The 144179-nt window shown below is 39.4% G+C and overlaps 1 protein-coding gene across 1 annotated transcript; it reads left to right on the forward strand.

The window, feature by feature from the left end:
* The first annotated feature begins 24162 nt into the window (after positions 1-24162).
* Positions 24163-91807, forward strand: sand (potassium two pore domain channel sandman). Its single transcript, XM_071592526.1, has 4 exons — positions 24163-24646; positions 82608-83409; positions 88551-88955; positions 91131-91807. Exons 2-4 carry the CDS (start codon positions 82893-82895, stop codon positions 91805-91807), a joined length of 1599 nt encoding a protein of 532 aa, XP_071448627.1. The 5' UTR covers positions 24163-24646; positions 82608-82892.
* The last annotated feature ends 52372 nt before the right edge of the window (positions 91808-144179 follow it).

The following is a 144179-nucleotide window of genomic DNA, read 5'->3' on the forward strand; positions in this document are numbered from 1 at the left end:
TCGCCGGCCCACGGGAGTTCATGAAGAGAGGAAAAAAAATAACTGATGCTGCGAGGGGAAGGGGAGGGGGAAGAAGGGGCGGGCACACATAAAGGGTGGGCGAGGGAAAGAATGAACGCCGCCAACGCAAAGAGTGCGAGAGGTCTCATTGGAACGGCAACCCTTTCCACCATTCCGCCTTCTCCCCCCCCCCTCTCCGACCTTCCCTCTTTACTCCCGCCCCCTCTAAATCCTCCCCCATTCGCCTCCCTCTTCCACCTAAAACTCTTTCCCTCCCCGTCCTCCCCCCCCCCGCCCTGACGCCCGTCTCCCCGCCCACCCCCACAATCTTCCACCCCTGCCAAAAATCTGTCGCCGTCCCGTCCCAGCGCGATAATGAGAATTTTCCGAGGCATCCCATTAAGCAGGTTCTGTATCGCTGTGTCCTGCGTCGTGTGGAGGGTTGGTTCGGGCTGAGCGGAGCGAGGTGGGGTAAGGGGACCTCCGAACAGAAGAACATTCTCTTACGTAACCGGCTAAACTGAGAAGTCCCTTTAGCAAGGGCCTCTCATGCCTCTTCCCCACCCTAACCGCCCACCACCCAGACCCCTCCATCTCCCCCTCCCAACCCCTTTGCCGTGGTCCCCTTCGGAACACGTTTTAACCGTCACAATCGGTAGTCTCCATGACAAGGCGACCGGAACGTATCGACGGTTCTCGGTATAAAAAAAACTTTACTTCGGTCATATTAAATACTAAAGTTCGCAGAAGTACATTCGATTGCATCGGGCGTAATATGATGGAATTTCTCGATGACTAAAATAAATAATATCTGAAGCTCGGTCACGTTTTTCATTTTGTGGAAATGTATCAGTGTTAGAACCTAACGGATGCACAAAAATTATGAAGCATATACAAACGACGGAAACTGGCTGAGCTGCTTTTATATTTAATAATAAGTATGTTAAACTTTCCTAAAAATCACAAGTGATAAGCGTTATTGGATCCCAGTCAGTCATGTTATTATCAAAATTTTTTATTAATACAGTTTTAGGGTTTTAGAAGTCACATTTTTGCGCTGAACTACATGTAACTTTGATCAATATTGAAATTCAACGCAGTGTTCACAAAACAATCTCGAGTTTCCAACTAGAAATTATGGCCTAGAAAGAACTACAGTTGTCTCTTCAAGGGTTTGTTACAGATAAATACTAAATATAGTAGGCTAGGAAGATATTATAAAAATGGAAGCGATATTTTTCACTTATGTAAAGGTTATTTAAAAAGCATCCCAGCAGGGTGCCATTATATACGTATATGGTGATAATGATAACATTCGCTTTCTGATACCTAACAACCACATATCCCCTCTCCTTTTGGATCGAGTAAACTTCAGTTTTCAAATGAAACAGTCATTATTTTAAACTTTTGACGCATAAACCTTTCCGGCACAATAACATCTCAGTTTATTTCGGAATTAACATCGCGAGACGAAAAAGCCTTTACTAATGTAAATGAAATGAAATTATTAACATAGGCCACCGCTATGGATTAGGATTTTAAAATAAAAAATAATACTGGCGACAGGGAGGAATAAAAATGATAGAGTTTAACAAAATTATTTGATTATAATCTTCACCAAAGTAATTCCTATGCTAGAAGGTTGAGGGGCATTTTTCATTGAACTTGTGTGATGTCAGAAATCATATAATATTTAGCTTCAATTTGTTCTTGTTGAAACAAAAAGTCGAATTATATTAACACCTAGTCGTATGGTTAAGTACATGTGGATCGTGCGAACGATATAATTGTTTTCGACCACAAAATCGAATCGAAAACGAATCGATGCTTCACTCAGGCGCTCTACTCCGTTCCTTTTCCCACACGCGCATAGGTAAATGCGCCCAAGTGCCGAGTCCGCCCCGGCGACAAGGCAATTGTTCACGTCATGCCGAGCGTGGCAGGGGAAACGTCTCGTCGCGGCGGGCCTTGCGACTCCCCCACCTCACCCTCTCTGTCCTCCTCAGTCTCCTCCCCTCCCTCCCTCCCTCTCTCTTTCTTTTTCACTCTCTCCCTATTCCCGTCTCTCCGAACGAGGGAACGAATTGGGCGAGGCAGTAAACCTACAAAAGGAACGTAGAATCAAGGTAACAACACGAAAATATTGAACACAGCTGTGTTCCTCTTGCAGCTGAGCTCGTTGCCAATATTCTGAGGTTTTATTTTAAACCAACAACGAACACTGATGTCGTGAGTAAACCTAAACACACTCAATACAAGTAAGCGTATATGGGTTATATAAATATAGAAATAAATGCATACATGTGTTCTTATACATTAACACCTACGTATATCTGTGTCACGCGCGCGCGCACACACAAAGACACACACACGCACGCACAAATATATATAAATATATATACATATATATATATATATATATATATATATATATATATATATATATATATATACACATATGCATATTGTTTCTTTATACTAAAGAAGGTGGTTCTGCCACCGAGAATTCAAATCTCGAGTCAAAAAAATGTCTGATATTTATATACATACGTATATATCCAAGTACGGAAATCCCTCTAACTGCGAAAACATATTTACACGGATATAGATACAAGGCAATGGGATAGCACATAAAAATAGGTACAGTGTTATTGCGGGAGGTGGAAGAATGCGAATTCTAAGCAGAAAAAACTCTTTTGATCGGGGTTTGTGCACTGAGAGTGTGTGTGAATATATATATATATATATATATATATATATATATATATATATATATATATATATATATATATATATATATATATATATATATGCATGTATATATAATATACGAGTATATATATGTACATATATGTGTAAATATACACACACACACATCTACAGGGGTGTGGCGATGGCATCAAACACGCAAATAATAATTAGTGTGAAACAGTGAAATGTTCCCCTTTCTGCCTCCAGAAATTGCCATTTTTTTAAATGTAGTCTATACCCAATATTAACTCCTCCCCATGGATTTACAGCAGTGACGCGGCGGAAGGGCTTGAGGGTGATTGTAGATGACTCCTAGAGCTGTGCTGGCGGGAGCAATGGCAATTTCTCCTGGTAGTGTCACCCAAGCCAATTAGGTCGAAGTGTCGGAGCCAGGCTAAAGGTAGTCCACGCAGCGTCTGTTCCTCAGAGAGTCAGCAGAAAATGTATTTTACCCCAGTTGGGTGGCTATTGAGTGACGGTTTCACGTTAAAACACTATTGAGGAAGGCAAAGGGAAACCAACTCAATTATTTATCCAGTGAATTATGCCGGACACTAATATAGGAACATGGTTCAAGCAACTCCGACACTCAGCCCACTCGGCCGTATGTCGTACCAATCAGTGGGATAGGCAAAATTTCCGCGATCGTCATCACATGAAATCCTTTCCAAATAGACTCGACGGTAGCACTGGGGAAGAAATTATAGATGAAGACCCAACCATATAGAATAGGGAGTCGTAAGGTTAAAACAATGCTGGTGATAGGGACAAGCGGTAAATGGAAGGAGGAAATATAGATATATGCGCATAGATATTCTTAGGATTGTGAGAGTTTAAATTAAATAATATCGGAGATTACTGGAACAATAATTACAGAGTAATACACAGTGGAAGGGAATAGAGTCAATGAAGGGTGGGAATGGTATTGAAAAAAAGCGTATGAAGAAGCGTAGTAAACAGCGTAGAGCAGGCGATTTAGAGTAAACTATTAGTAGAACTAAAAGCTGAAACAACGAGCTCCGACTTATTCAGGTCTACATGCCTAAAAGTAACCATAGAGAGGAAGAAATGGAGAAATGGGGTATACGATGAATGAGAGGAAATAATTGCGGTAGTTCCAGGAAGCGAAGTTTCCATAGTGCCTGGGGATTGAAAAATGGAATGGAATAAAAAGGACATCGAAGGCTTGAAGAGAATCTATAGGAACAGCAAATTGGATAAGAACAAGGAAATAATCTATTAAAGACGAGATAATTAATAAGACAGGCGAGAGAAAAAAATGACGAATTTAAACCCAGAATTAGATAGAGGAAAGCACAAACAGATGAATATATAACTGAGGGAAAAAACAGAGGGGTAGAATAAGCATGGTTAAAGGAGAATTGCGAGCATATGGAAAGTTTGAAAAGGATAAAATTGGTGCTCTGCTCAGAAAGGTGAAAGATATGCCACGAAGTAAGACAACATTGTGTCGTACTACACAGGCGCCAAAGAAATAATTATTAAGAGAGAAGAATTTGGCCGGAAGATTCCGTTAGATAGTGCCGGTTCCAATCCTAATAAGGGAAAGTTAGAGCAATGTGTGATGACAATAGAATTGTAAATTTGATTACGAACGAAGCTAAAGTAGTATGCCGACCATAAATAAGAGGCTGGAAAGAAGGGCAAATGATTATTAAAGCCAATGATCAGTTGAGGTTCAGAAAGGGTAAATTAGTCTGTTAAATATTCACCCCATGCTACACACCCTAGCGGTGGCTTAGAGGGTACTAAAATTAAAAAAGACAAGGGTAGAGGTAGACATGATGATTTAGCAGCAATGAGGTCTCTAAGAGAGCAAAATAGCATACGGTCAGGATGTACTTGTATGTTTAGTAGATTTCAAGGCGTTCGCTAGAGTGAATTTGGTAGAATTAAAAAATGTATAGCAGAAAATAGGGGTACATTGAACAAATAGGCTTAAAATTCTCCGCGATCTGCTCAGTGGCCGTAGATGTAGATTCAGGATGGGCTCCGTTAGAATGAGTAAGACAGGAGTGTCTACTACCAACCGTGTTTTCAATGTATACGTGTCGAAAATAGGAAGAAAATCACTTCGGGAATTAGAGAGAGAAATTTGCCTGGGGGCTATCCTTAAAATCAGTTAGGTTTTTGGATTGTCAAACTTAAGTCATACAGTCAGCCAAAGGGGTTACAATGTCTACTGAGTGCATTAATAATCAATGCAATAAATATGGCATGAGGATAAATGTAAATAAAACAAAGATTAAGGAAGGAGGAAGTTAAACTTTAAATAAGGAGGGTAAATATTTTAGAAAGTGGAACGGTTGATCAAATGGTTGGGATATCAGAGGCAGAAGTTCATGGCAAAGAACCTTTCAAACGAAGTTTTTGGGGAGTGTTGATACCAGGGACTGAATAAGGATGTTTATAAAAGAATCGTAAAAACTTTGTTACGGAGCGTGGTTTAGTGCGGCGCGGAAAAATAGCCGTTGAAGCAAAATGATAGACGTAGGTTTGTGTTTTTGGAAACAAGGGTGTGGAGAATGTTGGTGAGGGTAAAACGGACAGAGAAAATAATAAACAAGGTAAAGCTAGACACTGTGGGAGAGAATATGGGACATTTGGGGCCAATCCAAAGGCGTCAGGAAAGACGGATGCAGTGCATTGTGATCGGCGATGGGATGTTGGAGACTCTGATAAAGGGAAGGAGGTTAGGGTAGCGTAGCAGTGGTAGGAATACGATACAAATGTAGGTGGTATTTAAAGGAGGAATGAAATAGGCTGGATTGAACACGAGTTTATTGTGGTGCTGAAAGAGGATTAAGTTTCATTAGAAGAAGCAAATATATCAATCGTCCTACGTTGCATAGTCTGTAGGCATCCAAAACTTATCTTAAAAGTTAGTACCAATGATATTGCATAGGTATGTGAGTGTACCCATACTCCTATTCTTCCTTGAGGGAAGATGGCGGTAGTACATCACTATCATCAGTCTTTAATACTACGATTGGTTTACCCCAGCCCTCCAGTCTTTCCAATTCAATGTTCTTTCCATCACCCTTTATAAATTTTCTGATTTACGTCTTTTGTGATTTGTTCTATGTCCTTGGGTCCTATGTACCACCAACGAAAATTAAATATTTTCGGCTAGTGTTACGTTATTTCTTGTCTCTATGTTTTGAGTAGCTATTTATTAGTTCAAACATCCCACACATATCGTGAAAAACTTCAACATTAGGACCATATAAACTTTCCTATTAAGAGATGATGAGATAAAATAGAGTAGTACCATAGTTCTATGACGTCTGCGGACCTGAACGTGCTCCATTCTTTTGCAATATAACATTTGGACGGCATAATACAAAAATATAAATAGAGAACACTATTTTACAGTCTGACTTGAAGAAGGCCTTAGAAAAGGCCGCAAGCTTAAGCTTTCTGAAATATCAGTGTCACTTTCTGTTACATGTTCTCTATGTATATTTTTGGGTGCTATTGTATCGTAAAATGTTATATATATATATATATATATATATATATATATATATATACACATCAACACATATATAATATATAGCGATGTGGTATTTTGGGTACTAGATCTTCCTAGGAAACCATAACCGGCGCATGGAAAGGAACTGGTACTCCTACCCTGATATGTGAATTTCATACGCCGTCGGGCTAAATACTGGGTGAACTCTGCCATCATCTACCAAACCGACCTTCGGGTTGATTACTATTTTTATGGTTTCTTTATATAATATATAATATTATACACACACACACACACACATATATATATATATATATATATATATATATATATATATATATATATACATATATATAAAATTTGGACGGCACAATACAAGGCAAAACAAAATAATAGCACAGAAAATCCACAAAAGAACCCTCACATTTCAGAAAGTTTAAGCTTATGACTTTCTCTGAGGCCTTTCTCAGGGCAGACTGTAAGGTTTCGGGCGGAGGAAATGCGAGGCCTGGGGCGCGGGAGGCGCAGGGTATGCTGGGAAGTAATGTAGTTGTGACGCTTGGGACCGGAAATTTCAAAAGATCGTAAAGCTAATATACTATATATGCAGATTCGCGAGTCCTTATCTCTATATTTGTGGCTGAATGGGGTAGAATACATACATATATATATATATATATATATATATATATATATATATATATATATATACATATATACACACATACATATATATACACACACATATATATTCTACCCGATGTCCATTAAAAATGAAGAAAGAAATGATTAATTACTTGAGGCTAAGAGAGTCCGAGTAACTGAAAGGTTTCATGATGTACTCTCTCATAATAAGTCTTTAAGTCTCGAGTTTTGTCTAGTCTCATTTAGTTGGAACTAAATAATATTTTTTTAGTAATCCAGTTTTCGTTGTTTAAAGGTGAAATGGATTTCTCTGGAAAAGGTGAAGAATGTACACTGACTTGCTATTTATTGGACTATGGTTCTACTATTTCATAAGAGTTCAATTTTCCATTATAACATTGCGGAAATAATTATGTCAGCTTCTTAGAGGTTTGCCATAGGCTCCTGGAATTTAGTGACAAGACATAATTACGATGAAAAATATATACCCGTGGAGTATTCTCGCGATACTTAATCCTCATATTTAAAATTAGTGAATCTTATCGGGAGTGTGTTATCCATTGTTTCAGCATGTCCAAAATTTCCATGTTTCAAAAGCATTTTTCCTGCATGAAGATTGACGATACTTTATGTTCAACGTTTCAATATTCTTCACTTTTACAAATTTATAACAATAATTCTTTGATTTATCTAAAAGTTATTATTTTTGTTGATGAAAATAGTAAATAATAGGGATATAAACGAAAGAAAAAGGTTCATGTTGATTCAAGGAACACTTTCATGGATATATCAGCATGCAAGCATACTCAATCTGTAATTTACGAATTCAAATATAATGGAATGCATCTCAAATGACAGTAGTATGCATTAAATACACAAGGGCTTTTAACATCTATATCAATTTCTAGTGACGATATCACTTATACACCTTTCTCCCATCAAAACATGGATTGGAGCCTTTCTCGGTCCGCAGTGGAAGTTAAGATACTCTGTTTCTCCCAAGAGAATTTTACCCGCAGTGCTTTTAAGAAGTTTTCTAGCTCTTTTGAAACAGAATTGAGGATTCCGCAATACCTTAATGGAATATTGACAAAACCTCACTCTAGTGTAAAAGCTGCCGCATTTTCTGCACTCTTTATATCACATTTGGCCCAATTCTTGAAGGTGAAATCAATTGTGTCAATTTTCTCAGTAATTTGCGCATGGAAAAAATTGCAACGAAAATTACTATGCTACAGTACTTATCATTTACAACAAATCACAGTTGTATTCTTTAATATTTGCTTAATTGAGATCATAGACACTTGGAGGCGCGGGTGTGTCTGTATTGCCGTGATAAAACATTATTAATTTAAATTATGGATATATTTCATAAAGTCTTCCTCGATGGTTTGCCATCATCAAATTACAGGATTGATTCAGAATATTATAATTGAGATAGTTAAACAGATTCTATCAATCGATTCATGATAACTGTTTAAGGAAGGGCCTTTGTACAAACAGTTCACCGTCCATGCACTTAAACGTGAGAAAATCGCTCGTTGCCACCGCATCATTCATCATCACCCTATCATTAATTTTAGCTGAGCGACACCTTGACACATCCCGAAACATAGGAAAATAAAATTGACTTTTTCCAATAACCATCAATTTAACTCTTAGTTGAGCATTTTATTGAATCTGAATTCCTTATCTGCAAAGGAATGACGTATTTCAAAATTGGTTATAATACTGGAAAAGTAGTCACAATCCATTTCCGTGCCACGAGGTTATCGTAAGGTATTTTAAGTTATTTTAACTCCTTTTCGGTATTGAACGAACGAAACTCATGCCAAAGAACTTGAAACTGCACGCGAAGGAGCTATTTAAAAAGTTACATGTCGCATGTGAGTACAAACGCAAGACGAATAGGAGAGCCTTTACAAAGTAAACCAATGTGTGGAGAAATTCGACGAATTCTTTCCTAATTCTCCTCTTTGTTGGTAACGAGTACGGCCCTCAAATTCTTGCAGAAATAGCTCATGTGGCATCCGATAATCTAAAGCCGCAGGTTCTAATTTCACTCAGGTCGTCAAAGTTACGTAGTCAATCGATGGCTTGAGTAAAGTTTCCTTGGATGTACCGCGGAACAACCTCGACGTCCAGAAATACTAGACGCTCCTTCTGCTCTCAATCCTCAATTACGTCGGCAAAAATTTGAATTCAGCCACATCCCACGTTCTAAGAAGTAAATGGAGTAGACCTCACTCCCCGTTCATCTCATTTCATGCACAAGAAGTTTTGGTTGATGTGGCGAAGAGAGCCGACTTGGACCGAGAGAAATGGATTGAGAGCGACAGGATTATCTTGGACAAATTCGCATTGGCCAAGGCTTAACTTAGACCCCCATGCCTGTGCACATCAGATTATCAGAAACGCTAATCAACTTCTTTAGTGCATTTCCCAGCAGAACGTAAGTCGCCACAAGTTTCTAGAGAATTTGAGACAGACCTTGTAACGTTTTCAGTAACAAATTTAGAGATTAAAATGGAAATTTTGCCCCATTCTCCAAAAATTACCACGAAAAAGGGATCTGTTAGTATAAAAGTATGACTTGAGAAAATAAGATGAGATATAAATGTAAAACGCAAAACCTGATTGAAAATACCGTAAATTTCACGGCATTATCACTGAAAATACAAAGAAATTATTCCCAACAGGAAAGGTATTCAGATGGCAATTCACCAAAACATTTTTCCTTTCATGATTTTTTTGACCATGCATGATTTGATTTCACAAAACTGATTTTTTTTAGAGTTTAATACAAAATTGTTAACCAGCTTTTACGATACTTAACAATTTCTCATAACTAATTCAACATAATCCCGAAAACTATTTGAACATCTCTCTTTCCCTCCAGTCTCCAATTTTCTATTATCTTCAAAATAAATCTTATTTCTTCTTTAGCTAAATAATCCTTTACAAGTGATCTATGTAAGAACCAAAATGGGTGTTGGAGTGGATGGAACCTTGGTTGACCGGTTTGAAATGAGGGGTGGAGTGAAACAAGGAAGTGTATTTCATCATGGACGTATTCGATGTTTTTTAGACAATTGTGTTCGGGAAGGGTACAAATAAAATTGGCGTAAGAATCAGAGTCACGGATGTTCTTCTGCACCACGACGACATAGTAAAAATTTCTGGCTGAGAGTAGCAAATGATCTTCAGAGGATCTTCAACGCTTCAGATGAAGAGAATGAAATCGAAGGTAGCTGCGTACTAAACGAAAGTCATTAAAATTCATAAAAGAAATGGGAAGAATGATTTCATAGCGAGTTTACAGCATTATCATTAATGTAAACTCTAATAATTGCTTAACAAATATACGATTTTGTGCGTCTCAGTAAAATTTTTACCTAAGGTAACTCAAATTTTGTAGGTAAAATGTGTGCTTTATCCCAAGCTACGTATACTTGTATAAGGGAGCAAAAATGAGGCGAGCGAGAATAAGCAAGAATGTGGACTTAGCGGTGGGTGTGGGTCCCTAAAAGGAATTTTTGTGGTAAAAATAGACGAGGAGGGGAGGGTTGAAGGAAGTTTTGGATTGGATGCACCAGTAATAGACAAGCATAAAAGACGCGCTACGCTGGTTCGATAATGATGACGGAATGACTGAAGAGTAGAATCACTAAATTGATAGATGAGGGAGGGTTTTATATACACGTGACATATAGCCTGAGAGGAGGAGGTAGACCAAGATAACCATGGATGAGGGATTCTAAATGGAGGAGATTCTCAAGGAAAGAAATAATCAAAGTTTCAGGTAAAGAAGAACATTTAAGAGTATAAATCTCGTATAAATCAGTGTACGAATTGGACAGAGGTGAAAGACGTATGCTAAGTCAGAGAAGCATGGATAAAATTAGAGTGAGAGAAAGAGATAAAGTTTCTTTTCGTAACTTAATGCTAGGAGTTCCTTGGTCATAAATACCTCGAAAGGGAAAGGCGTGCAGAGTGCGTGAGTGAATGAGCGTGTATCTATTTCCTGCACTCATTTAAGGAACACCTCCCAGCACGAACGCCACAGTTAATGGGCGATCGGTGTGCAGGATGATGTTCTCCAGAGGGATCGATTCCTCGGAGACAGGACAAGACAGGAGAAGAGTTATTACGAATGTACGCCATATCGCGGCACTCACAGGAGAACATAGAAAATAAACAATATTTCCCAATTAAACTAAATTTTATTGTTTCAAGCATGGCATATTTTGAATTGATATTAAAAATCGATTTTGAATGATTATCGACGTGAGCTAATCACATCTCGAGGAAGTTCTCAAGAAAAAAAATATATATATCCTTAAAATAGACTTTTAGCATTTTTCGAGTTCCCGGAAATCATAGAAAAATACCAAGTGGATACGAATTTCGAATAGGAGTTTCTGAGGCAAGCCCGTAATCGCGGTTTGCATGCTCGAGACTCATTCCGTGTTGAAGTTTGAGCAACTCATCGTTAGCTTGCGTGCCGAGTCGGAGAACATGTTGAATATGAATGACTTGGAATTTGCCGACCATAGCCCATTTCTGGCGTGTTGTTTTTTTATTAACTCGCGGCCATAAACTATTTTACTGAAATCAATGGGAGAAATGGTGATAATAGGTATATTGAAAAAATTTCCTCAAATAGGTACCCAAAGTTGAAAAATCATATCCATGCATAAGTTTCCAGTGAGAGGAAAAAAAGAAAATATTTCCGTAAAATATTTTGATAATTCCCACGACCATGTGTTGATTTTTGCCCCAAGTATGAACCATAATCCTTTGATGGCATTCATTTCAGTGCAAGATAATTCTGTCCATGTGCATCGTGAGCAGTCGGACCCCGATCCACCGTCTCAAATGAACGCATTAATTCAATCCTCCTTTATTTCGGCTAATTCGAATACAAATGCAGTCATCTAAAATAAAGTTACTTGTGCAAAGTTTCACCGTTCCTATTTAATTTTTCCGTATGATACGACCTTTTATATTCGCTTGAAAAATTATCTCAATACCAGACAAAATCAACTCTCAGCTAAAGAGCCAAAAGAATTTGCTCGGTAACTTTGAAAAACGTTCCATTTGAAAACTCCAGAATGATCCAGGAACATTACCATCTCTTTGCATGCATTCATTTTTTTCCAAATCAAAAGAATGATTAAAACAGCAGGAAAGAAATAAGAGGAACGGTTTTGACGGCGATCCTCTGGTGAGTCTGTACTCGAAGCGGAAGGGTAATTCCGCGCATGCGTGATGCTTATTTGCAGTTAAATTATTTAATTACGGTCGAATTTCCGAAAATCAGCGTAATTTAGAAATAAAACATTCGCATTTCACAAAGGTTCAAAAATGAAACCCTATGGAGTTAATTTCGTGGTAATTTGAACTCCAACTTTTAGGGTCAAACTCTGTTCACTGTTATGTGCAGAGCGTGGACTAATTTCCCTGTATCGAACTCCACAATAGAGTGGCAGCTGAGGAGGGTTTTATTTGGTTAGTGATTGCATTCAACGAAATAACGGACGAAGATTCAAATCAAAATTTGATTATCTCGTATCCATGAAGGACGGACTATCTGCTAAAGTGATGGCATAGCAGAATGTAAAATATTTAAATTTTAATCACGATTTTTTATTTATAACATGATCATGATCTAACAGGGTCAAAATAATTTTTCTTATCACAGTTTTCAAACTTAAATCGAATATTAAATTCTGAAATGAGTACTTATGAGATTTGAAAGCATGTATTCCCAAAGAAATACGCAGCTTTATAATTCTAACCCAGAAGGGTGAATAATGAAATATATTTAATATTCTTCGGTGTCTGTACTTTTATGTTCACTCAACAGTGAAATATCATAAAAAATGTCTAACATCAAATCGAATAGTAGCTAATAAAAGAACTGCAAATGTATTGAATATTCATTGTTATGCTAATGGGAATACAAGGAATACAAATGCTACTTATGAATATTATTTCAAATTAATATATTTTGTATATAGAATGACAATTCTGCAAGTCTCTCGGAATTAAAATTGAATCCTACTGAATTACCAAATATTGAACAAAAGCCAATAGTACGCAATTTGAAAGCTAAATAAATATTTTATGCATACTGAAGACATATTTAAAGACTATATGTAGATTACTGGAATAAAATCACACTTCAGTTTACAAGTGAATGATTTTATTTTAAATTTTGAATTTAAAATATGTAGAAAAAAAAAATTTAAAAATTATTGCATGCCCTATTTGTAATCAACTTACTGATGATGATTTCATGGATACGGATACAAGTACTTTCTTGTTAACATAAAACTTAATACACTAAAATAAGGTTTCACACTATAGAACAAAAAGTATTACTTACTTAATTGATTTTTAATAAGTCGATAAATACATGTATTCAAATGGCGGGTACGCCTTGCTACAAAAATTTAATAAATTTCTGCAAATAATTTACCATTCTAGTTCCTGTGTGCTTAAGTGCTTGAAAAAGTTTCCTGCTCTTCCAGTACATTTATTTCATATTAAAATAATCATTTTTCACTCGGAGATTCCTTAAAAAAATGCTCCAGTTCCTAATGGCTAATCGATCGAATCATAGAAAGCGACAAAGTTGGAATTCAAATTAAATATGAAATTCCTTACTAAAGCCTGGGGGGAGGGGGGTTATACTATAATGAGACCGTGTTCCACTGCCTGCTCTTGAGCTTCCATTGGAAAATTATTTCCTAATTTGACACATGATGTGTTGCTTTGCACTAACGAAAATCGTCTCAAATTCCTCAGATTTTTTTAGGCATGGAAAATATATTGAGTTAGGTCTAATCTTTGTGAAAAATCATTTAGGGGTCAAACCAAAATTGTGAAAAGGGCAGTGATTTGGTAGGCTTGCTTTTAACGTTGATAACGTAATCGACACTAGGGATTTTCATACGATTTTTTTCCCCAAGGTTTTTTTAGCCCGAAAAAAACATTGAGTTACTTTGCTTTTATTGCTTGGAAAATTTCACCTGTGGGCCAAAACTACCGTAAAATGCATACAAAACACATTCCGAGCATATTGGTTTCACTCTCGTCGCGCACAGCGTGTTGTCCCTTGTGTCCACACGTTCAATTCTCGAGAGAATTTTATTTTTAAATTTTGCTTACTTTAAGTTTTAATAAAAGTGCTGTTGCATTAAAAGTGCTTAAAAAGTGAAAATGAAAAAAGTCGGAAGTATTTAGAAATTGATTAAAAAGTTTTAGATTGGAGTCAGAAAGTTTCAGGTGCGAACTCTATAAAAAAACATTTTGAGATAAATAAAAAAATTGAAAGTGACGTCATTAAAAACCAATATTCCTATGCTAAAATGAGAAAATTTGTAGTTAACTTTATCCAGAAAAAGGACAAAGGCTTTTGATGTAATGAGGTGAGTGAGAATAGCCTTCGGGTGAGAAATAACGATTTACCCGGATCCCCGCCTTTGCAAAACTCGCTGATTATTTACAATATATTTCGTCTTTGTTAAATATATATCTTGTATCGACAAATGTATTCTTTCGGCTACTGTGCCGAGAATTAGTGCAAAGTCAGAAATAATAATTACTAAAAAGAAGAGAAAATGTACATAAATGACCATGAGAATCGTAATACTTTGTTACGCATAATACCATTTTTGGGCTACTGAAATTAGAAGTAGGGCGAATTTAGAAATTAAAATTAAAAAAGGTTCGACTCTAACTAAGATGAATTTCTCCCAAATAATTTTTATAACGATTTTATAAAACTAATATTTTCTTTCAAACATTCTTAATTTGACGCATACTAAGTACAAGTAATACTAAGCATGATAGTGTTTAGATGTTAATTCTGAAAATATAACCGATTCGTCTTCCATTATTTATGTATAAGATTTTGACACATGATTTGCTCTTTGGAAGTAGCAAAATTTTATACATATAATTTATATATATATATGTACATATATATATATGTATATATATTTATATATGTAAATATAGGTCTATAATATATGTATGTATGTATATATATATATATAATATATATATATATATATATATATATATATATATATATATATATATATATATATACATGTATCGCATTATTTTGAAAGTGAGAAAAACTCTATGGATTTAGTGGGGATTACCAAAAATCCCCATACCTTCACCAGATCGTTTTCAACCGAAAAGAAATCCTCTTACTCATTCCGGATTTTCACTTCTATCGCCACCTTTTTTTAATGATGGCAATATCCTATTTTCCACAATGATACACTCCTCGACATTTTTCTGTGGGACGATTTAGCTTAGATAAAATTTAATTTTCGGATATTTGATCTTTCGAAGTGGTTACGATACCAGGGGACTCATCCTTGTCACAACGTTTCACCATCCCTCTTTAAAGTGACATAAAGTCGTTTATCTTTTTCAATATTATTCCTGTAGACAAGCCTCCTAGGGGATTTCCTCAAGTTATGACAGGTTGCTACCCGAATCAATATCGAAATTCTTCTTCGAAAATCAAAATGCTCCTTCCTTCCCTTCCGAGTCAAAATTCTTCGCGAATACCTTCCTCGGGACATGGAAGGCACTTAGACTCAAAAGATTCCTATTACTTTTATTTCGGCAAATGGAAGACGTAGCTAAGAGCAATCTTAAGAGAATGGCTGGCGGAGAGAAAACTGATTTTTTTCCAATTCAATAAAATCAAAGACGTTAGGTCGCATAGCAATAATCATTATAGCTACTTAAAATAGTTTTCGTATTTATTCAGGAATTCGAAAGCACTTTAATTTCATCGTTTATTCATCTTTGAGTTTGATTTTTCGTAACGATCTTTACTTGGTGTTTTCATTAAATAGCCAATGCCAATTCACCCGTTGCATATATTCGTTCATTTACTATAGTTTAGAGATAGGAATCCACAGTTTTCCATTTCAATCGCCTACAATAATGACAGCTCACGTTAAATTCGAGTGCAATTATGGATATATTCAAACGTTGGTCTATCATTGAGAAAAAAACTGAGGTGAATAATTTACATGATTGAAAACAAAGATCTTAATGGTGATTTTCGTAGCTACTTGAAATATTGGTCCTATCCGCGCCTCATATATAATTATCTCCTTGCAACAGTCAACCACAACGAAGAAGTTTCTCACCATCAATTACAGACATAAATAGGATAAGTATATGCGCATTTCTAGGTAATTTGGAGTCTACACACGAACAAAGATATCCACGCGCACTCCATTTTTATAATATCCAAGCAACAGAATAATGGATCTTCAAACAATGAATACATTCATTTGCGGAGGTGAAAAATGCAAAACAAGCAATTTTTGAGCTAATATATCACTTGGAGGCAGTTTTTATGACATATGCCAGCGAAGTTCAGAAAAAATAGATTCATGCGGGACGAAGTACGCAGCTCCCAGAAACTGCCACAGAAATTATCTCATCAGGAAGTTTGTTTTAAATAAAAAAATTTAGAGGATTTTCCCGTTTTTCCAGTAACACTTATTCTGATTTCCAGTACACTTAATAAATGTCACGATAGATTGAATTAAAATGACTGCCGTGTTATTTGTAAAATAACGGAATTACCTAGAGAATATATTAACATGATCAACCAGCAATAGCTTCAAAATTACTCCCAAGTACAAGAAAATTATACACAATTCATAAGAAGCCAAGAAACAAAATTATTTATTGGCAAAATATTTATTGGCAAATGGCAAAAAAACTAATCAATCAGATTCATTGAAAAATCAAAAGAAAAGAGGGTTAACTGGATATAAATTTGTAAAACTGCTACCGTCCGAGTGCATCTTGGCAAGGTGTAGGATTTTCAATCGACGATCATTCAGTACGTAATTACGTTCTTTCCTAGTGTATCATTACCTTCGAAAACCGATACCTTCGAAACACCCCATTCGTTTTACCTTTATCCAATTCCGCATTTGGATATTGCCGCATTTATCAAGCATAATCAGTTTTCCACGTAAACGGGAAATCTGTTTGTCTTAAATATTTGGTTCAATTTTTAGTGTAATTCACAGAAAATTTTAATCCGGAAATAAGTAGTCGAATAAATACGGGTTGTTAACAAGTCGAATGATATATTTCACGGCGAGTCTCCAAAAAAAGCATATGAATACACGCGCGCGTGACTAAATACAATTTGCAATTGAAGTATTTCCTGCATTATAATTGCAGGCATTTCTATTGTTGTTTATTTTTCGATATTTTTCAGAAGCATATTTCGAGTGATTTTTTAAAAGAGGATTATTTATTTCACGGGCAAAAGATTGGCAACCGATTGAATAACTGACGGAGCATTTAACCATTTTTCCATTTCTCTAATCGTATCTTTACTTTTCGGTCCAATAACTTTTTACTAAGAAAATATTTTGGAGGTTTTTCGATTAAGGGCACCTGCAGAATGTGAACGATTTTATTACCTTCACCTTGAGGTTTTCCTTGAATGAAAGTTTTCAATATACTGCAGAGCTTTCATTTCATTATACGAAGAAAAATGGCAAGAGAAAAAGGCGACGAAAACTAATGGAAAAAAATAGCAATAAAGCTCATCGCACTTCAATAATGAGTCGGGCCAAAAACGGTATGTGAGAAACCCTAGTGCAGACTGAGGGCTCAGACGGTTGAGATTTAATCAAACCATTAATTGGGTACAGAAAAATCTATTTCACTACACTCCAGAACCAAGGAGTGATTTGGAACAATTTTTGAGTCATTAAGCTACTACAGGTTGAAGATTTACGTTAGATGAAGTGGTTTACGGTTCCAATGAGTCATTGTAAAATAATGGTTTTGTAAGCTTACAGCATCGTTGTCCATTACAAATAGTTTTTATCCACATTTGTTCGTCTATTTTTTTCAAATCAATCATTCGTACGTTTTTGAAAATTTGTTGAGTGCAGCATTTTCTATCGATTGATTATTTACTGTTTCTCTAGGAACCCTCCATCAACTTATATTTCTTTGTATGATGTACCTAATGTTTCTTTGGTCTTATTCACGGTATCTTTCATTCTATAATGATATTAAAAATCTTCCTTTCTCAAAGTGCATTCGATTCATATGGCTTTACTTTAAAATTTGTATTACTTTGTTTGTAATTACACTCTTTTACTCATCACCACTCTTCTCATTCACGGCTTGCCTTTTCTGAGGTAATAACTCTCATTTTAATTTAATTCAATCCAAAAGAAACTCTTATTAGTTCCTCAAAACGTAGACGGTGCAGTCAAAAGTCCGACTGAGTAATTTTTTTTAAAAAAAGAGTGTACATTTATTTCATGCTCTTCGATGGGCGAGGAGGATACGCAAACTTTTCAGGACCGAAAAACCTGAACCCGAAGGGACTGAGAGCACTCGGACTCGGGTCAGTAATGGAACCCCATTTCGAATCCTCCTTTATCTCCAACCATACCCACAGCCGAGACGGAAAATATATTTCTGATAAAACTACTTGGCCGAGTTAAAAGGGGATTCAGGGGGATCAGTGCGACCTAAAGGAATCTCTTATCGCTTGGAAAAGATCTTGGATGATCATACGAAGCCGAGAGAATCGGCAAATGAGCCCATTCGCCCATCCGCCAAAATGCTGAGATGGAGGGCCTGTTCGGTGCTTACGCCTTCCTGTAGGAGAGAATTGAGGATAATTTATTCGGGTCAAGCAAGGGTTGTAATCTTAAGAATCCATGGCATTCCCCCAAACCGAGAGTGAATATGTTCAAGACCCGGAGATCAAGTTCGACTTAGCTTCGGTCGCCACATTCAAGTCCAGCCATTTTGAGTTCTGACATACTTAAAGATCGTTATTTTTTTCTCTCAAGTACACTTCAACCCAAAAATGATGAATAATTATTTAAATACGCCAGTATATAAAAGGGCTAAAAGACGCATGAAAGTACTTCGTCGATATGGATTCAAATACCTATCAATGGATTTGTTACTGGTGGAAATTTGTAACAAACACTCTGAGATGTGATCGCATGCAAATGAAAGGCAATACCATGAATATAAATCTGAAAAAAATAGCATATGGGTAAAGTTCTTCCCTTTACTAAAATTTGCAAATATTCCTGATTCAACCTTTGACAAAAATGTAAAGGAGTTATCAGCCCTTAAAAAAGAACTTTGAAGAATTCTTCGGCTGTTTCATAGTCCTATTACATAATGCCAAACGCCTATGCTGAAAGTGACACCGGGCTTTGGTAAAAATGCATTAATACAACAAAACCAGACACGATAAATCTGATAGTGGATTCGGTATATAAAATCCTGAAACCTAAATTTAAAGGTGAATATGGACTTCGTAAATACTTTGCCTCCAGGGTAATCATGAAAATCAATTTTTATTTTTGCTACCTTAATTAAATCTTACGAATCCAAACGTTTGTATTGTGAAATATATCCTAAAAAGTGAGAATTATTTGTCGATTTCCAATTTAATTTTAATAAGGTAGAATCCTGATAAAATATTATCCTCACTATCCATTATTTTAATTTCAGTTGACTCAAACTAAGTACGAATGCTAAAATTACACGTAACTAACAACTTTTTTGCTGTATTCTTCAAATGGTACCTTCTTAGTCGAAGTAAAACTGCAAATTCACAAAACTTAATCGATTTAAGAAGAACTCATATTTCACACGATCAACCATATTTCATTACCTTCCTCATCTCATACTACAGGCCCATTGCCTTATTTTCATTAATAACAAACTTATAAGCCCGTGATGATTTTCTAATGCATTTTAATTAAAACAAAATCATAAGTAGCAGGCTTAGCTTTGTGAAAGTAGACCATATTTAATAAAACTTAGGGAAATGAACTTCGTTAGTTTCATTATATGCCATCGTATTCAATTTTGTAAAAACCGATAATGGCCTTAAACGTGAAAGGATTTAATCTCTGTCAATGCATGGTGGCCTTTGATTTATCGTATTTAATTCTTTCAACTGTCACTCATTCCAGTATTTCATGTCGCTGAATAGCAAAGAGGTTTATAAAATATAGGAACGGTTCTATTCTTATTTTTAAAATCCTGATTCCATAGACTCCAAAATTAGTGTATTCAATTCTAATGAGCTTAAGTGCGTCAATTCACAGTCACCTTGGGTAAGATAAGGAATTGATGTCAGATACCATCTTTAGTCATAAAAAGATAAATATAGTAAAATGATTTTCGTCTACTTTCTTCCATTTTTTTGGCAAAATTTACTTATTTTTTTTAATGCTCAAATTTACTAACAACCAAATTCATTAGCAATCTCTGTTCCAATCCTCTCATCCCATCCAATATACATTGGAGGATTTTACTAAAGTAATGAGGGAGCAACTTTGAGGAACAGAGAGGAATCCATAGTGGCTAAAACTTTTCGTTGAGTGAGCCTAGTGAGTACACCACTGGCATTTAATCGGAAGATTATGCCTCTTCTAAAGGTGACATTTTCACTGCCGACCCTTCAATCCCGAGCAATGATAATATTTTTAATGTATATATACTGCTCTTAACATAAATCGATGGCACATAAAAATATTAACAATGAAGAGTACGAAAGTATTATTGATAATGGTCTTAGAACTCATAAATATCGCAGAAGCCCAAATCATCTGGTTGACTTTTGTGCTTGCATTAGTTCAATACCCCAAGTTGCCTAAAACCAAACATGATTCTTCTAAAACTGTTTGAAAAAAAATTAGCGTTGATAAGATTGAAATAAGAGTTTTTGCGTGAATATATGTTAGGATAGACAAACTCTATAAAGGTCATTTATGTTTTGCTGTTATTTGATATTTAAATATATTTTTGGAAAGAATAACTAGGTAGATGCATACGTAGACGCATATTGCTATATGTGCCATTACGTTTGATGTTTAGCAGAATAACTTTTTGCCATTGATACATCATGATCAATGAAATCTGGCAATGCAAATTAATTATGAGGAGGTGATCAAAGATACCTCCACTAGTAAAGTGAAGAGGTGGATGTTGCAATTGTCATATGTTATTCTTTGCGCATAATATTGTAGACTTATTGTACTGAAATTATTTAAAGTTAAGTTCAGTGATTTTTGGGATCTTAGAACATTTTTAAAGGTTTATTCCTTTTATAATCCGGTAGAAGTGATGCATCTTTTTAGAGTAAGTGTCCATGCCACAGGCCTGCCAAGAAGAGGAATATTTCTCTGGTCGGCCCGGATCATAACATAGTGGCGACACACACTCTCGCAGCGGACAATACAGTGCGTTTTTTACTTCGGTTCCTGTTTCCGAAAAATTTCAAAACTAAGACAGTTATATAGATTGATATACAGGAATGAAATATTCTTCATACCTGAAATATTCCACGTATCATAATTGACGAAGTTGACCTTCACTATTCCAGAATGATAGGAAAGCAGGAGCTTGAATGTGTGTTCATTCAATGAGCCACCGACTATGGAATACCATGTACCATCAAAGATGGCGAGATAACTACCATATTTCCTAAAAACAAAATCTCCCTTGCACTCGTTCAGAGTCCATAAAGGGGTATTTCCATACGAGAATTCATTCTCACTAAGTAAGCGTTAGTTTTGCGAATAGAACCCTCATATTTTCTAATTTTGACAGTTGATGGTTTCTTGGTTTTCAATGACTTGCAGGAGCTCTAATATAAAACTACAACGGTTCCAGAACTCATGAACAATTAGTACGCTTCCTCTGTGCCATAATGATCATATTTCTCTGAGCGGGATTAATTTCCAAAGAGTGGAAACAAAATATAGACGTAAATATCAGCCTTGTGTCCTCGTCTACTAGTTCTCTCATAAGGTGCCAAAACACTTGTTTGATCTCTGAAATCTGGCATCAGTGACACAAGAAGTAACCCATCAGCACAGACTCACCCACACTTGTGACTACAGATTTTACAAATTATTTTTTTTCAAAATGATCCAGGATATGTTATCCTTAAAAAATAAACAATTAAGTTCACTAGAATATTTTCAGTCATAAACATACAACCTCTTGCTTTAAATTCCATCACACAAAAAAATATGAGGACATGAATATACTCTACATTTATTCGCTCTGCTATTATGAATGCTATATTTATTCATTTATTCTACGCATGACGTTCTTCTTTCCCTTTACTCCCAAGGGTCTCTACCCAAAGCAATAAAATGATATTGCTTCTTTCCTAGAGTCACTCGTACACAATGCACTCCGAAAGTCCGCCAGCATTAGCCCAATTACGTAAATAGGCACCCATCAGACACAGAAATTGTCTTTGTGGCATCTCCATTTAGTCGCATTTCCCCGACCCAAAAGGAAACCAAATGGGAGGCAGATCTGAGGCACCCAAACGTTTAATCCCGCAAATGATTCCCACGCCGTAGAGAGACAGGCGACAGGTCGAAGTTCAGAGCTCCCTCGATCCGCGGATGCGAATCACCTCGCCTCGTTAAGTACCCAGGAGGGCGAGAAGAGAAGAGTCCCACTTTTCGTCGCGGAGACTTTTCCGCGAGAGTGTCCTTCAGTCCGCTCCACTCCCGCGTGCCTCGCGAGGATCTGGCGGGGGAAAGGAGAGGAGGAGGAGGATGAGGTGAAGAAGGAGGGGGGAAGAAAGAAAGGAAGGAGGGGAGGGGGAGGACAGTGCGTGCGTGCGTGTGGAGGTTGGTTCGGTCGCGAGGAGGAGGGGGGGAGAAGGACGGGGAGTGTAGGGGAAGGGGTGTCGACGGCCTGGGGGTGCCTTTATACCGGGGGGTTCTATTTTGGGGAGCACAGCGGCACGGCTAAGCGGACTCGAACTGCTCCCGGGTCTCCCGAAGGGAAACGAAAAAGAGAAGGGGTTTCGGGGGGGGGGGGTGAGGAATGGAGAGGGGTAGGATGAGGACGAGAGGGAGGAGAACACGAGGAGGACGAAAGGATGAGAGGTGGAGCGTGAGGCGGTAGTTTGGTGTCTCGGCGCCCAACCCCCCTCTCCCTCCTCCTTCCACACCCCCCTTCCCACACCTCTCTTCTCCCCTCCCCACTCACACAAAACAACCCCTCCCCCAACCCCGACAACATCCCGCCATCCCTCCTCCTCCCGCACCCCACACAAACGCCCTCCTATTCCCATCTATCGTCCATCGTGCGTGGCCCACGCCTCGGGAGACACCAAACGCACACCGACGGCGCTCCCTAGCGGTGTGTGTGCCCCGTTCCGCGGTAGGCTGCGCTCTGTTGGTGTGCTCCCCACCCCCCACACGATACACCCCCTTAGCGATAGCCGGAGTGCTCTGGACGTCCGACCGCGGGAGGAAGCACTACCGCCGGTACCCCGCCATCCTTCGCCCGTCGTCCCTCCCGCGAGACACGTCTCGATTCTCCGCTTGTATCTCCCGCGGTTTCTCCCACCCAGGCCCGGTCGCCTACGCCCCCCTCCCACGTTCCCGCCCCAGCCTCTCGTTTCCCCTCCTGAAACACCTCCCTCTTTGCTCCCACACAACCAGGCCAGTGCTTCTGTCCTCCACCAGCGCCCCCCCCCCCCGCATGGAAGACGACGGCGATCGCCATCCCCTCGTTGGCCGACCCCGGAGAGGAAGGATGGCGCCTCATCCCGGCGATCGGCGTCCGCGAGATTTATAAAAGAACCGTGGAGGATTCCTGCGGATTCACCCGCTGGGAGAGAGAGAGAGGGAGACGGAGAGAAGGAAAAGGGGAGAGCGTGCGCGTGAGTGTGTGTGTGAATTTGTGAGGGAGAGGGCGAAGTGGATTTATTGCGAGTTGGAGTGGGAGGGGAAATACATCTTTCCCTCATCCCACTGCGGAGTGGGACGTGCCGAGAGGGATGGGTTCATTCTCTTTCTCAGCGTTAAGCGACGGCCGCCGCGGCGGATTGTGTGCGCCAGTACTCTTTTCGTGGGTGTGTGTGTGCTCGTCTGAGACTGCGGGAAGTGGGGCGAGGTAGTATATATTTATATACACACATGTATTTTTTTTATTTTGCCCCGAAGAGGAGCAAAACACTCTTTCGTCTTGGTGATGCGGGGTCCGCTGCGGTGAGGACGACCCGATACGATCCGAACCGATCCGATCCGGCCCGGCACCACCATTCCCTCCACCGCTTCCTCGTATCCGTGACCCCGGTGGCGAGGGGGAAGGCTTGGAGGGGTGGGAAAGATTGAACTTTCTGCAGTAGGGAGGGAGGGAAGGAAGGGGGGGGAGAGGGAGGTTCGTTCCCTGTGACGGAAAGAAGAGATACCCTTCACGTGACGCCGGGTCGGCAGGCAGGGAGGAAGTTCCGATTCGTTGCGAACCGATTCGATTTCGTCCGACTCGATCGGATACGAACAAAAAAAACGCCCCCGGACTTGTTTTGCACGCGACAGGGGGGGACGTGATGTTTTTTTCTCTGTGGGTCACCTCCGAAAGAAACCGGGAGTGAGGACCCCCGCGCGATTCGGGTCGGGGGGTGAGTGCCCACTCCGACGGACACTCGCTCTGGTGACGGAGGCGCCGGGAAGAAGAAAGTGAGGCCAGCAGTCGTTCAAAAAGAAAGAAGAGACAACACCGCAGGAGGTTGGAGTGGCCTCAAGTCGCGGCACGTCCGGAAATCGTACCGTGGATTCGAGGAAGAAGGGACTCAACCACAGTGACACGATCCAAAAGGAAAAAGGAGAATATCAGTGCGCAACCGGGAAGGAAAGAAAAAGAAACAAGGTTCGTTCTTGATGGATGTCCCAGAGATCCTACCATTTGTGTGCGAGAGAGAGAGAGTAGAAAGAGATATGGATTGCATGTGCTCGAGTCCTTGGTGTGTGTGTGTCTATGTGTATCCTTGTGTGTGTGCGCGCTTCCCTGGTTACGGTGGTTGTGATTCCGCCCTCTCTATTCCTCCCAATGCCTCGTGGAGGAGCGCGGGCGCGAGTGGCGGGGAGGGGTTTCGTATGGGAACCGGGGGGATAGACTGGGTTAGCGGGAGGGATGGGGAGGAAGGGAGAGAGGATGAGTGGGGAGAGATGCGTGGGAGAGGTCAGGTGTTGATTTCCGAGGAGTTTGAAAAATGTAGCAGGTGGTAGTTGCGGGCAGCGAGCTCCTCGTGGCCTCGTGGCCCGAGTGGAGAGAGTCTCCTTCCCACTAGAACTTTTTCTCCCAGTGCATCCCGTTCTCTCTCACTCTCTCTAGATCTCTTCTCTTTCGGTCCCTCTGACAATGAGTCGTCCTCGTATAAAGTGCGATAGAGAATGGGGTAAAGGGATGAGAACCTCACCTTGACTAAGGAGGCTCACGACCTTTCATTTTTCACGTTATTTTTTTTTGCTCCACTTTGGCGATCGTCCTGAAAATGGCTCATCGCCTCCGTCTTGAATGTCTCTCTCATCTTCGCACACGATAGAGCCTTAAAAACTTCGGCGACAGCCTTGACGATTTGCGGGGTGATTTGTTAAACTTGTCGATTTAGCACGGCTTAAACCCTACATCCGACACCCCCCTAACCCTCCATTTCGCCTCACCCCCCCCCTCACGTACGCGTACTCCCGTCCCCTCGCTCCTCTACCGCCTCGATATTTCCATCGGTAGAGATACACACGGTGGGCGAGGAACGGCTTTCTCTCAAGTCGATATTTTTATCCCTTTCGAGTATTTATTGTTTCCTTCCATAAAAGAGCAGTTAGTGGAGCGGAGGTGTTGTGGGGGTCACCGCGCCCGACAATTGGTGTTCCATTCCCTGCGTCGAGAACTCGTGAACCTTTTTGTATCGAAGTTCATCCGGGCATCCGTTGGATAGGGACGGCTAATTGTTCGGACGTGCATCTCGTTCACGGATCGCAGTCGTGCAATCCATGCTCTACATTTGGGTTACATGGGAGTTTCGGAAGAGGGCATCCCTGTTTTGTTACCTGCTACTGTGTCCATTTGGAGCGACGGCATGAACCCTAGCGATGCAATCGATAAAGTGAAATCTATAGACTGCAAAATAAAAAAATATTTTTGAATAATCGTGCTAGTTTTCAAGTACTAATGGTTATTTTCACGGAACTGAGCAATCAAGTTTTTTCTCTCAGTTTCAACAATTTTGGTTCTCAGGAAAAAATAAAAAATTGCGCCACTATCTGTAACGAAGAGTATTGGATGACGCTTTCTCATTTCGTTCCGCAATTGAATATTTGCAACGAACACGCATGAGCTATTCAATTAAGATTTCCAGATAAAGGGAGATGACATAAGTTATCATAGGCATTGTTTGAACAAAGAATTCTATTCATTTTAAAATTGAATGGACCTACTGTGGATATGAATATATAATATACATATATTCTTTTATTTTAAAATGAACGTGATACTGCTGGTTTAGTGGGAATTTTTCTCTAGTTTCTACCCAGTACCCAAAATTCCTATTCATCAGTAAGTAAATCGCTTTTGCGTTATCCTAATATTGTGACTGAATACATGCCCTACACATATCATATCTACCGTATTAGTCGTCAAAGGAGCAACAATGGTTCATTATTTCGGTCTTATTTACAACTGTTTAAAACTGGAAATTCCTAAATTTTCGTCAAACTATCACTCTCAAATTTCACAACATCAGTTGGCCTTTTCGCCCAGAAATCATGTGGTATGCATCGCCAAGAAATCGGCGCCTTAATTCCAAGGACAGAGGTTATCTTGTTTGTTTCTTGCCGCGCTTTACGCCCAAGTATTTCTCCTCCGAAATAGGTATACACACAAACACACACACACACACACACACACATACATATATATATATATATATATATATATATATATATATATAGTAAATTGGACAGCAACAAACAATATAGATACATATAAAAAGATCACGCACACGTTATTTCTTGATCATTTCGACGGAATTCCGCTCCGTCTACATCTTCCGATGAAGACAGAGCGGAATTCCGTCGAAATGATCAAGAAATAACTTGTGAGTGATCTTTTTATGTGTATCTAAATTGTTTGCTGATGTCCAATTTATAATTCAACACTTCCGTGTTACGTCGACGAAATCATCTATATATATCTGTGTGTGAGTGTGTGTTTATGCTTTATATATAATATGCATATGTGTATGTATATATACACATATACATACACACACACACACACACACAAATATATATATATATATATATATACATATATATATATATACACACACACAGAGCCTCTGCTATCCATTCGCGTCTCTCCCCTTGATGTCTAACCCATGTTCCGTCATCGCCCGATCCCCTTGTATCTGTTCGACCCAGCCACTCTCACCCAAACCACCCACGGCCTTTCCAATAACCCGTTCGCCCGAAAATCGATACTTAATTACTTCTTCGGAGATTCCCGGGTCTTTTATACGCTGTGGATCTTGGCACCGTTTGCTTTTACGGACGAAGGGGGTGAGGTATACATTTTTATCTGCTCCTGAACATGTGTTCGTATCATCACGGGTGACTCGAGACGATAAAAGGGATCCAGGGCCGTGAAAAAATACCGTTCCTCGTAAACCCGAAACGAGTCCTGGAGGCCTCGCTTTTCTGCGAGTGAGCCAGCCAGCCCATCGCACCGACGCACAATGCCCCTTGTACCTCTCCCGCGGCTAAATCGTCCCGCGGTTTCTCAAACAGGATGCGCCTACGGTGTTGCAGCACAGAATCTAAAAGGGCGACGGCGCGCGACTTTCCCTTCCCTTACTAAACATCCCCTTCGTTTAGTGCGCATTTCCATTTCCAGCACGTTCCACACCGTCATAAACACTGCCAGTAGTTGGAAATTCGGGAATTGATTTTCTGCAGCCCACCACACCGCGTCCCTTTATCCGTCAGCCAGATCGGCTACAGCAATGAATTTGATTTATTCCAAAGGGAGCGGAGAAAACGAGGAACAAAAACGGAAAGGTGTCGGGAGTGGCGGGTGACCTCGAGGGGATAATCTGAAGTGAGGTCAGCATAAAATTGTTTCGTTTAGCATTCAGTTATAAAGAAGGCAACGCAAATCTTCTTCTCATCCTGTATTCTCATCTTTACTCGATTATTTGTTATTGCTTTCCATTTTTTGGTCGTCACCTGTTGTTCTCCGACTTTATACACAGTTAAATGTTTCCTCCTTATGAATCACGAGGGCTGTATAGTGGCAGAGGGTTAAATCATCATACATTATTAGCACCATTCAATATCCACCTAATTTATCGTTTTCGTCACATATTAAAATTTCTTTCATTCAATTTAGTCAATTTTTGCTTTCGTACATGCTTCGTGTTAGGAAAAAAAGTGCTTATAATTCGGCTTATGTGCAAAGAACATGCTTTTACGATTTCAAGATTTATGAACCACCATTTATATGAGAAAAATATATCTGCATTTGTAATTTTTTACGTCATGGTTATATTCCTTTTAAATCAAGGCAGAGGACAGAACTTTTCACTTGCAGGGCTCTCAGTTTTTCCAAATATCTCGGTTATAATATCGTGAGAAGCAGTGATTTTCGTTTGCACTGGTGCCTACTTTGATACCCTATCGGATAAAACCGAGCTTGACATAGTATAAAGTACCATTAATATCAGTGTAACCACCAAATTAGGGTTATGTTGATGTGGCGTGCGCCTTCGCTCTTAAAAATCCCCATTCAGTTCCTCGTATATTCTAATTGAAAATCCAATCGTAATAACATCAGATGTTCCCAACCCCATACAAACCGCAAGTGGAAAAGTCTTCCTCACCGCCTTACTCAATCCTGGTGCTTAACTCGGCTGGGGAGCAGTTAAGAGCTCGCTCAGCTAGTACAAAGCTTGGGTAGATCGGTCTCGTATCAAATTTATGCATCGTTATCAGTAGATATATGGTATAGCCTATATACTGTCGTGATACGCCGACTGAGTTCTGAATTCAAATATTTTTTCCTAAAAATCCCTCTACTTCATTATATCTAACGGAAAGGAGGTGAATGACGAGATATATTGGTAGCTTCAAAGAGATATTTCCATAGTAATTATACGAGTAATTATCCTTAAATAATAATAGCTGAAACCTAGCGTACTTACTGAAGTTTTTAACAATTTATTTAAATTGTCACTGGTCAAGTCATCATATATATTTGGGTGATACCGAAGCTTGATTCTGGTCAGACTCGTCTCGTTTCACACATTTCACTTGGCGACAAAGCCAAGAACACATTTAAAATACTACGACCCGAGCGCAACGGTCTCCAAATCAGGATGCACATAATTCGCAGTCAAGCATGATATATTCCTCAGTGTTCCGAGAGACTTAATTATAACACAATATGTGTTAAAATTAACTTAGCGTAAAACTGAGTGAAAACATTGTAAATAGCCTGAAATTTACGTGTAATTACATTGGGTGCATATCATTGACGGTGATGCGGAAATTTTTAAAATTAATTTATGAGGTGAGGGCTTGTAATCGTAAGAGATGAATGTTTGGTACATACTTTGAGACGTTACGGCACTGATTCCTCATCTCCGCGTCAAGTAGATTGTAGGATTTCTTCTTTGGCGATTAACGCAGCACGTTGAAACTGCATGGCCGGTAGTCACCTTACAAACTGTGAAAATTAATGAATTATTTACTTCACCAGGAAATGAATGGGATAAGTTTTGGTAAAAATTTGTAAATTATCATAACTCTAATTATCAACGGTTTCCCGTAATATGGCTATTATTTTTTTGTAAATTACACTTCTCTTAAATATCTCCATGTGGCAGTTATATTCAAGACTGCAACAGAATATTTCCAGCGCCATCAACTGATTCAGTGCATTGCAGAAGACGTAGATGTATCGAGTTTTGCCAAGGGAAGCGTGGTGAGTCATTGATGTGGAAGTCTCCCGCATGCGTGCTAACAGCTACCCCCTATTGCCCTTAGTCTCACTGATAAATCGTGCTAAGCAAGCAAACCGTGGCCAAGAAATGGAGCTGGAAGAGATTAGAGAGACGAATTTGGCATTTTGCAGCGTCTACTTGACCAAATATGGACATGTTGGAGCGTGATTTGATTTATTGAAATATGATGTCAATGAACTATCGCTTAAAGAATCAAGAGTTAAACTTTCATTATTTTTACTGAGAATTAGATCCGGGATCAATCTGAAATTTCCTCCGTAAAATTCGGTTGGAACCTAAGGGAAGGAAGGAATTCAGCAAAGAATCCAACCCGTTCAAATTCACGTTATCCAAATATCGGATCCCGCTGAAATGTCTTATCTCGCATGGCAACGTTCACGCGCTTGGTCGCTGCGTTGCTCTAAGAAATTTACCAACACCGAGAAGATTTAGTCAACGCTACCATGGGAACCGTGAAAATACGGAAACTTCGACGGAGAATCTTGGTCTCCGGGGTGGTTGAGAAACCCAGGCAAGGACTTATCCTGTTTACGCTAAGACTAGCATGCGCTATTTGCTTCCCTCTGCGCGGGACGGGTTTTCTTGGCTTAGAGCTCGCCAAACATTGTTCCAATTAGTGATTTTTTTTCCGCGAGGAAACTAAGGATCTGAGCTACGCAAGGCACGCTCCTATTTCACCGTGAGGGATCGTTCCTCCGCTTTCTTCTTTCTTTTTGAGTGCCACTTGGAAAGACGAATGGAGGGGGTGGAGGAAGGGAGAAATTGGTTCCGGATTTGACTCTCCGATTCGAAAGTTCAATAAATCATTGTTGAGTGACAAGAGGGGAGCTAATTATAGTCTGCAAGCCCTAACTAACGTGAGTGGTTTCCAAAATGTGGACTGCAACGATGGCGCTGAGTATCAGTTTGTGGAGATTCACTGAAAGATGTCGAAAACTATGTGATGAATTGCGAAACCGAAATCCGCTAGGCTTTTGAAAGGGCCCATTTTCATCCTAGAGGAATAACAATTCAAGCCTACACCGCCACATCACACCCTATAACCCTCCGCATGAACGTATCAGCCAACTATCATTTATAAGCCACTTGTAGGTAAACGGAATCGTCCATGTATCAATTTTGAGGTATTCCAAAACTTGGTGGAGCTGGTTATTAAATCCCCACTTGATAATAAATAAATTTGCACAAAATAAAGTAAGACTTCTTTTTATGACACCACTTATATTTTTATATAATAATCATTATTAGTGTTTTTTTGAATGTCTAGTTCACGCAGATAGTAATTTGCATCCTGATATCATCGACAAAATTCGTATACCCAGTTATATAACCACCTAGTTTGTTGGGTGACACGGCATTATATACTTATTAGGTCGCTAGTACAATTAACGAAATTTAAGCTATAAATACAATAAAATAAAGAGAGAGGATTTGCCCTAAAAAGTTGACATCGTTCATTCAATAAATATAGTATTGCAAGCGTAAGACTTGAATTTAACATTTTATTCAACAAAACTTTCCTTCGATTTGCATCTCAAGTTTATTCCTAATGTAGTGTTTGGTAAAGACAACTTTACTAGCAAAACACATCAGTTATTTACGATTTTGGATAGAAAACGGCATAAAAGCGTCTGAGGTGGGTAATCAATCATTATTGCACTTAATCCAGGCTTTGTTTTGATCACGAGCTGCGAGACCTGAAAGAATGAGAATTAAAACCCGTTTTTTGTTTTGGGTAATTTTCAAATTGATTGTATTAAGTCATCGTGATACAAATATTTACCCCTTTTCACAGCCTTCCTCTTTTTCTGAGGGTAATGAAGAAATATTTGCATGTCTCTTTTTAGGAATAAATTTGATCCACTTAAGGATAAAGGTCAGCAATGGCGAGAAAAATATGATTAAGCTCGAATTTCACGAGCGCTAAAATACAGTCAGAGAATCAATCAGTTCCATGAAATGAAATTCTAGTGATTAGGTCGGTAATTTCTTGATCCAAACCCGATTTTCCTACAAAAGAGATTTGGAGAAATCGTACTCAATTAAGTTCGAATAAGAGGTATTAACTACTTTCTTGAGAGCCGCCAAAGATGGGAATCCCTACACGATAAAATAATTCTTGCCTGACACTCCTCCTCTGATACCTACTCTAAAAAGTCAATGACATGAAACACATTTACATGGAGTGATCAAAAGTAGAGTGTCTAGTGTGAACACTGAAAATTTACTCAAGAGTGATTTTAGAATAGAATTTATTCCTGGATTCAAGCAGTTATCATAATTTTTCCTGAGCTAGATGTGAGAAAAAGTGCGAAATTTTGCCGAATTCGAGTAGTAGTAGTAGTTTTTAGGGGAGGCGACCGACAGCTAAGGTCATTTGCGCCATAGGGGATGGACAGGAAAGGATAAAGGGTGGAGAGAAACCCGGCGTCGGCATTAGCCTACTCTTTACGAAAGGCGCCAAGCGGTTTTAACGTCCCATCCGACGGACGGCGTACTCACTCAAAGTGCCCTCCACAAAGCACCTCAAGTAGGGATCGAGATACCTCTGAAAATTATTCAACACCGCCGGGATTTGAACCCGCGCCCTCAGGGTGGGAAGCCAGTACGTTAGCCCCTGCACCATCTCGTTTCCCCCGAATTCGAAGTGGACAGCATTAGTCAGAGAAGTCTCCGATAATATGTGTTTCATTAGTCTATCTAATGGTTCTTAATATTAACTTAAGGACTAATTATTAACTTAAGTAATTACTTCAACTGTTAAGGGCATAAATTATTGTATGCAAAACTGCATAGATAAAAGAAAAAAATATCCTGGGCTTTCGAAGATGTTTTTCTTAAAACTGTTACAGATATCAGATTACTATATGTACAAGATTCTCCAGTATTTTGAAGGATCATTTACAAACACACACACACACATATATATATATATATACTAATATACATATACATATATGTATATATATACAGGTATATATATACTAATATACATATACATATATGTATATATACATATATATATATATATATATATATATATTCACACAACTATGTACGTACATGTAATTATGTACAAATACTACCTGTTAACCTCTTTATTATTATAATGTTTTATTTTATGTTTTGATAGAAAATTCCACAAAATTTGTGTAACTTTGTTCATGATAACAATTCGTAGTTTCAGCATATTCATTCAATGAATGTTGCAAATTAAATGCAAAACATTTTCAATTAATAACAGCATCCTGCTTGAAGCTTACTATCGGACTAAGACTAGATTATCTTGAATAGTGGTAGGGTATTTTATGATTTAGGTCAATCCACAACAATTCTGATCTAAATCTTCCATTAGACCTAGCTCCTTCGGTGGAAAGCCTGGGCATCGCTAGCAGGCACCGAGCAGAGTATCTCTCACGTGCCACCCGCATACAAACAGACAACAGAGACCCTGAAAAATCCCAGAAAACACCGAGCACCAGCGGTAACCGTAGCCGGCCACACGCCTCTTCATTGGGCAAGAATAACAAAGCCCCGAATGGCAGGTCTCCGAGATCGTTTCTTCCGAGGAGAATACGAAATCAGATAAGGAATGTAGATAACGAGAAATCTCTGGCGCTTTTTGTGAAGGTAGTATTTGTAGAGCCTCAGCGACTGTGTTCTGGCTGGTTTCTTTCGGAATTTTCCTGCCCGCCTATTCTCCCCCTCTGCCTATTCTTCTCCCTCCCCCCCCCCGCCCTCCACCTCCACCACCGGGATAGAGTCCCGACGTATCCCGTAAGACACTTCACGCTAGCTAGAAGGAGTCTTACTCTCCTTCGTACTAAAATTCGTATTGAGGAAATGGCAAAGCGTTCATTTTTTACGTTTCACTTCAGAATTTACGAGAGAAAAAGCGTAAGATTCCCTCCTGCAATTTTGAAATACCTCTTACACGAAATAACTCGTGCCACTCCTCAATATACACGCCGATATTGATTTTCAGTCGCACTCCAACATCGTGGTGGCGTGGTCTCTTAGTCAACGGCCAACACAAAAGTGTTGAATATTTTAGCACTTTCGTAAAATAGCGCAGGAGCATTTAAAGTTTCAAGTTTTGTCAGCGTAAAAAAATGTAAATATAATGTGACAAAGATGGGAAAATGCACCTAGTTAGCAGTAAATTATTTTAGCCAAATAATCAAAATTTGATGTGCTATTTTTGTAATAAAAAAAAAGTTCTTTGCTTTAGAAAATTAGACTTTTTACACTGTCAGATGATTTAGGTGATAATCTCAACATAGTATCATTGATGAAAATTACAAATAAAATATAACAAATTCTCTGTGATAAAGCTAATTTTAAATAGATCTCATTAAAATTTCATGAAGCTTCACAGTGGCTTCAGGAAATGGACTTTTCGATTAAATATAAATATATTGGGGTGACTGTTGTGAAATATTTTTAGAAGGGGTCTCATAATGTGTAAAAACATGAGCAAACAATAATGAAAATTATGCCCGTGTAATTATAATATTTGTGAATTTTCATTTGGACCTAATTAACAGGGAAGGGAACATTTACAACCAATTCAGTTACCGATAGATCGAATCCCCTGGAGAAATTTTCATTTGCGACAGAGAGAAAGCTAAACATAGGGCAATCCGAGTCGTTTAAAATTACGGTAAAGTCAAGTGAAATTCAATGATTAAAAACAATATAATTAGGAATAATTTTATCTAACTTTGGACTTCAATTTCTGAATGTTCTCAGGGACTTGGGATCAAATCAGTTTTTTTATTATTCAGCGCTTATTTTTCTTTCCAAATATCCATAAAAAAAGTTAACATTAACTTTTATTTGAAAATGTAAAATTATTTCAATCACAATCTCCTATTCTAATTTCTTTCCTATACCCTAATTCTTTTCATCAGTTTTCTTTTCAATGATATTCTTGACCTTCAAAATAACGCAGATTTCAGAAGTTTATAAAGATTGAAATGTAATCAAAATAGACGCATTTAGGTTCCGAACAATGATTTTTACCAAAGAGTAAAAGCAACAAGATTAATAACAATTTTTAAATTTATATGTTTATATGCGCCGTACATGTGTGTGTTTGTGTGGAGCATGGGCAAAAATTCACATTAACAATAACCTTGGAAAGATACCCAGTCATGTGCTGTCAATAAACATAATTCTCTACGCGTGAACGATTATTTGTGGTAAAAGAAGTTGAGGAAACTATATTTTTATGAGCATAATGCTAATTATGCTTATAGCCCGTTTCCTATTTCAAAAAAGAAAAAAAACTCGAATATTCGATAATTTTGCCGATAATTTCGATCATTTGTGAGCACCACAAATCCTGAAATAGCAGTTTATAACGGACAACGGTTTTTAATATGAAAACAAATGAGACCAAAGAAGAGCGGCTGTGGCGCGACATGACTGCATTGGTTAGTTAGTGGCGATGCGCTCAATAAATCTGTTGCATAGCGACCAAATAAACCCCGAAGTTGGCAGAAAGCGTGTGTGTGTGTGAACCGTGAGTGGATAAACCGTGGCAATCATGGATTAGCCGTTTATTAGGTGAGAACGAAAAACAACCACAATGCTGGAAACACGAAATCCGATAATACGCAAAAATTGGATATCCCACGTCAAAAAAGCTGGATTTAAAGCTTAATCCTCGGAGCACACCTTCTCAAAGGGTGGCAAGATGGTAATTTTTCCCACAACACGATTACACGGCTGTCAAAAAAGTGGAATCTCCGCGGAAACCAAAACTGCCATAGGTAGTGTTCGGCAATAGATCAGCCCTTCTGGTTGAAAGGGAATGTTTTGATGCAGTTGACGTTGATGGCAGAGAAAAAAAGAGGCTTATAGTGCAGGGCTATACTATATCACTGTACCAACAAACCACCTCATAAATTCATGACTATTGCCCAAAACACAACCCCAAATAGAGTGCTCCCATGAATTCACTTTCCACTACATTCTGGTTTTATCGAGGCTCCTGGGGTTACATAGACGGCGCGCTTTGTCGGCGACTTTCTTTTCAAGCATGTAGCCTCTCTTTGGCTAATGCGAATGCTCACTAAATGGTTTGGGGCATTTGCCACTACGGTGGAATTCGTGTGTTTTCTAAAAACCTCAGTGTAATTTTTGTGAAAAAATACTCTTCCGGTATGGTTTTTGCGCAGGAATTATAATTTGGTACGACTATTGAAATTTTTCGGTAGGTTTCAATGTGTATGAACTTCTCTATTTATCTCATTATATTCATCTCATCTTCTTCAGAATTAAAACACTTCCTTACGTTACAAAGAGGTGATAATCTGGATTTCATAATTTTATTCCTTGAACATTTTCCACTAGGGTTTATTGTTACTTCCGTTACTCTATATTCAAATTTCAATAAAAATTTGAAGAGAAATTAAATGGCAGGCTCACCGCATCAAGTAGGAAGCACGAATTTGTTATCAGACACGAATTTGGACATTGAGGAGAAAATTAAAAGGACAGTTTATCATAATCAAATAAATTACATAGTCAAATGAAAACGCTTTATTTGCATACTTTAACCTTTTTCTACACCCGCGGGTAGGTGTTCTTGCGTTTGCAGACACAGCTAGGTTTAGCGTGGGAATCCAAACTCGAAAAACTCTCGATATCAATAATTGAACAAAGTCAGCAAGGTAGGATTTTATTTTATACTCAGCGCACGCTGAGAGTGGGTACATAGCATTAAACAGAGGGTGACCGAATGAAAGGATAAAGTCCAATACTCGCATGGATACACGTCAACCCCCTCCAATCCACCCCATTAAGTGTGTGCGTGTGTGTGTGTGTGGTGCCATTTCCCCGTTTGCGCGCTCCACGCTGCTCTTTTGGTGGGAAAAGGCAAATTGGACAGCGCGTCCCAGGACGGTCGACGCGGATCCCTGCCTCGCTCTTTATTTACCCCGGCGTCTCTGACCTCTTGGGCACCGAAGTTCCATAAAGTTTTAAAAGGTCACTCTCCTCTCCCTCTCGGAACTAGTGCCGCAACCACTTTGAACTGGGAGCGTAAGGGACTGGCGGCCCGGAGAGTTTGCACACCGAGCCGCAGCCCGAGCCATGCGATAGCCTTTGTTACTGGAAAAGCCCATCGAAGAGGATATCTTTCCTCCATCCCTCCCTTTCCCCCCCCCCGCCCCATTCACCCGCGTCCTTCCGCCCCCGGCTTCGTTTCCCCCGAAACGCCGAGCCGAAGCGGCGGGGAAGAACGTGAGCTGGACTTTAAAGCGGCCTTTGCAAACCGCCTACTTAAATTTCATCCGAGGAAACCTCTCGAGTTAATAGTTGAGCGGTGTACGACGGAATGCTGCGGCTTGCCAAAACTTGACTGGCAGGTCATAAAATTTCCACGTGGTAAATAATAAGTGAACATTAACGAGGATTAGCCTTAGTGTTTTAAAACCGGTTACTTTTATGCACGCGGTATAAGTTGCATTTTTCGCCACGTATTTGGCCCTGCAAGGTTTAAAGTGCACTCACTATTGATCACTCAAAAATGACCGTGCCAAAATGACTCAAACAAATAACAAAAATGACTCAAAGATGCACTATGAAATCACCGGTACTATTCCTACGCCCGTGATTTGTAGCCACCTAGTCTACTGGGTCAAAAATATCGGTGTGGGGACTTAATTAGGGCACGAGGTTGTTGGCATTATTATTTTTAGTATTTTTAGCCTTCATATCAAAGGTAGGATTATGATGGACCCTGAAACCGAGTAAGCAGTATCGTCTTCTCACGAACGAAGCACTTCCAATACACTGTTTATCATATATCAGCTACATTATAATAAATCATTCTTCAGTCCCAAACACTTTCTACAGCCTTTCAAACTTTCCAAAATACCAATTTTTCCTTCCGCTAGACCATTTCCTCTACATCCTTCCTTATATCATAGACTTCGGCATGATGTTTCCCCTCAATATATCTTCTCTCCACTTTTCCTGCCCTCTGCAGATTTCTCCCGATAATTTTCTTTCGCGTTAGGCTTTCTATCACTCCATTTTATTAACCACATAGTGCTTCTTCTTCATCCATCTTCCTTCTCCAGCCTTTTTCTAAAAATTCCAATGTATGAGGTACACTAATGGCTTATTCGCCGCATTTTAATAATAGCGTCAAGAGTTTTGATCTGAAGTCCTTTTGAAGAAAGCTTTCCTAAATTCTGAACTTAATTGTTAATTTTCCATGTACATGTGAAAACGCGACGAATAGGTAGGCAGAATAGTACTGTGTCAAGAAATGAAATTCATTTAATTAAAGTAAACAATTAGACAATTTGGAAATATGATACATATTACAGGGACATGGTAGTTCAGTGGGCAAGCCGTTGTACTGCTGGCCTGGGTTTGATTCTTCGACATCTCTGGATACTCTAAACTCAACCCAATATGTATGATTCTTCAGGTACTAGATTTCCTAGGAAACCATAGGTGGCACAGGGAAAAGAAAATGCCCAACTATCCAGATATGAGAATTTACACGCCGTTTGATTTAGCCCTAGACGAAGTTCTACCCCCAGCTATCAAGCCACCTTCGAATTGATAACTTTAATTGGATATATGCTACATTTAGGTTTCTGTTACATTTAAACTTCACCATTTCTAATGAATCATATCGAAACTGCGATTGTAGGTATCATATAACTTAAACTAAGTAAGATATCCTGCAATAATTTTGAATGACATCCCGTCCATTCTGCGACATCCAAATACTACTTTAACCCCATTACAATTTTGTTTTTACATGCCCAATTTGAATATTAAAGTTAATATAATTTATTCAATCCGTACACAGGATGTACAAATTACCATGAAGTTACATTTAAAGAGTAGATGATCATGGTAGTCCACCAGATCTACCAGCTCAGCAGGTGGTGCACGATATTTATAATAAGGTCTTTCACAATGTACAATTAAAAAGAAAAACGATTATTATATTAAATGCAATAAATTAGGCCCATATTAAGACCTTCGGTAGGATACGGATCGCCGTGCGACTATTAGATTTGGAATCATGGCAAAGAATGTTTTTCTTGTGTTCGCGTGTGTGTGTCCCTGACGAATATTTTCTGCCATTCCGCAATCCCGCCAGGCGAAGCGGCATGTTCGGCGCACTTTTTAATGGAGGTGGGCAGGCGGCGAGGCTGAATGAGTTACGCCTTTTCATTTTTACTGCTGGCGTGCGCACTTGTGCGCGAGGGCCCACCAATCCAACGGACATTCCGACGGAAAACCTGACCGCGTAACACCGATTCGGACGTTTTGAGCGTGTTATTCAGAATAAGCTGGCTTGTCATCCCTGCCTCTGTCCTACCTCCCCAACGCTCCCAATCCTTCACCCCCCCCCCGCCCGCAGTTCGCCCTTTTACCTCCGTCCCCAATCCCCTTCCCTCCCTCGCAAACCCCCGAGGAAGACAAACGCCGCGACATCACAGACGGATCGTTTGCATCGAACAGCGGTGAAGAGCAACACACGGATTTCACTCTTAATATCTCTTCTCCACTCCCACTACCTCACTCTCCACCTTACCCTCCCATGCTCCGGCCGCCCGCCCCGGCACTGGGGGACGAACCCCGCCACACGACCGACGACCCGCGTCGGGCGACGGGGCGATTATGTCGGGGAAGAATTCCACGCGTCCACACGGGCCCGCGAGTGCGTCTATCTCTCTCTCCCCCTCCTCCCCCTCCTTCTCTCCTCCGAAGCCCATATGATCTCTGTCCCTACAGTCGTCGACTATTTCTCCCTCCCTCGAGGGAGTGAGAGAGAGGGAGGGGGAAAATGGGGGAGAAAGAAGAAGGGAGACGGGAGGAGATATTGTGAAGATTGCCAAGTGGGATACGGAGTGCGGGGCGGAGCGGGAAAAGAGGAGGGAAAGCCACGGAGGTTTGGGCGGGGGAAGGAGGAATAGGAGACGTGAGGTTGGAGAAACGTTGCCGGGAGGGGGAAGAAGGGGTTGTGGGGGGGGGGGGGGGTTTGAGGGAATGGAAGTAGCAGAAAGAAATTGGGGGGTGGGGGACCGCAGGGTGGTGGTTGGATCGGGCAGCCGGGAATTGGTGTGCGGGCAGGAGACCGGCGGAATGGGCGCATTGTTCCAAAGCGGGCATTTTGAGGAGAGAGATAGAGAGAGAGAATGAAAAAGAAAGAGTGGACGGATGGAGAGAATGAGTGAGAGAATGAAGATTGAGAGAGGAGTTTCAGGTCGGGTGAGGGTGGGTGACGGGGGGTGGGGGGTGCACTGGTCCGCAAGGACACGCGCGATATTTTCACGGTGCATTTGATACCCCTCTTTTGTGCGAACCTTTCCTACCTTCCCTCTTTCTCCCCACGCCCATTGCTATCTTTCATCCCACCCTCCACACCCCCAGACGTCACGTCGTACTCCAGACACCGCTCTCGTTGCCGAGTCGTCCTTTTTTTTTGAGCCAAAAAAAAACAGAAAATCTCCTCCTCCCCATAGTGAGAAAAAAAAATGAAGAAAACCCTTTATCCCTCCCTTGGCGGTGGCAGTCGTCGTTCGTTTCGCTTTTGTTTCTTCTTCTATTTTTTGTTCTTCTTTTTAAACTCCGTCGCATTCGATTCCCTTTGGAGCGCTCCCGTTCGGCCGCTCGGATGGATTCGGCAGCGTGGAATCGTCCCACGGAATTGGTGCCCCATTAGTTGATTGGCGTTATCAAGTTCGCTTTGAGCCCGCATGGTTCCACGTCGGGGAGGAATTATTGCGCGGCTCGCGCGCTCCGTTTGGTCCGCCTGTGCCGTGCGTGATGATCACGTTCCGGGCGCGAAGGGGAAAAGAATGCGCCCGAGGGTTATTCCTGTGTGCGCCTCCCCGACCCCATCCCACCCAAAATTAAATACACTGGGTGGAAGGTGTCTCCTTCTTTTTTTTCCTGGTAACCCGGGAGAGGAAAAAGGGGATAACTAATCAACTCATTCAGGAGACATGTTCCGATTCCTGCAGACCGTATTCATCTCAACATTTATTCCTCTCCGTTCCAGGTCATCACGGATTAGGATTGATTTTTTTATCGGTCCTTTAAGATTTCTTGCTCTCCGTAAACCTCATCATGTAATTCTTATTCCTGGCCCTAGCCTTTACTATCAGTTCGCTTCTTGTAATCAATCTTAGCCTTCATCCTTGATTCTTCCCTCCTAAAGTAAACTTCCCTTACGCTATTCAGGGAGCATTTGTGTCCCTTAGGTTGAATAATTACTTTTCCTTCTCTTCTTGTCATTCTCCTCCACAGAATTCTCTCATCAGCCATTCTCCGAAGGTCTTCTTCATTTATTATCCGTCAACCCATTTTTTCATTATTTCATCCTTCTCACTACAGTTTGATCGCTATAATTTTCATTTTAATTCTGCCGTCATGGCCAACGCCCTACAGAAATGGATATTTCGGATGTATGTTTCTATGGACATCCAGACAGTTGTAATTTATATTTTTCTGCTCCTTCTGATATATAACATTTTCCCCTGCTTTCTCTAACCTACTAGGTTCCTCTGTTCACGACATTAAAAAAATGATTAATGACTTATGATGTTGTTTTATTCAGGTTAGAGAAAATGCCCTAAAAGAGCGCTGAGCATTTATCTAAGAATTGCTCTATGGAGATAGATCATAATTTTTTTAAATTGAACAATGAATTGTAAAGGCTTTAATTTCATGTATTGTTGGTATCTTGATGGATAATGGAAATTCGGTACAAGTTTCATCGATTTGACAAAGGTATTGCGTCAGCGGCAGCCGCTTTAAGTTAGCATGTTCAGTTCGACTACGCCTACTTCAGATGACGAAAGACGCTTTCCACGAAGGTGCTTTTTCACATTAGAGAACCGAAAAAAGCCCCAAGGAGCTTGGTATGGACTAAAAAGAGGAAGAGTAACACACTTTACATTGATTTTGCGAAATAATCGCGATTTCGCGGAGAGCTTCGAAGAACCCACCGCCCACAAATGCGTCTCGTATTCTCGTCGGAATTTTTGTTGTCAAATTTAGGTGGTACACAATATAATTTTCTGTAATTCGGATATTGATTTTAACGTTATTCGACGTATACCTTCACAATGGTGTAAGCGGTGCTTGCTTTTACTTCATTAGTAACAGTTATTGGAGTTCTGGGTCCACCTTCCTTTGAAATTGATTGCCTCCTCTCGTTGAACATATTCAACTGTATTCTAACTATTAATCAGTGAAAAAGAGACTAACTAACAATAAGCCTTACTTAGCATTAAATAGACCTCGGTCAACGATTTTATTCAGACAAAAGCAACATTTCTACACAGTGTCGCGGGTTACCTCCATCGTTGGCGTAGGCGAACTAAACGTGTTTCAAAGCGCAACGACTACCGATAACACAATACTGGAGCCAAATGAATAGGAATCGCACCATACGTACATTAAAAATTAACATAACAATATTAAATGACTTTAAAATTGTTAAATTTAATTATTTGAGTGAAAATACATAAGCATTTCTCATTGAACGCTCCTAGTAGCTATGACAATTGGCAGGCAATGGGAAGCCGTCACTTCAGTTCTCCAGTCGAGAACCCTATACGTCGACTTTTTATTAGCCCAGAGAAAGTTGCTTTAGGGTCCATACATTTAGGCCACGATGCTACTCTGCCCGTAAGGGCATGCATTTGAAGGAAACAACTAAAGTGATCCTCGAAACTAACTTGGTCCTATTAGGGCATATTGGAGTGCCATTAAGAGCGTATAATTGTTTTAATTCATGTTTAGTTCAAGAAATAGAGTGCAAGAACACTTTAAATTAACAATAAGGTACGGTGTTATAATGTCTTGCTAAAGTGAAAGCTAACGTAAACCTTAAGTTAAATATACTTCACACTTGCAAGCTTCACTTCGTGGACTTGTTTGATGTCCATAGTAAAAGAATTCGTAATTTTGCAGATAAAAATTAGCTTAATTATCGCTAGTGCAGTCAGTCCAAAACCGACAATTTAAGCACCCCTTAACATTTGTAATGGAATAACTACGTTTAGCATGGTCACAAATAATAGCAAGAAGGCTGATTAGTTAATAAAAATCGGATATGCCGCCAATCTCCAAATTAAGTACATTTACGCTGTAACTAACTTTTAGGAATGAAAAATGAACAAAATAACTTTAAATTTCACAATGATCACGAAATGAGTTAAATTACTGAAGAGCGATGCCTCGTACACTAAGTACATTAAACTGGAACTAAGACCATCATACTGACAAAATTAAACAATGGATATAATTTCATCAAATTGAGGTATCACGAGAAGAGCTATTATATTGCATGTGTAATTAATTTTTATTGTTTTATTTTATTTGACGTTATTTCCCCCTATCCTCGAATACTGTATTAAAATGACACTTGGCGCTACATAGATAACACTTTCCTAGATCGAGCGTTAGCCATATTACTTCTACTGCTACTAGGGGAGCTATGGTCGCTACATAGACTCATTAAAATGTACCCACGCAACACCTCTCTTTACGAGTCAACTCACAGAAAACCCACTAATAAAATAGAGCATGTTCTAATTATCATTCGGGTGAATAGGATGAAGTCCCACGCGGAACATTTTGAAAAATTTATATGCGCTAAAAATTCTTTAAATGCAAGAAAATCGACTTCTAATGCGAATTAAAATGCAACAAGTAGAACGGCCGCATTAACTGCTATCACGATGGCATGATCTTCCATATGAATTTCCATTTTGAATTCTGGGGCCAACCACCTAATCACTGAAATCGGTGACCTACCGGGAGCGGGCGCTCCTTTTCCATCCGTGACGTCAGGCGAGCCCCGTTTGAGCAACGGCTCCCTCCCTAGTGATCACTACGCCGCTCCTGCTTAAGTCATCACCGACTCTCGTTAAATGTCGTAAGCAGAATGGGAGTTCAACTGAGCCGGAGTTTTGCCGTCGAGGAGGGTAAATGAGCGCACGGAACTCTCCATTTTTCCTCATCAACTAAATGAACGCATATAATGGAACAATTTCCGAATGAACGCCCATAGTCGACTGAAAGCACCGTACTCTGCGCCCTATTCCACTAACTTGGCTCTTGACTTTAGACGCGCTATACTCTAAGCAGTACTTCAAATGAGCGTTGATTGTGGAAAATTCACTCCAATTTTTGGAGGGAAAAGATTCATTCCTGAAATTTCTAAAGGTAGAGAATGTATAAACGTTTCTTTCAAGAATCGGGTCGATGTGATTTTTTGGTTTCTTTTGGGCGGTTAGAGGCCCTTGCCCCTAAAATAGTTTCGTCGAGAAACCCTTAAAAGATGGATGGATTGATCTTTATGACCAGCTTGCAATTTCATCGGGTGTGCACTAAAAGGGTAACTATATCGTAGGCATCACACCGCTTCCCGTCACAAAACAGGCTTTGCTAGCGATTTATTTTGATGGAAACCACAAAATGCGAAAAATTCCGCTGAAAATTTGCGCTGTCATGTATGACTAAAATAACATTGGAATAGAGCTGAAATTATATATCTCACGAGCAAATTGATCGGAGTCCACACGATGCGGGTCGGCATAAAAAACAGCACCGGTATCGCAAGAGCTGAATTAGTTAGGTGCAAAAATTTGTGACATCCAGCTTGACTGATGAATTCTCTCTATTTAAATGCTTCTGAAATTTAAATCTATTATTTTTGGCAAAAACCACGAGGGAAAAATTCAATTAAGATTATTAAAGTTGACTTAAATGTACTTGCTTACACTGGCAATATACGTTCCCATGAAAGCCCGCAAGACTAGAGCGGTGTGCAACAAGGGGTGTAACCACACCAGTCGGTTGTGAATTGCTACGGTCACGCACCGAACACATAAGACCTCATTAATATTATTATTATTGGTAATCTTCCATTAAATTTAAGCTTGGAATGGCAGAAACTGATAATAGCTCAAATTCTTAGGTTCGCTCAAAAAGACAAAACCTAACATCCCGCACTAAATTAAACTATTATCCAATACCGAATATTTCCTGTCTTCATTCCATCTAACATGCTTATTTTATTCCTCCACCCATTACTCACTCACCTAACAGCCTCTTTTCTAGTAGCACAGTCTTCAACATCCCATCACCAATCAAAACGCTCTGCATCCATATTTCCTGCCTCCTCTGGATTTGTGTCGCAAATCTCCTCTCCTACCCCATCATGATCGTTTGTTTCCCCATCGTACATTTTATCTTTCAATCCTTCTCAACACCCATAACTCAAAATCCTTTAATCTACGCCTCATCTAGCTTTCAAGAGCATGTTTCCGTACTTTTTAAAACCACGGTTCATACCTACTTTTCACGATTATTTTCTTAACATCCTTGATAAATGTCCCGGCCATCAACTCCCTCCTTGTGAAAGCTTCTTAGCCTTACCGACCTCTACTACTGATGTAAAAACCAACTTGATCTTTTATGACCAACACAATCCCAAGGTAGATACATTCTTCCATCTACTCTAATTTTTGCCGTCCCATTTTAGCATTTAATGTAGACTTTCTCCTTTTTGGAAACATAACCTTTGTGTTTTTAGCATTGCCCTTCATCCCATATCGAAAACACTGTTTTTTAATGCACTCAGCAATGATTGTAACCACTTGGTTGACTGGATAACTAAAGCGTGATGGTTAGTCAACCGAAAATCTGATTTTTTGACTTCTCAACCGACTTTCTTTCCTACTCTAATTTTCCCATGCCTCTTTCACCATTTCCTCCACATATGGCGATAATGGACACCCCTGCCTTGCACTTCTTCCTGACACTGCCCATCCGGACTTTCCATCCACCACTCACACCTAAGCAATTTGAGACATGTAAAGGTAGCAGATGATCCACCTGTCCCTCCAATCTACTCCTATTTTCTGTAATTAACGAATTATATCTCATTCACTCTAAAAAATGCCTTTTCGATATCTAAGAAATAGGCAAATAGGTCCTGATTGTATTCTATGTTCCTCTCGAGTGGTGATCTCATTTCTGAAACAGCTTCATGCCTGTCTCTCCCTTTTCTGAACCCAAACTGATCACCCCCTAGGTAATCATTTTTCCATATCACAATCAGCTTTTGAGCCACTTTAGCTGCGTGCGATATCACATTTATTGTTCTGTGGTCCTCACACATGGCTGTCCATTTTTGGGAGGGGAACTACTACGTATGTGTGTATCTGCCGAAATATTCCTGCCAATTCCCACCATTGTATACGCTACGAAATATGATTAACCCATAAGAACTCTTCCTCCCACGTTTTCCTAACCTTTAAGTAGTTCCGCGGGAATTTTATCTGCTCCCAAGGCCTTGATTTCGATTCCCGCAGAAGTCTTTAGATATTGCCATAAAGTAATCCCGGGCCTAATTTATTCTCATATAAGTCATATTCTATTTCTGTCTAAGATTCCAAGCGTAATGTCTTTGGCATGCGTATTTTCTCCGAGCATTCTTTTCATCACTCCTGGATTTTTCCTGGCTCAGTTAGTAATTGTCCTGACTTATCTTCGACTGTTTTCATGGATTTCCCTTCTTACAGCCTATCAGCGTTTTCACTTTCCTATGCATTGCACCAATTTCGCTCTTTGTCAACTTTTAATATACTCGCCTTTCTAATTTTACCATGCTTCTTTCGCCCTTTTAGTTTCTCGCCTTAGTTTGATATCTTTTTATACTTTCTCCTACCCAATTCTGTTTTTACATTCTTCTCTTTCTTTCTCTCGTCTGTATTCCTAATTTACTCGTCTATAATCCACGATCTCCTCATTCTGTTCCAATTTCATTTTACATTTTCTTACAGTTTCGTTTGAAGGTTTCAATACCCCTTTTTTATTCCTTCCCATCTTTTATCGATTGTACCCGTCTCTTTGTCCTCACTCTTAATTTTTTCCACGGCCGTCTGGTACGCCTTCCTTCTTCTTCCAGATCAAGCTTTAACATTTCATTTCTTCATCCGTCTTCCTTATTTTATCCTCTTGACTTTGACTTCATGCTTCATCAGTACAAAATCATGATCCGCACCCGCATACACTCTCGGAAAACTGTACTGTTGAATCAAGCTGTTCCTAAATCTGTCAGACAATAATATAGTCTAACTGGTATCTCTTCTAGTCCCCGAGCATTTACCGTGGATATCATTTATGGTTTTTAATCAAGCGTTCGATATATGATTACACTCTGTCTCTTTAAGAATTCTACTGTTGTCTCTTCGCAGTCACTCATTGTTCCTAAACCTTATTCCTCCACCCCACTATAATCACACCCTTAGTATAACGTCGCGTTCTAATCCTTATCCACTGTAAAATATTGGCTGGCAGGAAAACCCGCAATTATTTCCTATAATTGATCGCATAACTTATTTCTCCCTCTAAATAGCGTCTTGTTGGCATAGGTAGACTTGAATAGGCATGTTGGTAGACTTGAATAAAGACGTAGTAGTTGGTTCAGCTTTTACTTCAACTAATGACATGCATACCCATACGTACTCTCACTCGACTGCTCTGCGCTTTTTACTACGCTTCTTCCTATGTTGTCGTCCAATAATTTTGCCACCCCTCACTGGCTCCCGTTGCCTCCACTCTACAAAGCTCTCGTGTATTACTCTGTAGTTATTTAACCAGTAATCCCCATTAGCCTTGCATTTAACCTCGTAACGATCGTAGAGTATATGTATCGATATTTCAGTCCTCCATTTCCCGTTGAATATTTTCTAATTTCGCTGTCCTCAACACCGCTATTCCATTCCAAGTCCCTAGTCCTACTGGCTCCGTCCTCTTCTGCGTCATCTCCTCTGCTGCTGCTGTCAATTCCGCTAGGCATGTATTTCGCGCTGACGACCGCGGAAGCCTTGCCTATCCCACTGCCGGGCACGGTCCAGTGGGCCAAGATCTGTGGATTTCAGGATTTGTTTCTATCATAATTCATGGGATAAATAGTGGAGATGGTTTCCCCTTGCCTTAATGGTGCTTTTGGCGTAACATCATTACTGATTTCCCACAACAGTCGGACGCCTCTGAAGCCGTCTCATTGAGGAACACACGCTACCTAGACTACCTTTCGTTTGGCTCCTACCCTTCGACCTATCAACCTGGTGATCCTACCAGGAGCCAATATCAATGCTCCTGCCAACACAGAACTAGGGGTAATCATCAGAACGCCGAAGTCCTTCCATCATGTCAAGGTTATAGTCCATGGGGAGGGTCGTTCAAATTAACATACAAAAATTAGGAGTGTGTGATACTTGGAGAAAGGATCATCACCAACTATAGAGATTATACAAACGAAGAAATAACAATTATAATTGAAAAAATCAAAACAACTTATAAAATATAAGCAAAATTAAAAGAATATCAGCACCGATGTTTTTCGTTTCCTTCTACATAAATACATCATTTCCGTATGCATTTCGTTTACCCGCAAGTAGGCAAAAAAGAGAGTTGATCATTTGAATATCGATTAAAAAAATGAGAATGGCCATTTCTAGCCTATTTCCGTCACATATTCTTACTTTTTACTTCCCATGGCCACCCCTTGAAACAGCAACCGAAAGAAAACCTTAATTTTGACCACGGCCTGCCGGAAACAATTTTTCCGGGATTTCCTCGTTCCTCTTGGTCCCCATCTATTCCCGTCAGGGAAGCGATGGGGATGGTTAGGAGGAACGAGGGGAGTAAGCGGGACTGGAGGTAGAAAAATGATTAAATCTTTTTCGCTAATGAGAGGCATCAGTTTCGCCTTTTAAATCCCTCGCGTAAACGACCTACAAATTACGAGAAAAGCACGGAGGAAAAAAAATATTTTAAGGGGTGAGAAAATACTCGCTCTCCCCACCCCCACCTCCACCCGCGTTCCTTACTCACGTCTCCCTTCCGTGTGACGTCCGCTCCTGCATTAATGGAAGGGTAGACCCAGGGAATGAGAGACGCATCCTGGAGAGATCCTTTATCTGCCATCATAAAGCACACACACATACAACACGGCGAGCATGGAGACCAGGGTCCTCCTCCACCTTCTTCCTATCTCTCTCTCCCTCTCTTTCTCTCTCTCTTTCACCCCCTCCTTCATACCAACAGGTGGCCCGTAAAAGGGATGAAAAATGGCCCCGGCGAAACACAATATGAATAGAAATGTGAAAAATGACAAGCATCTCACTCATCTGCCCGACACACTTTCTTCCCCGTCCCGTCTTTTCATTATTTATTTCGCCCCTTATTATCGCTTTGGAAACGTCCCCTTCCCTATTCCGAAGACTCCCTTACACGAGGGGGTACGATCGCCAGCCCCACCCGCCGCTCTTCCGCACAGACAACCCTCCCAAACTCACCCCAACGCCCCGCGCCGACGCCCTTACCGCTCGGGAAAGGAAAACGTCGATGTAATTGGATTAGGCCGACCATGACGCCGCCCTCCTCCGTCTCGAAAACCGAGGCATCTCGCCGACGTCACCGTTCCGTCCGCTTTTATCATTTTTCTCCGCCTCGGTTTCAAGCTTCCCCGGATGGAAGCGATCCGCCAGCCTCGTCCCTTTAGTCGCGGGCGACGATCGAGCGGCCGAATCTCGGTAACCCCATTTTCTGAAGAAGACGCCCTGACCCATTTCCTTCTCCGAAGCCAAAGGAAACATATTGGAAGCGTTACAAGGGAGGCTGGAGGACATTAATCGGTTTCGTTGCCCTACCTCGAGTGCAATTCGGCCAAGGATGCGATTCAAGTTCGCACGTGAGACTGGGTATGAATACATTTTCTTCCGGTCGGGATTCCCGTCAAAGAATACGTGAGTGAACTGAGGGCTCAAGTGACGAAACCCGGTTTCCAAAAATTAACTCTGCAGTCGAGTGATAAGGCAGAAGGGATTCGAAATGAAAGTAATGAAAATTTCATCCACAAATGGTAATCAGGAAGTGGGGTTCAATGACGAGACTTCCTTTAAGCTTTAATCAAGAGACGTGAGAGCAGATGCGGATTAGTGCTTAAGTGAGGAGCTTAAAGCCAGACGGGGACAAAGGGGGTAGTAACAAGGTCATATTCCACTTTTTAAGAATTAAGAAATATTGAAGAAAACTATTTGTTAACTGAGGCCTTCCTGTGGAAAGTGCAATGAGAAGTCAGATTAACATATTTGATAAATGCGAAAGAAATATTAACAAAATTGATGATTTATTAGAAAATTGGACGTAATACACGATGGTACTCAGCCCATGTATAAAAGGAGCTCCTCTGAGAGGGGTGGAAATCATAATAACACTGATGTACAATTGACAAATTTTCGCTCACCGAGGAGGATTAACCAAAACTAGTCTAGGTATCAGTGAAGGAGACTAGAAGTTCAAATCCCCATGTTTCAAGGATTCACTTATGGAAGATTATTTGCATTTTATCGTGAGTTGAGATAGCTATCTGGATTTGAAGTCTGGAGGATATTGTTTGAGGCACGCGAAACAATATCAAGGCCCACCATTAGAACTGAAGATTTGTCACGCTTACGGTAAATATTCATTTTTTGATCTAAAATCCATCCAGAAGATGTCAGCTGGGAGATGAAAAGAGCAAATGGAAGGTTATGAGGAATGGGAAAAGGATTCAAGGGTTTGGATTACGTGCAAGGACCTTTGAAGATCCACATACCTTTTCACTAAGGTAAGTATTTTCCAAAATCAATAAGCATATACATGTATTTTTATGATTTTCAACATATGCCCTAGCCCGTGATTGTAGAGATTAGTTATATGTTTGGATATGAATAACTTGCAGGGCTCCGGGAGTAGCATGGTATCGCCGGCTTCCAACCTCTTAAATCATTTCTACCAGCAATAATAATCTAGTATTTTTAATAAGCCTGTTCACAAATTTCACTCATATCCTTCGATATTTTTGAGAAATAACTACGTCAAGATGTAAAACACAATCAACTATTTATAAGTTAATCTAACCCATATTAAACAACAAAAAATAATTTTAATAATTATATTTTTGTGTCAACACAACGCTAAAGCTAATTGTAGTTCCTCATATAATTTCAATATGTTACAAAAATCGATATACAATGAATCTTAAACTGCTTCATACGTACGCATCTCTTTAAGCCACTGTATTGTTATTCGTAAATATCTGAATTGTACTGTCAGATAGTTAATTGAAGTCATTTATATGCCGAGGAAAAGGAAAGTACCACCCAACTACAGTTCCTGGAGGAATACCTGAAGTGACATTAACGCTATGAGAATTAATACCATCGGGGACTCCTGTGTGTTCTCGTTTGGAGAGAAAATTTCCTGCGCAACTCATGGAATTTATATTAATGCCCCACGATCTGCAATCCATGAATAAATTTATCATAGTGAGACGTTTGTCAGAAGTTATTATAGACTTTATCACTGATATCACCCGAAGGCAATGCGCGAAAAGTCCCATTTAAGCTTTTATAAATCGGTAAAATTGATTATAATACGTACAATATAATTAAGTTGTTCCATAATTGAACATAAGAAAATATGATTTATGATTTAACAAGACGAAGATGCACAGCAAATTGGTCTATAAATACTTGCTATTTACCTGAGTAACTAGGCATCCTAGAGATAATAATATTGTTATTGCAAGATACGGTGTGATATGAATTGATTCTTCTAACACTCTATATTACAACGGAGACGAATACTATTTCAATATTCCACTTAATACATTATAGTTATTTCAAGTGGAAAATTGTAATAATCTTCGTCTCTATTTTTATGAAATAGTTCCACCACATCACACCCGAATCTAAACCCAATGTTATATTTTCTGGTCTCGAGGCATCATTTTCGTAGCATAATAAGTCAGATTAAATGATTATTTCTTATTCATCAACGACTTTGTTAAGTACTAAAGTAAATGGTCCAAAATTCGGCTGTATTTCGTCGTTTCTTTATTCGATAAAGCAATTTGACAATTCATTTCTCCTGTTTTTACTGTTCATGCGCTTATCCCACTATAATCTAAAAATCATACCATAGCTTATACTGGAATTCCTCAACGGATAATCAAAATACTTGAGTTTTATCTTCCAACCAATCACGCAAAATTTGTCACGCAAAGCAGTTTTGGTTCTACTTAAGTTGGCATATTGAAATGAATTACTGATCGTAGTACTTTGCCTGTTGACAATTATCAAGTGGAAAAGTGCTGCACATCACACCTGAAGCTGTTCTATTTGGCATATTGACATCAAATTCTTGAACGACGGAGTAGTACTTAATAATATTTTATTTGTCATGAAATAGTTGCACACCACAATGTGGTCCAAACATGAATTTTATACACACATTATATTATTATTATTTAGTCCTTAAAAAACAAGGTCACCAATGTTTACTCTAATAAAATATTGGAATTAATAAAATGCTTTTAAAGATAACCAAAAATGAAATTTTGTTGAAATGTATTAAAATTTGCCATTTTTGATGTGTTCTATAACTTGATGAGTAATTTATACTATATGCATATAAACGAATAATTAATCATTTGGAAGTCCAGTGTCTTAGATGATCGACAGTAACAATTTATCGTTACTTGGTTAAGAGGCCTTACAAGCAGCTTTGAATAGTTAAATTTGTCCCAACATGAGGCAGGTAATCATGGATATGCTGGCTGTGCTCAGACAAATTGTCGCTCTTACCAGAAAATAGTCTGCAATAGTCTCTAGGAGTTCATGTGTAGTACATAAATTGGATGGCTTTTTGGGGTAATACAGAAGCAGATGTGACGCCATATGCATTACTTCATGGTTTCAAATTTTGTAGTATGCAACAGTAGATAAATGAGAATGCAAATGTACCAAAGTCTATGTTATCAAAAGTTTTTGCTTCATTAATAGGTATGGCCAACTTTTTTAACAATATTTTCACGGTTTATTTCGAGTTTACAGCTTAAGATAAATAAAAAATTTCCATTGAAGGCTGGTAATAAGATTGTTTGACGGGTAGTACGTTAAACGCTGGGTCTTAGTCTACAGCAAGTCTTTAATAGTTGCCCGAGAAACATCAACAGATTCATTATCAATCATAAATTCTTGCACTCTAGCGAAATTGATATCTTTAAAACCTATGAATAAAAGTGGTAATAGGAAACGCGGCACTGAGAATGTATATGGCCTTCAAATAAATCTCCCCTACGTGACATGAAAACTTTTAATGGAGACGCGTTCAAAAAATAAACGCCAAAATCTTTCGATCTTTGATCAAAATTAACTATTTTTTCAAAGCTTTTTTTAATTTCTCCTCGGAGTGGAAGTTTATTACGCCTAATATTTTCCCAGCCGCTAAAGTTTAAAAGACTCACCTTTAGTTGGGTGTGTGCGTATATATATATATATATATATATATATATATATATATATATATATATATACATATATTTATATATATATATATACATATATACATATATACATATATGAGAATACACATGTGTGTATGTAAATATGTATATGCATACATATATACACACACACCCAATATACTCGTACATATATTTACAGTCACCCTTAACTCCGTTCCTAGAGTTAATTATTTACTTTTTTATTCCTTCCGTTTGGGCCAAGAGCAGTTTGAGACGCCAAAACGTTTTACTTCCTTTTTCCGAGTGGGGCGGGGGGAAGAGAAGATTCTCTTTTGAGGCCGGAGACTGTTTCCGGGCGAGATTCACATAGCCGGCGAGCCGTCGCTCAGAAAGGTCGTTAAGCTCTATTGGCCCAGATGCTGGCTTATCCCTCTTCCACTCTCTCCCTCTCTTGTCTCTGCGTCTTCCACCTCCTCCTCTTCCCAAGCCTCTCGTCCTTCCTCCACTCCCCCTCCCCTTCATGTCGTAAGAATTTAGTTCGAGTCCGTACCCGCTTTTCTCCCGTCTTCTTCCGGGGAGGGGGGGGGGAGGAAGAAGGGTTGATTGGGGGCGGGGGGGGTGAAGTGGGGGAGGAGAGGAATTCTTCAGAGTAAATTTACTGGAAATCCGAGGAAAACTTCGTGCGGCCGAATAAATTGAGAATCTTAATCAATCCGGGCGATGCCGGCCAGCTGAGAGACAACGTTCTCCTCGTGCGGTACATTTAAGTGTTTAGTCACAGAAGTCGTCCTTGCCGTCAAATAAAACGGGGTCGGTTTTTTGGCTAGAAATCGGTAAAAATGTGCCTGCGCCCGAGTTACAGTCGGTTAGGACTGCTGTGGCCTCAGTTTTCTCCGTTGTTTTCGCGAGGAACAGTTTTCGCAGCGAACATAACGTCATAATCTCGGTTGAATTTTCGGAGAGCACAAAAAGATCAAGAGCGATGACTGAAGCTTTATCAAAGTACGCCCGAGGCCGTTTTCTGGAAACTCCTCTTCCATACAAGTTTTGAGCCGTAATTTTTGCACCGATAAGCGTTGTGGAAAAGTCTCAACAAATTTTCCCAACGCATTACATTTAAAAATAGTGTAAATAACATAATTTCGGCTTTCATACCCATTTTCTTTTGCCACCTAGTTAAAAACATTTTCAAATTTTCCTCGGGTACTCACGCGCTATCATCTCCGGGTTGCATTCCACCATTGGGCCGAGGTTGGTACAGATCAGAAGATGGGCAAAATGCTGAAACGATTCCTGCACTCTTGTCCGCTGTTTTCGATCATCACGATTTTTTTCAGAATCCAGCCATAGTTCTAAAGAAAATATTCGCTCTTTCGTCGTTCTTTCCAATTTAATATCATCAACCACGACGATGTTGAGTAATAAGAAGCAGATTTTGAGAAGTTAGTGTCAATTACTGATCTCAGTGAAGCAGCGTCAAAGCATATTTGTTAATGCATAAAATTCCTAAACGATACTATTATCATCAATGTTAAACTACTTACAGGAAATTAGTTGATATTAATGTTTACCATGCTAGCAATTTTTGAAATCACAATCAGAGCAAATCGTCTTCAAACACGTAACTGAAGACAAGGCCGAAGAGAAATTAATTAGGTATATCGATCAAAGCCTCACAATTAACGTTTTTCACCACCAAATCGTCGGTCATCGTCGTAGCCAATATGGGCCTTAACAGTATTTGTCGATAATCTGCCAGTGATTACCTTTGAATACATATAATGGCAGGTTGGGAGCATATTCCTCCAAGATTATATTGACTGAATCACACTACACACATACGAGAACTACGAAGGAAAACGAGGATATCATAGCTTCCACACGAATATATATCGTAATGTTATTTCTAAACCTTTCGAACAGTAAATTTTAATCCGTGAATTAAAACCACAGTGATCGATTATAAGATTGGTTCGCCAGGTTAGGTGGGGCAGAGCACGTATTTTATGATGAAGGCCCATTGGCACGTGAATTCCGGAATTCAGGATGTGCAGGGGTTCCATTCCCTGAGCCGACTGCGGTTTCCCGGAAAGACCAGGGGTGCGATGATGGAGCACACCATCTCTGTCCCTATCCATAAGGAGATTTTCCTCCGCAGCACAGTCTGCGGTAATTGATCTTTCGACCTGGCTCAAACGATTCGTGGCAGCGCCAGAAATTGCTTTAAGTTGTGTTTCTCAATGGGAATTTTGAAGAACGGTGACGGAACATACGATATTCATATTGTAAATAGCGATAACGATAACTCGCACGCATTATTAGTATCCACGATCGTGCCCCTGGACGTCTATCTGGCAGCGTTTGCACCATTACCTATCGAGTGACGTGCGTTCATTATTGGCAAACCTCGCATCACGTGATCTTCTATCGCCTCGAGCGGCAGTTCGATATTGAAATTATGAATTGTTTGAATTGAAATTATTATCAGGCGTATCAGTTATATTTAATATTAGTATTAATTTTTAATTTATTTGAGTCATGGATCGGTAGGATTTATTCAAATATTCAATTTAATATACGCACGCACTATTGAAAACAATATTTAGTCCGAGTTTCTATTTATATTATTCTATAATGGAGAGAGAGAGAGGGCAGTCAGAGAGAATTCCAAAAAGGTAGGCAAAATTTTCATTGGTGATGAAATATTAAAGAATTTGATAGAAGGGAAAATATTAGGCAAGCAGGGTAGGGAAATAAAAAGGATAATTATTTTGAACAGAAAGAAGGGAGAGAGAATGCATGCAAAAAATTAGGGCTTTTTGTAGCGTAGGGGCTGGTTCGTGTTTGTCGAAATTGTAACCGTGATTATTGAGTGTGTTTAAACTTAACAGGGAGACGGCCATTCTTAACACCTTAGTTAAAGTTGGAAGTTCATTGAGAATGTATACATTGATTACTATATTAACTTTATTGACACGGCTAAACAACGCTTAAGTTTATGCTACTATGCGGAGCTATGGTATAGTATATTACAAATCTCCGAACATTAATAGCCCTCTTGCAAACTCTTATGTTGCAGAATAACAGGCTATCTTGGGATGTTTCTATGGATCTTGTGACGTCACAGGGAGGACCTGTCCACTCTCCATATTCTCCCTAACCCATTCACAAACTGCTGCTATTTGGATTCAACTCCAATTTAAGTTTTTCTAATTATTTTACTAGCGAAGCACTATATTATCCATCATAGCCATGAAAATGATTAGAGTCAAATATCCATGTCTCAATCTTGCCGTAAATTTGATTATTCTTGATAATAATTAACTAACCCTACATTAGACAATGACAATAAGAACCGAGGGAGAAAAATCCGACGTCAACGATGACGTCAGGGGCTGTGGTAGTAACCTACATTTCTTCAATGACGGCAGATGCAAGGGTAAAAGTTGATTTTTTTCATTTGAAATTACGAGAAAACATTCTACTAACATGGCATTATTAGTGCTTTGATATTGCAAATGGGGCACTATGTTTTACCATAAAGTTTTTATTACGAATAATGTGAAAGTCTCGTAAACTGTGCTTTACATACTAAACGGTTGAAATCTCAAAATTTGATGCTACGAAATCATGCCTTGGAACTATTTTAACAAAATGTGAATTAAAATAAAATGTCACATGTCACAGCCCAATTCAGGAAAAAATCAAGTAATCAACACTTGATTAAGTAAAGATTTGGAACATGTTTTATTGCATATATATATATATATATATATATATATATATATATATATATATATATATATATATATGTATGTATTAATGTTAAATAATTTCCACAGTGGAAGAAAATTATATTCTTTAGAGTCAGTGCTCACAACTATTAACTGCACGTATTTTTTGGAATATGGCTACTTTTATCCGTCACATATTATATTGAATCGGTTTAATATGGGTTAAAACACAAGCAATTTGTCAATATAACTAAAAAAGAGCGATAAAGATAAAAGATTTGTTAAAGAAGACCGAGAAACACAAATTCCATGCATGCAAAGTATTTTGACGGTCCTTTCTGGAACTCAAAGGGAGACCCTTCCTCAGTGGGAAATCTATTTATATATTTAACACTTTGTGTGTGTATGAGTGTACATGAACACACAAACACAGTCTCATAGAAGAAAATTTGTGTAAGCATTTTCACCTGATGATGTTTTACGTCCTGGGTCGTAGTCAATAAAAAATTATATGTGAAATATTAAAGTGCTTGTGTTTCAATTTATTTTTGGCAGGGGCCCAATTGAACCGACGTTTGTTATCTCGCGGCGGTGGCATTGAAACGGGAGAAATAAACCACGATGTGCTTCGCCAGGGGAATCCTACTCAATTATTTTACTATCTCTGGTAATCTGCCACTTTATTCGTTTTTTTAAATGTTTATATCTTCCTTATCAGCATGGTGATGCAATCTTGTTCCTCCACAGCAGTTTATAACACCCTCCCTCCATCTTTATCTGCTTTCAACTGGTCGTCGTGTTTTTCATTCTCTCCTCTCTGGAATTGTTTTTTTTTATTGCTATATTTTGAAAAAATCACCCCATCTCATATCCACACCACAACTTTCGGGGCACTATTCAAGGCTGGTGTACGCATTATTGGGAATGATAACTCTGCAACGGCCTTTATAACAATACTTCAATTCCGTTGGATCCGCTGTATACCTATCTACTAACTTAAGTATAACTTAAGGAAGCTGAGTCAACGAGGGTATACTCCACACGCTGACATAAAAATTCATCAAACCACGCGCAACGAAAATTTCAAAAATGCCTTCACTGACTACCAGTTTTGCTGCCTTTTGCGATGCAGGTATATTCAAGGCACCTTTTGCTCGCATTTGATGTGCCGAATATGGGTTAAATAATCAACATCCACATATATGGTTCCATCCAGTCATGGCAATATCAGCTTTATGGCATCGTTTAACCATTGAAAAAGTGTGTATATTGGTTAGCAGAGAAATCATCCGCTTAAATTTAATTTTCTCCAGTCCAAATGTAAACCAAATATACCTACAGTTGCGTTCAAGAAGAAATTCAAATAAATAGTTCTTCATAAAATGATGAAATCACTAACTTGGAAAAATGCTCGCAAAGAGTCGTCAAAATGAATACGAGACCGTAATGTTAATAAAATAAATACCTTTTTTGGCAGAGTAGGAGGCACATCAAGCAAATATGTCGAAAAATGTACTCTTCAGAGTCACCGATGCCCTGTAATTTGTCATTTATTATTTTTTATGTTTCACTCCATCGGCATCCATCGTTTCTCTAATTGTGAAGCATTTGTATTTAATGTCAAACCGCGTTTTTTAATAAGAATATCAGGGTCTTGAGTGACTGGAGATTAAGAGAATATCTGCATTCCATAGGTCTTAAATTTTTGTGTACATTCTAGGAGACTAGAATGCAAAACTATTTTTGGATTTTTAAAAAAGCAACATGAAATTTAATTGGAACCCAGTCTCATTGACTTAAAGTTAAAATGTAAACAAAAGCTTTTTTTATAAAGTATAAGATGAATCACTTCAATAGGGGTTTGAATTTTTTCTTTGCTCTTATTTTAATACATTAAAGTGTGCAACACTATCATTGAGTTAGAGATACTCACAGTTTTTTAGGAAGGCTGCAGCCTATTCTCCAGAAACGGTTATATTATAAGCCGTTATTATTAATTATATTTTAATTAACTATCAACTGTATTATATTTTAAGTCGTTGCAAAATGGACTAATGCCACTGTTTCTCAGACTCCAATGTTCACTGATTAGCAAATATTTACCCGATCCTCTCGAAAATTGAAAATGATTGTATTAAATACATCGTTTATCCTTTCCAAAGTACAGACTGATAATGTTGAAGCCACAAGTTCCCCAAACATTGACACCATCTAAGTCATGGTGACTTGTTATTCATTAAGATTGTCAGTCAATTAAAGCTTGATCAAACGTCAAATATACAATCATAAATAATTCCTTTTCGATTCCGATGTGAACATTCTTCTAAAATATTAGAACGCAAGGAGTGCATATGGACAGCTTTGAAAATTAAATTCTCTGAATTAAAGTTTTTTAAAGTATTTGAATATGTCTTTGGACTCTTTGGAACTAGGATTGTTAAAAGAGTAAAGCGTTAAAGTAAGTTGATGGAGGCAAATAATAGAGAAGAACGCTATAAATGAACTTATCTTTTTGCCTTTAGCTTTATATTTAGGATATTTGGAAATAAATGTAATGTTCAAAGTCAACTTAGGATAGCCTGAGTGAATTTATAAATACAATAGTCAATTAAATGCTAAATTTTGACATCTAAAATCAAACGCGATGCACATCTATTAAATGTCTACCTAACTATGCACTAGAATATGAATTCAATGAACAAAATAATAACTAGCCCTTCTATGTACCAAAGTTCTCGAGTCCACACATGTACAAAATATGATTCACGCTGTTCAAAAAACTATTTAAACAATTCGGAAATTAGTTATTTATCGAAGTGAAGAATAAGCTTAAATATCCGTACTAGACTTAGAACTTGAAAAATAAGTTGAATGAATACTATTCCAATTGACTCAGCATAATTATTCACAATTACAAAAGCTTACCCAAAAAGCTGCTTCCGAAAGAATCAGGGGAGAAGCTTCAGACCTCACCAGTTACTCTGCCATGCCAGGCCTGACTTCGGTAGACATCACCGTCTGGGTAAAGAGTTTAGGCCGAATTATTCCAACAATTCCACACAATAATATTTTGAAATTAATTAATACATTCAAATTGGTCATCAAGATGACTGAAGATAAGGAAAGAGAAATGCTTTAACACACTCGGATCTACCAAATATTAGAGAATGCTACGTAGGTTAATAATGAAAATACTCTAATATGTCAAATTTCAAATTTTATCATAGGTTTTTAAACGATTAAATAGAATATTCGATATTCAATATTTGAATATAATAATGAACAAAACATTTGGAGAGGTCGTTATTCCATTCATCGTCCAACTTCTGTGGTGATTTCGAGTAGTATCAATCACTTTCGACACCATGCCGCTATGTAATATAGAATGCATACTTTTATAAAAACCCCTTTCAATTCCTTTATTTTTTCCTCAAGTATGAAGAAACCGGTATTCAAACTTTGATCAAATAATACTGCATTAAAAAGGGATGTAATTGCTACAGCCGTATGGGATTCTCATTATTAGTACACACGTCATCATCAGTATTGCAATCCTAGGATTGGTTAACTGCAGCTACTACATTCTACTCATAATAGAATGCAAAGCAAGCTTGCATATTCTAGGGAGAATAATGTGGTGGTTTCCCGTCGCCTTCCGCATCGCAGAACTGCGGCCGATACCGTGAATTTCACTCTCGCCGGTAGCTGTGGCAGATGATGCCAGCCCCACCCACTCGATCTGTACCACCAGTGCCTAATGGTGAAACTGCTGCCTTTCACCATGGGTTCAGGGTTGCTTTTTAGTACAAGCCAATTTTTCGTTTTCTTGTTGCGTTCTAATGTGTTTTTTCTATTAATGTGTGATTTTTTTCTTTCCAAAGAGCCATTCATATTTTTGTTCTAAGCTGAAAAATTATCGCCGGTCACGGGAACTGAACCAGCGACCTTCGGCTTCACAAGCTGACACACTCTGGTCTAACCCCGCCTCCAATGGCATTAGTATCCCGTGGATAATGAAAATGATTTGATCAGAGAGAGAGAGAGAAAATATTAATTATCTCCGACAAAATGAAGGAATTCTGCCAATCACAAGATTTCTCTCGGTGTTGGAAAAATGATGTGAACGATGCAAAAAAATGAAAAAGAAAGTAATGATCCGCAAAACAATTTTTAAATTGCTATTTTCATTCTTCTAAGTTTTATCCGAGAGTTAACTGCAAAAGTTATAAAAAATAGAATCGAAAAAATAGAAACGAAGATGAAATTGAAAAACTTGAAAAATTACAACTGTTTTAAATGACTTCCATTTTCTCCTCAGCGAAAACTTTCTCGCGTATGTTTTCTCATGAATAATAGTCGCTTCCTGATTTTTGAGTGCGGTCTGAACAATGCAGTGAATTCTCCCACCGAGGAAAAGCCGATGAAATTCTATTGTTCACATCACCATTCGCGAAAGTTAACATATCAAAGGGCCATTTTATGAAATCAATAGAATTTACTAAACTAATTTTCAACTTCTCAAAGCCATTGCAACTGGCTTTTATAAATGAATCACGAAAATGATCAGCATTAAGACCGCAGTTTAAAGCAATGACTCGGAAAAACATCTAATTCCCTCTGTGCCTTTATACATTCATTAAATGTTAATTTCTGAAGCTACAGAATTTGAAAAAAAAAATCTTTAAAATGTTCCCATCTATTTGATTTTATTGGTCTCAAGATTACAATCATGACCTTGGTTTTTAAATTATTGCATTTATAATTGCGAAGAAATGTACAAATATTGAACTGACAATTTGAACTAACTGTTAATAGCTCTGTCAGAGAGAGAAAAAATATATATTCGTATCAATATCTGTTAATTCTGGGCTTCGATTCTTATTTGTTCAACTTTATTAGGTAGCATAAGAATACTCGAAGCATAGCGTAATTTTTCGTCATTCCGTAGATGCATTATAGAGTGGTTAATGAGGCTATTCCTACTCTTTGTGAGAATCTAAAAACCGCTCTCACAATTACATTTAATTCTCGCTTTCACTTGGCGGGCTTCACATCGATTTTCACAATTAAATAAACAGTTCCAAACCGCAGCAGAGAGAGGTGAAGTTTTGAAGTTTCAAATTCAGTTTTCCAATTTGCATAAATGTCATCTCATATATGTAGCAAAAAGTCGGCGCAAAGGAGATGAAATTGACGAACTTTAGAAAATAATTTTTATTTGTTTTTTGTTGGTACGCAATTCAGCTTTGAATCATTGGTAAATGAATCAACTCATTAGCTTCTATAGCATCCCTATGACATAAATCTTAATTGAGAGCACTCTTAATAGCTATAAGCCCAGAGAAATAAATCCCTTCCATATATGAAAAATTTTATTTCAGTAGCCTCTCAGCTGAGTAGTTGATTTAAGTTATTTAACATCATATTCTTTGTTTAAAAGTTATAAAAGCAAAAAAGAAATTTGCATTTTTTACTAACACATATCAATTGGCATCTATCTAATTAAATTTAATCGTCAACTAATCATCTTTATGGCTCTTTTTTTAATGTGTTTCCAAGTAGACGACAGTCAGACTATATAGAAATAATCTCAAGAATCGATTTTAATTAACGGAAGCAGTAAAATTTACTTTATTTTGCTTAAGTTAACACACCCTTCGTTTAGTGAAAAGGATTCTCGTAAGCCGATTAATCACAACGTGATAATACTAATTACCATTTTTTTAGAGCAGTTGGAAAACGATACTTAGCTATGTAGTGGTACATATTTTACCGTGGTGGATATGCGATACTTGGTGCAACTTTCGCTCGTAGGGAAAAGATATAGGTCCATATGATTATGCAGCGGTTAATTTCTCGATGAACATCATTTTTTCATTTCTGAAGCCCGATATAAAACTGAGCGAGGTGTATCCAGTGCAACCGCAACATGTAGCTGGCGTTTTCACTAATCAAAGATAACATTAAAGTTCTATCTGTACTTATTAGGCAGATTAATTTTCAAAGGTTACCAAGTACCTTCAGTTGAAGTCTTGTCGCTAATTTTAGCTTTGAATTTAACAAAACCAATTCATACATAACTGTTATTCCATTAGACCGACATAAAAAACATTCTATATTTGAAGGATCTTATTTCTGCCGAGCAAAGAGGAGAGGAAATATCATTTAAAGAGTGAATAAATTGCAAATTACGGATGAAAAAAATTGGTGTCGAGAAAGAGCCGCCACAGTAATCAACGCGAAATCTTGTTTAACAGCTGAGGGTATATCCCATCCGGTACTGAAGGATGTGCAATTCAAACATACATCTATCAGGGTGAAAAGGTAATGTTTTTTCTTCGTACCACCAGAGGTTTCCAATATCTGGTACCCCATATATCACACAGATAAATCTGAGGTTGTCCAGAGTCACCCAGAATTTAACCCATCTCCTCCGGTTTAAAGGTCGAGTGCTTCAGCAACAGTTCCAAAGAAATTTTAAAGGTGCCAAGTAATTATTATTCTATTCAAGCAGTTATTTCCAATGAATTAATGAGGAGAGCAATGTGACAATATGCTAAAACAAATACCGATATTAAATATGTGATTTAAAAAAATCGGCGCTTAAGTATATGAAATTATTTCTGACAGAAGGTCAACGAAACCGATCAAGCACAAGACTCCATATTTATATTTCGTTGTTATCAGTCGAATTGTACTTATAAAACATAGCTTTATAAATAATTGTCTAGTAGGTCTGCACATAAGGCATGAGTTCTCTTATCCCTCAACTAATATGCTTGCAACAAGTACTATAATTATAAACCACTGTCCAAGAATCAACTATAGCTGGAATTAGAACTTCTGAAGGGAATAACCACGGTAATCTTTAAAACATTGGCAGTGAAGCGAGGATAATAACACGAAGATCAATAAGTGTGGATTCGATCATTGCTACAAGTATGGCAATATACCTATCCAATAGACAATTATTAGTCCAAATAAAATTTAAAATCGTGCAGTCGAACAAACGGATTTACTCCGTGGATAAACTGGGATGTAAGATACGAAAGTATAAGTGAGACGAATTTGCGTATTAGGTAATCACGTCCTCCTAAAATAGTTAAAATTAATTCATGTATGTATTAATTTATATGATTTCATAAAATAACATCTGATTCAAGCAATGGCATTCAAGATGGCGTCGTAAATCGCATGACATCTCTCGTTAGCTGCATCACAAAATGATCTCTGAATGTCCGTAGAGCGTGGAACCCCAACTGATTTGCTACAATTGGTTAGTACAATGGATGAAGATAAATTAGCTGGTGATACTAAATGCCGCATGGTTTTGGCTAATCCAGACATGGAGTAGGAAGGGGTTTACTAGGGTAGACATATTTCCAGTAATGATGGAAGGAGATATGAAAATTTGTAATTTCTACAAGATGTTGGCACTATGCATTGATAGGTATTATTTTGAATTTCTCAGCATCTTGCCCATTACCCCTTGTGACTAACATTCATGAAATTTCCTTTAAGTAATGTAATGCACCTGAATGGAATAAAATCGTTCAAGCCAAGGGCTTAGAAAACCAAAAGTTTCCATTATTTGCACTTTCATTAAGATTTGACGCGTTAGTGGGCGAAAATTAATAAGAACACGCAATATTTTTGTAAGTAAAATTCATCAAATACATTTCATATTTCCACGAAACGAGAACGAAGCGACGGAGGGGAGAAAAAAAATAAAGCCGTCGAAGTCATTCCTCCCGGCCCTCTTCCCACCCTATGCTCGCACCGAAGCGGCGGAGGGTCTCTTAAAATAAATATAAAATTCCAGCCGAAAATTTCCTTTACGCCCGCTCCTGCCAACCCACCGGCCCGCCCGTCAACCCTTATCGATTACCTCCGTCGGAATTTTTGCACGCATCGTGCCGAGAGAATGATGCGGCAGAGATTGTGTGTGGCGGGGAGTACAGGTTTTTGGGGAGTAGGTAAGGGAGAGAGAGAGAGAGAAAAGGGGTGGTGGGCGTTGGGGAGGCGGGGTAGGGAGGTGAGAAAGGGAAGAGGAGGAAGAGGTGTCTAATTTTTTTTCTCTCACACCCTTCCCCACGGCAGATGCTGAAAATTTAGTGCGTGCCTGTTTCGCGAGAGGAGGTAGTGTGAAGCATCGATTTCACAATGGGCCATCCGAAATGAGGAGAGAGGGAGATAGGGCTCAGTCACTCCCCGTGGGGCTAAGTGGTCTCTCGCAACTCGGCGCCACTCGCCCCCGCGAGCAGTTTTTTTTTTACCGCCTTCCCTGACGAAACGAGCCCGAAATCCATTCTTCCACACGGTTGATCGGGCGTCCCCAGAGTCTGTCCCGGCTTTTAGAGCTCCGTCCCGGAGTCCCGAACTTTTTTACCGGGTTTCATTAATGCCCTGACATTTTTTTTAAGCATAATAATAACGGTGGCTCGTGGAGCAGTTTCCACGTCATTGTTAAGGAGTTATTTTGGAAATGAAACTGACAGCTGCATCTCCTTTGAGTAGAATTGCTCCCCAAACCTTTAAACGTGAAAAAAATATAGCATCAAAAACATTGATCAGGCGATAATTTTGCGATTAGTCTCATCTAATAGATAGAAGAATAATTCCACGTAACCACTGAAAATGAATAAACCGAGGTGATATAGCTTTCTAACTTTGCTACACCTGGACCATTTTGTGGTTCAAAAATTCCTTCTGGCGATAAAAAAGAAGTAATTGTTGTTGCCGAATGAGTTGTGAACCATACCTTCCCTTTTCGTTTACTCTCTGATATAGAGTAGATGAAAAAATAAACAGGTATTTATAATTTTCGAAGATACTTGCATCACAGCGGAAGAAACTGTAGTGCACAAAATGCTCCGCATGCAAAAAACAAAAGTGATTAAGCATCAGCTAGCGGCAGCGAAAGCATGCAATCTACGAGATAAAAACGCTATTAAAGGAGGGCAGGATCAATTGAAAAACATAATTGATAGTACCATTAGCTAAAGTTCATTTAATTCGGATAATTTATTGTGTTAACATCAGTGCAAGTTTCAGTGTAGATAAAGCCTCCATAGTATTTTTCCATTAAAAAGATCCCTCGGATAAAATACATTTCGGGCCTTTATAAACTCGTTTCGTCCCGGTCGCACGAAAAGCATCTGGCAATCCATGCGCCGTCCACACACCGTTAGAAGCGGAAAGGATTCATGAGAAGCGATTGGAAGGCTCATCGAATGCCTCCCTCCCTCCCACACATTCGCTCTCCGAAATGGGATCAAACAAAAGCAAGATCGTTCAAGCGAAACCAGCGACGCGGAGGGCGGGAAAGAATGACCGCGATCGTCACCAGTGTTTAAAGGGGATACCTGCGCCTGTGTTATTTTCATGCCCTTCCTCATCAGATACATCTCTCCCCTTGGACTAAATTATCCTGAAACGGGCGTTCAATTGAGTGACAGTATACAGGAGCTGTTAGCAGAGCCATTAAATCATTTACGTCCACTAGTAGCGGTTCAGAGTGGTTATTTTTATTTGAACGAGCATCGAAGGCCGGAGATGCCTTGCACCGAGCAGGAAACTAATGAAAATCAGTAATGAGGCGTTCAAACATGCTTCGGGTTTCATAGAGACTACATTTATACATCGATCTAACTTGGTCGTTCCAAAGCTGGAGATTAAAAAGTGGAGGAATTTGAATGAATACTGAACTAATACTTAATTATTAGCCTTTCGTATTTTTTAAATTCCTTAAATTATATACTCCTGTAAATATGTATTTTGTATCAACGTTATTTTAATAGGAATTAATTACAATCACCAGATAATTATTATCGAATTTACTTACAGTTAATTCGATAATAATTATCTGGTGATATCTCATTACATTCATTTCCTTAGCCATCTATTCTAATTTGATTATTAACTAATATGAAATAATATAATCTAAACCCCTAATATAAAGCACAACTATCTGTAATTAATTTCCATTGATAATATTTTAAGGTGTATTAATTACATCATTTACGTTGCCTTCAAAAAGACTCATGGTGCAAGCCTTGATATTACTGAAAGTGCGCCTTGAATTTTTCAATTTAATTTATTTTGTGATTCTGTGGAAGGTTTTTTTTTTCGATACAACAGCATTGAATTTTGTCAAATTTTGTTTAAGGCCTCCCTTGAATGAGAAATTTTATTGGAAGTAGTTAGACGGTTAGAGGAGGCCGATGGACCTAGGCACCGCATTAATTCACTCGCAAGCCCACATTACACGAGACTAAATGGCCTTAACACCACGCTACAAAAAAATCATATTATAACTATTCATTCGTAGTATCTCCCTTCATACCAAAACAGCTTTCCTCCTCCTATATCGCTTACCCAATCATCGCAATGTAAAAAATAACTTAGATCGTTTCCATGTGCCTTCCTCAATAGCGTTTTAACGTGATTTCACTACTTTAAATTGCCGTTACACACGGGTTAGGCGTCTTAGCATCCGTCTCACAAAGAAATAGACGCTGTCTGGCTCCTACCCCTCGCGTAATCTGCCATGTGTGACCCTACTGCGAGTTCTCTCACCAGCGCACAAGTTCTACGGGTCATCAGAACACACAAGCCCTTTCATCACGTCCGTTTAAAGCATGAAATATAACCGCGAAACCCTGGGTTTTATACAAAGGCTTCAAAGCAATCTTAATTTTGTTTAAATGATTAAATTTTTTACATGAATGAATATCAATTATTAAGCATCAATTATAAAGTATATACTACAAACTTTGTGTAATTTCATACATTTTTTGTGTTTATTCAATTACACTATTTTAGCGTGGATTTAAATGCATTACGAACAACAGTTATTGCATATTTATTTTTTTTAATACTTTAATTTCCACTATCAGCCAAGCATCAAGATATTCTTCATAATATCATTAGCAAAGAATATTTGAACCGCCACCACTTGGTGAAGAATATTTTGCCAAAGAATATACATAGAACCTGTGGCTGCCAAGAAATTCGTTACTCCCGAAAGCGCTTTGGCCACGTGCGATGTTTCTACTTTTAGAGCATATTTGAGGTATTTAACTTAATTCCCCAAGGTAATACGTTTATGGGTACATTTAAATGCAACCTAGGACTTGTTTTGAAGAAGTGATGTAAATCCGAGACCATATTTTTCAAACGGAGTGGCTGGGTGCTTTCGATGTTTTATCACCCAGCTCTCATTTATAACTCGTTTGTTACGGTTCCTGAGAATAGAAGCGCGGCCGGGGCGTTTCACATGGTATATATCCCTGGCGAGGGTAACTCGAGAGCATGGTAAAAAAGTGGCTATAAGATCCTCACATGCCCTTAATCACCGGGAAAGTTTATGGACTACCGATACTCATCCTACGCGATGATTCATTTTCACCATTCAAAGAGTTAACCAAGCACATCTATCTGAAGGAAGGCTTTTTCAGATCCCCCTCCCCCAAGGCAATTAAAAGCATTGCCTGTTTACCCCACTTTTCAACACCTTCACTGTTTTACCCGTTTAATGTGTTTCCGAGAGTGTTTTTTTGCACTAAAGATCACAAGATAAAAGTGAATCAAGGTCCATTTATTCGTGTGCGTTAAACGGGAAAAGGATACTTTATATTTCCTCCACTTATTTAATGGATGTGCTCTCATAAGAATGAAGTGATAATCGTTATGCAAGTTCATGGCGAGTCCTTTAACAATAATCCTTCCAACGTATATTAGATTTTTATTTCAAAAAAGTCCTCTAACGAATAAATTACTTCATGAATCGATGTGAAAGGTTGGCAATCGAATCGGAATCCATATGAAAGGACCTTAAAAGTGGCATTTAACAATGTGTAGGCTAACGGCTATTTAGAAAGAGACCAGCTGCGTAGGATGTATTGATAGTCTTGAAAGAAATAAGTTAATTGATAATCACGATTTGTGGTGAGCTGAACACTGGAAGTATGCGAAATTAAATGCAATGTGCGATTATAGGATATTTAGTGCTACGTTATGCAGGTCATAAAGAGTGTATGAGTGCTTGTTCTTTGGGTCAGTAAGAATCCTACCGCGAGAGCTAGACTGCCATGCATTGAACGCATAGGTATACTTTTAGGCTGGGATCCTAAAGCGTTGCGAATTATTCTTTTTAGATCCTCATCAAAACTTCATTTAACGTCTTGGTTCTATAATTAAAATAAATTTGCATACTTTTGAAATATCCAAAAATTCCAGTGGAATCACCGGATGAAATATATATATATTGAGTGCAGACCGACGATTAATATCGAACCTCTTTCCAAATAAATCAAAATTCGTAGCTATGGTCACATTAGCTCCGTGGAGGCCACAGATTTGACGAAATATATTTATACAATAAATAGGCATATCACAGGAAATTTTTCCCTGAACACAAAAATAAATTCATCTTTTTTGAAAACTCAACGCCATAATTAAGTTTTAAATATTGTTTAAGCATGATACAATCGTCACTTGGGTGAACGTTTCATTGCTGCAAATTAAAGATGACCTTCTTGTTTTCCACGTACCTCTTATTTATTAAGCATGAGCCGGGCATCGTCACGTCGCGATATAATCAGACACAAGAGTAAACCATTTTGCAGGAAGTGAGTTACAGTTCTGACATTGCGTTAAAGGAAATCGGTCGAAGGCTATGTGTAGCAGGCAGTCTCCCGCTCCCTCAGAGGAGGGGACGAGAGAGTTGTTTGTGGACACACCCTGCCCCACAGAACCCTCTTCACTCATTGCCTCCACCGTACTGCCTTACAATTCAATTTTCGAAGGCCATTTCCTTTCACTCATTGTCAAAAATTCTCGCTACCTATTGTACCCCCCCCCCCCCAACTTCCTCACGACGCGATATAAAACTAAATAATGTTATACTGCCCACCTGATTTTTTTCTCAGCACGGCGGACCCTAGTGCGTGCTTGATGATAAAAGTATCGGTGTCCTATTGAATGTGAAACAAATTTTCATCTCTGGTTAATTCCTCTTCCGGTAAAACCTTAATATTTTCTGCAAGGTCATTATTCAGGCGAAACGGCTTTACATAATGGGTTATTTAGTGTATCCAATTTCATTCCTCACCGCATAACAAAATGAAATCAAGGCCAATAGTGCTCATATATGCAATATTAAATAAAAATACATGCAATGTGGAGCATTTTTTTCAATTTCTGTGCATATTTGAAGCGGATACGCACCATTCTTCACTTCTAAGGGGTACGTATTTGTATAACACGAAAAAAAAAGAGAAACGTACATTTTTCTGAAGCCCACTTGATTACATTTGGTCTATCTTTTTTTGCATATCGATCAAAAATATAATTTTTTAGCAGAAAACATAAAAAGGATACATGGTTTTTGTTAATTTATTTGTATGGTAAAATTATGGCTCTTTATTCGACAGAATACGGAAACATTGTTATAAAATTGAAAACATCAATTTAATTAAGAAATGTTTGAATTTGAAATCGAGACCATGTTTATTCTCGTGTTTTTTTTGTTATGAATTATTACATTGTTCCTGATTTAATTTTTTCAATGATTTGTTGAAATTTTAACAACACGTGTATTTGAAATTCGAAGGTAGCTTTAACTCGGGTAAACCTTAAGGCCTACCAAATGCTTCCATTTATGTATGGCCTAAATTTTATGAGTTAACTTTTTTTTGGACGTAACTTAATATCTATCAGTCTATTTTCATAAAGACAGTCTTTTTTTCAAAAAACGATTGAACGGGCGTGTTTGCGACACTAATGAGTAGATCGTTCGGTGGCTGATTGGACGGTACGAGTATAACCAAATGACGCCTCTGAAAGTCCTCACCTCAAAATCAAGCCGTGCGATTCCCTGGACGCCAGAACTTCGTGGGAAACCACAGGTGGCACAGGGGAAGTAAAATGCCCTCCGCCCTAACTTGAGTGTGTGAATTTCACATGACTTAGGGCTTAGTTCGAGATGAGCTCTACCCTCACCGATCAACACCAAACCCCGGTAGGTGGTGACCGTGGTTGCAATCATCCTCCAAAATTCAATACCTTGCTAATTGTTGGCGTTAATGTTCACTGATCTTGAGGTTCTTAAATTGAAATCTCACGGATTGAAAAAATTTACAATCAATCAAATTTGTTTATTACTTAAAACTATTAAATATTTTAATTGATAGATTGCTGGCAACAATTGAGTTAATCATATTTACTTATAATTTAGAATATTTTGAATTAATGAATCCCTCATAAAAATATGTACAGATATGAAGTCTTTGAGTGAATTTACAACACGGAGGTAGGAATAAAACACATAAATGAAAGAGCTTGCCTTTATTTCCGTGGAAGTGGTGATTAATCAGATAAAAAAAAGATGGCATTTCACTATTAGCTAACGGACAACTATGTACCCTAAAGTTCCAAAAGTAATTCAAAATGGCCCACAAAGTTCGACTCCAGGAAAATATGACATTTATAGGAGTTGAATTAGCACATGGACTTCCTATTTACAAACCACTACCTAATAGGAGGTGCATTATACCTTTTTGCATTTATTGTTTTTCTCGTGTAGCTAGGAACAGCTTGATCGGAGCTTTTAAACAGGGCATTTATCTAGCATAGCATTTTGCTAGGGCAGGAAAAATTACTACGTCGGAATTAAAATGTTGATATATTGGAATATTTTCACTTTTGGACAAATGCATGATGGACGCTAGAGAATAATGGCGTACAAGAGGAGAGAATATAGGCAAAAAGAGACTCAACCATTTTTTTGGAAAGCATGACGACGTATGATAGAAATTTACCTAAGTTACTATGCCATCGCTCACTTTAAATCAATGCTTCAGAATTTTTATTCCAATTTATCTACGATAGGTTTTTAAGAATGATATTACATTCGCAATATATATTGTGAACATTTTAATTTGTCTGTTATACTATTATCTTAATGCGTGACTAATAAGCAGGGTAATTTTTATTGTTTTTGAACGCGGTACTGCATTAGCGGAAAACGCTCATCGTAGAAAAATGGTCAGTCCGTCTAGAGAAATGATGGAGTAATCACACAAACACTACATTGAGGCTTATGAGAGTATGTCATTTCCTATATCTCAGCTAGACGTTTTTAAATGCTTAAACAGAGGAAAAAAATTAACATAAAAAAGGAAGGTGGACCCGTAACTACAGTTACTGTTAAAGGAAGTAAACATCAAAACGCTGCAGTTTTTGTGAGAGGATACCGCCAACTAACTTTAAGAGCACCATCAGGAATATTGAAAATTTCATTGATGCCACCCACACGTTAGCAACAGAAAAAAATCACATGATATGTGTTCCGCAAAACTCACCGCAAAATGACCACGTGAAAATCATTGTGAATTTTGTTTAATGAGCAGCAGGCGTAGGCGAGCTGAACACGTCTAAAATTGCAACAGCCGACGCTGAGGCAATACTGGAGCCAAATCAATTGTATGTACTCCATATGCATTATGTATTATTCCAGCATTATAAAATTAAAGTTTTGCAAAGGTCAATTATGTGAATTAAAAATGTTATAGTTATTTTTTATTGAACAGCCCTCGTACTTCCAGACAGGCGCATATGCGAATTGGTTTGAGACCGTCCGGTTTCTAAAACGTTCATCGACAAGGGAAGGAGTCTAAAGTTCCCAAATAGTTGTCCCAGTCCGAGAGACCAAAAACGTTTTATTCAAAATATGACCTTATTCCATTTGAATTTGTTCCGAAAAGTATGTTTTATGAGAATACGTGGATTTTTATCTAAGTGTCATTTTAGCAACAGTCATCTCGTCCACTCAACGTGGAATTTGGATGTTAACGGATTACGTTATATTATTGCACAATGATGGATTTCTGTTTAACCAACATTTTACGGACAATGATGTGTTTTGAGAAGCAAAATTAAAGTTTCAAGTGTTGACCTTGTTATTGTAAACACGCTGAGAAGGGCCAGGGGCCCATACTCGTATGCTCGTTATGGAGAGGTGGTCAGCGTCAAGCTGCTTGTATTGCTAACAGCGGAGCTGACGATCACTCACGTCTTGAGATTTATCCCCAGGCAAGTTAAATACGCATCCTCTCAATTCATGGCAGAACAACTAAAACCATTATTATTATACATGAGAATATATATTTCTGAAAAAGCGTAATGATCGAAAATTTTTGGAGCTAATTTCATAGAACTTTTGGATAGGAAAAAATGATTTGGAGCTTTCTTGATGCGATCATCATCAGGTATGAGCAAGCTCAACGTTGTAATACATCACATTTATATAAAGTGCACGCTTCTTAGTTAGTGGTTCAATAGTTTACTTATCTTGAGCAAATTTTCCCTAAAGCTTAATATAATTCTATAGAAAAAAGCAATTTTGTAATAAAAACTCATTTTGTAGAAACAAATTATTTTCAGTAACAAGGGATTTTCTCTTTAACTTAAGTGATGGTAATTTTTGATATGGCGTTATTTTGCGAATCCAAGCCATTTTGCGTAACGTTGGAATTAGAATTTTTTCCAATTGTACCTCTTCATTCTTCATGAGCAAAATTTGAGAGAAAGCCATTTCCCAAAATTAGCAAAGAATTTCAGCTAGCGGTTAACTAATAGAAAGATTAACGTAAACGGCAAGGGAGGATTTTAATTTTAAAAAAGTCATAGCAAAATTGAAACCTGGGAGTTATTATTTTGTACTATTAAACGGATAGTTATATTGATGTGGTCACCTTTGACTGAATTTTAATTAATTTATTCATCTCTTAATTTATTGTGGTGAGTTTGTATCAACTACCACCATTAATGCGGTAAAATCTCGAAGTAGCTAGATTAAAAAATGCTCAAACGATATTAGCATGAAAAAGTCTATACGTAATTAAATTTTGAATTATTTTTAATTCAACAAAACATTTACCTTTCATAAATAACAATTAAAACTAGTAAAACTGATAAGATTTTTCTGATATTTTTAGGCTATTCAATTCAGTTAGTAAAAACTCAAATTGCGGAAGACGAAATTCTAAATCACCGTGAGCCGGCAATACATTGAAAAGGAGAGCTAAGCCCTTTAGACCTAATGCGTTCTTTATCTAGTAATTACTGAGCGATGATTAGTTCATTGTAATTATTTTTATCTAATAAGAAATTTGGCCAGTCTCCATAATGAAAGGCGAAAAGATTACAAACACGACAAAACGAAAGTTCAGTTGAGGAGATTCGAAATTTGAAAGTCCTTTCAGTCCAATTAAAACTTGTGCTTCCAGTTTTTCAACAGTTCTTTCTGCAATACAAACTTTCAAATTTTTTGGTCGCAGGAGATCGGATTTTGAAATTATTCAGGATTCCATCTTCTTATTTAAAGAAAGACTCGCACAACGATTTAAGTCGGAAGTATTCGCCCACTATATCCGGCTCAGAAGTAAGAAGCGTTGAGCACACGAATTATAAAAGTTGAGAGGCATTGTTTCCATCTGTATTCCCACATTTCGCCATTTGTATTCGTTTGCATTAGTTTTATTAGTTTCTCATGCTCATTTATATATTTATCCACACTTAAAATTCTCATTTTCCTGGAAAATAGAAATCAAAGAAGGATTCTGAGATGCAGCATTGTTAGAAATTGAATGGCTGGATTTCCACAGAGAATAAAGTTAATTAATTAAAATCCTGAAATGTATAAGACACATAATGCGTAAAAATAAATTTCTGCACTGCCGGAAGAGCTGAAGGCGCACAGGCGAAAATGATGAGCAAGTTAAAACCTAGTGTTGTTAGGCAAAACTTTATGTATTGCCAGATTCTCCCAAGCTGTAACATATCTCACACATTAACGTGATTCAGCATGTTTAGAGGAAATAAATACCTCGAATTCCTGACTGGTATGCAAGAAAAAGATCTTCTCGACGAGGTCTTAAGAATCCTTCCCGTGAAGTTGTGATATACCAACGAATCCGCTACTTAATCCATCTTGGAAAACCCGAACTGTTTTCATAAAGTTTATCATGAACTCCGTAGAACTAGGAGGAACACACGACCCCGGTAAATTCACCCACATGACTAAGTCCCGAATTACCAAACACCTTTGAATTAAGCAAACTTCAGTTGTATTACTTCATGCAACGCATTTTCCATAAGACAGAGAGAGAGAGAAGACATTTTTAATTTTTCATCCATGCACCTCTTGCTATACGACTCATATTCCCCCCACTTCAGCAAAACTGCCTGTAAACATTCGTGGAAGGTGAAATCAGCCAGCCTACATTTTTCTATGATTAGAAGAATATATAATTTACAAGAATGATAAAAAGTGGTTCAAGACCTCGAACCCAGAAATCAATCTGAAATAGGCAGCGTGTCACTGTATAATCCATTGTTCACTATCGTATATAATATTTAACTGCACATGAAATAGAGTCCATGGAAGATTTTTCATTCTGATGGGGTAAAGTGGAAGATATTGAAAAAGTTAACTCAATACCATCTAATTTAATGTAAATTAAACTTTACAGACAAAATCTGGGCTAAAAATTCTTCTAATTCGCTATTTTACGCGTACATTTCAATATCAGTACTTATGAAAGGAGATTTAAAGATATGGGCATGAATGGGCAATAAATGTCCGATACGACAATATATCAGTTCAGATCATTTCCTCAGCTAAGCATCATCGAAGTTGCATAGTCAATGTTGAGCATGCAGTCGCAATGTATTATTAATTATATATATAATATTATTATTTATATTATTAATTAATTATTATTATTATTAATTAATATTATTATTATATAATATTATATATATATATATATATATATATATATATATATATGTGTGTGTGTGTGTGTGTGTGTGTGTGTATGTATATGTATGTATATGTATGTATAAATACTCGTAGAATGCGATTTCCAGCAATTTTGTTGAACACTAGGCCTAAACTACATCTAAATAATAGAAGAACGAAGGGAAACCAAAATCCTCATTGATAATTCATTGTTCGTCCTAAGCACTCATGTTTAAATTATTACTTCGCCATTTTTTCCTAAAATCCTTTGAACGAAAAAACTGTGCTTAGGGTTTCTATTTTAAACTAAATCACAAAATATATATCCCGAGAGTTAGCATTGCCCATGCTTCATGGAGAAAATCGTTCGTCTCCAAATAACAAAATCTAGTGCCTTTTTTACTAAATTTTTCTTAAATGGGTAATAAGAGCAAGCGGAAATATTCATTTTCAAAACAGATGAATGAACCAAAATTCATCAAAAATTTAAGCTTCTATTAAATATAGCATGAACGTCCGCAGAACTAAGACTATATTATATTAAATTATACAGAAATAATATTATTGTACAAATATTTTTCAAAATAATGGTTTGTTAAAAAAATTAACACATTATATTTCATTAATAACAAAATTTTAAAAATTGGACACCTTTTCAAAATGTAAAAAGTGAATCTTTAGTTCTCTGAAACCATCTGATAAAGGATGCAAGCCGCTTAATGCGGATGTATTTTCGTCAATATATCACATATTTTCAACATTATTTGTACACAATTAGAGCTAATTTCATCATAAATTGATTTTGTATAACAATAAATCCATTCTGCATGTATGAATAATGGCGATATCAAATAAACAAATTTAGTAAAAGGCATAAAAAATTCCCATGGTATGCCAGAGCATTTCTTAACTTTGACTAATAGAGGATGCTGCTGTAATAAATATACCAAATATTTATTTATTTTATTCTACAAATCGAATCACGTTTATTCTAAGGAATAACTAATCTGGCAAACGGCTAACGTTTTGGCATAGTAAGATTTTGCGGTAAGTTTTGTTATAATTAAAACTCTATAAATCGGCGTATATTAATGATTCCAATGTGCCGTGAGTAAATCATTAAAAATTTTATATGCGAGGTAATAACTCGCTCATCAATAATTCATCAGCCAATCGAAGCTAACATGGTAGACGTAAATAACAGCGATTAGCTAGGCCAACCAATATTTTATAAAGGGATAGTAGGATGCAGATTATCGTGATCATATTTATGTGTATCTCTGTGCGAAATTTTTTCATCAACATCACCATGCTAAACACATATCTCTTATATCGTGACACCCTAGAGAGCGTTGGGTACATTTGTGGGTTGGGTACATTGGTTGGGTTCTAATCCTGCCAAAACTTAACTGTAAGCTGCTAGAGAATAACGATGTAGAGAAAACGTACTACACAGTTTATGTATTATTTAAATTAACAATTCCCCTGCAATAACAATTTGATACCTCCAGATTTTGTAGATATTGGGCATCTCGCCAGCGCTATTACGCCTGGTAAAGGTATTTCCCAAGTTTAATTGCGTATCACCAAAATAACCAACCATACATTTTGCAGCTACAAATAATTTAGGCAATATTAATTATTCAAAGTTTAACAATAATGCTATAGAGAGAATTAGTTACAATTGCGATAAACCACATATTCACGTAAAACCTTCCAAACAGAATCATAGCATAGTACAGTTTCACTGAATTAAAAGTTTTCATTCTCTTACATATTTCGCTTATAGCTGAATATTACCAGAAAGCTGAATGCTTATAGCTGAAATCATCACCAGAAATTTTGCAAGGACCATTAAATCAGGTCTTGATCGCTGTTTTAATGCGGAACTATCTCTCCATGATCCCTTTTTAAAGGTGAAGATTTTTCCTTGGAAATAAATGAATTTAAGCTAATTATTCTCCTCATGCATGAAGTACAACCTACATTTAATCTGCATGAATGATGAACCTATGCCAAGCAGGGGACGACCAATCTCTGAACGTTTGGGCATTCTCTCCGCTTAATCATTCGAGATAGACTCAAGGTGCACCTTTAATATCTTAGCGCGCCCGTTTTCAATTGGGATGATATTTAGATCCCTGGACCCGTTCGAAATTTCAAGTGTCCTCATTATGATATGAGATTTGCATTTACTCTTACTAATTGAGTCTTTGAAATGAACCAACTTGACTGAAACGAAAGACTATTTTCTTCCTTAAACACGTTTTATATGCGGAGGGTCTTCTTCCCTAGATGACTAGATCGTGCAAGCCCCAAGTGTTCAACCTCTCCCGCCATCTAGAAGCGCCGCCGTAGACGAATTTTTGCCAACTCTCTTCGTCAGTTTTACAACTTTAACCGACCTCTTTGTATCGAATGTGCCTGTGCCTCTTTCCCCCTCCTGCTTGTTTCTTTTGACCGAATTTCCTCGCCCCCCCCCTTCCTCACTTTCGTATTTTCCCCCACACAATGATGATAAGTTCGAACTCTCCGGCACACACGCTCTTATATTAAGTCCCCCTTGTAGTCTTGGAAGGACCCGGAGTAAGAAAGGAAGAAGGCGGATGGGAAAGAAAGGCTTGGCCGCCCCTTCTCACGTGCCTCAGGGTACCGTACGTGACCAACCCGCCGCGTCCCCGTCGCTCGTATAGATGATTATGAGACGGCCCCTGCCAGTGTGCCATTAGCGGGATTGGATCGGGAAAAAAAACCCTGGAAGCCAGTCGCCGTAAAAACAATGCTAACTTATTTAGAGTCGAGGAGATATGGCTCTGCAACCGGCCCGGGTCGGGTCGAAACTCTTGCTTTGGATGATGCGGGCGGAATTAAATTCATTACGCTTCTCGGAAGAAAACGGTTATCCCCGGTTGATAGTTTCTTCTTTTGTCTCAGAAACGCCACGCACAATTGTCCGTTGACCACTTTTCATTTAATTTCCTTCACACTTCAGAACGCACTAAGAGACGTGACCAGAATGGTCATGACGATTGCATCAATAACAAAAAACGGTCACTCCAACACAATCAAACGATTAATTTGGGATAATTGTCCTCTAAGGAGACAATACGGAAAAATAACCATCCTGGGAGAAAATATTTTGATAGCTTTCCACTCATACCTTCCCCCAAAATTGTACTCTCAGTAGTTTAAAAGTTAGTGAAATCAAAACCTGATTAAATAGCTCACTATGAATGAAATACTATATGTCTATTAAAACTTTAACCATCTACGATAATCATAAAATGCATTTTTAACCAAATGATAATCAGATGGCCACGCTTATTTTTGTGGAATCTGAACTGTAGTATGGACGCGTGAAGAACACCTCACTTCTGGGCATGAAATAAGAGATAGGTTTAAAATCTTCCTTGGAAACCTTAATATAATTAAAATCCTGTGACTGCAAGCTCATCAGATCTGATCGGTTAGATGCACGCATTACTTTTGTAAACCCCAAGGTGTTCTTCCAAGGAGAGTAAGCGAGGCATTTTCTCCCCTAAATTAACTGCAGAACATATCACCTTACCACACATAGTACCTTAACTTTAGGCGGCATATATTTAAAAAAATACATCAGAGAATACGTTACGCACATGATGTGAATTTACTGCTCACCAGTTTCTAATATTGTTAAATCATCCTAATTTGGCATTTTAAATTAAAAATAAGGCAATACTAATTTTGAATAGATATAATGTGTTTTTGCAAAACAAACAAGACCTATCGAAATCTTGTTGTAAATTGAACTGTGGGATAAAATTAAGAACTGCAAGGAAAACAGAAAGGTGCCGACAGACGTACGTATTCCTACAGTAAATCATGGTGAACTGGACATTTAAAGAGGCACTAAGTAAGGAAACACCGATGTTTTCTCCCTATTATTACCATTATCACTTGATTTTGGTTAAGCACTGATATCTTCTTTCAACAGTAACCCCTCCTATTGTTTCACCATTACGCTTGGGTGAGAAAGAAGTTAAGTCACCGGCTAACAGATCGTCATATTTGGTCATGATTCGTTCTTGTCTCCAAATAAACGCAGGTAAAAAAATGAGTGACGAAAACAATTAAAGGAAGCTTTTCTAAGTGCATGCCTGACAAAAATTCCTGGATTTCATGATGCTGTCAAGTTCAAGTCCCTCGCCTCATTGACGTAAACGGCATTCCACGGCTATGACGACTTCACCTTCCGAAGATAAACGTCCTCGAAAATATTTCTTAAGAGCGACACAGGTATTAGAGGGGGGAGAGAGAGAGACAGTGAAGGCTGAGTTTTCTAGAAAACAGGGGGTCTAAGTCACGATGATTCAACCATGTAGACTTAATATTTTGTTTTTGTCCCGCACAATAGCCTAGTGTTTGGCATTGGACTCGTTTATCTCCGCGACAAAACGGAGGACAAACGCGATGACTCAGCTCTGCTTTGTTAAGTTAAGCTAGGTATTTTTGTTGAAAAATAAGAGGTTTTTTTCACCAGGAATTTCTTCATATGTTTTCTCCAAATCGCCTTTTAAGAATCATTGAGTGAACTAATGCGACCCCACCATTTGCTCCAATTCTCGACATCAACTGGTTCACTCAATAAGAGAGTAACTTAAGTGAAACAACCAGTAGCTTGCTGGATTTTACAAAACACATTCCCTACACACAGTATAGGGAAAATTCCAAAATACGCCCAAAAGATTGTTTACGAGTAGCTACTAAATATATTAAGACTCTCACCTGTTATTTACTCCCTAATGAGTAACTCCGAAGCTCTAACTATGTATGTGCATACACAACATGGCCATAAAGTTTAAACTCGACCTTGAGATTAAATTACTTTATTATTCATTCAACGTATCCGAACAATTAAAGGTAGAGTTTGGATTTTTCCTAATGACCCTCATCTTATAGTTTGCAAGAATTGCCCTTGTTTGCCCAACATTTTTTTTTTCCTCAGCGCTTCAAGCCTTTATGCTGTCTAAAAAGACTATTCTCTTCCTCCCATACTTTTTCCTATCATTCCCTTTTCTATTACAACCTTCAACATCCAACTACATTTCACTATTTTCTCCGTCCATGTTCGCTCCCTTTTTCCGGTTTTCAACAATCAACAATCTCTCTTACACACAATATTTAAAACTTTGCCGTTCCTCACCTTCCTTTCTATCCAGCTGAATTTCTCCATTCCTCTCCTTGCCCATGAGATTAGGTATTGGATAGATACTTGCACTTTAAATTACAGTTATTATCTATTATTCGCAAAGTAAATATAAGAATAAAATACATTTATGCAGGAGGGAATTATTTTTAATAAGAAGAAATTTCAAATTTTACGAAACACGATTTTTTTGGTTTCATACAATGATCAATAATAATCATGACCTTAACTTAGAATCTAACGTCATGCTAATTACAATTATCAATGATAGCCATTTCAGATCGTAAATAAGAATCTAAGTCGATCAGTATTCAAATCATTCAAATCGAAAATTAAGATTAGGATAAAACTCGACAAGAATAATGGAACACTTCTCATTCCGGAACTATGCACGCCGTATTAAGATACAATGTTCATATCTAGAGACAGCCTTCAGTCAGCTTAATTGTAACACTTCTAGCCATTTTAATGATGTCATTCAACAAAGTAACCATTTTGAGCATCCCTGGTGATAAGTTTTTAATGACTATTTTTGTTCAGGTCCACAAAATTAATAAACAGTAAACGTATTACAACGCCTCTATTATGTAATTTTCAAGGTAACAATAATTTTTAACTTTAAAATGACAGTAAAAACGTTTGTATCTAGTAGTGGCTAATTCACTGCGTGGAATGGTACGAATTCTTTTAACACCCACCGTGATTAACACTAAGTTCCACAAAGTAACTGAATCAATCATACGTATCTATGATAAATATACCTAATGGTAATTTCAGTTCTCCTGCGGACAGCTGGTATGACGTTCGTTGCGTTGCGCACGAAAAATGTTATTTTGAAGAAAATACTTTATTAAACCTCCAAAATTAATATAATTCCGACGCTTTGGCAAACTGTTTAATAGCAATTATAAGATACTTGGAAGAAACCGTTTCTATCCTTAATCACATTCTGTGTCCAGAGGGAATTTGGCTTTTATATGAGGATTATTTCATATTCATTTAACCATGACAGAAATGATCACTTTCAAAAAAGGACAAAATTACATTTTCCAAAACAAGAATTTACAAGGGATAATTTATATCCTTGAGATTGATACATGGGTTATTCCGAGTGAATATCTCCGCGGATGAGTTTAGTAAAAAGGTAATTTAGTTTAAAAATATAAATTTCATTGAGTTGGAGGGTAAAAGTTGTTATAGTTTCATCCTTCAACTAATGTTTATTTATATTGGTGCTTTTCAATTTTACTGCTTGAATATGTTTCTTATATCAATCAACTTTTATTTCCTTTTCATTTCTGAATTGATCAAATAAATATCCAAAATTCTTTTATCATCATTTCGGTTGATTTTACTCATTGAAAAACTCTTGTTTAAAAAGATTTTGTGATTTTTTCTTATTTGCATAAGACATATTATTTGGTTAATAATACTCACATAAATGTACTAATTTATAGTGTGTACTCTATAGAGGCAGTTGATTTGAGCGACGAAGACAACCAACACTAACCGGATGTACATCCCTATCTTTCACGCAGACCTTCCAGCGGTTTCTTTTTTTTTAACAAAATCGCTTTGGGTATGCCCGAAGGCATGCGACGGCTGTTTGCAACCTAATAGCTGTCTTAATCACGGACGCTCTATGCATGTGAATGGGCGACAATACGAAAAGCACCGCAGCCTTAATCCCCCAACCCTCTCTCTTTCTCTCTCCTTCCAGGCAATCCGTGCTCCCCACCTTGGGATGTGGCCAAGGGTGGCCCGCTCCCCCCGCCCCCGCGGATCATCTCCGTCACGTGACGCCCGCCCCGCCGCCCCCGGACATGGATACCCTTCGGCCCCCCTCGCCCACCGCGCCATGCCCTCCGCGCCCGCCTCCCCGCCCATCGAGCCGGGAACCCCCGCCTCGTGACGCCGCCGACCCCTCCGACCGCCCCTACACCGGCCGCCATAAGCCCTCCGCGGCCGGTGATGCCCTGGGAGGACCCGAAGCGTCTCCACGGCGATGGAGAGGCCGCGGGCACGGCGACGTCGCGGCGCGGGGGAGGGGTGGCGCCGCGTCAAGGACTGCCTCCGGCAATTCGTCGCCTTCATGTTCAGCAACGTGGGGATCGTGGGACTGGTGGTGGGCTACGCCATAGCGGGGGCCTTCATCTTCATGGCGATCGAGGGGGGTGCGGCAGGGGCGGGGGCGGCTGGGGCCGGCGCCACGGCCGTCACCACCGCCCGCGGGCGCGTCGTCCGCAGGTTGTGGGATGCCACCAGCGCCCTCAACGTGTTCTCGGAGGCGGAGTGGCGGGCCCTGGCGGCCGCCGAGGTGGCAGCCCTGCAGCGGGCCGTCGTGAACGCGGCCCTCGAGAACGGGCTCGACGCCTCTCCGCCCCCGCGCCGCCTCGTACTCGACGACGACGACGGGGGGGGAGACGCAGACGCTTCCGAGGAAGGGGAGGAGATGGCCGTGTCCACCCAGTGGTCCTTCTCCGGGGCCTTCCTCTACTCCCTCACCGTCATCACCACGATCGGTAAAGGGACCACTATTATGAGACGTGACTTAACTGCGGCGGACACAAAACACGATGTGGGGATGAATTTAAAGGAGGAATTTAAATTCCAAATTCTCCGTGCGGGGAACGCATTTCTATGAATAAAGGAGATCAACAGGCATGTGAGAGAAGAGTAAATTATTTGTGAGGGCTAGATTGAGAAATGGGTGAACGTGGGCGAAAAGTACAGTTTCGAAGTAGGGTCACTTACGAAATATTTGGGTTTTTTTCATTGTGATAGTATGCGCTGGTGATAGACTATTATGAAAGACGTGTTCTAGAGTGGTACTGCCATGTTGAGAGAAATGATGATAGATTAATCACCAAGGAAATACATATATGAGAGAATAGTGAATGAATTTAGAGTAAGGGTTGTACCGACGAAGGCAATAGTAAACTTGGTTAAAGAGAATCTCAAGACAAGGAATATTAAAATCACGCAACCGGAGAGCGTACATGAAACAATTTATGAATGTGACATATGCAAAAGGAGTATGGATGGAATTAGTTAAAGGAGTTTTTCTTTACAAAATCTAAAAATGAGACTTTTTCTGACTTTCCTGCCCCAAAAGGGTACAGCGTGCTGTCCCATTTCAGGACGCGGAGGCTTGATTATATTATGCGCTAACAAACACTCCGATTTTGTAATTGCTCAACGCATTTTATTTCTTTTTCTCTAGGACTATTCAGACTCTAGGATACAGACACCATGCCATTTTCCTGGCAATATGAGTAATTGTAAGTTAGATTCTACTTAAAACGATTACGATGAGAGTAATAAATCCTTTAGTTATGGCATAAAATATCTTTCACAATCTAGTCTTCCTTTCCACTCATTTCTAAAATTTGTGCCCTTAGAATATTGCACTGAACCGATCCACCATTTCAATTTCACGCCGATTACAATGTATTGACGTCGCCTAGATACGGCATCATTGAGAGACTTTCATCATGTTTCAGTTAAAAATTACAAAATCTCGTTTTCCGCTAGCTCTTGTCAACTTGGACCACTAAAATGGAAGGCTTTCTTGTACTCGTAATAAACAGCACTTACCACATCTACATGAAATTTCTTCATTAGTGCCTAAGGGAAATGTAATCTGTAAATACACCTCAAATTCATAGCCGCGTATTGTTTTATCAATTTAGATGATAGCACCAAAATGTGTATCGAAAACATTTACGCAAAGTAAAATAATTCACTTGAATAACTTGGTGTTTTTTTCCCCTACATACAATAATATGTAGGTTTCCATAATTCTCTTCCTAAATACAATATATCTTTGACATGCAGTGAATCACAGTGGAAAAATATGGTGAGTCCTTTTGGGTTGACGAAACGACGTATCACCAGAGATATATCAGGCTGAAGTGCTATAATTAATTTCAGAAAATTCTTAAGTTAGGGAAAAGATTAATATTTTCTTTCATTTTTTTATCATCAAAATAAGCTATCATTATTCTGTTCACGAGCAGGACTTTATTTCCCCAAAAACCATTCCCTTATCACATTTCGACTACTGCGACATTCCACATCGTCTGAAGTCGTATATCAATTTCTTCTCTATCAATTTAATTCTCCACTTCCCCATGGAGGTTATAATTTAGGAAGAAAATGAAATTTCATCGCTATGGTGAAAAATGTCGATTTTATTATTGAGTCAGCCGATACCACTGATGCTGGTTACATCTATCGTAATCAATTCATTCTAAATAGTTTTTTTTATTGAACCAGCCATTTTTAACTTAAGGAGCATACAAAGGAAATGAAATTCTCGTTTTGACTGTGTCGTAAAAAAAGAAAAGTAATTCTACTATCCATTTAACGAATCGTGCATTTCCAGGAATAAGAGTATTCCGAAGCGAATGGATTTGACTTTTTATTACTTTCGACACTCGATATTGAAAAAATTATATTTATTTCCCAATCAAACTATTTAAGCGAAGAGAATCAGAAATTCCTATTTTTCGATATGTCGGACAGGAGAAACATTCGTGGCAAGGAGGCTGATTTCTAGCGAATGAGTGCTATCATGTTTCGCCATGTGTTCTCATCATGAATTGCAATCAGTTTTGTTTCCTTGATACAGTAGAGTGACTTGTTTTTATCAGCATACATTCATTCAAATGATTCAATATGTTAATTACTAACTACTTTATTACCTGATTATTCTTGATGCTTAATTTAGAAAATCTAAGAATGAAATTGAGACGATGCATTGATATCGTTCACAAATTTTTCTACCTTTCTTAATGTACCATAACTGCTATTTGTTTAATCTCTAAACATTATCGTGATAGAAATGATTCATTCATACTCTCCAAGTAGGGTTTCCTAAATATGTTCAATCATTCTAACACAAAATTTGGAGTTATATTGAACGAATGTGTATTTTTCATCACGAACCTGCAGTATCTTTAACCCACTGTTGGGATGAATCTGGACGAGTAAGTAGGTATAAACCGAGTTTTCAAAGTACATTACGTTTAAAATGATGGCAGTATTTTGCGCTATGGCGAAATATTAATACCGAAATAATTAGGTTATCTCATTATTATAGAGATCAAAATTCTAGGAATGTTGATACTGCATCAGTCATTGTATTAGCTTTACTAATCAAATCACAAGACAAAAGGTTTCAAGAGGCAAACACTTAAACACTTCTATCAAATCACAATTATTTTCTGCATCATAATGTATTATGACTTTTACATGGAGTAGATCAAAGCCATTATGATATATATATATATATATATATATATATATATATATATATATATATATATATATGTATATACACACACACACACATTCAAACACAAAATCCCGCCAAACGGCGAACAAATACTCATTTATATAGAAACATATATAACGAAAAGGGATAGGAACACACATAAAGGACGAACACAGGAGAGGTGGGGAAGGCGGAATCAAGCAGATCAAGAATGTAAAAATATTTCCTATATATATATATATATAATATACACTAGGATTCACAAGCTAGTAGAATGAGGGGAGGCATAAAGACACTGCAAGAGAAAGCATCCGCCACGTTCGGAGGCCGATACGAAGACTGCCAAAACAATGGAAAGATTGCTGACAATCCTCCTCCCAAGATGGGGAATACTTAACAATGAAAACAGACGACAAGTCTACTCCAAGGGAAATTAAATAATTAAAAGCCTTGACTACCATATTTAGACAAAAATTATAATCGGCATGAGATTCATGGGTAATTTATGTCCTGTGATATTATGTTTCATCGAGGGTACCTAAAAACAAAAATCATTGTAGATATCACTTACTTTTCTTGCTTTATATATTCCAAGATAACGAAGTCAAATTTTTTAATAATGCTAAAATGGATTTACCTGTAGATTTAAACCTTTGCAAAGTTAGTTTTAAAAAAATGGCGGATTTTCTGCTGAAAGTGCTTTAAAAATTCTTCTTCTTTTCGTTTTAATGAGGCACGAAACTCACCTCGTCCGTGAGAGAGTCATAAAAAGAGACCCATTTTCCGTTCAGAATTCAATCGTCCCCCCTACTAGTCGAGAATTAACTCAATTCCTACCATCAATCAGGTCGGTGTTCCTATCTTTGAAACCAAAAGAACCATTTTCGAAAAGAATGAGATTCAATATTAAAGAGCGATGAAAGGAATATTCGATTCAGAAGAGCATAAGTTGCAAATTATTCTCATATCAAATTTTCTTAATTTCTTAAAATATATAGTTTTATTGAAAACTATTAAATTAATTTTTCATATCCAAATTTTAATTTCAAGTTTTTCGCTCGATCAAAAAAATTCATTATTTTACACACAGAATATGTTTAAAAAAATAATAGCAACAAAACCGTGCTCTATGAATTTAAACCGAATAAATTTAGGAATTGGTGAAAAATATACTCAATCGTTAGAAAGGTCACTCACTGAACGACAAGGCGTGGCGGTACGAAAAACGTCAGACCATTAAGTGGCCTCGTCAATAAAAGAAGATATATCTCACATGCACTCAAAATCTTATGCTGGCTATATGAGTAAAATGCAGATACTGATTAAACACGTTATGTACAGGGCAACAATATAACAAAAGTTACTCTTTTAGATGACCATATATATATGTTTATATGATGTATATTTAATTATTTGTATAATAAAAGTACATGCTTAATCTGCGTGAAGGTAGCTCCTAGTTTCTCATAATTCTCCATTTAAGCCTACACAGATTAATACGTATTCCGTGTATCCACCACACTGGTCAACCTGAAAGTGAGGGTAGAACTCATCTCGTACTTAATCTACCTGCGTTTAAGAGTCACACGATTACACCGTATTCGCATAGCAACCGGTCAGGAAAGGCCTTGCCTCTCATTCAGCATCCTACGGTACACCGTAGGATGCTGAATGAGAAGCTTGGTACTCAAAAAATCAAACACAAAAGCGGGTTCTGTAGAGTTAAGATGGAAGTGTGCTGAGGCATTATTTAGCAAACCCTTTTCTCGCAGGGACACTTTCATAGAAATAACCAATCTCAACTTAATGAGCAAGATAGCAGTGAAAGGTTTTTAATCTCAAGACAGGGGCAAAACCTAACTCGTAATTGACTGATTTTTTTCGATTCGAGCACCAAATTGGATGATCAATTCAATCAGGACTTAGAACCCATCGTTGGCATAGTTGCAATAAAAGCAAAACTTAAATAATTAAATAAATCGATGATTTTTTATAATAATAAAATCAATAAATAATAATTGCGCTGTTAAGAAAAGATTTGGCCGAAATATTCGTATTCACTCGAATGTCGACTAGGATGGCAGCCATTTTATCCATGAATGGAAATCAGCAGTAAAAATATCGAACCTATAAAGGTATCATACACGCTAAATTCGACCTTACAAATATACCCAAACACGAATCAACTCCTAAGAATAATCACCGATAAACGCTATAAATAATAAACCTAGTAATTTCAGACGTAACTTTGTAAGCGTGATGCATATTTAAAGAAGTGACCGATATGACAGCACATGGGTCACTTCTCTGGTTATGTATTTTCCTTGAGGTGTTGTGGTAGTCGAATCGTGCACTATTCCTCCTGTTCTGGTCCCCGCATCACAGGTTACGGCAACGTGGCGCCGCAGACGGAGTGGGGGAAGCTAGCGACCATCCTATACGCTATCGCCGGCATGCCGCTCTTCCTCCTCTATCTCTCCAACATCGGCGACATCCTCGCCAAGAGCTTCAAGTGGACGTACGCCCAGTGCTGCCTCTGCCGGTGGTGCAACAGCTCGACCACCTCACCTTCCGTGGTCAAGAAGACCCGGCGGCGGGCTCATCGGAGGCGGCGCCGTCACCGCTCCACGCGGCGCCGGCCCAGCCGCACTTCCCTGCGGCGGAGGGCCAGTGTGTGGAGCCACGAGGTCGCGGCGAGGGGCGGCACGGCGATGGCCGTCGGCGGCGGGGCCGCAGGTGTGTGGCCGGGTGCGGATTCCTGGCCACCGGAGGAGGACATGATGGACGGAGGTGATGGGGTATCCCTGGATCGTGCCCTATTTCTCGGGGCGAACAGATTTAAGTTTGCGGTTGACTCTCGCGAATACACCGTTGCATGGTATCGAACGCTATCATTTTCCAAACTAACGTTTTGCGAGTACATTTAGAGAAACTGTCTTAAATAGCACGTATGGATAACAAATTAAGGGAAAACTGTTAGAGCCGTAGTGAGTTTACACTTGTTTAAAGAAGGGAACTACAATGACCAAAAGTGCGTGCTACAGAATCAATTTGCTAGTTTTAAGAGAGATAGTTATCACCGAAATATTGAGGATACGTGAAATCACTTCCTTGAGATCAGGCGCTCAGTAGTCCACAACTTCATTCCCAGTAAATTCATAAAAGATAACTTGGAACCAATATGGTACAACGTGGATTGTAGAAAGGCATTAAGACGTCAAAGGTTGTGTCACGCCAAGAGGAAAAATATGGGGGATGAAGTCTCTAGCGACAAAAAGAATGTGATCACTTATGATTATAAGATATCCAGGGCGAATGCCAAGAATTAATTTCGTAAAGCGTTAAGTGAATTCGAAAGGAAAAGACTAGTGGAAAATTTGAAAGAGAATACAAAAGTCTTTTGGTCATACGTCAGAGAAGTTCAGGGAAATAAGTCAACTGTTAATTCACTCAAAAATGATAAAGGTAGAACCAGCAGTTTGGCAAAGGCTAACTTGTTAAATTCCTTATTTCAAAGTGTCTTCGCCAATACCTCACAGAATACCTCCGATAGCTTACCACATCGTGCCGGCCAACCGATGCCCATAATTGAAATCTCATATAATGGAATAGAGCGTGTGCTGAAAAATATTATGCGTAATAAATCCTCCGGGCCCGACGAAAGTCCCCCTCGTATATCATAGGATCTATCTTAGGAAATTGCGCCGTATCTAGAAATAATATCTAAGAAGTCGCTGGCAGATCACAAGGTTCTCAGATATTAGAAAACGACTAACGTAACACTAATATTTAAAAACAGAGACAAAGAGGAACCGAGCAATTACAGACCTATTTCCCTCGCATACATTTCGTGCAAGGTTTAAGCAAGCAGCTTAAAAAAATGCGTAGCCATAAATTTTTGGAAAAAGAGCAATTCCCACCCGAACGCCCACTGCATTAGGAACACCGAAATAGAATATCTAGACTCATTTAAATACCTAGGCGTTACCCTCACTCACGATCTGTCCTGGCTGAAACATATACAGGGAATATGTGTACAAGCTAACAAAATATTAGGATTTATTAGAAGAGTATTAGGTAAATGTGATGAAAAGGTCAGCAAGAAATTTTATTTGTCCTTGGTTAGGCCTCATTTATAATATGCTGCAAGTACCTGGGATCCTCACGAAGTTGGATTAATTGCCGAGTTTGATCGCGTGCACTGTAGAGGAGCTAGATTTTTAAAATTGACAAAATGAGTAGCGTATCCAAAATATTAGCGCAGCTAGGATGGAAATCACTCACCGAGCGAAGGTTTAATTACAGATTGAAGCTCTTGCATACATTTGAAGGTATCTTTAGCAGTGATGTTGAATATGTATTATTACCCCCATCGTACTATGATAGGAGAGATGATGTTAGTAAAATTAGAGAGATTAAGCGTAGAACAGATAGATTTAAGATGTCATATTTTCCTAGAACGATAGGCCATCATAATAACATGGTTCGACCATGGTAGTGTCCTGTTCGGGTAAAATTGTTCCGATCTGTATTAGGCCCCTGCCACACACCCTAGCGGTGGCTTGCAGCGTATATATATAAAAATAAAAACAAATCAGTTAGCACCAATCGTCCCGCAAAGAAAACTAAATTTGTTATTGAATTTAAAAAAGCAATCCCACTACAGTGACCAAACACAACCATTCAACTAGAACTCCCTTCAGTAGTAATTTGCGGGAATGTTACTTCCTCGCCAGTGACACCGTGAAGGATCCCATTTGGGTTGAGTGTCTGTAGTGGGGCACTGGTTGGTTGGTTGTGCATGCATGCTTAAAATTTTTTTTATACATCGTGGTCTTTTTAAGGAATAAAATTCAATTGAAATTAAATAGAGCAGAAATATTCTACGATTCACGATAAATACCCTAATTGCAATGAGCATTTCTATTTATATTTTTCAATATCCCGTTCTAAAAAAACCATCAGACGGGGGCGAGACAGAGGACGAAGACAGCGAGGACGACAGCGAAGATGACAGCAGCGAGGACGACGACAGCGAAGACGACGACGAGGACACGGACGGGCTGGAGGGAGTGGACGGCGTGGGTGGGAGGGAGGGCCCGGTGGCGGTCGTCGGCGGCAGTGTGGGAGGCGTCGGGAGCGGCGCCGTGGGAAGCGGGGGCGGCAGCAGGTCCGGCACCGCGGCCGCCGCCGTCACCACCGAGTCCGTCACCGTGCCTGTCTCTCTTTGCCTCGCCATTATGGTGGGGTACGTGTGCGGCGGCGCCCTGCTGTTCGCCAAGTGGGAAGACTGGGACTTCCTCGACGGTTCCTACTTCTGCTTCATCTCCCTCTCGACCATTGGCTTCGGGGACATCGTCCCAGGAGACCGGATCACGTCCGGGAACGGAGTCGAGCTCAGCTTCATCTTCTGCTCCGCCTACCTCATGCTGGGCATGGCTCTCATCGCCATGTGCTTCAGCCTCATGCAGGAGGAGGTGGTGCACAAGATGAGGGGGCTCATGAGGGCGGTCAAGGCGATGGGGAGGTGTCTGTGTGGGGGGAGGCGGAGAGGTGGTGGGCCCGGGGGTGGAGGCACGAGGAACGCCGTGGGGGAAGTGGTGGGGGACATTCCGCTGGAGCAGCGGATGGGGATGAGATGATGAAGGAGCGAGGCGGTACCGTTGGGAGAGGCTCGGAGCGAGGGGTCACTGTTGGGGGGGAGATCTCGTGACGGCGGGCCCGAAAGAGCAGGGGTGACCAAAGGAAGTCGAATGCTCAAAGCAGAGGGTGACGGTGGGCGAGAATGAGTCGAGGGCGAGTTGAGTTTCGGGGGGATGGCAAGTGGAGTGGCTCAGAAGGCGGCAAAAGGCATGCAAATTAGAAACGCTGAGAGTCCAGTAATGTAAAGAACCAGAATGTGTCGCTCACCCTCAAGCGATAATAACTTATGAGCTTATGAAATTTATTATAAATATCTCGATTACCATTTAAAAATTACGGCCCACGATTTCTAAATGGCGGCATATTTCATAAATTTTACATTAAAATATGTTCACCTTCACATTAATACTTCGCATGACGTCAGTCGTTGTCAAATGTTAACGAATAATTGCCCATGAGCAGTATTTCAGCTCCATCGTTCACCACCACCGTCAAATAGGTAATGTTTCTCCTCCAAAACAATGAATTAAAGGTTGATTTTTTTCTGTGGAGTGACTTCAATTTTTAGGTAAAGTTTCTATAATTGTTTTCATAAGTTAGAGGAAAGTTTAATTAATAGAAATGCATCATGTCTACCGAATACTAGTCCTTTGCTAGCACTACTAGCACATGTAAGGGAACCTTGTCACGACGTCCAGTTTCATTTGGCACGCTACCTAATGGCTTGAAATACCAACTGCAGTGTTAATTTATTGTTAAAGAATGGGGGGGGGGCTATTGACAGTACGTCGCCATTGAAAATTAGTGGCAATTACAAATACCTTTCTATCTTCTGAAAATATTTTCTTTCCGACTGGACATGGTAAATAGGTACTAAATCCAAGCTCTCTAATAATCCTATTATTAATTTTGATAATGAAAAACAGGAAAGTCTAAAAAGGAATTTATATTTTTTTATGTTTTTAAAAATCACCTAAATGAAATCTTTCCCGAGTTTTCATTGATAGTATTTGGCCTTTGGAGACGGTTAGAAACTATGAATATTATCTCCGATGGTGTCATGCCAGGTTTATCATATTCCTTGGCACGACAATGTTGGCGTGCATACCTGGCAAAGGCTTTGCATCACTAGAGTGTTTCTGGGACCACCAAAATAGCATCCGCCCCGCATTTGCAATGCATGAATCGGCGAACTTAACTTGAGATCAAAATCACTGAATATCGGGCGAAGAATGTTTAACTAATATTATATTTCGTTGTTTTAACATCTTAAAACAATTTCTAAACAAAGAGGGAGCTAAATTTTAATTTTTTATAAGTATTTTGTAAATCATGTTTTGCAGTAAACGTTAGTATTATACAAATTAAATATACATATTTGGTGCAATCCTCTTCACGTCTTTAGACCAAAAATGCACTTTTATCAAATATTGATCATTTTTTGTGTGGATATCAGTGAAGAGCAATCGAGTCGTAAATTCACCTACCAATAGAACGCAGAATATAGAATTTGAAGTCGGAAATATTTTTTCCTTGTGCCGCCATTGTTTCCTTAATTTCAGCCTCGGCTTCGGAATTAAATCCTTGGTTTTGGCCGTGTCACATTCTATCTAGGGACACTCCATTCAGCCACGAAATGCTATACATATGGGAAGAGCTGAGGCATGCCAGAAAATGTTGTTCTTTCATTAAAAGTTAAAAATCTAAATTCCACCGCCAAACTGCCACCCTTTTTTATCTCATTATGCTCAGAATTGAACCTCGTGAACGCTGTTTTGAAGTTGCTCAACATTTGGTCACCGACTCTTTCGGGCTCCTCTTGTGAAAGTAGATAATTTTGAATTTAATTCCGTTAAGTAAAGTCGCCGCTTCCGAAAAACCTCAAATGGGCAAACCGCCTGGGTACAAACAATAACTGACAACCCGCCCAGCCCGGTTATGGTGGAAATCGCTCTTTGAGGGTGAACTCACGTCCGATTCGAGCGAGTTGAACTCGAAATAGAAACTAAACGACAAGAGTTTAGATAATTTCATTCTGTGGACTCGCTGAAAAGACGAAGAATTTCTTCCGGGGTGAGTGAAAACATAATCTTAAGGCGTAATACGCGTAAAAATCGCAAACCAAACGACTCGATGTTGACCGCGTGTGCAAGTATCCGGTACCACACAGTCTATGAAGACTTTAACTTGATCCGCTGGTATTTCTATGGAGTGATGATTTTTTTCTGGGGCTACTCTCCTGGAGGGTGTAAACATTTGGCGGTCTGTATTCGTGGAAGAGCCAAGATGAACTACCACAACGATCCACTCCAAGGAGGAACCGTAGAAGCGAAAGGGTTATTTTTCGAGATTGCCTCCGAAAGTCATAGTGCCACAGTTCGAGCGGTTTACCCTATACTCTCCGACAAAGCCCCGGGGTGGGTGAAGGAAGAAACGGCACCAATACGAAAATTCAACCACCTGAGGGAGCCTTGGGCTTCATTCCATAACTTTTCGATGAATTCATTTCGATTGGAAAGGATACTTAATGCCATACATTTAGTATACACTTACAAAAGGACAACTGAATATAACTACAAATATACAGCACTGAAGATCAGCCTACGTATGTATCCGTGACTTTCTCGTTTCCTTGCCTTTCATCCGCAGCGCATATCATATAGATATACGGTAGAAATTTGGCAACAATGGATTCCATTTCATTACTTCCTCGTCGATGGAAATGTTAAGGAATCGAGGTACTGGACGCTCCAAAGTGACTTACTCACAATGAGCAAGTGCTCACGGTTAAAAAAAAAGAGCGACACCGGGAGTGCCACCGCTTCCATTTGATGGCGGAATTTAAAAAAAAAAATTGAAGGCCTCCGAACGAAACTGGAAAAGGGGCAAAGAGCATGGGTCCGTTTTGGGGACGATGTGCGCTTGTTTGTTTTTCAGCGTGTGTTTGACGTTTTCGTTTTGAAGTGAATGAACGACCTCTTTTCACTGGTGACGAGTGTGTTTTATTTTTTCCCTTTTTAATCCTGTTTTTTTTTATTTCGACCCGCATGCGCAAAAGGCAAGTGGGCAGGAAGAGAAGGGAATAGGTGGGCGAAGAGAAATTCTCGTTATCACCAGGACGTCATCAAACCAAACCAACTTGTGTTTATTTCTTACTGAGGTTAAGGACCAATGAAGATTTTAATATGCAATCGTCGATTATTAAAAATATATACATAAATAATCACAATTGTAATTTTTATTTGGTGTTTTTGCGATGTTTCATTTATTTATTATGCATTAATGTGTCCCCGTGCGAAATTGTATCCGCTTTTGATATGTGCCATGTATATATATATATATATATATATATATATATATATATATATATATATATATATATATATATATATATATATATACACACACACACATACATACTATATATATATATATATACACACACACATATATATATATATATACACACACACACATACATATATATATATATATATATATATATATATATATATATATATATATATATATATATATATATATATATATATATATATATCGAAACAACCCCTTTGGAAAATATTTCGCCGAGCCAAAATTAAATGGGTTAGGAGTGTTTTTAAGTAAAACTGCAAAATAACACTGCTTCGTCGATATCAGGTGTTTACATGCTTTATTAACGCGTGTGCACATGGCAATCAGATGAATATGATAACTAAGGAGTTAAATAAAATATAAACCTCTACAAAGTCACAAAACATTCTTCGCACCCAAATTATTTTGAGGCATTGTGCATACCTCCTAGAAAAGGTGTATCTGCTTGGAAACTAACAAAAAAATATTTATTTACATATGCCAAAATTATCAAGAAGAATCAGTTAAGATAATCATCCTTTTTGGCATAACTTAAATCTCATTCAAAATCGTAATTTTTAAAATAATCCCTGTTCCACGAATATCTAAATATTCCCAGGGAAAATTTTTCTCTACCTTAAAATATGAGAAAATCTATTTTATTACCAGACGAAGTAACAGTGAATTAATTATATCAAAATTAGATGTTCAGAGCAAAAGTTCTACAGCCCTTTCCTGAAAAGGAAAATCTGTTCCGAACCGTGATGCAGAACACCGCATGGAATTTGCTTTGCTAAAGTTTATAATGAATCTGCGACATTCCTTGAAAACTATATTAAATCCAGAGGCATAAAAGTACACTAAACCTCAATCAAGTATCATGAATTCATTTGTTTTATTTATCTGGTTTTGAAATTATATATTACTTTTTAATCAGCGACATCGTTAAATTTTGCGGTAACTTTATGCAATCCCGAGAGAAATAAGCAGAAGAGGACACCATTGCATGCTCTCACGCGTTATGGTGAGCGCGAGGCAAGAGTCACTTTGCAAAAAACAACAAAGCAATCAGCCCGAGGAGAGGGCAAAGCTCGCCTCGGATTAAGCCATACGTCGCGTGAAATGCGAATATCCGGGTAGGGACATCAGTTTCGAACACGGTGATGGCTTCCCAGGAAGACATAATAACCAGAATACCACACATATCGGCGGTTTAAACAGGGGGTTCGCAGAAGCATCATCCCGATTAGAGCCAGCGATCCTTAGTGGCTGAGCGTCCTATTCACTGATCTACAATGCCACCAAATGCTTATACGCCTCAAAAAAACCGCTTTTGAGTTAGATTACCATGGAGACGAAACTGATTCATACATTCGGAAACCCAACGATTCGAATCCAGGTCATGTCAAATAATTTTCATGCTGACTTTCCATTTACTTTTTAAGTAATAATTCCACTTTGTCTGATATGATTTATTTATTTTACACTTTTATTTCTAATTATTCAAAATTCCATTATTTATTGACGCGAAGTACATCCACTTCTAACGAGAGAAAATTTAGGATTCACTTAGTGAATGAAAAAAAGAATCAAAGATTACGAGAGACACAAATATTCCCGGTTCACAAATGTTTCAAAACTATTCTGCTTCAACATGTTATACATATACCTGTAGAAGTTATCTTTCCGCCCAAAAACATTCAACGGAGCAGCTAATTGGAATGGAAATTAATTACGCATATGCTCAAAATGATAATTTAGAGTGCTGGTGACCGAGCCGCTTACTTTTCCATCACACTGTAGGAATAGTAGAAGTGTTACAGCACACCCTAGTTTAAGTGTGCTGTGAAAGCATGCGCACATGAAACTCTTCACGAAACATCGCAACACTCTTCAAAGGAAAAACGATTCGGATTTGTATAATCCAGAGATACGAAACTTGTTGCTCACAAACACGAGTGTATTCACCATTCCATATAGTACCCAAGATAATGTATTATTTTTATGCATTCAGTAGTCAATTGTATGAGGTAGGTTTGGACTCAGACTGAGCTCGCCTACATTTCTTAGCCTCACGTAAAGACACAGCCTGACATCCCAAACTGCAATAAACTATTCTTTGATTCCGCATGCATTCTATCTCCATAAATACTTTTCAATATCGTTATCATTTTCCTCCCAACTTGGCTTGCCTAACATCATCTATTCTATCACATTCTTCATCATCCCTCATTAAAATGGTCTGCATTCACTTCTACTGCCTCCTTTGTGGTTTCTCCTAACAATTGTTTCTTCTCCCCCACCTTTCCTAGCACTTCGTTTGTTTTCCTTTCCGTCCATTTAACATTTTCCTTCTTCACACCCACACTTTCAAAGCCCTTAACCTACGCCTATTATCCTGCTTCAAAGACCAAGTTTCCGAGCCGTACAAAACCATGCTCCACATCAAAGTCTTCACAAATCTTATATAAACATTCTTATCAAAGTCCCTGTCATCAAAAGTTCCTCCTTCTTGTGAATACCTCTTTGCTTAGTGCAATAATTGTTCTTATATTCCTACTACTCCAACCACCTTGGACCAAAAAACTTCTGACAAAGGTATTCCATTCCATCTCCTCCAGTTTTGCCTATTTTAACGTTTAACTTAGTTTTCTCTTTCCCTCCCTCGCTAACACTAATGCGTTCCAAAAAAATCATCAAAAGCAAAAACCAAGAGCATTCCGCTATTTAAACAGAGTACATTAGGAGAGCGTAAACTTAAATCCAATGCAAAACTCATTATCAATACACTACTGCAAGTATTGGTGGAAAATAGCGAAAGAAGTCAAGTGCCAGGAAGAATTTTATCTTGGGACTCGGGGAGAGAAATTCTTTTTGAGAGGTGCCCTATTGAACGGTCCGAAAATAGGAATCATTCAAGCCGTGAGGTGATTAGGTTATATCACCTGTTGATATTTGAGTTTATGTGGACGTTAGCAAGTCTTTATCGTATATCTTAAATCGAATTTGGAGTCAATGTGAACTGCGGTTCTTCGCTTCTTCTTGCTGTCTTCATTTTTTACTGATATCGAGGATCGCGTCTTGCCAATTTTCCTTCTTTACCCGATAAAAATCCTTTTCATGCGCAATGGGTGAACAGTAAGTTATCTGAATTTGTCAATATACTCTTAAAATCAGCCAAACAAGGCCCTTATCTTTAAAATGGAGCACCTTTTCAGTAACGCTCGTTTCTTCGATGTTTCGGTCTTGTTAGCTTTCCATCTATTTAAAAATTTATCACTTCTCAAGATCAGCCTTAGTTGAAACCTTATGTTTGCACTAAGTAAACGCGCTGTGATATATTCAATACTACTAATTCTGAAACGATTTACATACATTATACGAGACATCAGGGCTATTGTTGAAGGGCTGGTACGCTAAACAATCCAATATATTTAAACGATCTATGGCAAGAAAATAAGGGGAGTTTTTTTATAAAGAATTTTTTATAGTTTATTAGTATACAAATATTTTTCAATTTATACTTTCAAATTACACTAATGTTACAATTAATTTACCGATATTCTATTTCAACTATTCCAAAACAGTCATCATTTTGAAAAGTACGGATAGACAATTGAAAGTTCGAATATGACGAACATTTCTATGACTTATCAAGGCAACTAAATATTAAATAAATTCATAAATATTCTCAAACGAGATACGCGTTTTCAACACGATGATCAAATTACAGTGTGCGTTCCGAAAGAAATGAAATTATTTTTTTAAAGTAATTTATTGAACAGATTCGCACAAACACTTAAAATTCTTCAAATTACTATCCTTGGGCCTCTACACATTTTTTCCAGCGACACTGCCATGATCGGTACGCGCCCTGGAAGGCGTCTTTGGGTACCTCTCGTAGGGTCTTCGTCACGACTGATTGAATCTCTTCTGTGGATGAAAAACGGGCTCTTTTCAGGGCTACCTTAATCCGAGGGCACAAAAAAAAGTCTGCAGGGGCGACATCAGGACTATAGGGGGTGTGGGGTAGCGTTGGCATCTGGTTTTTGGCCAGGAACTCGCGGACTCGTAGTGCGTTGTGGCAAGACGCTTTGTCGTGATGGAGTTGCCAGGTAGCGGAGATGTCCTCTCTCTTCCTGATGATCCTTTTTCGAAGTCTTCCCAGCACATCCACGTAGTAGGCAGCGTTAACTATCTATCAATAAGGAAAAAACTCCTTATGGACCACTCCTTTACTGTCGAAAAAGACAATGAGCATTGTTTTCAGTTTTGATTCGCTCATTCTTGCCTTTTTGGGCTTGGGGGAACCAGTCGGTGTGCCACTCAGAGCTTTGGCGTTTTGTTTCTATGTCGTATTCAAAAACCCAGGTTTCATCACCAGTGATGACTTTGTCCAAATAATCACGTTCATTTTCAATACGCTGCAAAATGTCACTTGAAATTTCCGCTCGGTTGGTCTTTTAGTCGTCTGACAACACCTTGGGCAAGAGCTTGGCGCACTCTTTCCTCATCGCTAAATCTTCAGTAGCAATGCGAAACATAACAGTAGACGTCAAGTTTAGTTAATTGGCAACCATCTTGATACTCAATCGACGGTCAGCCCAAAAATTGTCGAACACGGGCCTCATTGTTGTCGGTTTTACTAGTTGACGGCCGTCCAGAGCGTTGTTCGTCGTGAACCTCTTCCCGGCCCTCCTTAAAGGCCTTTAACACCTCGAATCTTGTGAGTAGGACGGAGCAGAGTCGCCGTAAGCCTCACGAATCATTTTGTTAGTATCCTCAAGATATATTTTCAGTTTAGCACAAAACTTAATCACGTAGCGTTGCTCGATCGTCGATTCAATTTTTTTCGTGAACCGGTCGGCGCGCAGAGGTTTACAATAACTGACGTCCTGCCGCTTTCACAGCTTGAAGAGCACTGAGACCGGTTTAGCAGCAAAGCTTAGTGTCCCTCCCCCCACCTAATTCAAGTGGTTAGATTCCACTTCGACCGATAGGAGCGGCACGGTAAATTAAATTGCATAACTTTCGGAACCCACCCGGTACAAAAGCTAATCATTTCGTCATCAAAATTTGATAAGTACTGCAGTCTGAAAACGTAACATTTCACAGCTACAACACCATTGAAATCACTTTCCGTTAATTTTCAAATAAGTTAATTTGAATTACGGCATCAAAATGTAGAGGTCTCTCATCCCATGCATTTATTTTGGCCTGTGACAATAAATCCTCATTAGATAAGGAAGGACTCGTTTCCCTGAGATATTACCGAAGCATGCCCAAAGGGTCCAGATCCCAATCCCTTTGGCCGCAAAATCCTACAGCTTCCAACACGGCCCACCTAAAGTTCTCAAGGAGCGGTCGGTATCCACTTTCATCCTCTCCTTCCCCCCCTCTCTATCTCTCTCTCCGCATTCCCCACCGTAATGAAATCCTCGCTGGGCACTTGACAACAATCTCCCTTCCAGACCACGAAATGCATTTTGCAGATCCTCGGCTTAGCCACCAGCATGATATTTGCTGGTCCGCCGAAAATTGTCTCCAGGCCGAGAACCACTTCCCTTCGGGAAGACCTCCTGTTCTCCCCATCTCTCTCTCTCTCTCTCCCACACCCTTCAACCCTCTCTCTCTCCCACACCCTTCAACCCTCTCTCTCTGTCTCTCTCTCTCTCCCACACCCTTCATCCCTCTCTCTCTCTCCCAAAATACGCTTGTCCGAGGGAATGGCGCTCCGGGAGAACGGCGAATTAAGTCACACAATTGCACGCGCCTAGGACCCACATCAACATGAGGACCGTACCATGCGCACACATGTGATGAAAGGATTAGAAATACGGCGCGCTCAAGCCAACCTCAACGCGTTGAAGCTGTACGGAGGAGGGGAGATGACCTCCCAAAGGGGTTATACACGACTTATTCAACCTGGTGTTTTGAATGCCAAATGTCAATTACTTATTAAAGATGCCCCAGTATGTAACAACAATTCAAGCTATTCCGGACAGTGTGGTCATTGCCGCAGCTCGCTTGACGGAAATTCGTCATACGACCCAGGTAGTCGCTCGAACCCGAGGCAGCCCTACTTGCCTCGCGCTTCCTCGATCGCATTGCCGACACGCTTGGCCCAACCTTTAAAACAGCTTTATTAAACAAAAAAATCTTGTCTCTCGAGCATAGTCTTTATGGTCAGAGACAAGATGTTTAACCGGATTTCCTGATCGAACCACAAGTGTAGCCTGAATGGTACTTCATTCACAAAGCATTTTAGTAGACTCATTCCCAAGTGTGGTTCAGTATGTGGGAAGCGAATAAAAGCATTGTTCCAGTTAAACAGTAGGCGTTAACCTTTAAAAACGTCATATATATTATAATTTAACAAATAATAAATATTAATTTAGGAGGTTTAAATAATTATTTTCGAATAAATAACCGAACAAAATCCCTCATCATCTCATTTGTCAAACGTACACGCATGTGTTGGAAAATAGCAAGAACATATTAAAGATTTTAAATTTACCTTCATATCAGTTTCCTTAACTCGTTTATTCCTTCCTACTCTCACGTCAATCAGTTTGTCTCTACTAAGGTGTGAATATTGGGTACCACCGTCCTGATAAAAAGCTGCTTCACAGAAGCGTGGTAGCGATCAATCGTGATGCATAACGCATAATATTCTCGAATTGCGAAGTAGACCATGGAATGAGATTAGTACCGCGCGGGCCAAAACGTTGGGAAAGCAAACGGATGGTAATCGCGGCCGCTAAATAATTGTTCAGAACGCTGCCAATCAATTGCCGATTCAAGAGTGTCAATTGGATAACAGACACCACGAAAAGGTCTGGTCTTGGGTCTTAATTGTGGCTCTTGTTTTCAATCCATTAATCCCTGCACTACTTTCCAAATCAGGGACCTCTAAATGAAAACACTCGATTGCCAGTAGATGAATGTCAGGTGTCGCGGATTTCAATGAGCATGATCAATCTCTATGAATCGTGAAATCGTGATTAAATCATTTTAAATTTCTCTCTAACCTTGCAAAGATTATGCTTTGAGAATTAATCTGAAAAGTCCATCCCGTTGGGTGTTACTGGTTACACGGCATGATAAGGCCTCGAACAAGAAGCCTACATTTTTACCGGTAGTTGCGTGCATAAATTATTCAAGACCTATACAGCAACGGTGATGATTTTTTTCTTGGTTAAGTAAGCCAGTAACATGAGTCTAAGAATTAAAGCTCGCGAATACGTTTTTGAGATTATATATGCCAAACGCCTGGGATCGTTTTTCTAAACACTCCTTCATTTTAGAAGTATAACAATTTTATACTTCATCACTGCTATTTTCTCTCGATTAGTCAAACAGAAATCATCATATCGATTTCATTTGAATTCTATAAATGTCAACTAGTTCCACAAAGGATTTTAAAATGTTAATCCAATTCCAAATAATATCCTTTTTCACTTCAATATAACCATCATCCCTTCATGCTCCCAAAATGCCTTTTTAATATTCTTTACTCATTCATGCATGCCGACCTGAATAAATTCTTAGTTTACTTAAAAATGTCACAGGATTAATAAATATCGTCCCTTCACGGATTTCATTTTTAATCTTTAGAAATGACGCACACATTCATCTGCCCTGCTGTAAATTAAGGAAAGCACTTCGAGGGAAAAAGAGGCTGGGGAAGTTAACGCTGAAAAGCAATAGAATAAAAATACTTCAATTACACTAAAAAGGACTTAAGATTGAATGTCATTAACCGAAGCATATTGTCAGACCTCTTCCATTCCGACGAACACACGTCACCATAATAATCCCCAAGCATATAGTATGATCAAAAAGCAGCTATGGCCCAGGTTCTTTTTTGAAGGGGCCATAGACAGTATTCCAAGTGCACGTATGCTCTGATTTTTTAAACTTCTTGGGGAAATTATCTCATAAAATATAATTGTATTGTAGATTCACACTATTCAAGGTAGAGCCTACAAATTTGGCAAAGAAAAAGAATTAAATTCAAAAATGTTGCGTACATGAAAACGTAAGTAAAGTAATTCCATTGCCGACGACGACGAAGATGTCTTGCCGTTTTTTAGGCGGCTTTTTTATTTCAGAGATCGCCTTATTTGGGCTTTTGCTCTGTGTCCTGTGTATTTTTTCCGTCTTTTCCTGGACTACCAATCCAGCGTCGTTTTTATTTCCCTTTTCCATTTTTTAATTGTCATTATATTCATTATTTATATATTTTTTTTTCCTATGTGTTAGGGGTTTATCACCATGTTTGGTCTTTTGTACTTATCGTATGGACCAATTTTGTTGATTTTAGTGTATGTCATAGCTTCGTTAGAATTTCCTTTCAGTTTTTCGAAGTAATTCTTAGTTTGCCTCAGTAAAAAGTTGTGTAGTGTCTCTATGTCTATTATTTTGTATATATTTTCGTTTTTCTCCCACGGAGGGAGTCCAAGGGCCAGTCTTAGTATTTTCCTTTCAGTGGTTTTTAATTTTTCCATTTGGGATCTACTCACTAGCCCCGTCCGTGCAGGTGACGCGTAGGTTAGGATTGGTCTTATAGTGGTTTTGTAGATTAATAATTTTATTTCCTGAGGGGTGGCGTTATTTCTTAGAATTTTTGCCAGTTGTGATGTTTGTATGGCCGCTTTTTGTCTTATTTCCTTAATATGGCTGTTAAAGTTTAATTTATCGTCAATGACAACTCCGAGGTATTTTATGGTGTTACTCCATTCAATCGGCTGCTGTCTGATCCTGATGCATTCGCAAGTAGTTTTTGTAGTTCTAGGGGGCGTGAATAGTATGGCTTTTGTCTTGTTTGTATTTATATGCAGTTTCCATTTTTTATACCATTTCACTATTTCATCCAGTGCATCTTGCGCTCTTTCTTGCATCGAGCTAATATTTTTTCCTTTAACAAGGATTGCAGCGTCGTCCGCGTATAGGGCAATTATGCTACGCCAGTCATTTCTGTTTCTTGGAAAATCGGCTGTATATATATTGAAGAGGAGGGGGCCTAGTATGGAGCCTTGTGGAACGCCGGCTTTGGCACTTGTGCTAGTACTTGTTTCTTCCCCCCATTTTACTTTAAAGGTTCTTCCGTTTAAGTAGGAAGTCGTCCACTTTACTGTCCATTTCGGGAATTTCCACTTTTCCATTTTGTGTATAAGTCCCCAATGCCATACCTTATCAAAAGCCTTTGATAGGTCTAGGAAGATACCAATGGTTCGTTCTTTTTTGTTAAAAGCGTCGCTGATGAAATCTGTGATTCTGTGAATTTGCTGGTCGGTGGAGTAGCCCTGGCGGAAACCAAACTGCTCTTTCGGAATTACTTCGTTCATTTCCGCATGTCTCCTAATATGTGGTGCAACTACCCTTTCTAATAGCTTACCGAGGTTGGAGAGGAGGGATATCGGTCTTAGGTGTTCTTCTATTATGGTTTTTCCCCCCTTTTTAGGGATGCATCTGATTAGTGCCTCCTTCCATTTTTTTGGGTAGTATCCCAAGCAGATTGAGGCGTTGAAAATTTTTACTAGATGTTCTCCTGCCGCTTCCGGGAGCCTTTTTAATAGTTCATTTGGGATGTTGTCCTCCCCAGGAGATTTCTTGTTAGGAAGTTTCGATATTGCTCCGGTAACATCTATTACTTTAATTTCCGGTGGTTTTTCCTTTGCCTCTATGCAGCTTCCGTGTTGCTGTTTTATTTCTCCGGTTTCAGTTCCCGAGTCATTTATCGTAAAAACCTTTTCGTAGAAGCTAGCCATATGTTTGGCTTTTTCCACGGACGTCGTGAGAGTCTTCGATTTTGCTTTTATATTCGGGTCGCTTGGTGGGGTTTTCCGCAGTTTCTTGGCTAGCCTCCACACAGAGTTGTTGCTTTTGTTTAGGTCGCTAAGTTGCTGATTAAATTTTTTGGTTCTTAATTCCTCTATTTGCTTTTTGATTTCGTAGTTATAGTCTTTAACCCTGTTTTTTAGGGCACGAGTGCCATGGCGGTAATATAGTCTTCTGAGCGTATTTCTTTCTTTGATAAGGGTTTTAACCTTATCGCTCAGCTTAAGATGATCGTCCAGCCGCCTCTTAGCTACCGGAATTGCTTTTTCTATGGCTTCAGATATCGCATTTGTTAGATCTTCGACCATTATGCTTTATTACGCACTTATATCAACGGAGAACTCAATGTATCGTGAGCGGTTATTGTGCACAATTCCTACTGTGGCGTAGCTAGACTAATGTATTTATCGGAGAGGAGACGATAATCGAGAATTAATTGGCCTGAAAATTTGTCTCGTCCCTCCTATCCCCATACATCAATTTTGCATCAACAGCTGCAAATATGGAACTAAACTGGTGCAGGGTGTGGTGCGGTACCCACTCCGACGGTCTGGGTCTGAATCTTGGAACGGCAGAGAACCTTGCAGCAGTATTTCACGCCCTAATTGTCAACCATACGGAGAATAATTTGAATGATGGCAGATCCTTGGATGAATATCAAACTGTTCGGAGGAGACTAAGGGAGAGATTCTCTTTCCAAGCTACCTTTAAATGCTACCAATCTCAATCCTCAGTCTTCTTTCACTATCGGAATTTATCAAAACTACTAGTCAGATTATCTACATACTACTATCGCCAGCTGTCAAAGTATGTGGCTATAAGAGAGAAATTATAGGAGTGGTGGTTCTCATATTGCTTTTCCGAAAAATGCATCAGTCCCTCAAGGCTACGTCTTTAATTTCCGCTAAATAGCTTATTTTTTAAAGAAAATTAGGCCTACCGATATCACGTCGGCATTTCTTCGACTATTCGGCGTTTCATTTCACTATAATAAGAATTTTTTTACGCATCTTTCGTTAATTAACCTGTGCAGCCAGTTAATCAACTGCTAATCAAGACGATGATGTGCTGCCGCTCTGATGTTTGCTTTGCAATTGCATTGTCAAAATGTTCTCACCAGCAGCATTTAGTCACAATAAACAATGTTTTCTATCAATACCTATGTTCACCCATCCTTTACAGTATATTTTAAATGTATAGCAATCCCTCGAGTTTCACTCAGTCGCCGAAGATCAGCGAAACCGAACGTGGGTTGCTTCACAGAAAAATTTCCCTATAAGCCCATCAAATGATGCAAAACCATGCAGTATTTACCAACGCAGAATCAAACTATCCTGCACATCAAGCAGGATTTACCAGGCCCATCCGATCGCGAGTATAAATCTGATTCCGTCGCGGAAATCTTCGCCCCGGAATTCAATTTGTCAGACGAGTGCGACCGGTAATTTTAAGTCTTTCGGCCCGCGTAGACGCGCGCTGATTTCCAAATCACCAAGTGGCCGACGACATGACGCGGGGGAGGGTGACGGAGGGGTGAGGGAGGAGAGAGAGATGAGGAGGGAGCGGGATAATGTTTGCGCGAGCATCCTGGAAAATATCCACTCCCCGCGGACGTTAACAAGGTTCAATTAGACACCCCTTTCAAATTTTATCTCATTCCTAGGGAGAAAGAAGGTCCATTAAACTGTCGGTCTGTCGGCTCGGTAGGTAGAGCCGACGGGAATGCACATGTCGGGAAGCACGGGGAAGCCAGCCGTCAGTTGTTTGCATTCCGAAGCGGAACACATTTGCGGGGAGTATGGGCGTCGGCGGGTGTGGAGGGCCCCACCGCGGTGCCCTTGATTGGGGCATTGTGTTCGATTCGATTCCTAGAAACACTGGCGCGACGGTCGCTCCCAATCACAAGCCCCATTTCTCTCCATAAATCACACGTTAACGCTCCAGCGGAAGCGGATTGCACCATTCTGTGCGGGCTCGCGAGGTAAAAGACCAAACACTTTCCCGAGTCGGACCGTGGTGATGTTCCGGCACGGTGCTTCCAAAATCAACACAGGGGAATGAGGGGCGAAGGATGGGTGCTCGAATGGGTCCGGGCGTAAAATGAGCTCCCCAAAGCGGTAAACGTGCATGGGAGAATTCTTATATTAATTCCAACCGAAAAATTACGCATCCTTCACTCCTGGTTTTTTTTTACGACAGCAATTCGCCTCTGCTGGGCGGAGCCAGCATATTAAATTGGAAGCCACAGGACAGGAATCCAATTCAACTTCATCAACTTACAACGAAAACATGTGCAAGTGGATGGGTAAAAACCTGAGAAAATATTAAGGCCTAAACAGGCTTGTTTTCTCTTCGACGGGCGTGATAAACTGGTGTGGGTTTTTATCAAGTATTAATACTTTTATGAAATTGGGTTCAAAAGTCAAGAGAAGGGATATCCATAAAATTGCAGCACTGCACAATGACAATAAATGATACAGTTAGCGATAACGTAAGTGAGAAAATCACGCTAGGGGAAGACTATATTTATTGAATTAAATATTTCTTTATAGTATCATTTAAAAAACGTTCGACTTGGAAAAAACTTGATAAATAATATAACCTTACGCAATGAAGAAATGTAAAAAAAATATGAATGATGCATATTTGAAGGATTTGTAGGCGTATATTCAAGTTTACAGGTTTAAAATTTCCTTTTTTCCATTCATGAATTCACCAGAGCGACTTACGAGTGTTCTCGTAATTATTGACATGCGATTTTTTCCCTATGAAACAAAATTTCTTCTCGCATATAAGGGAAATGAACTGAAGAAAAACAGTATGACCTTGTGGAACGATATATGATTCTCTGACATGTTTCCCGCACTGTTTTGGTGAGCTCATACCCTTAAGGATGTAAATTAATGAAATGGTTAGCTCTAGGGCGACTCAATCGGTGAGGAGCAATGGGTCTCAATTGCATGTAGCATTGCGTTAAACAATTGCTAGTCGTATCACGATTGCCTAATGTGATATTAGAGGTAAGAAAGAAATTGAGAACTTAAACGTACTAGCTATTATGGATGTTGGTACATCACCATTTTGTGTTTGATTAGGTAGACTAGTTGTAGAGTACAACGCTTAACCTAATTCAATCCCCATCAACCCTGAGACAAAAGTATTGAACTCGTCCCAACTGTGCACTTCAGACCTTTGAACAGCGGAAGTTTTGAATAAGCACACCTGAAAGTACATACACTGATGCATGCTAAGAATTATTTAAATCGCAGACAAGGTTGCCTCTTGGCAAGGCTGCGTATCTCAGGAGTCGCATTCCAAATTTTAGAACTGCTTAGAAACAGCTCGGGCCGCTCCGAAGATGATAGATTTCGTAAATAACCAAAGATTCCGAAATATTATTTTCCATCTTGAATATTTACTGTCATTCTGGTCCATCGCTCGTGAATGATTGTCCACATTCACCTAAAACGGCTCAAAGTCCACCAATGCTCTCATACCAACGGTTGAAGTGAATCTGATTTTTCAACGTTCAAGCGCAACATAATTTGAAAATTAATGCATATTCCTAGTGTCTGTTCTATTATTAATGAAAGTGAAATAGGATAAAATTTCTCACGGCATATTTTTTTCGCAACTTAAGAAGATTATTTCATAGGTATTCTGGCATATAATGAGAAGTGGAAAATGAGTCGTAAACTTTTATTTTAATTTTAATTCCATCGTGGAATATGACTCATTTGGTCTATATTGTTTTCTAGCGCACTCAACGACTAGCTATACAGCGTTGATTGATTGAGAGAGTCCTCGGGTATCAGCGTGGTATCAAAGGCTTTACGATGTGAGAGTAGGGATTATTGAGACTCAAAACAAACAAAGCATTCAGAATGTAAAAAAAATCATTACCATTACTAGAAAATACAGAGTTCGTTAAATCATTGATATTTCGAGTTTGCCTTCGGCTTCAATAGTATTTCAGATAGGCATAAGCTACTTAAGAGTGAATGCACCTAATTAGCGGGAATTCCATCAGTGGAAATGTATGGCATTTACTGAGTTCGCATACACACACGCGTGTGTCAATAGGATATAAATTTTACTTCGTCTCGTGCAAATAATAAAACGAAAAAAGCCTATTGCAATACAATTCTCCGTGTCATCATCCTCCGAGAGTATACATTTATGTTTATTAAAGTAATCGATCACGTAAATATTATCGCTCTAATATTTCCCTTAACGCGCTCAAAGAAGAAAATGATAATAAAAAGACAACATTTCATAAATAGTCTTGATTATTGCATCAAATAAATTGCATAAAAAAGGTGATAAGCTGAACAGTATGATGTTATGATATAAGGAAATTATTCAACATTGCCGCTTCTAAATTGAATCTTTAAAATATGAATGCAGAAAGAAGTGTGACATTATTTGCTATTTGTAAAAATACCGGAGAGTCAAATGGGAATCATACATTCACAGAATATTGCATATTCCTTTTCGAGAACTATTTCTTCTAAGATATGCGATTAAGTTGGTGCCTCCATTACGGGCGAATGTATTTACATGGAGAATAAGTGTTTTAAATTGAGTGATTTTATTATCTCGTGAATTGTACGCGGCACTTTTCAATAAGGCATTCATTCCCTTTCGTTTTTATTTCCACAATATGAATTTCTATTGATAATCTCCTTACACGAGGAAACTTTTTTAAAAATAGTAAAATTTTGTGTCGGGGTTACTGGCATTCTGCTAAAACCATCGTCGTTCAGAACCTGGATTCGAGGAATATTCCAGCTCTTGACCATAGTATACCAAGACTTAAATATGTATCTTGCACCGTTCGGTTCAGTCTCTAATGCACGTAGAGCTATCAACTCTTTCTAAAAGTCGGCTAAGCTGTACTGGTCAATAATGTACATATATTTTAAATTTACCCATAATTAATCCCTACCATTAATCCCTAACTCTGTTATTCGTAGCTCTTCTCTGCTGTCCTCATTTGAGAAATGTTATAATTCAGTCCTGTATAACATGTCGTCGCTGGCTCCGCAATTCATGTTTCCGTTGATATTAATCAGTTTAGTTAATTTAATCTTTGAAATCAGACTTCATGTCTGAATAAAAATGATAATTAATCAAAAAATTCATAAAATATTACGTGAATTTTGCTCCATGCCTCTTTTTTTGACTCTTTTTAAACGTGAGGAGAACCAAAAGAATTGCCTAAGGATTTCGATTTGTGATTTCTACGAACTTATTATTATAGTATTATATCTCATATTTTACAAATTTATGTTCCAGAAACCAGTTTCTTAAAAAAATGCTTCAAGAAAGTCATTATCGGTAATTTAATTTTACCATTACCATAGTTTAAAACGTTCTAAATTGCACTTTCCCCAGATTTTTAGGCAATTAATTCACTGATTTTTAAACCTCGATCTTGCCTTCTTAAATTATCGCATTACTGTTTCAGCGGTCTTATCCAATGTATAAGTAGATTTAGAAGTAGATAAATACTAGACAATGCGATTTCTATTGTGAAGTGATGAGTATAAATATCAAAAAGTGTACAAAAAAGACTATAATCCGCAATTCTATCTTGATTAAAAATATTCTCTTTGTCGAAACACTAAAAGAAATAGTAACAGGCCTGCATTTAATCAAGAAAACGAATTTGCCAACTTTGAACCTTTTAGTTGCTTATGAATAAAGTAAGAATTTTCCAACACAATTAATATGCTTTAAAACACCTCCAGGAGTAACGTTGCATATGAAATAATTAAGTATTACTGCGGGGAATGAGCATTAAATGCCGCCATACGAATTTACTCGCGTGGTAAGATAATTAACTAAAAACTTTATACTCCACATACTTGATAAAATATAACTGTGGATTGGGTAGAAATAAGACACAAGATACCTTTGTATAACGTTGTTCAATGACACTTATAAAATTAAACGATTTCTTCGGGCGCATAGGACCTCTCAGGTGTTTCTCCCGTGTCACCCCTTAACACAGCGCGTGCGGTGTAGTCTCGGGGAACGGGGTGAATGAAGAAGGGAGGAATGGGCGGGGTCTTGTTCAATGTGGGTATTCCTGCGGGATCTCCCGTGGTCGGAGAAGAGGTGGAGAATTAGGTGAGCGAGGGTTGAGGTGCTGATGTTTGTGGCCTGGGTTGAGGAATGCTTTTGTGAACCAAATCAAGGTAAGCTCGTGAGTATGTGCAGCTGGATGCCAACAGAGGAGGTTGGACATGGTTCTAGGATGCTTGATGCAAGTGGAATGATTTATTATACAGTCATGGATATGGACAGATATTAGTGAAAATGCTGATATATACACATATCAATATCCTAATATCAACAAAAATTCCCACATTTTGCTCATAGAATACAGGTACCTGTACTTTTCAATCAAATGAAACCCAGAAAACGTAAACTATTTCTTTCGTGCTAATGAATAAAATCCTGATTTCCCTCCTCAGATCAATTCTAAAAACAATTACAAAGTTCTGAAATAATATATTTGGGTTAGTACTGAAATAAATTATCAACTTCTATTTATCACCGAAGTTCACACAATACCTGATTACGATCATTCGTTGTTGATCCTTACGAAAAATATTCATTCTTTCTGTGCACATTGATGCAATTTACGTTTAATTGTGTCGTATTCATGAATACAATTTCTAGGAATTCATCAATAAAAGGTGATTGATATACTCAATTCTCCGTCACTGAATGAAGTGGGCATAGCCTCACGCATCATTTCCCAAAACTACGAGCGTTTCGCTTCACTAACTCTTTGTCTCCAACTAGGCCTAAGGCTTGAGAATTAGGTCATTAATTTACGATTGACGCGAAAAGTTTTTGGAGAGTATCTATGACAATATCTGAAAGCAATTGAGCACGCTATGTTTGTCATTCATATAAAATGGTTACAAAAACAACTTCATCGAACTAAAGCCATGCTCTAGTGCTCCTGGAAACATTGAGGAAGTTTTTCAAATAAGATGAACGAATAAACACGCAAGCGTTTATATGTACATATGTACATGCATGCGTATGAGTATGCATGTATATGTATGTATATATATATATATATATATATATATATATATATATATATATATATATATATATATATATATATATATATATATATAAAGTTTCATGATTAATAAAACTTTGAAAACTCACTTATATTTCAGTGGTACCAACCACCTTCATCAGAGTACGAGGAGTATGTATATTTATGTATATATACATATATATATGTATATATATATATATATATACATATATTCACGTATGCATATATCAGGCATAAATTTGATTCCACCCGAACCGAGTACATGAAGAAAAGGTCAAATTTTTCCGACACGAGGCATGAATATCAGCCTCTTTTATCAGCCGATGACATGGTTTTTGATCCTCAAACGACTATAAAGAATTACTCTGAGGAGAGAGATGTATTGGCAACTCATCACGGCATAGCCCCGCAATAAAGAATCGAATCAATCACCGCGCGTCACCCCTGTTAATTTATGCTCCTAATCTGTCAGAGCCTTGCTTAGCCAGCGGTTCGGTGTTTGCTTATTGCAATATAGGCCTTGGATCACCTCCCACTTGACCCCTTCCCCCTCAACCCCCACCCCATTCACCCAACTCTTTGGCTCCCATATCCTCTACTTCCCCTCTCCCTCTCCTCTCCCTCTCTCCTACCACCGTCGCATTCTTCAACACCTACCTTCCCCATCTCCTCCTCTTCCCTTGACTCTCCCACCCTCACCCATCTTCCTCCCTACCTCCACCCCACCCCTTTTTGGTCTCCTCTTCCTCCATTCAGACTCCACTCCCATCCCTCTCCTTCCTCTCACCCCCTCTAACACCCTTGCCATTCAATCTTTTCCCACCCTTGCCAACCCTTCGGCCATTCTTAGGTTATTTCCCCACCTTCTCTTTGAGGCGTGGTGACCTGAGAGGGATGCATTAACTCCTCGTTACGTTTTGTAGCGCGAGTGCCTGCAACTGCTATTATAAAAGGAGATTTTCCGACAGTGAAGTAGCGAGATTCCCGAGCATTTTTACGGCGATACTTTGTTCTTCCGCATTTCATGAACGGTCGAAGTTTGCTAAACCATGTCACGCAATACACCACCTTAGCATTGAAGCGAGTGGAGCGGAATGCGGAAAAACGGAAAATGTGGACATTCTAAAAGGATTTAGGTGGATTTAATCGGTTGCCGTGTTCTAAGGATAAATTAATTGAAGAAAAAAAAATTCATAAACTATGCGTACACTTCTTTATTGCAGTCATCTCTAGAAAACGTTTGTCCCGTTGAAGTCAAGGGAGAACATTAAATATCATCCTGTTGAGTCAAGTAAAGTATCGGCAGGGAACAAGGAAACTTGGAGAACTTACTCGTGTATTGGCAAAAAAAATACATTCACATAATGATAATGTCGATAGCAAATGCCTTAATTGGCATTTAAGACCTCACATACTTGATTGAGTCATGCGATTACCAAAATTTTGGTCTTGGTTTTAAAGAGGTCGAAGCGATACGCTGGCTAGCGTTATTTTATTTCCCTTTTAAAACTCCGAAATGGATGAAGAACTCTACAATTGCATGCGGCATCACCATCGACGGAGAATGGTAATGGTGACAGAATGGAGCAAAGTGGAGATGGTAATCAGAAAAGAACCTGTGACAGTGACCTTACAGCAGAGGACACAATTGCACTAAAAAGGAAAATACCCAAAATCTGTCGATTAATCCCCGTTGTTGAGTGAGAAAAAACAATTCATCAAATCGTGAGTATACTTTTTAACTGTCGCGGAACGCAGGCACTGGCAGGAAGGGATGAGAATCGAAGAAATTTTCGCGCAAAATAAAAATGTTGTAAAAAAGAAACAGATTTCGAGAGATTAATAAATAACTTCTTTGATACAAAAAGAGGACAAAAGCACAGGTAAGGCGACATAAGCCTGCTGGCAACAGCACTTAAGAAGAAGACGGTAATAAATCGGTTATATTCTTAAGGACGAAAGTTTACTTAATACCATAAAAAAGGAAGAGGTAATGAGAATACCATGGGAACTGATTAAAGGGAACACTATGAACTAATAACACGGCATATTTATCACACGTTGAGTTAATTCGAAGATCAGCGTGGGAATAAGAAAGATAAACATGTAAGTAAAAAAAAGTAGATAATGAAAGCTTCTACAAAATAAATACGATTATGATGATGAGTTCCCTGCAATAAAAATAGCGTCTGAGTGACGCAATTAACGCAGTGACAATTGCCTCCGAGTCCTAGTTCCTTTTAACAACATTTATTACCCCTAACACTACAACGGCAAACATTTTCATCAAACAACCCTTAACACTCAAGGATCACAAAACGGACAGGGGTAGGACACTAAAACAAGCACTCGGATGCTTCGACGTTTTTGCCCTTTTTTCGTGCCCGAAGGGGATGTTACGGCGACGCATGAACTGTGCGTAACACGAGGGAATGGATGGGTCTCCTGAATTGCCGCTGTGCGTAAAATGGTGAGAGGGGAGGGCATGAAAGGTGTAAGAAAGTGTTAACTAGGAAGCGTGTAGCCTTCTAATGCAAGTGTTGAGGGGGAGCGGCCCTGGTTGGCTGGAGGGATGCTGCAGCTCGCCATGAAAGACTAGAGCACATACCACCAGCCGTCAAATAATTGCACCGGTTCACTCTAACTTAGACTAATTTGAAACTAAAAGTCGTTCTTCTCCCCCCCCCCACCCATCCTCTGCCTTTCGAACCTATTAGCGACTACCACAACTCTCTCACAGTTTCCCCTCACATATACGACAGCTAAAACTTTTACTCTGTACTGGTATCTAGTTGATGGTAACTAAGGCGCATAAAATTTTCAAAAATTAAAACTTTTTTTATGTTCCTAGTTCTCGCTCCGCAAGGAGCAAACTTAGAGACTATAAGAAGATATGATGTTTTAACGGGCTACTTCACCATTTCTTTAGCACAGAATACAGGTATTTGTCGGCAGAATAAATACATGATCTACTCGCAGAAAACGTATAAAACTAATTGTGGTTTTGGATCCGAGTTAGGATACCATATGGTTGAAGAAACGCTTTCAATTCTATGCTAACCTAAGCGTAATTCGACAATATCACTCAAGATATCGAGTTAACATTGAGTAAAGCTAAAAATCCATCATGTGTACCGTAACATAATTGTCAGTATTCCTGCTGGTTTGCCGGAGAAGTTATAAATTTGTGCAGAAGGCATGGCCTTACCTCGACAATCATTTTACTATGCTAAATTACCGTTTAAACCAGCAAATAATAAATGGAAGAGGTAATCGATAATAAATCGAACTAATGCGAGTGATGTCATTCAATGTTCGACCGGAAAAAGAGATCAAAACCCTATTTGAATTATAGTTATTTCGATATATTGGGAAACATTTTCAAGGAAAAATGGAATAAAAGCCTTTCAAGATTTACTTACAAAGAAAAAAGCGCTTGGGTCACAGGATTGAAACAAAGGCCAAACATCGTCATGTTTGATCAAAGCAAGTTTTTAATAGCCCTTTTTGAAATCGTATACATTAATGTTTAACGACACAAATGATTAAAAATAGAGCCATAGCGCTTCCGCATAAACAAAATTTATCATGCGACTACCTTTTCATAAAGATAAATGTCTTTTTTTTAACTTGCGTTGAGCGCCACTGCTCCATAGACCATCACAAATTCACAAACCGACAAATTTGATCAAGTCGGTCCTCCAGACTGCCAAATTTTTGATAAATTATTTGTATTATTTATTTCGATAGATTTCATGAATAAAAGATTTGTTGTCATTCGCAGATTATAATAGGTACGTCATGTTCCAAGTGTAAAAAATTTATCGGGCAATTCAAATTCCTGGCCGCAAATTAAATCAAAATTGAAATTTGCCATTGAATGGTAAACATAGATGCATTTATTACATACGTCTAACGTGCCTACCAACAGCTACGTAATCTACTCCGGGACTAAGGAGAGCAACGGCTTATCCCTGCAGTAATCAATTGAGAAGTAATTCACATTGATCAATTTCCCTTTTAAAACACGAGTCGCTGAACAGTTGGAACGATCGCTGTTTCATCTCTTGACCCTTGAATCGAGGCGCACGCTCTATGGCTGCAGTATGTCCCGAGCCATCACGTTAATATCATTGGAACGGTTCTAAAGCCGATTAGAACTACCTGCTTCCTTCGAATGGAATCGCGGAATGTTAATTGGTTGTTGCTAAATATTAGCCAGCAGGAAAAATAAATAAGTTGGCCGTCGGCGAGGCGCCAGATGGTCGACCAGAAAGATCACGAGTTCATGGTCCGGCCGAAGAGAGCAATGCTGTCGGAGCGAATTGACATGGGGAATGAATTTACCAAATGTCAATTGTCAAGCATGATTAATCAGAAAACAAATTATTCGAAAAATATCTCAAACGAAAACTCAAACTTGCTAATTACCACTGGAAAATGATCGCAGCATTGCTCTGTAATAAATCGGAGCAGAAAAAGTTGGCATGAGTCTAAGCAAATGTATACATGTATCTTAAAATATATATCACCAAAGCTGTCGACTATTGCTGCAAGAAAAAGATTCGAAAGAAATTTCTCTGCTAACGTACTCTCAGAGATTAAAATACTTGCTAGATGTTTAAAAAATATATAGACATAATAAACATGTTAATATGAAAGCACGGACATATTTTCTTGTACATGCATCATTGCCTGTTATCGACAAACGATCATTACTATTCGGCCCCGCAATAATTCTCCACCAGTTTAGACGATAGACTATGGAACATCGGTGTGACATATGTAGTGACTATCGCATCTTATCGCATCTGGTGTTACGCAATAACCTGATCTTAATGAGACCTAAAATCCAAATTCTCCACTCTCACCATAAGTATTAAATCAAAGTAAATTTAGTTAGGTGATTTCCCTTTTTTGTAATGACCAACGAGCTTTTATTATTTAACTAGTTCAATGACACCCTAATATAAACAAAAAATTCCTGCTCGGTAGTATTTCCTCATCGTGACATAACTGTTTGAGATAGGAGGCCAACTTACCTTACTTATTGGAGATCGCTCAAAGGGCGCTTAAGTAGAGAACATACGTGTTCTCTAAATTGTTTCACAGGTAGACATCACCTTTTTCCCACGCTACTGATAACTTCATTGAAGAGAATTAATTATTATAACGAACAATTTTGGATTTTGTTTAGATCCAATTAGAAAATGGTTATGATACAATTTTTCTCATTTATTGGGTACTTCAAAATCAGCAAAGAGTAAATTAAATTTTAACGAAAGAGAGGCAATAAAAATGGCTATAAGAATGAAGCTAATACCGGAATGTAGTGATTGTGGTGACGTAACTTTTGAGAGGTACAATCACAAACTAAAATTTACAGAGCACCGAGGGCATCATACAGACAACATTTTTTCGGGATAAAAACATACTAGGTCATGAACACAAACTTGGCATAATAGGGATGAAGACGTAGATGTTGGCCGTAAAAAAATTTAATGCATAAATTGGTCCACCATGTGGGGTGTATTCTTCGTTTTTTGAGCGAGAATGTTATTTTTTTATGACTCCAGCATTCATGGATTTACGTCCACAGGTTCTATGGTAGAAGTGAAAATTCAGGCAACCTAATACCTTACATGAATCGCGAACCGTTGAAATTCGATCGCAAAAGAAGAGTCAAACAAAAATGATTCAACGCGGTAGAGAAAAACAGGGGAAGCCGCAAAATACAATCTCAACCTATGTACGCATTTTTAATTTAGTTGAATAGTTCATTTTTGGATTATTTATTCAATATACAAAAATGTCAGTTTTACTGAAGTGAAAATTGCACGCCATTTATTCCGAAATACAACACGCTTTCCCGAAAAGGGCTCTGAAATGGATGTGTTCCCTTCTTGCTCTATTTATCTTCACATGACCCCAACGGACGACATTTGAACCCTTGACAATGCATTAGACAACTCTAGTCCACGGCAAGGTCTTTGAGGGAAGATGGGGGCGGTCGCCGACCCGGGGCAAAGGGTGGCGTGAGGTTTGAGATAGGTGAGGGAGGCGGTGACGGCAAGCACCCCTGGGGCCCCATGAAAGTGCTCCCCTCACTACGTCCGCTATGAGGACTCCCCAGCGCAAAAATCTCAAATCAAATCTCTGAATCCGAGGCCCCCGCGAATCAATTTCGATTGCGGCGAGGGGAGATGGGGCGAGGGAGAGGACGAGCCCTCTTCTCTTTTTCCCATATCCTCGGCCCGGGCGGGCGATTTCCCGAATGCCTCTCTTCTCTCAGCAGGCAATGAACCACCAACCAACCACCTACACGGAGTAGGAAATTGGATCCAAACCGTGGCGGAAAGTGATACTCGGCGAGGCCGATGGGGGGAGCTGGAAGTCGATTCCTTTCCGAAATCGTCGTCCTGTTTATTATATATATATATATATATATATATATATATATATATATATATATATATATATATATACATACACATATACATATATACACATACATATATATATATATATATATTATATATATGTATATATACACATACACATTTATATATATAGTATATATATACATATATATATATATATTATATATATATATATATATTATATATATATATGTATATATATATGTGTATATATCTATATACACATATTTTTTGTTTTAAGAGAGGGGCATTTTAACTGACCTGTCGATTTTCGTCGGCGACGCGATTCGCTTTGGAGAGCCGCGTTAAACATTGGCCGCGCTCTCTGTCTTCCTTCCTTGCTTGACGGACACCACTTGTGTGGCATGTGTTCCCGATGGGATTCCGATAAGCCTCAGATTGCCATCGGGCTTCCTAAGGGCTGACTGAACCAGAGCGTTTTCACCGCGGAGCACTCGCGAGTGCTAGAGATATATCGCTCAAAACCCCCACGAATACGTTTGGCAGTTAGCATTAATGGACATTCCGAATGGTAGCATTGAGCAGCTTTCTTTATTTACGAAGTTTTTTGTGCTTGGTTTCAAAGAGGCGTTAAAAGGGATTGCCTGGCGATAAGTACCTAGTTGGAACGACGTGATTCCTTCGTGACATCATTTCTTGCCGAAGGTATGAGTAAATAAAAATAACGAAACCTTATATATTCGAGTGTTGAACATTGTAGTGCAACTATAATTTGATTAACTTCATTATTGCATTTTAATGAATTATAATTTACGAGCATTCTCCAGTAAATCCATATTTTAATGCATTAATGTTGTCACAGATAAGAAAACTATAAAGATATCGAGAGATTTCACTTATCATACCACTTTTTTACTTTTACTTTGATATTTTGATTTTTGATACCATTCTTTCATTTAAGTGATACTACTTTCTGATCATTCAGAACTCGCCGATGGTCCCAATAAGTACAATCGGAGATTTTTCAAAAACTAATATTAAAAAAACACTAATTCTATTTACGCTTTCCTTTAGGTAACCCTTAGATTCTAGAACTTTAGAAGGTTAAGTCAAATGGTGACTGTGTTACCCACTCCCGTAGTAGTAGTAGTTTTGAGGGGAGGCGACCGACAGCTGAGGTCATTTGCGCCATAGGGGATGGATAGGAAAGGATGAAGGGTGGAGAGAAACCCGGCGTCGGCATTAGCCTACTCTTTACGAAAGGCGCCAAGGGGTCCGCGGCTTAACGTCCCATCCGACGGACGGCGTACTCACTCAAAGTGCCCTCCACAAAGCACCTCAAGCAGGGATCGAGATACCTCTGAAAAATATTCAACACCGCCGGGATTTGAACCCGGGCCCTCTGGGTGGGAAGCCAGTACGCTAGCCCCCGCACCATCTCGATCCCCTCCCACTCCCGTATATTACCCACCGAAAATATTAAAAGTAACCGTATTCGGCAGCTGCTGTACGGACATAAGCCCCGAATGTCGAAGGAAAACGTTAATAATAAAACAACCAGGCCCAATTTATTAGCAATAGAAGAAATAAACGCAAGAAAGAGGGCCCATCAAGACCTACCGGTTCTGTAAATTACATAGCTTACATCAAATCAAAGGGGGGAATACGTTTTCAATCTACATTAACATATGCACATATATTTCGCGCTATATGCCTGCTTACATTTGCGATTTTGCGTGCAGCATCGCCGTCAGCAGCTATTATTAGTACATTTTTTCATGAGTAAGTCCCGTAAAGAAGGAAATTCAAAAGAGGAATGCATTAATTACGCAAGATAGGAGCAAGAGAAGGAGTACAAGTGTATCTAAAAAGAAGAAAATATATGGAATCGCAAAAATAAAAAAAATATATAAATCATATTAGTTCTCTAATGTGTTACTTTAAAATTAGATGTGACCAAAATATTTCACGAAAATAACAAACTTAAAAATTATTCAAAATTGGAAGATAATAAGTGAACATTTGACTCCACAGCAAGGGTTCATAGTCCGCCCAAGTACTTGTTTATAGATTAATTTACCAACAACTAACGATGAAATTATAATTATATGCAAATATTATGTACACATATCGCGCATATAACCGCTAGCTCTCAAGTAGTTTAATGAGTGACGGCTCCATGGGTAATCTGAAGGCCGTGCCTCAAATACCGTCTCGAATATGAATATTGCACTGTATTACGTCGGGAATTTTTAAGAGTTGTGTTTATGATACGACAGGGAAACAGCATTAGGAGCGCCTTTAAAATCCAATAAGCTGTCCTATTTCTCATGAAAAAATAGGATAACGGCATAGTGAACAGTAATCTACGATCGAAAATATGATTTTTATTACAGGTACTCTACTTTTTAAAGGCGGGTTTTGGACGGCCCCTGAACTCAATTACCAACGTCATGGAATTCTTAAGTACCCCCGGAGAGCATAAACATTTTCCCTGGGGCTCTTTCCTTCAACTAATCGTGTTTTCTACCCTACTCCATAACGTTTAAAATGCCTATTCTTTTCGTACCTCTTCCACGTTCTTCTATCTCAGCCTTCAAAAAATCCCAAAAACCTTAAATATCTCCTCCATCTGCTCTTTCTGTCATCTTTGTAATTCCCCAAACAATTTCCTCTCGTCACAATTTCCTCTCTCCGCCATAATGTACACTTTTTCTTTCCTCTGCCCCTCTCCAGATTGTCACCATTCCTCTCCATGCTCATGATTCAAAGACATCCTATCAACGCTCACTCTTTACCCTCAACCACCAGGTGTCAGAACAATTACGCTCCACGTCAGTGTCTTCGCTAATCTTTCCTTTATGTAAATTGCAACTTTTTGACTGACTTATCACATCCCAGACATGTTGCATTGATTCCAATATGCGTCTAACGATGCCTTCAATCCTTAGAATGTCTGTGTAAAGGTTTGATAACCGCATCTCAAAAAGATTAAATCAGCTACCTACCTATTTTCACCCATATCCCCGTATCCTTCGTATAATTTCCTCGGCGTATGAGTTTGAAAGCAGGGGCGATAACAGTAAACCGCATTCTACTCTGCTGCTTGTCATTATCCATTAAGATTACCCGTCCGCTACCCTTGCTTTTGCTGTCTGATTCATCGATAAGATTAAGAAAAGCATTGTTCTCAGGTGCGGAGAAAATAGCGGGTAGAGGTGCACAATCTCTTGCGTGAGAGCATTAAAAATTAGCTCTGGAAGTTCAAGCAAATAAGTGGAATCTTTTATTAACTAATAAAACTAATGACAGATCTTTTTCTAATTTTTTTGTATCCTCTAGCTTAGTGCTTGGTTAGGAAGATGGACGGTATTCGCGAAAACCCAACGCCCGTGGGATCGAGTCCCGAATAGAAAAACTACATTTTTTTCGGCTTCTGGAGAAACCGATGGAAATCCAACAGTGTAACAAATCCAACAGGGAACCAAAATGTCCGACGGACAAACCCACACTGTTTTCGGCGAGCATCTATTTCATGTGCGCTCGTCTAACCAGCACTTGCGGCTCAAACTAATCAAGGACCAAAAGAAAATTTTATGTCGTGGCAATGTGACGTAACACAACTAGACGGGAAATATAAAAGCTAATCATCTCAGTCCCGGCAAACTGCCACACATAAAACTCCCGACCGTCTCTGCCTCTCAGCACTCCTTGCCGGCGCCTGCTCTCATGCAACCCCTCCCGTCCCGAAATTTCTTTCGTGTAGACGACTCCCTCGCACACTACGCCCGAGCGTAAAAAGAAACCGTGAAACCGGAGAGAAACTTACAGCGATTTTTTTAGTCGGAGTAAGATTTTCAGGGTGCGGAGGGGAGGTGTGGGTTCAGTTGACGACGAACTTTTTCCCTCCCTTCTTCCCTCATCCCCAGTGCACACACACACCGCACTTCCTTCTCCCCTTCCTGCGCTCAAACAATTCATTTCACCCCACCCCTACCAATCTTCTCCACCCACCCGAAACCCCTTGCAACCTTCACATGCCTCCCGGGGAAACTTTAGTTTTTGAAGTGCTGGATGAATACAGTGTAAATATGGATGAATACTTGAAGATTACTCAAGTTTTCTGCAAGAATCCCGGCCCAAAAATAGTGGGCAAAGAATATCTTTTTCCTCTTGGAACGGTAGAATCATAGATCTTTCCATGTGGGACAAAGAAGTCTCAATGTGCATTGTATTTTAAAGTGATGCGACGCTTAATTTAGTTGTTTCAGGGTGAATTCATCGCCTAAATAAATGTCCCCTTCAATAATTGCTAATGATTGAAAATGTGTTAAAAAAGATACATTGAACTTTAATATCCTTTTAATCTAGCTCTGTGGTCTAAAGTAGCAAAAACAAATTCAGTTATTCCTAATCGCTTTTACACTACGCAGCAGATTAGGGGATTAGAGGATGGTACAATTTGACGCATTTGCTGGAAAAAAGGGATTTCTACGTGTTTTTAAGCCCTCGGGAGCTTTATTATTCTTTGATCATTGTTAATTTGCCAAATTTACATGATTAATACCCGCTGTACAACCATTAATTCCATAGGTCTTTCAACTTAGTGATTACAATGCATTGCTATGGAATTGATTTTACTATGGCACTGATTTGATTAACGGCATTAAAATTTTGACAGAGGCACGCATTTAATAGTCTTGTTTTCCCACAGCGAGATATACATCTTGCTTCGATTACTCACATTTGCATAGGATGATGGAATCCCTTAGAATAATAAATCAAATGAAAATCAAACAGAGGGAAATATTACACACACACAACGCCCGATTAATAGACGCAAAGGGAACATGTCAACGAATGAGAGTATAGCGGTGAGTGAAAAAAAGGAAGAATTTACTTTTGAAATTCCGTGGAAGTCACCACGGGTACTATAGAAGATTCGAGAGTTGAGATGACGGGTTACCCATAGAAAAGAGAACTCTCAACTGAGAAATCCTTTTAGGGAGCCATCGCGTAAGTGCGCACCGACGATGCAGAAAATCGAAAAACCTAAATAAACGCAATATCGGGTATCGTAAAATCGAAGCAAACTTAATATCGGGGAATCGTAAAATCGAATTTCCACCTCCTACCTTTTTCTGTCCACATCCCCTCTCTGACTTCACCCCCACCGAGCTTCACCCTCGTCCTCCAGCCCTTTCATTTACGACGAATCACTACAGAAACCGGTATAGTATTTCACACGGGGGAGACTTGTGGGAAAAAAATCTTAGACGACAGGTATAGCCGCATAGGAAAAGGGATCCCTTATACTCAGGATTCCTTTTAAGAATCCGTTCTATAAGTGTTCATCGGTGGGACCTAGGGGAGTGGAAAAGGGAGGAAGAGCGAGGAGGAAAAAAATCCCGACGCCGGGACAACCTTAATATCGGGTATCGCAAAATCGAAGCAAACTTAATATCGGGGAATCGTAAAATCGAATTTTCGCCGCATCCTCCCTCCACTCCCCCTCGCCACCACTGCTTCATCTCTCCCCAAAAACCTCCCACACAGACCTCCCACGACACGCCAACCCCCTCACCCCCTCTTTCACACAAAACTCACCCCTTTCCCCCTCCTTCGAACCATCCCCCACACCCACTCCCACCGCCAAAACCGTTCCCTTCCCAACCACCTTCCCCGCATCGAGCGGGTGCGCGATGAGCAAGAGGGAAGGGGGGGGAAACCCTGGAGAAGGAGAGGTGACGGGAGGCGGGGGTGTAGCGAAGGAGATGGCGGGAGGGGGAGGAGGAGCAGCGTGAGTTGGAGAGATCGGGAGAGGGGTTCCCCTTTCTCCGACGGAGCAGGCGCGCCAGTAGTGTGGTAGTATGCGAGGAAGGGGCGAGAGTAGGGGGAGGGGAGGGAGGGCACCACTGAGGGGGGGAGGGTGGGCAAGGGGAAGTGAGGAAGGAAGGAAAGGGGGCGGGCCGTGTTTGGGTCAGAGTGCGGAGAAGGAGCGGGGGTCGCGGCGGAGAGGGTGAGGGGGGTGCGCCGGGGACTGGGGAAGAAGGGGGAGGGGAGGAAAAGGGGAGGGGCGGCCCACGGGTGGCCGATACTTGCACGACGCAGACTCCCGGGCGCGGTGGCGTCGACAGTGTCCGGGGCGTCTGTTTCGTCGACAGAGGGAGACACAGAGAGAGAGGGGGAGAGAGGAGAGAGAGCGAAGCGGGGTGAGTGTGGTGAGGGCGGCCGCTGACGGCCGACGACGGCGTTGTTGCTGCACCACCGCCGTGGGTGCATATGGACGCCTCCCCGGCGACTCGCGACCGCCGTAAACCAGGACCCCCTCGACGTCGGCGTGCCCTCCCCGCGGCCCCACGGACCAGTCCCCGCGGACCGACCGACCGCCTCCGCGGGGTTGTGTCCCGCGCACGGAGACGGACGGGCGCCCCCGTGCCCCTGGCTCCCGCCGTGCCAGCCGTGAGAGTGGGACAATAGGATTGCAGTGCGTGAGAGGGTGAAGTCCTCCACCTTCATCCACCACCCTACCCCCACGCCCACCCGTCATCTCCCTTCAGCTTCCTCCCGCCCACCCGTCTGTTATCCGTCATCCCGCCGTGCGCGGCGGTAGGAAAAAAAGGGGATCGTGAACGGAGGATAAGCCGGGAGATCGCCGGAGGATTAGACAGGGATCTCGGCCGGGAGGTGAGTACGAGCCCAAAAACCCTAAATCCCTTCCGAAGGGTATTTATATATGAAAAGGGTATTGTTATATTTTTATTCCGATTTCTCTCGCCAAACCCTGCCCCCCGTCCCAATCCCCCCAATCTATACATTCCCTTAACCGTGTTCGGTAGGCGCACTGAGAAATAATCGGGGGATAAAATTGACAGCTCGCATTCGGAGGCATGCGTGATCCCGATGCATAAATCCCTTCATCAATAAGTAATCTATAAATATAAATAATTACGGGTCCGTTTCCCTCTGTCACATCCCAAAAGTTTTCCAAAGCCAGAAACAAATATAAAGCCGAACTTTTGCGGTGTGGGAGCCCCGTAACCCATACACATTCTGGAATAATTCCTGCATTCCATGATCTCTTAATACCTATATAATTCTCACCCTATCTATTGCTGTAACCAGAAGGTTATATGGGAAAGGTAACAAGAGGTTAAAATTGTGAGTTCACTTTTGGGACATCAGCCCGAGTCCAAAATGCCTAATCCTATGGAAGGGACACTGACTTTTTGCTGAACACACGCAAAATTTTACGCTGATCCCTTCCTTAGTTTTCTTGCCTGGCGTCAACAGGGAGATAACTGGGGGATAAGCGGAGGATCAAACCCTGAGTCCCGTTTGGCCATAAGGGTGCGCTCCATAAAACAAACCCCTGTTAAGGGATTATTAATTCATTTTTTTGTCCGGTTCCCAAGCGATTCGAAGACGATCCCTAACCCATCCCCTTTTTGCGACCGAGAGAGTGGGAGGAATGTGTGTGGGAGAGAGAGAAACATGACATATCCCTTTTTTTGGAGAGTTTGGGAGGGAGAAGGGCGAGGGATAATAATCTTTAGAGAAGAGTTAGAAAGGGTAACCCGCTCGTTGAAATACCGAGCGTTTTCCCGGAACGCACACCCATTCAATAGGCCACATGCACGCACACATGCACTTTCCCGGGACCCGCCTGCAATTTGACACCATAACCTCGTCCCATTTCCACGCTCTCCACCCTCTCGCTCCGTCTTCCGTGCGAGAGGGGCGGAGGGGTCGACAAAGGGGGTCGCAAGGGATGAAGACCCCGGTCCCCTCCGCTTACACAATAAACACAGGGCGGATCCGGGTTGAAAACAAAGAGCCATCGCCATGATATAATCGGCACACTTTTTCCAGCCACCCCCTGACACCCCCCCCCTCAACCCCTCCGCATTCTCTCGGGACCCCGTTACCCCCTTCTCACCCTCCGTCTCTCTCTCTCACTGTGGATAAGCGTAGTAGCGCATTCATGTCGATATTTTCTTTCCTTCTCTTTCTCTCTCACCCTTCGCTCCCTCCCGTGATGGGTGTGTTTTTTGCGCGGGTTAAGATGAAGTCATTTACAGCGACGGTCTCCAAGGACATCGTATGAAAAGGGCCTACAATGAGCCGATGAGGGTTCCCAAGCACAGACTTCCATGAAGTCAAAGGAGAATTGAAAATTAATAATCATCAAAGGTAATCTACCTTTTTGAGTTACGCTCTGGGGCGATTCCATATAACTATTTCGCACTGCGCATCACGTGAACGTCCTCTTTTGTTTACCAAACCTTATTTACTTCCCCATAAAGAATAATAAGTTTAATGAAAACAACTTGAAAGGGTCGACTTTAAATTAGGTTATCATGAGGGAAGGAGAATTAAAAAGGGGGCGTGCGTGTCGGAGCCCGTACGTGCGAGTGCTTTGGATGTGCGTGCGTGTGAGAGGGTACCCTGACCCTGAATTCCTCCCCCCCCCCCTCAGAAACCTAAACTGAGTTTTGCTGAATTCCTGATCGATCCCTCGAGTAGCGTTGCTGTTCTTTGGGGCCTCATCCTCACCTCTCTCATTCTTTATCTCCCACCCCTAACGTGTGCGGAGGAGGAGGAATGGGGAAGGGAATATGGGTGTTGGTGAGGAGTACATCTCCTCTCTAAACCAGACTCGGGAGAGGGGCGGTCTCGATTCCAAAGAGAACTTCTACTCAACCCTCCGCCCCAGCTATCCCAATAAACCATCCCCCACTGGTTTTAAAAACTCTCGCTCCTCCGAAACCCATCCCAAAAACTCCCTTCTCTCTCTCTCTCTCTCTTTTTCTCCTTCTAAAGACCCCCTCCCGGTGCATGGGAAACGGGGATAATTTCCTGTTCCCACGTCGACGTTTCTTTGTTTTTTCCCTCTCTCCCCTTTTAATTTTCGGGAACGCCCCCATGTCCGGAGGGGCCCTGATCACTCCCTTACTCTTTCTCGCCCCTTTTAAATCTTCTCTTTCTCCCTCGCGCCGCACCTAGTATCTGTACATATCTCCCTTTTTAATAAAGAGAGGCACCTGTTTACCCCCTAGTTAGCATCAGCGTAAAGTTGAGAAGAACATAATCCAAATTCGTCGAATGAAGTGTCCTCTTGCGTAGAAATGATACATGAACAATAGAGGACTTACTTGAAGATACGGATTGAACTTTTCTAGAAGTGGTGCCAGGGGAATATTATCAAGCTAGATGAAATTAAAAAAATGAGGAATGATCAGTACCTGACAAGAGTCAAAATGATAAGGAAACTAAGAAAACTACCCATACGTGCATAATAAAAAACAAATGGATAGGACATATACATGAAGAACTATGCAGTAAATTTGAACAAAGAAGGTATCATGGAAGCACCAAACTACAGACCAAAGAAATAACACATTAAGCAAACGCGAAATTATGTGAGTCCACATGGAAATGAAGAGGAACAAAGCGGAGAGATGATTGGAAATATTCCGCAAGCCAATCAACGGATTGAAGACCAAAGAGGACATCTCTCCCACCCTCTCTATGAACGTCAGGGGTCGTCGCGGCACCCTTAATTTTTGGGTTCGAACTCTCGCACGGGTCAGCGGGCTCCCGACTCCCAGTCCCTTCCCGACCGCCGATTTGCCCACGACCGTGCAATGCGATGTATGCGCTCCCGGAGAGGACGGAGCATGAAGAAGGCCCGTGGCCGAGAGAGGGGGAGTGTGAGTGAGAGGGTTTCGAATCGAATCCATCCACCCCTTACCCGTGGGGTGGGGTGAAAGGGGATTGGCCCTGCGATGGAGGAGTGCACACGAGTCAGCTGACTCGGAACCCTCCCCCACCCCTGTTCTAAACTCCCCCTTTCGTTTTTTTTATGCCGCCACGCGTCGTAGCGACGGAAATGAATTGAGGGATAAATATATAAAATACCCGCCACGGCGCATCCGCGGCGCCACGGGCCCATCCCGGGTGTTATTCTTTTGACGGCTGAGTGCGTTAGCGAGGGGTACTACAGTCCGACCCGTAGTTGTCAATCGCCGAGTCGACGAAACTGTGACGCTTTTGAAACCACCACGCGATGACGGGCATCGCCAGAGTAAAATGAAGGACATTAATGCCGGAAAATAGGTTCTCTCGCCAAAACGCGAAACTCAATCAGAAAGTGAATTATGTGCACAGACGTCTCGAAATCAGTTTTCAAAGTTACAACCAGAATTCAAATATCAGGAGAAAAAATTATATTTATACGATATGGATGACATTTTTTATTTAAACAATTGTTTTTTTGCGCTATAAAATGGCATAGGTTTAATACTTTCCAGTCGCGGTAATTACAGCGATTTTTCAAAAATTTAGACGAAATATTATAATCGTCGGTGAAAATTATTAAATAGATAAACAAAAATCACACCAAACACGTCTATTCTTTGCAATTAATATTTCATGCAATAATAAGTTTTTAAGCGCAAGATGACAACCTACAAGGAATGATAGCCACTAAGAGACTTGATGGAAATCTCGACTAGCCATTAACCACTTTACGGAATACACATCATTCGTAACTACTCTTCTGCAATAAAATTTTATTTGGGGCTTCATGAAACTCCAAATCTCCGAGCAAAATAGCCGGGAGTGAACTGGAGGTCGTTCTACATATAGTGCCTGATAGATTAAGATTACGAACCAGACCCTCAAGCTGGTTTGAAATCGTTCCGAATCCATAAGTCGATCGCCACTCTTCCCTCCGAATGTGATCGAGTCTACTCCTGACGGTTCTTTTACCATAACTCGGGAACGTCTTCCAAGACTCATGCCCCACCCCTGGTGTTGTGCTACCTACTCTCCTCACACCATAAAACCACATCTTACGTCATTCGGACGGTTCTGGAGAGTCGCGGGAGGCTTCGAAGTCCGTAGGCGGAGCCCTCCAAGCACGTAAAGAGAAAGGGATCGGGGAGTGGAGGATGTGGCATGGCGCATCCGACAAAGCCGCCTTAATCCGCCTCGGGCATGCCTAAGGTTCGGGCGAGTGGAATCTAGGCTTTACGCTGTGGTGCCCTGCTTTTACTCGCTGCTCGTCGATCCTTTGTGGCTCCATCCGCGGTATCTAAAACGCGGGGATGAACTTTCGATATCAAGAATGCTACGAATCGTTCAATTTATCAAACCTAAATTGTGATACCGTGATTCAATTACCGAAATGTTATGTTGTCTCTTCTTATTTCGCACCTGAAGAAATGACAATGCACTCTCGAGAACTCATTTGGCGGCATTAAGCTAACGTTTTGAGACTGGCATGATAATTCCTTTTCATTTAGCTAAAATTTTGGCTTCCTCGGAAAGGTACGTAAACAATTAATTAGGATCACTAATGGGGACTCACAATGCAAGCATCTCAGAAGAATTTTTATAATGAATAAAGGAAAAATATAAAGAATAAAATGAAATACAATTAATATGTATCTCGAAGATTATACTCATTTCGTATGAAAGCTTAAATCGTTCCTGATTCAATTCCATAATTATTTCGCTCACCAATTCCTAGACCAAGTTAATTACAGCTTAACTGTTAATCACATTCACGGCGATACATACTCGTACGATAAATGTTCTTTCCCCTTGGTTCGATCTGGCACTGGTATTTCTACGTGATTATTGTGTTCGGTAGGTAGCCAGATTAAGTTATTGATTAGTGTCGGAAACGTTAAACATACAAAATAGAGATTTTCCCTGATTTGTGTTGATGCCTCATGAAATGAAAAGGATTATATTAAATCAGTTTTCTCCAGCCATTCAAATCGATGGATTTATCTTTTCACTGGGGATTTCGCTTCGAAAAAAGTAGAAATACGTATTCGGCGGGATTTTGGGAACATCCCTCAATTATTTTTTAAATCTTTATAAGCGTTGCAATAATATAGCCCACGATTATGTAAATAGTGAAAGCGAACGAGTCTACTCAAAGAGATCCCTCGATGAGTCTAATTTTTCTTAATATTTTTTTCAAATGGCACGTGGTGCTTGATAACTTCTTACGCAGGCATTTGTGCACAAGTGTTTAATTCAACTAATAACGCATTCGCTCAAATAAACATAACTTAGTTCCTATAGAATTCAATACCGCTGTTTACAATATTCATAGCTGCGAAAATATTTTATCAACGAAATTTAGAATACTGTACCCGTGCATTCGACATTAAATAATAATCTCATACATTTTTCGTGACATACGTTATTTTAGGTATTAGGACCAATATGTTACGCAATGTTTATTCAAGTTCGTCATACATTCATAACCACGACGAAGATGTATTATCAACCTACCGTGGATAAAATACCTATACCGTACTAAATATTTTATGTACATTACAAAACGGGTGAATGTGCATTGATGGCGGCAGAAGGCTCATTTTTTTCTTTAAATAGAACATGTTCCCAAGGTTTTTAATTTGAGCCATGTACTTAAAAATTAAACAGAGGGGTGCATAAATATCTAACTCAAAATTGACCACGCTAACATCATTGACTAAATAGAGAAGAGTTAACAAAATGCGTCGCAATAACATGGGGAGGCGTCAACGAATAAGAAGAGAATTTTAATGCAAAAAAAGAAAAGATATTTGATAGTTTTATTTTAATCCCGTAGTTTAATTAAAAACACTTATTAAAGAATTCATTTAAACCGAGTGATTATTTTTCTTTGACCGATGCAATTAAACGGTATTTTAAATTTTTTGGATTTTATATTTTGATATCCTTTTGACTATATAGTTAACAACTATAAATTCCTGGCTAAAAAATATAAAGATGCTATAAATACACTTTCTAATACTCATTCGCTTACAAAATGTCAATCAAAAATTCATTAGAACCTGTACGCCAATGTCATATATTACGGAGGGACACTTTTTGCTGGTTCCTCAATTTCGAATGAAGTCCTACTAATTACAATTCAACCTCCCTCGCGTATTTGGAAATCAGATTTGAGGGAGTTCTTACATTAATTCAGGGATATCCGACTTGAAACTCAGTAAAATTTCCAGCAGATTACCACGAGAATTTTCCTTTAAAAAAATGAGCGCGCTCAGTTTAAATCGCGTGGAGTTACGTCTAAATCCGCGCGAACGGCTTCGGAATCCTCCCCCTCGACACTGGGCCACGAGCGGTCAGGCAGACGACCAGACATGACCTCCGTGACCCGAAAGGCAATTTTTTTATGTGTATTTATGTGTGTGTGTGTGTGTGTGGTTGTGTGGTGTGAGAAAGTGGTGTGGGAAGGCGGTTGTGAGAGAGGGTGGTGTGAGTATGTGCCGTGTGGAGAACTCGTAAAAAAAAGAGTTAGGAATGGAAACAAGTCTCCTCCTCCTTCAGCTTCCAATCTTCCATTATCTCCCCAGCCCCTGAGGGTCTCTTCTCCTCTTCCCACCCCCTTCCCATTCAACTCCTCCCACTCCACCCTTTCGCCCTCACTCTAGTTCACGCCCCTCTGCACGCTGCCCCAAAACCCCCTACCCCAACCCCATTCCAACCTCCCTGCCTTCAATTTCACCGGCCCACTATCCCCCTCCCCTTTCCCACACCCCCTCACACCATCACCACTCACCCCGCCCCTCCCTCTCCCACCCTCGAACCCGCAGATGTTTTCTTTACATTCCCCAATGGGTCCGTCGGTGGGAGGAGGGTATGGGATGTGGGGTCGGAGAGGGCGTGGATTTTCCCACTCTGGTACGTGCTATCGGGAGACGGAGGAGGGAGGGATCGGGATAGAGAATGAGAGGCAAGAGAGAATGAGAGAAATGGAGGGACGGGTAGAGGTGGGGTGGGGTGAAGGGGGGGGGGGAAGGGAAACCATGCCTCGCTCACCGCAGCGGAGGCAAGAGGAAGTCGGCACATCGAGAAATAACTTCCAAATTTGGCCCCATTTACCCCGAGCTGCGTGCTCATTTAGTGAATTATGATCCTTCCCGAGCTGCATGGGGAGGGGTTCCTCAAAAAGCCCTCCGCAACCCTTTTGTGGGACCAAACGCTTGTTGACAATCGAAGGTGAAACGTCATTCCGCAGCGGGAGTTTGTGGGGGATTGCCACATGAAAAGTTTTTGTTTGGATTACGGTTTCCGGAATCTTTAGCTTCATTTTGGCAGCAGGAGCTCTGGGGGGTTCCGCGGTGATAGCCCATGCCTCCTTTTCTCTCTCAATGTATATCTTCCTGTCTCGAATGATTGTCGGGAGGAAGAGAGAAGGGCGAAGGGAAGGTGGCTGAGAAGGATCAATGGGGTTCTTCGTAAGTAATCATAACAACCTGTTCGACGGCGACAGTGACGAAAATTCGTAGACGTTTCGATTAATGTGGTGGAGAGCCAGCCGAATGGAATCCGTGTGGACGCGCGCGAGGCGGAAAGGCACCGAGCGGGTCGGGAGGAAGGGATTAAATGAGCGTATTAATGACCGACGTTTCAAATATAGTAGTAGGAGGGTCGAATAAAAAAAAATATTACAAATCGTTGCCACGGTCGATTGATTTTATACACATATTGTTCATTGACTCTTCTGGTCATTTAGCGGCCTGAACGATCATCAATTGGTATGATGACGTCTCTACTGGGACCAGCCAAAAAAAAATACAACCTATAAAATTTATGAGGCAAAAATATTCGGTGTTAATCAATCTGGAGCTTCATTGTCCTCTTTTTGCATGTGTCGTCGTGAATTAAAGGTTTTTTACTTTTGGTTAGATGGACATGCTTTCGTCTTTAATCCACCCCTAATCATTTATTCTCCACAAACTGTCTTAGAAATCCAATTTAGGCCCACAAAACGTTCTCTTTAGTAAAAACCTTGGCGGAAAAATATTTTCTTAGTTATTTTGCATTCAAGATGCATCAGTTTGCCGCATACCTCGAGATAGCGCAGTCATGAATTTTTTACCCGCATTCTCAGAAAATGGGCCATGGGCAAGAGATATTGAGATACTTATTACTACGAGAAAATGCAGAGATGTGTAAAGTAATCGGGGTTGCCACCCTGCTCAGATCTGTGGATCACGGCCAGCAGATTAAATAAACAATGCAAAATATTAAATCATTATTCACAGACTATTTCGTAACCTATGGTATTTCATGAATTTTTGGACCTTTCGCTTTTCATGCAGCCATAGACCTAGATACCAATAGATAAACTGCAGAATATGTTCTTTTAAAGCAGATTATTATTATAATGGAACTCTTTATTGATGATCCATTCGCGCATTGTTCAGTACTCAATTATTTGCAACCACTGCCAGGTAAATTAAATTAATGAATCTGACAAATTAGAAAAAGGTAAGTAGTAAATGCCCTTATTTTCCTCGGCATTAAAAGCTAATACAGCGTTATCGAATCATTCGTTAATTAATGATAACTTAATTCTTTAGGATTGATAATGAAAATTTGATATTAGATATCAACCTTAATATGAGATAATTACAAAGAGACATAGCTCCTCTGAAAAAGAACGTGTTTGAACGGTGTTGCATTACATCTGATGAATCATTAAAATGGCATCAACTTCATCATAACCCAAATTTACAACAGCTTTCATGTAAAATATGACTTTTTTCCGTAAAAAGCTGCGTGGAGCTGTGGAGTAAACAGAAATAATGAGAGTTACGTGCGACATTAAAAACATAGGCATCTATTGCAGAGATCTATTTTCTTTTTGCATGCAGAGAAGGGGAGAGTGTGGGGGATGGCCCGCAGTATAATTCTTAGGCAGCGAGCAAAGCAGACACAATTGCCTTTGAAGTTCATGGCGGCATGATTAATTCCATAATAAGTGCTTCCGGACGAAAACTGCGAAAATAGTTGGCTTACTTTCAGTGCTCACTAAACAGAATGAAAGGACTCTCCCGCTGACATAAAAAAAAACACTGAGTTAATACTCGTACACACGTCACATTTGCAAAATTCAAACGCATGTGGATAGGCGTCGCTTGAGCTCTCGAAGTTCACGAGGTAGCGTACAAACAAGAACACAATGAAGTCACAGTTAAAACGAGAGCGGGAGGAGTTGGGAAGGAGGGCGGGGGGTGGGGGGGAAATGAGTGGTAGAGTCGGCGAAGGGGGCGGCAAGGGGAAGGAGAGAGAGGGAGGAAGAACACCTCTCCTTTTCGCTTGTGCACAGAAATCCTCAATGGTTGATCTATGAAAAATTCAAAATCCGTTCCCGGAATTTCGAATCCTTTCGCGAAATTAAAATCCTTAACCTGGAAAGTGATAATGTGAGTGCGTGCGCCGCATGCGGATGAAGAAGACTCTCGGGGAACTCTGTCAAGAGCTGGAGAGTGAGAGAGGGAGAAAAAGAGAGAGAGAGAAAGGGAGAAAGAGAGAGATGATGAGAGGAATCAGAAAGTGGAGAAAAATTTTCCAGTTTCATTCTCAATAACGTTGCAACCGTGAGTCACCCACGCAGCCCCGGAGAGTGGCGTGCTGCATCCTTCTGCACGGTGAATTCTGCCCCATTTTCGCAATTGGTCTACCGAAACGAAACGCTAGGAGAATGACTTACTTTTCCTCGGGTTTAAAACAAAAATAAAGGTTTTATATCGGGTTAAAAAAATAAACGTTTCATAACGGGTTAAAAATAAAAGGATATCACCTTTCAAAAACCTAGTACGGATTCCGAAATTATTTTTTGTGATCACGTCCGCCAATTCGCAGTCCGTCTCAGAAAGTAATAAATGTATAACCATACAAGTATTTGTGTTATTCATTGTGTTTTTAGTATCTTATCATGGAAATTCCCAAGAGTAACAATCAACATAAGCAAAAAATACACCATTATGGCAATTAAGTAGCCTCTTGTAACGGAACTAATAACGTAATTTACAATGACTTTTACTTGTGAGATATAATATTAGGCTCATCATTTGATCCCTCACAATAATACTTGCCCAAAACGGAGAGAAAACATTTGAACAGCTATTAACTCATCATGCATGCTTGGGTAGGACTAATGTGTAGTATGTTTCCCACTGTAATGAAAAACTTAAGTGTCATATTTCCAAGTACTAGAAAATAGACAGGTATACAAAAATGTTGGCTTCAAGGTCATGGTACACATATGGCGTGGACATAAATAGTCAGTGAAACAATTCAATCGGCAGGGTCAATCGCCGATGACTTTCTGGTGAGACCTTTTGAAAGCGTCGGCTTCAAGCCAAAAGATAATGAATGTCATGCAAATAATTCTCCTAAAAAGGAATTGATGCCAAAAATTGAATCGCAATTATTGTCTATCTATATGTTCAAGCCACCATATGGGCAGTTGTCAATAGGCTCAAGAGCCGTTACGGGGAATCTAAACAGACGTATTGCCATCATAGAGGGGAATATGATAATTTTTTCTCAAACTTTACAGCAATCAACTGCAGTGTTGTACGTAACGCGAATATTTATCATCTTATCCGTACAATAACGACGATTTATTATACAAAGAAAGGTTTTTAAAAAATTACGATAATTTGTAACGATCGTGTGCTGAAATACTTCGCGCAATATTTTCTAGTGATTCTAACAGTAAAGCAATCCACATGTAGTAACACACAAGTTTCAGAAACATCATAATCATTGTATTTCACAGTAGCTCAATTTTTTTTAATTTTAAGTGATAAGTATAATAATTTGAAAAGCAATAAGATTTTACTCTAGGAGAATAAATAAGTATTGGTTGACAGGAATCCTTAATACCCTCCATTGATCTAGGGAGCTAGGAAAGGTAAAAAGGTTCCTTCCCGCATATAAAATACGAACTTTTTTTGCCTTCTCTTTTCTGAGTTTCGTGCAGAATAAATCATTCCTAAGTCTCACTTATGAATGGGATTTTAATTCAGAATTTTCCGGAACAATAATTTCTAGCAGAGTAATATTTGCCATCACTTTGGAATGACGAAAAAAAAAATTCTGGTCAAAATGACAAAGTAACTCAAAAATAACGATACTACGTATCCAAGAGGAAATAATAAAGTAGATCGGGATCCGTTCACTTGAATCTTTTCTAATTTTAAGTCGGATGGAAGAGAAGATAAAAAAATGTTGAGTATGCACTTACCATGAGCACTTCTTTGAAACCTTCCCGTTTCTCTTCATTTTTTTTTCGTAACCAAAAACCATCCTGGAATGAATAAAAAAGACGCACTTAAAATTTCAATTCCATTCATGCAGTTATTTACAGCCGTGAGGAAACGTCCTGGGCTCACGACGGAATTTAATCCAGGGTAGGGCTCTGATGATAAGGTGCCATAAAGCAAAACAGCTGCCCGTATAATTTTAATGAATAAGCAATCCCTCCCCTCTCCTACACCTCCCACCCCCAACATTCCCGTCCAGTAATGATTAAATGCGACAGAATTTAAAAAAAAATAACGCAATAAAAACCGAAAGGAATAAAAAAAATGAGATTGCGAAATTTAAGATGGTTGAAAATTTGCATCTAGATCACCGCGGAATCGTACGTAGGAAGGTAGTACGTTTTCCCTTTCTACTCCCGAGCCCTTCGGCGTGCCCTTCGGTTCGTCCGATTCCCCTGGGAGACTCCACCGCCAATCCCCAACGCCCGCTGGGTTTTCAGTAGCTCCGCAGGAAGGACCGAAGCAAGAGCTAAACTTATCAACTTGAGCCTGTGGACATGTTTGTTGTTCCGCGTACGCAAATGAAAGACGGATCTTGGGACGGGGGAAGAGCAACAGTGAGAGAGAAGTTCCCTTTGGCAAGTGTACTACGCCGGGGGAGTGGGGAGTCGCCTTAGGTTATATCGGATTAAACGAACCATCCTCCCGCCCCCCTCCCACCACCGCTCTCACCTCCCGAATCCACCGTGGGAGTTGTCCCGTGGAAATATGGTGAGAGAGAAGCGAACGGAATAAAGGGTGAGACTGCGAAAAATGACGCTGACTGCGGAGCCTTAAAAAAAATGGTCGAAGCGATCAAATAAACCGATTAAAACAGCACGCGGCATGTTTGGTGAACAGCATCAACCATGTTAGAGAGTTGGATACGATTTCGTGTTATGCAGATAAATTGATTTTGTTAGAGATGATTCGTTCTCTTTCATTATTTAATTAGATGCTGCAGTACTTTTCTCATGAATACTTTTCGGTGTTTATTAGCTGTGCGATTTTTCTTCACTCTAGCCATGCAAACAATCAACATTCATGATTTCCACATTTTTCGGGCTGCGTCCGCGTATGTCGTTTAAAAGTACAACAGTTTCGCCAGCTATCCTGCTGGCGTCCTCAGGTCAAGGATGAAAAGAAGCTTGTTGTCCCGTCTTATATAGGAAAAATCCGGCGCCAATACCGGGAAATTTCTTGGCCAATCAGGGAACGTCCTCATATTTGCGCGAACGTATTTGCGCATTACGAAAAATGTGGAAATCACCTACTCATCGCCGCGGAAACCTTCGAACGAACAAATCAACATTCATTTTGGTAGGATTATTTAAATTTAAATTAAAAATTGAAATTTAAAAAATGGGAAACGAAAGGTAATGATTGGGCATTTAATTCATACAAATTGAGTAAAAACAGCACCTCGGATTTAGGAGCGTGGAACTGTTGGCTATCTGGAGCATATCTCTTCAGAACAGCCAATGAAAGAAGAGAGCTATAATAAGAGTGAATTTTAAGGGCGCGTGATAAGGAGACTGAAAAAATGATGAATTCAAAGAGTCATTTTTTAATGTGTTACTTGCGATCAGAAATAAGTTTTTAAAGAGTCAACGCAAGAGTTTCAGCATCGCAAAACTCTAAAATTTAGCCAATTTCACGTTGACTTCATTTCAGACTCGTTCGTTCGTCGAATTAAAAGTTCGTCGAGTGAAAGTCCCCTGACAATGTAGTTAAAAAACAATGTTGGAAACCCCGTGTTGAATTTAAATTTTTAAATAAATTAAATAAATGCGGGCTTTTTCCTTTATGTTTGCCTCTTTTCTAAGGTATATCTCCTGAGAAATTATTTATTTTCCAATGTAAAATTTGGCAAAGACCTATTTTCCAAGCTACACGCTCTTACTATTTGCCTTTTTGGCCGAGCGAGGAGTAAGAAGCAATTGTGTGCGCAAACCAAATAGCGAGCGATCGTTTACATAAGAGCTACCAAATTTAAAGCGGTCGCATTTTTAAAATGGAATTTTCTTCACTGAAATGAATATTGAAATAAAGCCAGCGTGACCAATCAGTGCGAGCCTCACTAAAAAATTTTAATGGAAAGACTTTCTCTTGAAATGAATAAAATTTGATGGGTCAGTTTTGACCGATTGGCTCTACGTGACGATTCGTGGATATGTTACCACATTAAGATCAATACCAATATTTTCACTCAGGATTCCGTCAAGTGATGTGTTTTTGTGTTTCACAAGCGTTCCTATTATCTAATAAAAGAGTTCGAGTCAAAGAACATGCGAGCAGAAAGCAAACAGATTAGTCACTATAATATTATATTTAATGGAATATAGATTTGCTAAATATTGGAATATTTCTGATGATTAATTCATAGATATGCACTTCTTTTTAGTTTTCTTTCGAACTATTTTACATTTTTGAGCTACTTATCGTTCCTCATCAGATTCGTACGAAAATGTATACAATTTATAACTGCAGCAGAAGTATCTAGGAAAGGAAATAGGAAATCAAGAGGGTCCATTTTCTACACGAACAAAACAGTTTTATGACAACAGTTTTTTTTCAGATAATATATTTGAATGAATTCAAATATATATTTGGAAATGATGTTAGCTTGGAGACTACTAACACTGATTTAAAGGCTGCAACGCACCTTTAGGCAGATAATTTCAGCCTCGGGGGGCAATAGATATACCAAAGTAGTGTAGGGCATTATAACATTGACTTTCAATTTCAATAAATACAAAATTATTCCCCAAATGGCCATCATTCCACCTTGGAACCGCCTGTTCTTTATTTAAAGCTTTACCAGATAAATTAAATATGCGATATTAACGCGTTGTGCCATCGATTTGGCGAATTATTTCAAAAAATTACGATGTAGACACACATCTCTTTTATTGACTTTTAATGACTTGTAGCGGCAGTCAAATAAATTTATTTTAATAGAGAAATTAAAAACTGCATTAAATATTTTGATCGGACTCTGTCAGATTTACTTAACTACTTGGAATAACAAAAGAAATATTGAATTAACCTTCCGCACTTAGAATTCAGGATATTGAATGAAAAAAATAGAATAAATAAAAAGAGCATGGCTGTAGGCAATCTATCCCAGTAGATTCTTGGAAATCAATTTTTTCATATGAACGTCAAATGGAATTAACTTTTAACGTACCTTTTATTTGTTGAAATTACCATAAAATTTTATTTATATTTTTTAAATAATATTCAGAGAGGACATTCCTGATTTTAATGTTTGTTCTTTTGATAAAAACATTCACTGCTTTGTCCTCCCACTCTTTGGTTAAATTCATAAGTAAGAGGAAACTAGGTTCAGTCGTCCCAAAATAAATGTAAAATGTCTCATATCTGGAAGTGATGTTAATGCCCCTGGTACTCGGAATGAGATCTTAAAATATTTACTGAGTCGAGTGCAATTCTTTTTAAACGTTGCTTTCGAAGGCATATTTAATGTGGCTAGAATGCTTCGTATTTATTTGACCTAAAGTTTTTTTAATGTAAAATTAATATCATGCGAATAAAACCATAGCCCAAGGAGAAAGTAAACAATGAAAGAGCATTTTGTCTACTTTATTACGAAAATTTAATGCCTAAAACTTGTAGGTAAATAACAACTGAATTCCCGAGTATCCAAATTTCAACTTTTCAGGAGGAAAATAAACGAGTCGCGCGCTATTATTCTAGAGTTCAATAAGTAAACAGATACGATAAAAAAATAGGATGGAAAACAAAGAGAAAGAGAGGAAAGGGTTGCTTTCTCTTAATTGTGGGAATAGAATGGAGCATTTTATGTAAATGCCCTCGGTAGAAATAAAACCTGCTTGGTAATGCACCCGGAAAAGGAAGTTAGGTGAGAGAAATCTGCGAGTCTGCGAGTCTCACCGTGAGTGTGGAGATAAGGGAAACTCACGAGAAATGGTGGAACGCACTTAAGTCGAGAGATGAACGAAAGAGTTAAGGGACAAGAGGAAGAGATAAGAGCGGAAGACATAGAGAAAAAGAGAGGATTTTAACTGGCTTTGGGGTAGAAGAGAAGCAGGAAGAGTTAGAAGTGGCGAGGAGGGTGGAAGAACGGGAAGGGGGGGTTAGGGTGGGCGAAAAATTAACTCAGTTAAAGGGCTGATGGTGGAGAGTGGAGGAAATAGGGAACCGACTGCGTCTGGAGCTGGGAAACGGAGTAAGAGGAGGAATGAGAGAAGGAGTACAAAAGGGAAGTGGAGGAAGCTGGGATGGGGACTTGCGAATGGGGGAAACATCTGCATTTGCATTCCACCCGGCAAACAACCTAAGGGGCGCTTGGCAGACTGTGTAAACAGCAGTTCAGAAGGGGGGGAGAGGGGGAATGAGAGTGGTAAGGAGGGAGGGAGGAAGGGCATGTGGAGACAGAGAGAGCAATAGGTATAAAGATTGAGAGATAGGGAGAGTAATGGGAAGTAGGGATTTGAGTGAGTGAGGTGGGAGGGACGGCAAAAATTGTTCGCTTTGTATCTCATTGTTTAGATGAGAGTCGACAGTTAAGCTCATTAGCGCCCATGGGATTGGAAGAACAAGGTAGGGTCGAAAAGAATTGGATGGGGCAAGAAGCAAGTCTTCGTTGATTTGGGTGAAATTTGGATCGCAAACCTTTTATGCCATTTTACCAAATTGAATGGCCTTAGCAAAGGACACAAATATTTGTTACATGAGTACTTAAATAGGAGGTTTTAATATGAAGTTAAAAAAATTAATATGTCCAAAAAGTCCAGCCGATTTAGAAAAGGAGTGAAGGAATAAATATATTCCTGACATTACGATAAAAACAATAGAAACACAAGGTCTGGATGACATGAAAACGCTTTTAAACGTCCGTAAAAGAAGAGGATAAGAAGAAGAATTGTTAATAAGAAGAGTTATTAAAAGCTACATCTATGATATATCTATAATGTCTAGCAGGTAATACAATTAAATCAAATGTAGTGTTTTACGCGTGATATTAAAGCAAAATCTATTTCAATTTATATCAATGACTTCGCATTTATAGTACTTCGGAATTTTCTAAAGTCATTACAAATGCAATTAATCTTATTCTCTACTCTCGAAGATTATCTTTATTATTCTTTAGTGAAAAGAAAGTGATAAAGGCTTTCAACAATAACAGAAAGTGTTTCTTGAGCATTAAAATCTTTAGATTTTACTTAGGTCTTCGTTAATTGAAGGTTACACAAAAGCATGCAAAATAGCGCAAATGATGATGCAAAAACTAGAAAATGTGAATATTTTTGTTGATAGCTCTTTTTATGGTTTCCAATATGTGCTTGCATATCGGATAAATATTTTATGATTATAATAGAAAATCTTTTTAGAACTTCATTTCGACAACTTGCGCTAAATTTTCAAGTCGCCTTCTAATTCTTCAAAACAATTTCTCAAGCTGAACCTTGAGTTATCAGAATGACACTTACTTATATGATGACGATTAGCAAGATAAATTAAGTAAGAAAGACATTTATTTTTCAAAATTTAATCTCCAGCGGAATGTTGGAAGTTAATTCATATATTTCAAACTAGGATTGGTGGTGACTTACGAGTCCGTCTTGGATGAAACAAATGAGTGTCTTAAGACTCCGTCATTTTATTCATCCAAGAGACACAAATATTCCCTCAAGCTATCAGAATAATTCAAGATGACTATCATTTACCTCGCACCAATCCCATACAGTGCGGGAGAATCGATCATGAGCACAGACCACTCTCAAAATGGAACATATGTAGAGAGCGGCTGAATTCACCGAATGATACCGCTATTTTATTGATCTCCGCGGAGGCATAATTACCATCAGCGGGTGCATCAGTCGGAATGCAAGAAGCACAAGAACTCTGAGGGAGTGAAGGAGCGGTCTGTCTCCCCATCGCCACTTTGAAGTCATTATAATTCGGTGGGCGTGTGATTAGACTTCTCGAGCCCGCTGCGAACTTCGAGGACTTGGAATGAAGGCTCAGGGAACAGACGAGATGAGAAAGACGAGGGAAATGGGATAGGGGAGGGTGGGAAGAAATGGGAAACCCTCGTCGAAAGACTCCTTACGGGTGACACACGTCCCCTCCCTCGCCCCCTCCTAAACCCCCTTCCCGACCGCCCAAGTAGCAGCCCTGGAGCGTTCTCCACAAACATTCAAGTGGGCACTGACGTACTCGGGGAGAGAGAGCCAAGAGGGTCGCCCTGCCCGGACACACTATATGGACCAGCCACCCACCGCACCTCCCCCTTTCCCCAAAAAGCGCATGAGTTTTCAACCTGAACATATCCTTCGGCGCACAGCCCGAGGCCGACAACGGCCGGGTTACGCCCAAAATGTTGAGGGTCTATGCCCCTTGCCCAACCGGGGGTAGTACGTGCGGTGTTTCTAAAAGGCTCGGCAATATATCAGTGGCCTTATCTGCAAACGTAAATAATTTTGAAAAGTTCACATATACCTGCGTTCCCTGGCATTTGGGTTACCGTACTATTAAAATTAGAACGCAAAGAGTATTAAGTACGCTCAACTTTGAACGCGACGCTGCATTACACTGAACTGTTTTTGTCGTTGGTGTACATTATTTGGTCAAATTAATTTTGGATTTATTTCCACCCGGTTTCAACACGGAATGGCCATCTTTAGGAAGATGATAAAGTTGAAACCGGGCTGTGAAATGAATTTATTTGAGCTGAAATGGGTACTAAGTATAATTTACCAAATACATATTCGTATTTTTCCCCACGTGACAGCCAAGACCACCAATTTTAGCGGTATACCGAGCCTAAAATTTGCAGTCCGGAAAGTTAAAAATTGAATAAGATCACATCATAAACTGCCATGCTGATTCATTTTGACGGTTTAATAATTTGAATTATAAGGATAGAATGTCGGTTGAAAATTATCCCCTCGCTCAATATTTACCGTAATTTGCAAACTAAATTTTTAACAACAATATTAATTATAATACTCAACAGCAGAGAGCGTCTACGTATATTATTGCACACGTAGTTGTTAAATTTGAAATCAACTTCTCACCAATTATCGCTTTAAGTACACAGAGAATAATGTAACACGCATCCATGGATTAGATTTAATGAAGGGGTAATTATAGACTGCAAACCGGGTACACTGTGAAATCTATAATGAAGGGAGATCCCTAGTGACCCACGTCCCTAAAACTTTACTTTGCTTTCAATCATAAGTTAAACTAAAGGAATATCACGGCTTATTGCCGAAGCAATCTGAATGTGTATCCACACACCAAATGGTGGGTATTTATTTACCTTCATAAGTAAGATACTTTTTTAGTCAGCGTATTTAACATCAGTCATCCTACAGAAAAAGTATCTATTCGACGATTTATAGTTTCAATATCTTTCAATGGAGAAAAACGTAAAAGCATGTAATACTTTGAAATTCTTTGATTACGAATGACATATTGATATTTAAAATATTTTTCGGCTTTATACACTTTTACCGGCAGTTGAAATGCACAACGACGCAAATGCATCTCGTGA

The sequence above is a fragment of the Hetaerina americana genome, unplaced genomic scaffold (genome assembly GCF_022747635.1).
Source record: "Hetaerina americana unplaced genomic scaffold, ioHetAmer1.1.p SCAF_5, whole genome shotgun sequence".
Taxonomy (NCBI): Eukaryota; Metazoa; Arthropoda; class Insecta; order Odonata; family Calopterygidae; genus Hetaerina; species Hetaerina americana.

What these genes read in the sequence shown, in the direction of transcription:
- sand (XM_071592526.1), top strand. Translation starts at nt 82,893, where the DNA reads ATGGAGAGGCCGCGGGCACGGCGACGTCGCGGCGCGGGGGAGGGGTGG. An exon ending in CACCGTCATCACCACGATCG is followed by an intron (nt 83,410 to 88,550) that starts GTAAAGGGACCA and finishes CCCGCATCACAG; the next exon opens with GTTACGGCAACGTGGCGCCG. An exon ending in GGAGGACATGATGGACGGAG is followed by an intron (nt 88,956 to 91,130) that starts GTGATGGGGTAT and finishes AAAAACCATCAG; the next exon opens with ACGGGGGCGAGACAGAGGAC.